Raw genomic sequence first — 144,179 nt, forward strand, 5'->3', positions numbered from 1 at the left:
TACGAAAATCTTTACTCTAGAACATATAGCCACTTGAAAAATTCTGTGGCAGGAATAATTGAGAAAATGGATTTAGTGAATTTATGATACAGTGAACTCTCATTAAATAATAATATGGTTTTGGCTTAACTCAGAAAATTATGCTGAAATGAAATTTTGTTATTTTGATGAACTCTTAAGTAAAATTTCAGGAATATTACTGAACCCCCAGTTCAGTGGAAAGGAAATGAATATTGTGAGGTAGACTGAAGAACTTCACTTTCACTCAGGGGTGTAACTGCAAAAGCCAAATGACTAGGTAGAATATTGCTTATATTGGAGTCCAAGAGATTTTGCAGCCTTAGAAAACACAGGATGCATCAATCATAATGTTACTGTAATGGAATAAATTACTTTGTTTTATATTTTTCCATGAGGCCAACAAGTTATTTTTCATATTTTAAAAGACTATATGTTTGCTTGACTCTATTTTTACAAATTTAAGGATTTACATTTAGGTCTTGGGATAGCATACTATTTGCTTGTAGGAGATAATTGTGTCATTCTAAAAGAAATGGTATTTAACATCCCCAAAATGCAAAATAAAAGAATCTAAAATGTCAGTAGAATGTCATAGTAATTGGGCAATTGCATCCTTTAAGCATCTATATTATGTTCCTGAGAGGCTAATTGCTTTTCCTCTTAGAATGAATGGATGTAGTAATTACAAATTTGAAGATTTTGGCATTTGTATTTATTTTGTGTACATACAATATATGGTTAATATATATCAATTCTAGTTAGGGCAGAAGAGGTATAAGGAAAGAGAGGTGGTAGGGGATTAGTAAGGTAGGTGGAATGTGATAGACATCATTATCAAAAGTACATGTATAAAGACACAAATTGGTGTCAACATACTTTATATGCAACCACAGATATGAAAAATTGTGCTGTATATGTGTAATAAGAATTGTAATGCATTCTGCTGTCATGTATTTTTTAAATCAATAAAAATAAATAAATAAAATTACAACTCAAAAATAATATATATGTATGTGTATAACATATGTACATAAATATTTGTATATGCCTGCCTTTGCATATATACATATGCATGTGTATACATATTTGCTTCTATGTATATACATTAATGATTACATGGAAATGTTAAAATAATTTTTGAAGGAAAGTAAAAATATTAGTTTTGGGGCTTATTTTTGATTGCCTTAGGGTCAGACCATCTCCAGTAAAAGATTGTCAGAATATTTTGAATGAGAAGGCCCCCATTGTATCTTATTAGGAAATAATGTTGGCAAATTTGTGTAACTCATTTGTTTATACAGCTAAGTAACTATTTTACCCATTAATTATTTTATTTTGTTTTTTTCTGAATATATTTATAGCTGACTAGAAAATATGAAACAGATTCTAATAAAAATTTTAGTTCTTCCCTATATTTCTAACAGCCTCTACATAGAGGTTTTGACATTTGCTCAGTATTTAGAATGTCATAAAATGACTTCTTAAGTTTCCTCTAGCAAGTGCACAACAGATAATTACACTTTGATGGCAGCATTTGACCTCCAGATATGCCCCAATGCACGTCTTAGCCTTTTCAACAAACCGTTTTTTTTTAACATTGTAATAAACAAGCATTTGCTCCACTTAATTTTTCCCTTGAATTTTCCTTGTCTGATATTAATATTGTCAATATAATTCTTTTGCCTTTATTGTGTATACTTTTGCCTGTCCCCTTTAAAGAATTATTTTCAAATTTTCTGTGTCACCATAAGTTTATGTCTATTGTAAACATATTGATTACTAAAATCTAAAGATCTTTATCTTTTGTGATGAGAGTTATAAAATCATCAATAGTTATTGTGAGTTTAATGTTCTTGTTCTGGTCACTATGGTCATTTTTCTGTTATATATGTATAGACTTATGCATGTGCTTTTCCATTTCTTTATCTTAATATAGCTTATTGTAAATGCTGAGATTAATTAACGTGCTCATTTATTTCTAAAAAAGTAAATGAATTAACTCACCTTGTTATCTCTTCTGGGAAGCTACTGCAAGAGGACATCACAGACTGGATTGCTATGGATATTTAAGGATGCATAAACAGTTTGCTGAAAGATACACAGAGTATCCTTTATTGGACATGATGTTATCAAAGTATTTCACAAGTTGGAATACTTTCAGACTTTACTAGTTGAGAATTCCTAATGTAAAAATATGAAGTCTAAAATGATCTAAATCCCTTTTAGATTTTAGAATTTTTCATTAAAAACACTCATCCTATATAACATAGCACTCATTTTTAATTTTACAAATGCATATTTCTTTGTGTCTTAAGTCTGGAAAACAGCTGGTTCTCTAGTATAAGTAAGTTTATATCAAGACCATATAGACAAAAAATGAAGCATACATAGATGTCTTTGGTTACCCTTCCTAAAATTGTGCATATCTGGCATAGTCTGGTAATATATGATTTACTAGACTTTTGGGGATCAGGCCTGATGGTCACAGAGGTGGCATCCTCTATATTTGAAGTTATATTATGAGTAATATGTTTATTATATATAAATATGGGATATAGTATATATACTATATATATATACACATAGGTACTATATCCCATATTGATAAGATACTTGCAATTCAGACCAGTCTTTGCCATCAAAAGTATTGGAACAAATCTAGGTTTTGGGATCCAAGAAAGAAAATGTGCAGGAGTAGTTTGTATGAAACAAATATTGAAACATAAGTTAAAAGATAGGGAATATCACTTAAATGGATATGTAAATTAAATGAGATAATTTAGAATATATTTTCAAATGCATAACGACTGCATACTATTAAAAAACAACAACACTGTGGATCATTTTATAGATAGAGAAGTTGTAGACTGATGTAGGATGCATATTTTTCCCTAATTCATTTGATTATATTTTTAATTTTAGAATACCATATGATATTGTATTCATCTATTTGGCTGTATCTTGGCCACTCAATTTTTACTTTTGTATTCAGTGTCTGTACATCTCATTGTCTAGTCATCTTTTTCTTTTTTCTACCTATCATTACTTAACACTTACTAATCTTTCACATTAGTGCAGTAATTTTTAAATAAGCTCTTCCTATAAGAAGCCTATCTTTGAAATCATGATGATTCTAGAGATGAGCTTGTCAGATAGGCACAGAAAGATGCTCAACAAGAAGTATTTACTGGCTTATGTGACCCATAGCATAAAGATCAACTTATGAAAGTATAATGAGGAAAAATGAATATGGAAGAAAATGAGCTGATAATTGACATAAAGTTTGATCATTTTTAAAGCATATTTCATATTATGTTAATTTAAGGAAGTCAGCTATTAAAGCAATCCAATTCTATGTTGCAAATCTCATATTCACTTTTTATTATTTCTAAAATTTTAATTCCAAAATATGCCAAAATTAAAATGTTGTTATATTTGTATATTTTTGTCTTTGTCGTTTACTGGTCTCTAAAATATTATGTGCAGGTTTTGTATTTTTCTCTTGATAATTGCTTTGCATAAATTACATGATTTTCAGTGTCTTTACCTAATAAAGGCAATGAGCAAAAGTAAAATGCAAATGACAGGAGCTGATGCAGCAGAATCATCCAAATGCCTGATTCCCTTGATTTAAACTGCTGCTGCCATAGAAGCAACTATTTGTATTCTGACAGATGGTTCCAGAACCCATTGTCTCTTTCAGTCTTTCTGGAATTCTTTGTTTTTTACCCCCCCCCCTTTTCTTCTCATTCCCTCATTTATGATAAAAATCATCATGCTTGTAAGTGCTAATTCTTTTTGAGCATTATCTTAACATCAAGTTATCATCTTATCACAGTTGGAAGTTATATAATTCTCCCCAAAAAGAATAATAAAAAATATCCAAAAACTTATATCAAAAAACTTATATTTAGGAGCTCTATATATTTTACCCAATTTAACTCACTTATTTAAACTTTAGTGCAGTATTCCTATTCCCTTTGAAGATGTTAAACATCTTTTTTGTTTCATTTAGCAGAATGGTGATCAAGTATTTTGTATTTATTTATATTTATATAATCTACATATTCAAAATTTTATTTTACCCAAGTGTATATTTGCATACATTTCAACAGGATTAAATTTATTTGTGCATTATTTGTCTATTGATGTTAAATAGAATAACACAAATTTGGTAAAAATGCATATTTATTATTTGGATGCTTTAAAGGTGAGACATTTAAAATGGGTCTTAGTGGGGTAAATTTGAGGTGTTGACAGGATTGTGTTCCTTTTGAATCACTAAAAGATAAGTCTGCAATGGCCAGTAGACTCACATATTGTGTCACTTTGCAACTTACTCTTCTGTGACTCTCTTCCATATTACTAAATCAGATAATCACCCCTCAGATAATCGCCACATCATCTCTACCTCAAAATATAAAAATATGCTTAAGAACAACTTTAATTCTATTTCAAACAATATGTCTGCTTGCGTTATCACATAACTATTTACAGGTTCTGCAGATTAGAAGGATCTTTGATGGGTATTTATTCTGCTTATGACTATGAATAAGAAAAAAAACTTATTCGTATAAACATGTATACATTCACATGTACATACACATATATATGTACATACTGTGAAAACATACAAATATATGTTTAGATATATGTATAAACAGTTTTCACAAATAAATATCAGCAATTTCTACTCCATCTTTAGTTCATGAGAATTTGTTTTGTGTCCTCATCAATACTATGTATTGTTTTTGTTGTTGTCGTAATTTCTTACTGGAAATTTAAATCAGGGACACACAGAGACTAGGTCACACATAGTTGCTTAGGGCCTTGCTAAGTTTCTGAGGCTGATTTTAAACTCAAAATTATCTTGCCTTAGCCTCCCAATCCAATGGATTAGAGGTGTGTGCCATGGCACCTTCTTCTATTTTATTTTTATATTGAAATATATATTACTTCTAAAAGTAATTTATACTTGATATTAAGAAAGCATAGAATACCATTTTCCCCCACAAATACCACTTTGTGGGGTTTTTTTGTTTTTGTTTTTGCTTTTGTTTTGTTTTTGGAAAAGCTATAATTTTTCTATTTCCACACAGTAGTGCCAGATATATACTTTATTGTTGTCTAAATGGAAAGTTGTTTATTATTATTATTATTAGTATTATTATTAAGCTATGTCTTAGTTGCAAAAATTTATTTGTTCATATTATTATAAGGTATATACTCTTTTCTATAACTTCATAACATACAACAATGTGTATGAAAATGACCTGTCGGAAGTTGGGAGGAGATGGGAGGTTTCATGGGGTTAGAAATGATGGTGGAATATGATGGACATTATTATCCAAAGTACCTGTATAAAGAAGTGAACTGATGTGAATATAGTTTTTATAAAACCAGAGAGATGAAAAATTATGCTCTATATGTGCAATAAGAATTGTAATGCATTCTGCTGTCATATATAATTTAAAAATAATTAAAAATTAAATACTACTCCTTTTAAAAACTGAAAAAAAAGGTTTGTTGGTCAGTGATAAACTTTATAAAGTATAAAATGTATCCTGAACATTTGGTAATAAAAAAACCTAGATGTAGGTATTTATACTGTTTTCAGCAAAATTAAAAAAAAATCACTGTAGAGTTCATTTCTTGCAATGTATAATTATATGAAATGCATTTTTTACATATACATATATATTACCATTATATATAATTAATAAATGATTACTATATCTCACATCAACCACATTTGTTTCAAACTAATTTGTCTTTTGAAAGCAGCAATATATGACACTCTGGATATATACACTTTGTGTGTCTTCAAATTTGTCACTTTTATATATTATGTTCTTTTTTTACTCTCCTTTTTATATAATTTCTTTTCCAAATTATTGAGATTAATGAATTTTAGACACTTCAGTTTAACAGTGCATTCTGTAGATTTTATTTTAACCTCAGCTTTAAATACTTCCCACTTTTTATAGGCTTATTGTTATGTAAATGACTTCTAAAAACCTGCATATATTACACCCTAAACTGACTTTACTCTGGACTATTGATATCTGAGTGGAGGGGATCTTAAAATGATCCATGGACAAGGCAGAACAGGGATGGGTCAGGATGTGAGATTGGTGGATGCTGAGTATGTAGTAGTGAGTATTCATGAAAAAGTAATGGTGGAATAGATAGGGGTAGGAAAAAACGTGCTGTGAAGGAAAGAGGGAAAGCATGACCAGCTCAAGAGTTCAGATTTAAAAAGTCTAATGGTTCTTGGCATTTCCTGAGAAACCTCGGCCAGGAGAGATGACATCCACTGGAGACCCTCACAAGTCTCTCCCTGACTCTGCTGTCCCTTTTTCTGAATCCTGGTGGTTTTTTAATAATGTGCACAGGTGGAAAGAACTCTAAATTTCTCAGTGGGTGAGTACAGTGGTCCCTGGGTGCCATGGGTAGGGACTGCTAAGGAAGCCTGTGACCAGGACTCAGAGATCCTCAAAGCTGCCAAGCACCTTCTCCCACTCACTGTTTCCAATGTCCCCTGACACTTAAGAACTGCTTGGGATTAAGTGCTGTGCATGAAGCCCAAGGAAATAAGGAGGCACACAGCTCAGGATGGACTGTGGGTCTCAGATGGCATGGGCCACAGTCCAAGACCATGGCCACACTCTCCCAGGACCCATTTACCAGTAGGAAAAGGACTTAGTAACCAGCACCAAGATGCCTCTGGCCTCCTGCTGCAGGCCACTCAGCCTGAAGCCTCTCATAGATCCATGGCACTCTCGTCCTACTGGATGGCAGGCATGCTTTCTGCTCTCATTTTCTATGTGAGGATGCTGCTGAGGTGTCACTGGACAGGCTCTTGTGGTGGTTGGGGTAGAGGGAGGGGAGGGGAGGGAAAGTGAGGGGGGATAGGAAGGGTATAGGAAGGGTAGCAGAATACAACAGACATTTGTTTGGCAGTATGTATAAACGTGACTGTATAATCAAGGTGATTCTGCAATCTGTACATGGGGGAATAATGAGAATTCATACCTTATTTAAAACAAATGTATGATGTATGATGTGTCAAGATCAATGTAATGTTTTGAGCAACCAATAAATTTCTAAAAAAAATTAAAAAAAAAAAAAAAAGTCTAATGGTGGATCAATGGTAGCATGAGGGTAAGGGGTAGTTTCTTTGGGGGGAGAAATAAGGTAGGGGAGAAAGAAGAAGGTAACTCTGGCACAGTTCCCAAGAGAAAGAGTAAGGTGAATGGGTTATGTGTTTTTTTCTTCCCACCTTGGTGTGGAATTGATAATTCACAGAGTATTTTTCACTAGGTAGTATAAAAGCATTTCCAAGTAGTTTTACAAATTTGTGTGGTCACAATCAACATTTGACAGTTCTAGTCACAAAATCTTTGTACCCTTTCATCTGTTTTTTTTTTTAATTTTTTATTTGTTCCATTTTTTATTCACTTTTGCTTTACTGTTATTGTGGTGTGTGTGTGTGTGTGTATTATATATACTGAATGTTAACTTCTATAACATTAGTTTATGTGTTTAATCTTGGTTTATAAAGATTTGATAAAAACACATCATTTCAAACAGCTCAAGAATCTGTCATCTGGGCTTAACTCAATCCTGCAAAAAGTGGACATCCTTGTCAACAAAAAGCTATATAGAAATGCATGTTTAATATCATACATATCTCAAAATAGGACTTTTGTTTTCCATTTATATGTTCAAGAGCAGGAGAGTAACTGTCCAAAGCATAAGTTAATAAACCTAGATAAGTTTTCCATACACTTGTCCACTACTGCTTTTAAATTGTTTACATCCTTGACATTGACAGTGTCACTAATAGTGATGCTGTTTAATTTCTCTGTTGTTTTATGCTCTCTCTTTCTTTATCTCTCTCTGATTTGTATTTATTCATTGATTGAATTTTTGGTATCACACATCATCAAACCCAGTAATGATTTGCTACTGAGCCACATCTCAAGCCCTTTATGAATAATTTTATTTAGAGCTAGGGTTGGATGAATTTCTTAGGACCTCACTAAGTTGCTAAGCATGGCTTTCAACTTGTGATCCTCCTGCCTCTGACTCTCAAGCCACTGGGATTACAGGCATACTGCACTGCACCCAAGATTTTAAAACTATTTATTTATTTATTTATTTATGTGGTGCTAAGCATACAACCTAGTGCCTCACATGTGCTAGGCAGGTCATCTATGACTGAGCCACAAACCCAGCCCTGCAGCCAGCATTTTATGTTGTCTTTAAAGTAATCAGACACAAGTGTAGAAATTGAAATTGCATTTTTATCACTGTTTTTTATTAAAGTTATGTATGACTAACTAAAATATTTTTTAAAGTCAATTTAATGAATGATTACTCTTTTCCTTCCTGGGGATTATTTATTATTATTATTATTATTATTATTATTATTATTATTATTATTATGTGTGTGTGTAGGGCTTGGTGAAGTGTCTTATTCTTTGCTTAAAGAGCGTGGGTGTAACCTGTTATAGCATAGATCTATGCTAAATGTGTTGAAAATTATGATTCTAAACATTCCATTCAATTTGCATATTTCCAAGCATGTAGGAGGCAGTGAAAGGACAATAGCCATGACCAAAGAATCACTTCCAGTGAAAGTATAGCACCAGTGTCCAACCTGGAATGTAATCTAGAAGCTTCAGTGGTGAGGTTGAGTCAAATTACCAGGGTAGGTTTTGAGACTCTCTAAAGCACCATGTATGAGCAGGTAAATGAGAATTAATTTTCTGGAGGCATTAAGATTTGTCTTTAATAGTAGTGCATAATTAGTAAAATCGGTAGGTGATTGCAATGTCCTATTTTTCCCAAATATACAGACTGGAATATTTAAATTTATTGATCTAAATTACAAAAATGCATTTCAGGGAGGTGATATCAGACAAATTTCCAGAGTATAATCTTGGGAATGTGGGCAAAAGTATGTGCCCATAAATATACATTTATATAGAAAAAAAGATAAATTTGAATTGCAGAAGTGTGAGGATAAATTCAGTATGCCACATGCATTGTAGATGAAAGGCTGTGATAATATTTAGAAGATAAAAAAGTAGAAATTGGGGTGATTCAGCACTCTGCAGTTGTATAAAATATTAACAAATTTTAGTAAAAAAAAAACAGCTAAATCCCTCTGTATGTGCCTCAGTCCTGTGTTCTTTATCTGAATTTGATTCTCTCAGATGAACCTACATCCTTGGTTTATGAATATTTGATAATTATGTGCATTTGGTGCTCTCTAATTTTTTTTCAGGATTCTATCTGTTATATCCTTTAATATAGTGTCCCCAAGTCACTTTTGTGGCTGTTTTACTGTCTGTTCTGTTCTGCAAAGACTGACCTCACTTCTTCTGTGCAATGATTTTTATCAATATTTCAAATAATGTTTGGAAAAACAAGCTTATTGTAGGGTCCTTAATATCCTTTTATATTGGTCCTAGATCCTGTTGCTTTTGAGGACAGCTCATCAGCTTTTATATGAGAGGGACTTCTCTGTCATTTTTGCTTTGATGGCTCCATCAACACAGAATAGAAACATTTGTGGCCACATGCTAAGGAATATCAGAAGCCATCATATTTGAGAAAATATCAAGAATTATTCTTTCTTAGAGCCTTTAAATGTAGCATGATCCATCCATCACTTGTATATGAGTCCATACACAGTAACTGACACTGAAAATCTTGTACTTAAGTTTATGCATAATTGTAATTGTATAATTTCTAATTATTTTATTCCAACAAGTAGAGAAGTAGAAACTTATATTTCATTGCAACTTAAATTTTATACAATTTATCAATGTAAAGCAAGTTGTTTTGGATAAAATTCCCATCATGATTTTGTGGTCAGTATTAAATGATAGTTACTAAAGCATTGAACGAAGCTACTGAAAGTCACGATTCACTGACATTTTGAGTGTCAGCAACAACTTGATCAGGCTGATTTTAAATTCTGATTATATATAAGTGAATTGTGATTCTTCTATTAATACCAGAGCCTCTGTGATGTGAACTATGTGCTGTTCTTTTAGGAATTATTCCCTTCATGCTGCATACTGAGATGCTCTCTTTGCTGAGAGTTAATTCTGATAAGTTCTGCTGTAAAAAGCTATTTTTTATGAATTGAATGGGGATACATTTTTATTATTGGGAACTAAGAACAGTAATTTGTATGAAAATAGCTTTTCTACTGAGACAATTTTTCTGACAACTCTTTTTTTAAATTTTTGAGATTGGCTGATATCACAAACCAGTGGTTTGTGATCTAGGGGAAATTTGCATATGATCAGCAAGTTTTACTCCCAGAGCTTACTGTTTTAGATTTTTTTCACCTTTTGTTGGCTTCTTTTTCTGTCATCTGTGGCATTGAGTGGATGTGACTCGGTCAAGATTAGGGTAACATTTTCTACTTTTCTAGCTTGTAGATATGTGTGTCTTCTAAGGTTACCATCAAAATCTTTGAACTTTGGACTTTATCAAGAAAAGGGTGATTAAATTTTCTTGGGTCTTTTGCAGTCTTAATTCTGTTTTTTTCTCTTCATACCTACCATGTGGTAAAATTGTATTTTATGAGGATATTTTCAAGGTAATCATAAATACAAATATGAGGAATTTGTTAAAATATAGGAAAAAGAGTGAGAGCCAAAAAAGTGATTGGGACTTTTATTTATTTATTTATTTGTTTATTTATGGTGCAAGGGCCTGGTCCATGCTAGGCACACACTGTACCACTGAGCGGCACATCCAGCTTCTGGTTGGAGACTACATTATATGTTTTTAATGCTCAATTAAATCATTGGAGGGTGACTCTTTTATTACTTATGTAAGAGTTGATCATCTGTGATGTGGTTCTTAAAAATTAGTTGGATGAATGCTTTAGATTTGAAAACAAAAATTGTGACTGAAAACTTGAGTGTGATGGCTTATATTGGTATAAATTTTGTTACTAGCTGGAATGCTTGACATTCTGTCCTATCTATTCACGGTGTCTCCAGTCATGGACAGAAGCCTATGTGGACAGGTTTGTGCTGTCAGGCTGGCATCTTCCCAGATTGTGTTATGATGTTTGGCATGATCATCAGGGGAGAATCCCAAATCCATGAGTGATTTTCTGCATAAAAGTAGTGCTGGTATATACAAGACTAAATTGAATTTTCCTCTGAGCTTTCTAGATGCTTGAGAAGCAGGACCTCAAATTCAGAATGCTATACTCTTTTTTTAAAAATTTTTTCCCCTGAGGTCTTAGAATGTGTTCCTATATTTTCATATCTTTGTCCACATTCAAAATGCCAACTTTATTTCTCAAAAACATAATGATTTATTTCTCATACTTCAAATACACACAATATTTTGTAACTTTGTTTCTCCAGCACAAGATGGCACTGTTTATGACTTTTTTTTCTTGTTTGGAACATTTTATATGAGAAAAAAATGAGAAAAATCATTGACTCTTTGTAACAGTGCTTGTTCTTGTTCTCTCTTTGTTTTCCACAGACATATAAAAATTTGTTTCTTTTTCCTTGACTATTGACAATACGGTTACAAAGAAAATGGGCATGTAGTAGTTTTTTGACACTGATTCTTATTCCTTAAATTTATAAACGGAATTAATTTTGCTGTATTATATGTTCATTCTTTTTTAAATTGTTCTTTCTTTGTACTATTTTTAAAAATTACTTTACTAAACATACATTTTCACCAACAGTGTAAACACATTTTTTTTCCATATCTATAGATTCTTGACTCTTTGTAATCTTTCAGATTATTGACTAAACTATTCTGAAAGCTCTGCTCATTAAACAAGAGTCCACATTTTGACTTGTGCACTAAATCCCTGATAGAAAAATTGGAGAGTTCAGTTACTCAAGTAGCCACAGAGAGTGTGCTCTAATTATTTTCTGGGAATTATCAGACATGTGCTTTTTAATCCCTTTTTTGAACTACTGCTCATGAGTGTAGCAGCCCATGGAGACATTTGCACACAAAAGGAAAACCACTGAATTGTGATCCTGAGGACATTTGCAAATGCTTAATAAACTTTATTCCCAGAGCTTGAGGGTTTAGAACATTTTCTGTTTTTTGTTTTGTTTTGTTTTTGGTATTGGGTATTGAACTCAAGGGCACATGGCTACTGAACCATATATCCAGCAAAAGTTTGTATTTTTTTAGTTGTAGTTGGACACAGTACCTTTATTTTATGTATTTATTTTTATGTGGTGCTGAGGATCTAACAAAGTGCCTGAGATGTGCTAAGTGAGCACTCTACAGCTGAGATACTGCCCCATCCCCTAATTTTGTATATTATTTATAGACAGAATGTCAGTGAATTGCTCAGCACCTCACTTTTACTGAGGATATCTTTTAACTCATGATCCTCCTTTCTGAGCCTCAGATTTACTGGGATTACAGGCGTGTGCAACTACACTTGGCTTAGAAGAATTTTGAACTTGGGTTCCTCCTCTTAAGCCTTCTTTCTTTATATTTCTAAATATTTTGCTATATGTGAGTCAATTATTTTCTTCCACTGAATGAAACATGTTTGCGATGAGACACATAGTAGAGAAAAATTTTTGTTCCAGGGAAAATTGGCAGTTGTGTAATTTTTATGAGGGAGGCTAGAGATTGAACCTCACTGTGCTAAACACCAATAAAGGGTATAATTTGTCCTATATATTTTAATCATTTGTAACTCTGATGCAGGCTATGGAGTACCTCAACTGTCACCAACATTAGTTAGAAGAATACCCTAGCAAATCTTTTTAGGCATATTTTATGCCAGCTGAGCTTTAGCTTATCTCTCCCTATCTGAGGGGTTGAAGCCATGGATGAACTTGCTTGAACATAAACAACCATCACTTTTTTGTGTGTACTTGTTACTTATGAATGTGTAGATTTTTCTTCAGCACAGACTAAGATATAATCTATATAAATATTTTTAGAGTTAGGATGATATATATATTTCAATCTTCCTTTTCTCAGGAAGACACTGGTGATTGGGTATTTTTTCCCAATTATGTGGCACATTGCCTAAGGCTGGAATAAGACCCAAGTCTACCCTAGGGTTTCTTAATCATCTTTTGGCAGGCATTTTCCCAGTTCTGAGTATTATACATATCTCTCAACTCATTATTTTTTACTTTTTCTAAGAAAAATATATCAATATATTCAATACATTGGAGGGATAGTCAAGAGCCTCCTATTTTCCTATATTCCTAATATCACCCTCAGGTAAGATATGCCTTTTATTGTTGTGCTGAGATTTGACCCAGTGCCTTGCAGATTTTATAAACACATTATGCAAGTGAACTGTGCCTCCAAGTCAATTTTCCTTTAGATTTGGCTCTATCATCCATTCACAAGAAATGTTGTTTGTGATGTGCTTATTTATGTAGGCCTTTCAATTGCTATGAAAATGCATAAAATTTTTACATGAATATTAATGCACCTATACATGTACTTTGAGTTATAATTTCTTGGTTTTTATTATTGCAAAATAATTTTATTTTTTAATTCAAATTTTTAGAGGCTAATTTCAAATATATACATGTAACATTTCAGATAAATTTTAGAATTTTTGCTCTGGCCCCTCTTCAGTTATAACTAAAATATGCTGGTATTTTGAAAAAAAATAGATATCATGGGAATTTTACAGATTGGTAATAATCAGTTTTATTGTATACATATGATGTGCATAATTGAGTCTTTTATGTTCTTTTGTATATTTTTATTTTCTCAAATTCTAAATATTTATTTTAAAAATATAGATGCATGTAAAATATCACATGTAAATGATTTCTACTAAAACTCTGGTGTTTCAGAATATTTTTCCAAATAGATACAGTGTGATGAAAATGGGTTTAGGAAATAATTTTCTCCAGTCTTTACTACTTATGTCTTTCCCAATATACTTTGTTTTATATCCATGCTCTAGGTTTTATCTGTTTGTACAAAAGCTGCCATATCCTCACATGTTACCATGGTACACATGTGTGATGATTTTATAAGCATATGGTTTTGCTGGGGAATGAGTATTTTTTTTTTTTGGTATACAAAATTTAACTCAGGGACACTGAACCACTGAGCAACATTCTCCGTCCTATTTTGTATTTTATTTAGAGACAAGGTCTCAGGAGTTGCTTAGTATTTGACTAAATTGTTTAGGCTGGCTTTGAATTCCTGATCCCCCTGTCTCAGCCTCCAGAGCTGTTGGGATTACAGTCATATGTCACTAAGTTCTGCATGATCATGTTTTTTAATAGCTATTTTATTCAAAGAAATAACAATTTTAACTCCATCTTCAGTTCATAAGAATTTATTTGCTCTATATGTTTCCTAGATACTATTTAATTTTGTCTCACAGGTGCGATTTTATTTTTCCATTTCTCTAATTTCTAACACTATTGAGCTATTTTATAATTAGTGTGCACTTATGTTTCATTTATGAAGTGACTTTTTAAGTACTTTTTTCTCTTTTTGTTTGTTTGTCTTTTGTGTTGATGTTGTTATTGTTTTGGTATTTGGTACTGGAGATGAAACCAGAGGCACTTAACCATCACTGAGATATATATATATATATATATATATATATATATATATATATATATATATATATATATATATAGACAGGGTCTCAGTAACTTGCTTAGGGCCTTGCTAAATTATTTTGGCTTCCTTTGAATTTGTGATTCTACTTTCTCAGCTTCTTGAGTATTGAAAGTATAGGCATATGCTGCCACCCCTGACTCTTGACTTCTCTTTTTTGGAGTCTCTTTTTTTTTTAATTTCATTTTTCATTTACTTCTGTGACATCAGGTTATGTACTCTGGGATGCTTCCAACTGTGCAACATCCTCTGGTCTGTTTACTTTTTAAATTTTGAGACAATGACTCACAAAGCTGCTTATGGCCTGGAAAAGTTGCTAAGATTGGGTTTAAAACTGAGAGCCTCTTGCTTCAGCAAACTTCTTTATTATTATTATTATTATTATTATTTGGTGCTGGGGATTGAATCCAAGGCTTAGTGCATTTGCGGCAAGCACTCTACCAAATAAACAATATCCCAGCTTATATATATATATATATTTAAAGGCATATATATATATGCCTTTAAATATATGTATGTATATATACATTTATTATATGCATCATATATATATAAATATCTATATAATTATATAGATATGTATAACTAAGAATATATATATTTATATATAAACATATATATGTATGTATATACAGATATTTGTGCATATATGCCATGACTTACCTTGATCTTGCAATTCTGCTTTTTCATTCTAAGTAGCGCATATCAGGAAAATTTATAATGACATATTTGTCACAAAAATACAGTATTGTCCCAATAGATTTTGTGGAAAATATATCAATTTTTGTAATAAATTTCTTTTTTAAAAAAGAGAGAGAGAGAGAGAGGAGAGAGAGAGAGAGAGAATTTTAATATTTATTTTTTATTTTTTGGCAGACAGAACATCTTTGTTTTGTATGTGGTGCTGAGGATCAAACCCAGGCCGCACGCATGCCAGGCAAGTGCACTACCACTTGAGCCACATCCCCAGCCCTTGTAATATATTTCAATGCAGTTTTTATATTTCATTGTCCAAATGGCTGTGTGTTTTTTTAAGTATTCTCTCTTTATTTCCAAAGGAAAATTTTTTTATCTCATTAGAGGTCTATACAGATTGCTATAATGTTAAATCTTATAGTTATATATGGCATAATATTTTATATCGGTACTAGAATTCATTGCACTGATGGTTACAATATAATCTAGGTATGTAGGGGTTTATGCCATCAAGTAATGTGTCAATAACCTGTATCTTTTGCTAAATAAAAGAATATACTTATGATGCATTTTTTAGAATGTATCCCCATCATTAATTTAGCCATCATTATATATAACCATACATGTTGAATCACAAAATATAAATAGTATGCAATGTTTACTTGTAAAATTTACCAGAACTCTTTCAATTTATTTATTGTCTATATGAAATACCTGTCATTCCTGATACTTTCAATGGTATGTTCATTGTTATTATTTGAAATGTTGCTCATTTTCTGTGTATTTTTTCTCTACTTGCCTTTTTATAAACATTTCCTTTATCAAAATATTGAGACAGATATTTAGTGAATGAATTCTGTTTTCTTTTAAATTTATTATTTATATGTGTGATTTATTTTTAACCTCAACCTAGACACATTACACATTTTTCAGTGTTATTGATATGATTACCAAACATATTTAAGGTTTATGTATTATCTTTTGACATTTGAACACATCCATAACACCAGCTCAATAATCAACATAATTAATATAACCAACATCCCAATGTATGTTCTGGTATTTTTCTAAATCTTTTCTGCTCTTCCCCACTTACCTTTTATTTAATGAATTCAATATTATTAACCAACTCAAATAATGAACCAGCATAAAAACTATAATGAATTATTAAAAGGTAAAATACAATGGAACTAATATTTATATCAATAAATAGAACATTAATTATGCTACAGATAATACCTACAGGTACTCTTGCTTTCACTATACCATCGGGTCTCACTAAGGCAACACATTAGTTTTGTACAACTAGTTCTTTTAAAGAACTATTATTTTTGAAAATGAAACAAAAAACAAACAAAAAATAATAATTGTGACCATATATTTATTGAATTATACAAAAAAGGTAGCTCATTGTGTAGAAAACCAAACCTGATAATCATACTTGATGCTTTGTTACTACAGAAAATCTAAGGGTGATACAGAAACCAGAATAAAGAGGGGTTGGGGCATTAATAGTGATTTTATGAGAGGTTACCAGAGAATACAATTTGGTGGGATGGGTTGAAGAAAAACAAGAATGGGTAAGCATTACTAAAGACAAGCTCGGGGAGATCAGAGGGAATAGGTCAGGAAGTGGAGCAAGGAGCAACAGCAGATATAAGTTGGATGAGCAGTGGCTGGAGGAAAAAAAATTTAAAAAACTTGAGAGGAAAAAAATTGTGGAATTTCTTGTAGAGCTGTAAGAGCAGGGAGCCAGGTATGTGGCACACTTGTTTGATTGGACCATTAACTCCTGGTTTTTGGAATTTCTAAATATGAGCCCACTGGAATAAGCATTATGCTTTCACAATATTTTCTTTTTTTTCAACTGAGAGCAACCTATTTATCCCTGCATCTTATACATCTTAAGTAGTTTCTTGTTTCTTCTCAGATCAATTCTCCTTCTTCAGTACTATTTTTTCTTCTGCTCTTTTTAGTTTGCCTATTCTTCCACCTTCTTCTTCTCTGATCCTTGACTCCCAATTATGCTAGTGTTATTTGCTTTTCTTGATATCTGTTGGGATATTATCATGTTCCATAAACATTTTTGACAACAAGTCAAAAAATTCTAGAAGTCACCAGGAGCTAGAATGAATTTTTTCCTAGAACCTCTAGAGAGAGTGTGGCTTTGCTAACCCTTTGAAATTAATCTTGTGTTATAATAATAAAAATATAACATTTTTATTCCTGTCCAAGTAAAAAATATTGTATCTTCCTTGTGTCTTTTGCTATCTTTGTTTTATTCTTTCTTCAAATGAGAAATACCATAGTTTGCAAACTGGACACTTTCAAGGTCATCCAAAATGAAATGTTCAAAAGTTGGAAAAATGAGAAGAAATGTATAAATTAATAGAGCTTATATTTTGGGCTTGTGATCAGTATGAATATGGTGGTGACTTTTTCTTGAATTTTTAATAAGATGAGTTTTCATATGTGTAGATAAAAATAATTGAGAGCCAAGACTTAACTTGACTGTGTTAACATAGGACTGTTTTCCATCTTCAACTTGTCTGAGAGTTGTCACCAGGGATATTAATGGCTTTCTGCACTTTTTACTGTATAGTGTTCAGTGGCATTAAAACCATCCATGCATTCCCTTTCATGTAACTTTTAATAAGCTGAGAGCAAAATATCAAGTTAAAAAAATGAATTGAGTGCTTCATGCATGCCTAATTCTATTCAGTTTACTTGAAATCAGCATGTTTTAAATTCTGGTTTCCTGTTTGTATTGAATGCATTTTGTTGATGAGCTATAAAGTATTACAAACAACCTGCAAACTAATTCATGATTCAAATGAACATTTTGTGAGTAAGACCAATTAGGCTGTGTTAATCTGAGCTATTCTGAATTCACCAGGATTTTTTCAAGCACATGCTCTCTTATTTGACTTTGTTACCCTGTGCCTTGAAGAGAAATAGCTGTCCTCTGTGATCTTTTCACTCTCATTTATATAGCTTCTTCTCCTTCATAAGCCTAATATGAACTTCTCCTTCTTGAGATGGTGAGGTTTAAAAAGATAATAACAGGAAGAATTCAAGACACTTAAGTCTAGGCACCATACCAGTAAACTTCCATATTGTCTGTCTTCTACTGGCTCTAATGTAATAACCAATTTTATTTACATCTTGACAAACAGATTCTGCCTGTTGAAAAAGACAGCTATAAAAATATTATCAAGGGCCTGGATGCAGGAAAGGATATGAAACTGGAGATGTTTTTGCATTTCATACCTTTTTATTTTCCTTTTCTTTTAGAACACAATTGTATTCCTATTCTAAGTTAATAAAATTGTACAATACCACAGGTACTAAGAGGCTCGTAAGGTTTTGAACTCAGAATCACAATTGCCTGCCTCATTAACTCAAAGATTTTTCTAGGCCAAAGTAACTATGCAACTTTTCTAAGGCTGTTGATTTAGTTCAATTGGTAGAGTGCTTGCCTTGAATTCACAAGACCCTGGGTTCAATCTCTAACACCACACAACACACACACACACACACACACACACACACACACACACTGCAACTTTTTTAGGAATTCAGGAACTTCTCTGCTAGAGAAGCAAAAATTTTTTTAGCTTCATATCCCTTACTACATTTTTAGTATTCAAACATTTTCAAGAGAACACTCAAATATTTCATTCTTTTTGTTTTGTTTTCTTTTGTTTTATTTTCTAAATGGGGAATAATTTGGGTAAACAGATTTGGGCTATGTTTTGAAAATGAAAGTCAAATTATCCATTTTTATTTCTCATCATGAGATAATAGTAAAAATGTGAATAACACACACTATGTCTGCAACTGAGTTCATTCTTTTTCTTTATTCCTTCTAGTTTACTTATGAGTTTTAACATAGATAAACCTAGACATTGTTCTAATGAAAGAATTTCTTGATATGAAAGCAAGAGAACAAGACAGGTCTACTGAGAAAACATATTTTTTTTCACCAACAGTTTGACTAAACACTTGAGGATACAAGAAAATCATTCTTTTATTTTTTTAACATGGACAAATTTGTTTTTTATAAACCCCCGCATGAAAGGCTGAAGTGGACAAATCAACACAGCATACATGGAAACCACAAAGAGCTAATGCATTTTCAATTGTGAAACAATGGTTCTTAGTTCTGGCTAAGAACACTTTAAGTGTACTGTCACTTAAAGTGCTCTTCAATTTTCAAAAACCAAATTGCATTAAAACAATGGAATCCATATCCTTGGATATGAACTCAGTCATCAGTGTTTTTGAAAAATTTGAAAGGAATTATTATTTGTAGCAAAACTAAAAGCTAGTGCTTTAAATTAACATATTTTGTTGAATGAGTTGCAAAGACACATAAGATATATGCTCATGACTTTGGCCTTTCAGACTCACCCAATTTGTCAGTCAGGTTTTTCTAACTATGAAAAATACCTGTGATAATCACATTAAAGAGAAACCTTTATTTTGAGTAAAAGTTTTGGAGATTCTTCTTGATAAATGATAAGTGTATTTGGTATTACAGCTTTATGTTTGAGGTGAGTGAGTACATTATGGCAGGAGCACATGGAAACAGAAAACTAAAAAAAAATACCTTTCAAGTACATACTCTACAATGAACTAAATGATTCCCACTGTGCTTTACCTTGTAAAGCTTCCACTAAATACAACACCCTGGGGACCAAGCCTTTAGTACATGAAATATTATAGGGCAGTTAATTCAAACTAGAGCCCCTGCATTGTATTATTGATATCCTTTTCAGACGTTGATCTTTGATAGTCACTTTTGTCCACTCAATACAGTTAAAAATTATTTAGAATACACAAGATACAGGACACAGTTCTAAGTGCCTTGTTCATGAACCATATCAATTTAAAAAAATTTAATTGGAAAATATTATTACAGAAAATGTGTTAAGTAATTTGTTGTGGTTCATGCCAGTATTTCTTGCAATGAAGGAATCTTATAAAGCTGGATTGCAGGTACAATGACAGGATTGGCAACATAGTAAGGTGCCATATCAAAATTTTATATATATATAAAGCTCAATGGTAAAGTGATATTTAATTCCATCCCCTGTACTCAGAAGAAAAATAAATGAATAAAATATTATATTTTCCAAATTGTTGCTGAATACAACTTCACTACAAAATAAATAAGTAAATACACACATACACACACACACACACACACACATACATATGACTTCACGTGTTAGAACATGGAGAACTTCAAGTGTTAGAACATGGAGAAATGCCCGAGAATAATAAAATATAAAAATCTAAAGTGAATCAATTTGAAATTTGAATAAAATAAAAAATAGTTGTTAGTATTCTGTGCTAGTATTCTGAGATACTGAATAATTTCACAGACATAACTTTAAAAAATTTCCATTGAAGTATTATGCACGTAAACAAACACACAAAAATGTATGTGAAGATTCAGATATTTTACAAAAGTAAACACATTTTGAATCAGGCTTGCTCAAGACAGACTAAATCATTTTCTTCATCTATGATCCTAAAGAGCAAAGAGGTTCTTAATAACTAGATGAAAATGTTTTATTACATAAATGTAAAATGCATATAAATAAAGTGAATATTATATCTGTTACCCAGAATTAATACCTGCTTATTACATGCCATTTTAAGTTTTTCTATGCTTGTACTTATTTCCTAAAATAGACCAGCCCCCCCTCCTTATATTTTTTTGTTGTGAAGTCATATGTACTGGTCTTGAATCCATAGATATTAATTATACAGTTTTGAAAAATAGAATGATAAATCTTTCACTGTTTTTAAGCAGAAAATATTTACATCATTCCAAAAAAAATATTTTCTTATTCATGCAACTTTGTGTTCCCAGAAGGATGTTACTATAGTGGATATTTAACCATAATTTTATTTTGCCTGACTTCATGCAATATAATTTAAATACAACTTCTGAACTGTACAGTACCTGTGAGAGTCAACAAGCATGTGTGCTTAAGTAATGTCTTCATTTGTATTGATGACTGCTCTTGTGTTTTATATGTGCACTATATTTTTTTTATTTCAACATTCAAGAAAATCTGAGTTATTTCTTATTTTCGACCATTAGGAGTAGTGGGTTCATCAATATTTTTAAACAAATAATTATTTGTATTTCAATGACACTGCATTTTATTTTTACTGGTTACTATGAGGATTACAATTTCTATATTATCATTTCAATTAAAATCAGTATTATATGATATTACTAAATACAAAATAAAAATCTTATTATAGACTGTATCCTTTTCTTGTATCCTTTGTGCAACTACTGTTTTTCTACCTATTATACATCCCAAAATATACTGTATAATTTTTGTACAAAATAATCATAGATTGTTATAAAACAAAGATCAAAAGTATTATTCGTAAGATTGCTAATATCTGCCAGCCATGGTGGTACACACCTATAATTCCAGTGACTTTTGAGGATTAAGCAGGATGATCCCAAGGACAAATACTTCCTCTATTACTTAGCAATGCTCTAAGCTACTCAGTAAAACACTTTCTAATAGAAATATTAAAAGGGTGGAGGAACTCAGGATGTGGCTCAGTGTTTAAGTGTACCTAGGTTTAATCAATAGTACAAAAAAAGATTTCTAATATATTATAAAATTAGCAGTGTGGTAAAACTTTGACAATGATATAACACATACAGAATTCAATAGATAATAGTAGCAAATTATGTAATCTTATCAGTGACATATTTGCTACAATATTAGTGGATATGAAGATTTTTGTTAAATTTTCTTTCCTATGTACCACATAGTCCTAAGTATAAATTTTCAATGTCATTATTTATAGCCTGAAATACCATTTAAACAACAGGATATATTATACTTTATACTGATTGTTTTATGTTTTACAGGTTATTTTTCTCTCAGTTTTTTTTAAGTCACAAAAGTAAATTCAAGAATGGTTTCAAAGTCACTAAACACTACACAATAAGGACCACAGAGATAATTTAATACCCCTGGTCACAACTCTAAGACACATTAAATATGAAAAACAGTTTTATGTGGACATACTAAACATAAGTCTTGACTCTCAAATTTTTATCTACACAATGAGAACTCACTTCAGATAACAGTCAGAAATTCACCACATTATATACATTAATCAGAAGGCCAATTGCAAATGCTTTGTTGGCCTTTCCATTTCATAAAATTTTTCCTATATTTACACACTTCTTTTTTGTGACCTTGAAAATATATACCTTTTAAGCTCTGTTTTTTCTCATTTGGGAAAAGAAAAATATTAATAAAGCAAGAGACACAAGGAAGAAACTGCATGTACCTTACTTTCACCATATTAAAAACATTATTGGGAATCTCACAAACATACAACTCAGAAACAACAACAACAAAAAAGACTACAAAACAGACACAAATACATACATCAGCACAAGAAGTAAATGAAACAGGAATGAGCAAATTCCCTGTTCTCAATTAAATAGAAGACAGAAACAATAAAGAAATCCTCCAATCTTTGAAAATAAAAACACATTTGATGAGGAAATTTGGCAGAATTATCTCTATTTTTTTTATTGATTGTTCAAAACATTACAGAGCTCATGATATATCATCTTTCATACATTTGCCTCAATTGGGTTATGAACTCCCATTTATACCCCAAATACAAATTGCAGAATCACATCGGTTACACACTCACATTTTTACATAATGGCATGTTAATGACTGTTGTATTCTGCTACCATTACTATCCCCTACTATCCCCCCTCCCCTCCCCTCTTTTTAGGAAGAATAAAATTACAAACATGTTAATTGTTTGTAATTGTCAAATCCTTTTATTTTTTGCCATGTAAACTTTTAGAGACTTGTGGAAAATTGGTTTGGTACTATCTACGTAGGCATACCTTAATTTGTCATCAGTTCTACTCTTTGACACCAAAATATTCTTAATGTTCCAACAGGTGGCTGCCACTTCTGCTTTCACCACCAAAAGAGACTGAATCTGCTATTACCTTCCACTGTCTAGTCCCTCTAAGTTAGGGCCCTGGTAACCAAGTTTCCCATGAAACTATGCCCAGTAGCACAAAAATGTCAGAGAAAAGCATAGGGAATGTGGAATGTGGCATAGGTGAGAATCAAGTATCTAAAAGAGAAGACAATGGAAGTAAAGGTAAACTTGACAAAGAAGAAGAAAAAATTGGTGAAGGAACCAGAAAATGGATCTCAGGAGAAAGAAAAAAATGGCTAAGGGTGTATTAGATAAGAAAAAGGCTGATCACAAGTGGGAGAAGAGAGAATCTATTGTAGCAGTATAATATGTATGCCAGTGGCCTCATATATGGAAATTCCTAAAAGCCAAAACTTAATGGTGTAATGGTGAAATCAAACAAGTATGCCACACACCTGGCTTCTTGATCTTAGAGTTCTACTGGAGATGTGACACTTTTTTCTCTCAAGACTTGTAATTTCTTCTTCTTCAGGCACTGCTCATCCAACTTCAATCTGCTTTTGCTCCACTTCTGTATCTGTGCCATTTGATATTCCTCAGGTTGTCTCTGGTAACTCATACCCAATCTCTTTTTTTTCTTCAACCAATCCAACCAATACTTATACTCTGATAAATTTTTATAATTGAATTCTTAATGTCCCAACCCCTCTATATTCTGACTCCTTGATAACTCTCCAATTTGCTCCACCAACAAAGAATCAAGCATGATTGGCATAAGGTTTGGTTTCCTACACAATTAGCTACATAATCTACACTTTTAAAATAATTAAATGAGTAGATGTTCCCAATTCTGTGTTTTGTTTTCTTTTAAAAAATAATAATATTTTTAAGCAATTAGTTGGAAGAAAAAGTGGAAGATACCACTAGGGTGACTGGAGGGTATAGTGAAAGCAAAAAGACATGAAGCTGTTCTATGTACCATCATTAATATTCTATTTCTGAATATAAATAGTAGTTACATAGTTTATTCTCTTTGTAATAATTCACTGATCTGTATAGTTTTGATGCTGTTCAATTATTTGCATTGTTACATAATATCAACTTAATTTCATGAAAGGTGGTGGGGAAGAACTTAAGGGAGAGACTAAAATGGTACTAGAAAATACTTTGGGGTAATGGATTAATTAATTGATTATTGAGCTGTTCTTATGGATATGTGTGTGTGTATATATATATATATATAGAGAGAGAGAGAGTTTATATATAAAAGTATACAGCTTAAATATTTATTGTAATTAGAGCAAAGGATATAGCTCAGTTGGTAGAGTACTTTCCTCACAAGCAAGTCCCTGGGTTCAATCACCAGCACCATAAAATATATATATATATAGATAGATATAGATATAGATATAGATATAGATATAGATATAGATATAGATAGATAGTAACTATATCAATAAACCTGAAAAATTTGTTTAAGTTGAGGTTAAAAAAAAGAATTCACACTATTAAGAGTTAAATTCAAAATAAAACTAAGAATTTGTTAGCTACTTATCAGTATCAGTATTTTGGGAAAGGTAATTTTTATAGGAAGAGGCTCAAGAAAAATACTGACAAAGGAGTAATACTTAAACATATTAACAGTGAACATAGCAGAGAAAGTATCAATAATACCAAATGTTGCAATGAGAACACAAAATTAAAAGGGCTATGGTAAATTTTACATGTAAAAATTTTATATTATTTATATATTATATAATTTAACATGTATGGTATGTATAATGATGCTTCATTTAATGATGTGGATACATTCTGGAAAATGCACCATAAGATGATTCTGTTATTTTGTTAATATGATGGGTACTAACACAGTCCTAGATGGTATAGAGCATTACATACCTACATTATAATTTAGCCATTATACTGTACATGAAGTCCATCATTAATGAAAACAATATGATTTATAATGTTAAATCTATAGAGCCACATATGACTCTAGGATTTAACATTATAACAATCACTGTAGACCTTATAATGAGACAAATAATTAGCCCTGTGGAATTAAAGACAGAAAACTTAAAAAGGCTCTCACCACTTATACAATGATGAAAGACAGATACTTTACTGCCATAAAGGAGAAGAAATGATATCCTTTTCAAAGAAAGCTGCTAAAACAATGGAATATCTGCATAACAAAAAAGTCATTGTATTATTTCCTGGTAAGACATAATAAATCATTCATTGGTAAAATAATACTTTTAATATAAAAGAAAAATATAAGATATGCAAAAACTTTTACAAGAAAGGGATTTATACAATTTATATAGTGGTGGGTGACTGTAATACCAGCTACTTGGTAAGAAAAGTAAGAAGAATTGCAAGATAAACTTCATCTTCAGGGCTGGGGCTGTAACTCAGTTGGTAGAGCACTTGTCTAGCATGTGTAAGGCACTGGGTTTGATCCTCAGCACCACATAAAAATAAATAAATAAAATAAAGTTATTGTGTCTTTCTACAACTAAAAATATTTTTTAAATGCTTAAGCATTATAGAGAGATTCTTAAAATAAACTTTAGAAAGGACGCAATTGTACCTGAGTAGTATGGCAAACCTTTCTTTAATCATCCAAAATAAAATAATAATAATCATAATAATAACAATAATAAATACATGAATATGGTTGTTTGTTTTCAAGTTATATAATGTTTCCATAACAAAACAGGGAAATATTAAAATGTAATTTATAGTTATGATACCATTAAACGGTACCAACTGAAGTAACAAATTTGGAAAAACTAATTGCCTCACATATGACAAAATGTATGCCTCACATGTGAAAAATAGAAAAGGAAGCTAGGGCAAGAGAATCCCAAGTTTAAAGGTAGCCTTAGCAATTCATTCAGGCCATAAGCAAATTAGAGACATTGCCTTAAAATTTAAAAATAAATAAAATAAAAAGAGGAGGGGATGTTACACAGTAGTTACGCATTCCTGATTTTAAAACTGGATAACAAAAAAGTAAATAATAATTTAAAGAATGTCAAAAACTGAGACACCAAGGAAGAGAACATAAAAGCTATATATACATAGTAGAATATTCCTATAATATTAGCAGCTTGGGATACTCAGGAAGAAGAATTGTGAGTTCAAATACAGTCTCAGAAATTTAGTGAGGACCTAAGCAATTAAGTGAGATTGTGAGTAAAATGAAAATATTTAAAGAGATCTAGGATATTTTTCAGTGGTTAAGTGCCTCAGGATTCAATTCCCAGAACCAAAAAAGAAAAGAAACATATTTCAATATACATCTTTCAAAAGGAAACATAAGTGTTAAATAATCATAAGATATCTCAATAGCATTAGAAATTAGGAAATAACAAATAAAATAATAACTGTGAGACAAAATTAAATAGTATCAGTAAACACATGAAACAAATTTTCATTAACTAAAGAGGAAGTAAAAATTGTTATTTTTTCAAAGAACCTGGCTATTGAAAATACATGTTTATTCCCCAACAGAAGCATATGCTTATAAAAATTACTGCACATCTGAACCATGATAACATATAAAGATATGACAGTATTGGTCCAAACAGATAAAACCCAAAACATGAAGAAAAGGCAATGTACATTGAGAAAGATATAAGAATAAAGTGAGGAAAATGATTTCCAGAACCCATTTTATCATAATATATCCAGTTTGACAAATATGTAAATCATCAAATAGTTTTATGTAGATGTAACATATATGTAATATTTTGCTTGCATACATATTTAAAAATATGTAGAGTTTGAGAAAATAAATATATACATATAAAAGACTTGATTATACTCACTATTGTGTACATGATAAAACTCATCATTACCAAGATGTAAAATTCCCCCTAAATCTCAAACATCACCTCATTAAAATGTTAACATATTTTACTTTTATGGAAGAAGTGACCAGAGCAAAATTCTAAAATTTATCTGGAATGTTAAATGTTATACATAAAATTAGCACTCAAATTCTGAATTAAATGGAATTTGCAGGGAAATGGATGGCACTAGAGCAGATTATGCTAAGTGAAGCTAGCCAATCCCTAAAAAACAAATGCCAAATGTCTTCTTTGATATAATGAGAGCAACCAAGAACAGAGCAGGGAGGAAGAGCAGGAGGAAAAGATTAACATTAAGCAGAGTCATGAAGTGGGAGGGAAAGGGAGAGAAAAGGGAAATTGCTTGGAAATGAAAGGAGACCCTCATTGTTATGCAAAATTACATATAAGAGTTTGTGAGGGGAATGGGAAAAAAATAAGAAGAGAAATGAATTACAGTAGATGGGGTAGAGAGAGAAGATGGGAGGGGAGGGGAGGGGGGATAGTAGAGGATAGGAAAGGTAGCAGAATACAACAGTTACTATTATGGTATTATGTAAAAATGTGGATGTGTAACCGATGTGATTCTGAAATCTTTGTAATGTTTTGAATAAAAAAAAATAAAAAAAAGAACTTATTTTTCAATAATAAAAACCAAAGAATCATAATACAAAACAATATCCATAAATGAATGTATATGTCTGTAAAACTCAATGTTTATTTAATAAAAATTGAAAGGCCAACATAAATCTAAACACCTTAAGAAACTCACCACATGTGAAAGGATGACATGGCCAAACCTAAAGGAAAATCAACTACAGGGCAGAATTTACTGGTATAGTTTTTGTATACAATATGCAAGGCACTGGGTTCAAATTGCAGCCCAATAATAAAAGGCATATTTTAAGTGAGGGCAATCTTGGGAATATAAAAGAATAGGAGCTACTGACTCTCTTGCCATCCATGGATACATTGAATGCAAATATTGTTTCAAGTTCCTCTTAGGCAAAGTAAAAAAATGAGTTGAAAGATTTATATAAATTGAATAGCTGGGAAAGTACCTGCCACTTGATGATTTTAAAAAGCTAGGGTAAACTTGGGCCTCAGTTCAGCCTTAGGCATTGTACTATGTAATTGGAACAGAATTACCAACAGCCAGTATCACCCTGAAAAGAGAAAGATTGCGACCATATATATAACACAATACCTCTAAATAGTTTTTGTGCTTACAGCTTAATTTTGCTTGTGCTGAAGAAGGATCTTGACATTAATAAGTGCTAAGAACCCAGAAAAAGTGATAGTTATCTATGTCCATGCAAGGGCATCCATGTGCTTAAACCCTGAGATCAGGAGAGAGAAGTTAATCACAAAAGATTTGGTTTATGCATTTGTGTGTGTTCAACACACAAAGAACTCCAATCTCCAGCTTGCCTTTCTAAAAATTCTATGACTGCCAATTTTTCCCAGGAGAAAAACGTTTTCTTCACTGACCATCTAATCTTTTAACATGTTCCACTCAATGGACAAAAAACTATTTTCCTCATATATAACCAAACACTCTGAAAAAAAAAGTATAAGGCTTAGGCAGGGGGACCACAAATAGAAAGACATTTCAAGCCCTCAAAGTTCTGGGAGTAAAGCTTACTGATCATATGCAAATATCTACTAGATCAAAACCCGAGGTCTTCTATTGGTTTGTAAGCATGTCTATGGTCTGCTAAAATCCCAACCAGTAGTTCAGAGAAGAGGTTAGAAAGCACAGATATCTGTTAATTCCCAGAAAAGATTTTCTACACACTCTCTCTGTGGCCACTTGACAGATTGGACTCTACAATCTTCAAACATGAATTTTATGCACTAGCCAAACAGTGGACACTTGTATACTAAACACCACTATTAGAGTAGCTTTTGCCACCAGGCATGGTTGCACATGCCTGTAATCCAAACAGTTTGGGAAGTTGAGGCAGGAGGACCCGCAATTCAAAGCCAGCCTCAAGAAAAGTGAGGCACTAAGCAACTCAGTGAGACCCTGTCTCTAAATAAAATACAAATTAGGGCTGGGAATGTGGCTCAGTGGTTTAGTGCATCTGAGTTCAATCCCCAGTGCCTACACTAAAAAGGAGAACAGTTTTGTCAATAATTTAATAATAAAAATGAGTCAAGAAATTATGGATATAGAAAAAAAGAAATCCTTGTACACTGTTGGTAAAAATGTAAATTTAGAAAACTCATTTGGGAAAATCATGTAGACTCCTTGAACTATTTAAAACAGAGCTAACACATAACATGATTACATTAATTCTGGGTAGAATTTCAAGAAGTTAGAATGAGGAAGTCAAATAAATGACTGCATGTCCATTATCACATAGCAGTATTTTCAATAGTCAAAGAAAAAAAAAATGATAGACTTAAGTGAAGGGTGTTCCAAGAGATTTCTTTCAGCTCCAGGGCATCCAATTACTCACCAGATAATCTTCACACCATATTTCACACTGCTCGCTTTTGTCAGAAGAGGACACAGAGACACAAATGGGCTATACACTCCAAAATTATGTGGACATGATAGCTATGGATACATCAGAAACCCCTGACCAAGGAGAAAGTATGAGAGTTACATGAGTGACAAGAGGACATATCATCTTGTAAAGTCCACAAGAGGGAATCCCGACTCAAAGACAATCAAGTAAGTATCTGTTTCTATAAAAGACAAAGAGAGGAAAAGAATAAGCATTTCATTACAAAGTGTCAGTGACACTTTTTTTTCTGTCATATTAAACACAAACTGGAGGATAAAAATTCCATAACACTGCCACCTAGTGCTTGGGTTGTGGCTCAGAACACTCACCTAGCATGTGTGAGGAACTGGGTTTGATCCTCAGCACAACATAAAAAATGAAATAAAAATATTGTGTCCACTTATATCTAAAAAGTATTAAAAAACAACAATTTCAACTAGTTGTTACCTGAATGTAGGACTATGTTTTCCAGACATTTTATATTCTCCCAAGTTGCCATATGCACTATAGATATTTTAAAGTACTGATTTTAGAGGCTGGTTTGTAGCTCAGAGGAAGAAAACTTGCCTAGCATGTGCAGGGCCTAGTACTGCAGAACAAAAACCAAAAATATTTATTTTCTGCCAATTATTGATGCATTATTTAACTACACTACTGTGCTAGATATTACTCTGAAGTAAAAATAAACCATAGACTCACTGAGTCACTCAAGGCTAAAACCAGTTTTGAATTTCTTAATAAACAACAAATAAACCAATTTCAACTTTTTTTCTCCTTTCTCATATATTGTGAATTTCTTTATTATATCAAAACCACCAATTAATTAAATCATGGGGTTATAAAACAAATACCTAATATGAAAAGAAAAACTTCAGCTTAAAAAAAATTATAATTGTATATGGACAGAACGCCTTTGTTTGCTTATTTTTATGTGTTGCTAAGGATCAAACCGAGTGCCTTTCAGGTTAGATAACTACTCTGCCACTGAGCTATAGCCCCAGCCCCAAATTTCAGCTTTTTAACTCAAATTTTAATATTCCAATCAGTTGAAGATTTGTGGGATTTTTTTCCTTAACAAAGTCTAAAGTTTTAAAAATATTATCATTAGTTAGATTAGCCTTTTTTACAAGTCTTTGGGAAGGTTTAATTTAACACAATTGTGATGTTTTGGATATCTGATGAAACAGTATAGACTCTCACCCAAAATGTGGTTTGCATATTGAGACTGATGATGCCACACATTCCCATTCAAATAGGATATGAAAAGATTTTCTACTCACATAACAAGATTTTATGGGGAGGGGAGGGCAGGCCTCCATATTGATCTGAAATTGGCCTAAGAAAAGAGACTGCTCATGGGTTTTTAAGGTGGTTAGGAGTGAAGGTGGGGTGAGAGTTCTTGTACACTTGTTACTGACACCAAAGGAGAGAGCCCCTAGATTTTCTTATCAGTTTGACCAGATGTGGGAAAGAAGGGGAATCAGAAGAAGTAAGGTTTAAAAATGTGACAGCAGTTACACATCAAATATGGTTTTATACTCTTTATTACTTGACATTACAACCAATTTAAAAAGCACAAAATACAAGATACTGTACAATATTTACATAATTTCAGAAAATTTTAAACATCTTGATTTAAGTTATATATAATTAATTGAAAACACAAAATATAAGTATGAAATTGTTTTCTGTTGAAGACAGGGAATAAAGTTTTATATGTTCTTCAAAAAAGGTTTAAACAAAAAGCAGGAACACCATTGATAACAACAACTCAATTTTCAGAAAATAGTCTTTCTCATATAATTTTCTTCCATTAAAGATAGAAAACATAACTGATAAAATTAGAAATTTACTATTTGTTGTATTTAAGAGAAAACAACAGAGATTTAATTCACTGTCAATAATAAATCCTCTCAAATGATTATTAGATTATTCAAATTCTGGAATACTGATGCATAAGTGAAACCCAGTAATTGTAAAAAAAAAAATGTTTAGTTGCTATAGTATACCCGAGCACTAATTTTAAACAGTTGCCACTAAAAAGTCTTCTGATGACCTCAGGAATTCTTCTTCTTATGAAAACAACTAAAATACCATTAACAATGAAATTTGGACTCCAGGAATAAACAGATTTATATTTATAATAAAAAGTAATGGAAGAAGTATCAAATTTTACAGATTAACAAAAGTTCTGCCTGGGTATGCCTTGCAAAATCAAAACCAAAATAAATGACTAGCTAATGTTATAAATAAAAAATATTAAATATTTAAATTAATATAATCAAATAATTTCACTATGGTAAACCATTTCATCTCATCACCAAAAAAGGAGTATCTTCAGTTTTTGGTAGTAATGTAAATTTATGCCCTAGATGATTATAAAATATTAAAATCATTCAAAAATTAATAACTAGTTCAAAAAAAGTAAATTGTGCCGTATTTTGTGAAGAAGATGAAAAACCTTTTAATGAAGAAGAAGGTATTGTTTGATCCTGTTCAAAAGAAAAGGGAAAACTAAAATCATCTTTTCCAGTACCAAATGTATGAGCTGAAGTGTCTTATGAAAAAGAAAATGTAAAGGTGTCTTCTCCTTCTGGTTTCCCAAATAAATTTCCTGAGGAAGACAAATATTACAAGATCATGCTATCCATGTTATATAGAATGCATATAACCTAGAGGATTACAATATAATGTATACAATAAATACAGTACCACTGAATTATTTACCTGTTTAACAGATATTTAAATGTATTCTTCTCACATGGGAGGCATTATTTTTGACACTATGGAAGGATAAACAGACTCAAACATAAACCCAACTTGTAAGTAATATGAACTCAAGTAAATAAAGAACTACTATATGTGGTAGAAGGTGTAGTAAAACACTTCAAATGAAGAGACTAGCACAGAGGCCCAGAAATAGGCATAGGAATTATTAGAGTAACAGAAATCAGCTCAACTTGGCAAGATATTGAGAAATAATAATGATATATTAAGCAGGAATTAATGAAGATGAGCTTGGAAAGACAGTTGAATGTCTCACTAGAGAATCAGGACTTTATTTAGTAGACAACAGGAAAACATTAAGCATTATCAAATATAATATGATATTAAATAAATTGTTTTATAAGGATTCTTCAGGAGAGATGTGTAGAAAGGCTGGAACAGAAGTGTCTAGAAGTGGAGAAAACCAAAAGGAAAAAACTCTATTGTCCAGCAAAGAGATGGTGAAAATTGACCTTACCTATACCATCATAACAATGGAAATGGAGAGAAAAAATGTTAGATCTGAGAGACATTGCATAAGTCAAACTTATCCAACCATTATTTATTGACCGACTACAATATACACTCATAGCATTGTTCAAAAATCAACTTTATGTATAGAATTATTTGGTGTTTGACTCTCTGAATTTCCACTAAAGAAAAATACTGTTTTCATCATTATATTATTTAAAACTATAAATATTAAATTTGTCAACATCTTAAATTTAAAATCAATTATTATTAACTCTACAATAAATGAAAGATTTACCTAAAACAAGTCTTCTAAGGCACCTAATATTTTTTCCATAGAGAACTGATCAACTAGTACATTAAGCAAAAGAAATTACTTTGTAACACTTTGAAGTTTTCTTATATTTTTTAATATCTCAGTTATTTTACTCTAAATAAGCCAACTAGCAATTAAAATGGCTGACTGACTGGATGGACTGATTACCAGACAGTTGTGTTTTGTTTCTCTCCCTTTCTCATTCTACTGTCTTCAGCACATACCCATAAATCTTAAAAAGAAAATTTAGACATAGATCCAGAAAAAACTAAAATGTTGAATCACTTTTTGCATAAATAAATTTGATTTTATTTTTTAATTTCAGAAGATTATATGTGGGCTTCATAAAACTATGTTCACTGTAAATAAATATAGATTGCTATGCAAGGCAGGATTCTAGGTGCTGTGAGGAATTCAGAAGTGAATATAACAGGTCTTTGCCCTTAAAGAAACAAAAATCCAGAGAGTATCTCTCTCTTTCTCTCTCTCTCTCTCTCTCTCTCTCTCTCTCTCTATATATATATATATATATATATATATATATATATATATATATACACACACACACATACAAATAATAAATGATAGGAGGTAGAATATTTAAAAGTATAAAAAAGGGGTTGGGGATATAGCTAAGTTGGTAGAGTGCTTGCCTCACATGCACAGGCCTTGGATTCAATCCCCAGCACTACAAAAAAGAAGAAGAAGAAGAAGAAGAAGAAGAAGAAGAAGAAGAAGAAGAAGAAGAAGAAGAAGAAATAATATTCACAAAAGTGAAAAAGAGGTCTTTCTGGAATGCAAGGTTGAGGGGAAAATAAAGTTTTTTTGGAAGAGAACTTGAAAGATGGTTAGGGATGGAAGTTGGAGATTACAAGAAGAAAAAAAGCAGATAAGAAAATATAGCTTATCTGACACTATGTTCTTCAGTCTAGCCAAAGCATGAGTAATTCTTACAAGGGAAAGGGCTTGAAAGGTATGTTGGAGCTAGGTTAGAAAAGTAGGAAAATAATTTGAGTTGATGGAGAGCCACCAAAGGCATCTGATTAGTGCAATTACAAAATCAACATTAGGCATGAGGAAGATCATTTAAACTGTGATTTATGGGTAAGCTAAGAAGATGAAAAGACCAATTAAGATATGACTGCAGTAGCACTGTGAAGAGTTATTAGAGTTTGAAATATAACAGTTTTGATTAATATAGAAAAAGGAAATAAGTACTTCAGAGGAATAACTGATAAAACTTGATTAGCTGAATTTAGTCACAGTCACAAGGAGAAGTTAAAATTATTACTGAATTTTGGCCACCACAATAATGGAGATAACATTAGGGACATTAAAAGAACAAATTTGATTTCAGATATGGTGAGTTTTTAATGTTAAAAGATATCTTAGATATAAAAAGATTTTCATTACAACTTAATTCTTACAGTTATTGTTGTCAAGATCTTGGCATCATCCTTGTTTCCTTCTCATCCTTAAAGGTGATAGACAAATTCTTCCAGATCTATCTTCAGAAAAATTGACAACCAAAATGCCATTCCTTCTTACCAATTCTACTATCATTATCTTAGCCATCACCAATTCTTACTTGTATTATTTTAATAGCTTCCTAATCTGTTTTCACTCATTTCCATTATTTGTTCCCCATATAGCAGACAGTAATCTTTTAAAAGCCGGTTAGATAATTTCAGTCCTTTGCTCAAAACCCTCCAATGGTTTCCCATCTTACTTTCCAAAGATCTGAACAGTCTATAGGTCCCATGATTTGCTTCCTCTCCAACCTCTCTGATTTAATCTTCCTACATAATTGCTCCTTCCTTATTCCATTCCAGTTATACCAATTTACCTGCTGTTCATTGAACATACTGAGTATGTGCCTATCTCAACTTTTCATCCTTCACTTTGAAAAGCTTTTCCCAGTAGCTTGTACTGCACCTCCTTCATGTCTTTCCTCAAATGTCACCTCTTAATGATTGCCTTCTCTGACTCTCTCGTAACACAGCAACTGCCTTCTCAATCCAAGTTCTTCTTATTCGCCTTATTCTGCTTTACCTTTATTTATATTATTAATTACAACCAGTAAGTACAGAGTTAACCTCAAGCCTAGACTGATTCAGACCCACTTGGAAGAATGATCTTGGAGTCTGATTTCTCACAGCACTGTCTCCTTAGAAAATACAGAATTAAGGTAGATACGGAATGCTGAGTCTACAGCATTACTTGTCTACAGTTCTGTGTGAAACTACACCTGAATTATAAGAGTTGTATAGGTCTTGGGCCTCATGACTAGATTTCTTTAAGAGCCTGCTGAAAACTGAGGCTGCAGCTTTTGTGTGTCAAGGCAACCTACATGCAATATAACTTATCCACAGATGCCTGAAATCTTTCACATGGATGAGGTGGCAGAAGTAAGATTATTACTTGGGTATCTGATGAGCCTCTCAATGAGACAAAAGATATTGTACCTATGTTATTTCTTATTCCTCCTCTTATTAAGCCATTCACATTTCAATAAATTCTTACAGTATTGTCAAACCTTGGCATCATCCTTGTTAGCTATAGAATAAATTAAATACTGAATTAAAAATCACAACATATGATCAGTTGCCATTCAAACCCATAAAAATTGTTGTTTAATGTACCACTTGATATATTCTATATTGACTTGTCTTATCTTCAGTCTCTCCCACTCTAGTGGGACAGAAACCCTATGAGAATTTTGCATGTTTGTCCACTGTTCTATCATCAAAACCAAAGTAGTAATTGATAAAACAATATAATATATACACACACTTATTTATATTTTGAACAGATAAAAGAATAAAAGAAAGAAAATGCAATAAAAAGTAAGCACAGAGAGATAGGAAGAAATGCAAAGAGTCCAGAAAGAAGATGTGAACAGTCAACTATATCATGCTGCAAAGGGACTGAATATGATAAACAATGCCAAATATTCATAATGTTTGAAAATTGAGAAGTTATTAGTAATCTTGGAGAAAGCAAGTGTTGTCAATGCAGTGAAAAAAATCAAGCTAAATTGCTAAAAATAAAAGCAGTGAATAGTACAGAAGTCAAGAGTAATTTTTTAAAGAATTAACTGAATGCCTAGAAAAATCTATTAGAAACAAACTAAAATACCAAGGGGGAAAGTTAGCATGTTTTTGTAAGTAGTAAATCACTTACCAATTCCTTGTTGTGATGAGGGAGGATTTAGATTTACTTCAGAATAATGTTCATTAAGCTGGAAAATAATTTCCATAAAATATTACTTGTCAAACCAGTAGAAAAACATACACAGCATTTGTATTTGAATCCAAAGCCTGGTACTTCTAATATGCAGCATTAGAGTAAGCATATAGCAATATTCTATACAGCACATTAGTGTACTTTTAAAAAAAAAAAAAAGTTGTATTTTTAGGCTGGGGATGTAGCTCAGTGGTACAGTGCTTGCCTAGAATATGTTAGGCCCTGGGTTCAATCTCCAAAACTGAAGAGAGGTGGGGGGAGTGTTCTGTCTTCAAAAGCTGTCATTTACTTATTAAAATAAGGCCTACTAATTTTACTATACTAATAGATAAAGAATTAATAGCCAATATGCATTGCACTAAGGATAATTCCTGCTTCAGGATCTTACTATAACATTACATTCTAATAAAACTTGCTTGATTCTGAAGGCCTTTAACAAATCAGGGTCTCAGTACTGCTTTTCTGACTATAAAAGTAAAAGGATGCTGACAGCTTCATGTCCATTCAGATCAAATTTTGCTGCCAAAAAAAAGTCTATTTTCTCAGTAAGATGGGCTTTTAAAAATGTTTTCATGATGGTTTAGTTTTTTGTCCTTTTTTTATCTTAATATTACCATATGACCATGTTGCTATTCTTCTGAAACCTCTTTGTGGCAGTATAATATTCCTCCATATAGACATACTGTACTATTCAATTATTCATTTATTTTGAACATTTAGGTTGTTTTGATTTTTCTAATTATAAACACCACACTTAAAACATTTAAGCACAGAATCATATTTCTTTAACAATTAATGAGAAAAACTTTTTTACCATAAATTATGTAATTTAATTTTCTTTTTCAGAGGACTACTCACCAAATGGATTTTGCCCATTTCTATACTGAGGTAGTAATTTAAGTTCTTTTTTAAATTTTTTAAAATTCTTTTAATATTATTTATTTATTTATTTTTAATTTTTTTTTAGGTGTCATTGGACACAATGCCTTTATTTTATTTACTTGTTTTTATGTGGTATTGAGATCGAACCCAGGGCCTCACATTTGCTAGGCGAGCGCTCTACCTCAGAGCTACAACTCCAGCCCAGTAATTTAAGTCTTAATATAATAAAGATGTTAATTATTTTTATACTGTTATCATATTGCCTGTCCAATTTTTTAACTTGGAAGTCTGAATGAAATTAACTTAATTGCTTTTTCTTTTGGTTCTTTTTCCACTGCTTTTATGCTTTGGGCATCCATCCTTCTGAGGTCTAGTAAATGTTAACTTATATTTCCTCTGAAGTATATTATGGTTAATATTTTTTCATTTATTTTAATTCATCTGTAAATTTACTGGTATACAGTGTAAGTTGAGTGTCTAATTTATCCCTGTGTGGTCTCACCTTTATCATATTCTAAATTCTTTTGTATCAAGACTATTTAACCCATACCAAATATCATTCTTTCAATCTTTATATCACACCATTTTGATTAGTCTAAGTTTATATGGGGATGTTTTAATGTGTAAAAAGTGAAGTTCCCTTCACCCATCTATTTCATAATATATAGGATTTGTAATGATATTCTCTCATGTTTAATAACTATCTTTCCTTCTCTGTCAATCTAGATGGGAATGTATCAATTCTGTCAATTATTTTAAAGTACAATCTTTGGTTTTGTTTATTCTTATTTATTTATTTGTTCTATTTCAGTTATGTCGTCTTTTTTATTTCTTCATTCTACTTTGGATTTGCTTTATTGCTCTTTTTCTAGTTTCTCAATATAGGTCATTAATTTTAAATCTTTCCTCTTTTCTATTAAAGTAATTATTTAAGTTATTAACTAACTAAATTATTTAAAGTTATAGTTTTGCTCTGGCTTTGGCAGCATCCCACAATTTTTGATAAACTGAATTTTCATGATAATTCAGCTCAAAATGTTTTCTGACTTCTCTTATGATTCATGACCTACATATTTAGGATTTTTCTAGATATCTTATTGTTACTGAGTTCTAATTTAACACACTCTAATTCCAATGCTTTTAAATTCTTTTACTCTTATTATAGCCCATAATATAGTTGATCTTGGTGAATGTACTATTAGCACTTGAAAAGAACATGTATGAGGCAGTTGTGGGATACAGTGTTTAAAAATGGTGTAGGGGATTGATGCTGTATTCAGATATTACAGAAGATCTGATTGTGTTGTGTGATTCTAACAATTGCTGATAAAAGGGTATTAAAAACCTCCAACTATGCTTGAGTATTTGACAACTTTGATTTTATGTATACTGGAGCTGTTATTAGGCACAGTTACACATTTGTGATTGTTGTATCTTCTTTATAAAGTGGACGTTTTACCATTCTGAAACATTTCTATCTTCAGTAATACTCTGAATCTCAAGACTACCAAAAATGGTATCAATATATCCATCAAGACCTTTTTTTTTTAGGGAGGGGAGTACCACGGATTGAACTCAAGGGCATTTGACCACTGAGCCACATTCCCAACCCTTTTTTATATTTTATTTAGAGACAGTGTCTCACTTAGTTGCTTAGCACTTCACTGTTGCTAAGGCTGGCTTTGAACTTGAGATTCTCCTGCCTCAGCCTCCCAAGCCAGTAGGATTTACATGTGTGTGCCACTGCATCTGGCAGCCCTTTTTATTTTTTATTTTTAAAACAGAATCTCACTTAATTCCCAAGTCTGGCCTTGAACTTTCTATTTTCTTGCCTCAGCCTCCCAAATAGCTGTGATTACAGGAGTGCACCACCACATTCAATTTATTTTTTATGCATTTTTATAGTCTATCTTTTAATGGAGTATTTAACCCATTCATATTTAAAAAATCATTTTAAAGTTCATGATTAAGACTAACATATTGCTATTTATGTTTTTTCCCTTGTTTTTTGTCACTCCATGCCTTCTTTTTTGCCTTCTTTTGGATGAAACTTTTTCTTAGAGTTCTATTTTAATCTATCACCAATCTTATTTTTGAAAATGTTCTTGCTTATTCTTGAATACATTTCTCCCAGGACACACAGTAATTATTTGGTCAATCTCCTTCCCCAGCTCTACCACCACAAAAACAAAACATAACAAAAACTAAAGACATCTTGCCAGCACTTTAATTAGATCCATAATGGATTACGTTTATAAATTATTTTGAGAGGGAAATTATCTTTAAAATATTTTCTTTCTAAACAAGTACATCATGTAATATATTCAATAATTTTCAGTAGTTTTCTGTTTTCAAAATGTACATGTCCCCTGATGAGGTTATTTATGTACACTTATTTTAACATTCATAGTATTACTGTAAATGAGAATTTAGTAACTCTAATCTATTTTTCTAATGTACTTTTTTAGGGATTACTAATTTTTTGTTGTTGTTTATTGGGGTGCTGGGGATTGAACCCATGACCTTGTACATGTGAGGCAACACTCTACCAACTGAGCTATATCCTCAGCCCCACTAGTTTTTGAAATAAGTATTTAAGTAAAATTGACACCAAAGTTAAAAGAAACAAAATATGAAATGTATACTACTATATCATCAACAAACTTATAATTTCAACAGCTTAATATAGTGCAAGGAACACAGTAATAAAAATTCTAATAAATATAAAAATGGCTAAATATGACTAATTTAAATAAGTAATAATACTTATATTACATTGATACTTATATGGTATTATTAAGTGATTGAAACTTTTCTAAATGTTTTATGTGCATAAACTCACCTAAATATTTACAAACCTTATGGTAATAATTATTTTCATTTTACAGATAAGGAAACTGACAGTTACCCAAAATCTTACATATAGTATACACTCAAGTAATCAGGCTTCAGAGTCTAGTTTTAACCACAAATTTATATTGTCTCTGCTTTTCAAATAAAGCATGTCTTAATTTGGGGGCTTAATTACTAAATACAGAAATAAGCATTTCCACTGAACAGTAGCAATGTTGATGCAGGAAATTCCTTAGGTCTTTTAAAATGAACCAATGATAATGTTGCCATGTACACACACATAGTTGAAAAGACAAAACATGAAGCCATTGTAAGTTCACTGATAATATGTAAAGTTTGTTTTCAGAATATGTAGTTTGGGGGCTGGGGATGTGGTTCAAGCGGTAGCACGCTCGCCTGGCATGCGTGCGGCCCGGGTTCGATCCTCAGCACCACATACAAACAAAGATGTTGTGCCTGCCGAAAAACTAAGAAATAAATATTAAAAAATTTATTCTCTCTCTCTCTCTCTCTCTCTCTCTCTCTCTCTCTCTCAAAAAAAAAAGAATATGTAGTTTGTTTAGTAGGCACGTTAATTAAAAAGACAAATTCATTGCAAATTGCCCTTAACTGAAATTTAAATCATCCCTATCTTGAAATTTAAATAAATAAATACAGTGAATATGGGGCATGCTATACTACAGCTACCCAGAATTTTTTTAAAAATTGCCTTTACTGGCACTCTGTCCCAGGATAGTTTGGTACTAAGGAAATAAAATTACCCCTAAGTTTCAGTGCACAATTTTTAGAAATCAACTTTAGTTTCTCATTTTACCTGATCTGATGAAATTTCTGAATCAAATACAGAAGAATCAAATAAATTCAATCTAGGTGATCTAGAAGTATAACTTGTAAGAAATGAAAATCCAGAGGATTCTTTTTGTGTTTGACCTTCAGGAACTGCATTTCTGTTACAAAGAGATTTTTAAAAATTATCAAAATGTTAAAAATCTATAACTAAACACTGAAGATTGACCACAAGCAATGTCATGGGGGTAAAAATTAGCATAGAAGGGAAGGTAGGAAGTAGTTATTGAAGCAACCTATAAAGAAAAGATGGTTTGCGAGGAGACTACTATAGAAAATCAACTTTGGGATAATTTTTATGAATATATACTCAATATACTGTCAGGCACTCTTCTAGGTACTTCCATAAGCATAACTTATTCCTCATAATAACTCTATAATACAGATATTATTTCAGTCACTTTAATTTTACAGTAAAATATTTTTAAGCGTAGAAAGTATAAATGATTTGCTCAAAAAAATACAGTAAGTTCTAGAGTTGAGAATTGAATTCAGCACTTCAGATTCAAAGTCCAAGCGCTTAACCCCAACATGGTCTTCAAGATCTTGAAAGTCAGTAACAAGCTGTGTCTATTTTGTTTATATATATATTTAGTTTTTGATAGACCTTTACTTTATTTATTTATCTGTGGTGCTGTGAATCGAACCCAGTGCCTCACACATATCAGGCAAGGGCATTACTGCTAAGCCCCAGCCCCAGCCCCAACAAGCTGTGTCTGGATTAGAAGCCAGCCATTACTAAGTGTCTATCAGGGAGTTAAACAGTAAAATGATCCGGAAAAAATAGACAATACAATGTGTAACACATTGGTTAGGAGAATGGATTCTAAAACCAGAACTGCCTGGGTTTAAAATCTCAACTCTAACAATGATTATTTGTATTACCTATAATTATGTTTCCTCATTTATAAAATAATGATAATAATGTATCTAAAATGTATAAGATTGTTGTGAACATCAAATGATCAATATTAAATGGTCTAAAGTGCTTATAACAGTGGCTCACAGATAGTGCTACATAAGTGTTTTTAAAATATAATAGGGGCCAGGGGGATAGCTCAACAGAAGATTAAGTACTTAGTATTCACAAGGCCTTGGAGACAATTCCAAATACCAAAATAGGAAAAAAGTGTGTGTGTGTGTGTGTGTGTGTGTGTGTGTATGAAGTGTAACAATACTTCCATAAACTATCTCTATGACCATGAATGAGTCATTTAACTTTACAGATCATAATTTTCTCATCCATGGAGAGAAATTTTAGCATATAATCTGATATTCCTTAATAATTCTCAGATTTGAAGTTGAATTTCACTTTAAACATGCTGTGCTTGAGTCAATAGCATAGTATTCTTATATAAAACTTATTTTAACAATTTAAAATACAGAAGTAGGATATAGGTGAGATATCCCTGATAAAGTGAAATCTATCTGACATATTTTGGAAAAACCTCAGGGATCAGTATTAAGGAAGAGACTGAACTAAAGACAACATTTAAAGGTAGCACTATTTTCTTGAATGCAAACCATATATCTATAGTTTTCAAAGATAAATATTCATGTTAGAGATATTTATGCCTAACGAGCTTACTAAGCAGAATGGCAATTCTTGCTTCAGACACTATAACATGTGGGAAAATGACTGCTGGAATATTATTCAATGATAAGCCCACAATCTTCCAAATATGGCAGTAGCTCTTTAACATTTTAAATTTCTCTACAAAATTTAACCCTTTGGAAAATTTTAAATGTATATAGTATTGCCCTGGGTAAGTACTCAGGATCTACATCATCTTCAGCGAAACGCTGCAGGAAAAATAGAGAGGAAGACCTGTGAAACAAGAACAGCAGAATTTTAATAATTCAAACAGGATGATAGGTACTTGGAAGTTCATTATGCTAGTCTCTACTTTGCATGTCTGAAATACTCTACACTAAAAAAATTTAAAGTTACAGGTATAAGTCATTTTACTATTCCTATCAACTTTATCTGACTTAATGCATAATTTACTTATAATTATCAAATAAAGTCCTACATTTCAAATGAGGGAGCTTTAGGAAACTGTATTTTCTCCAAAGATTCATGTGTCTTCATAGCTTCAGGAGTTTTTAAAAATATAGGAATTTCAGGAGTTGGTGGAAAATTCTCAGGCCTTTCTTCTACTTCATCACTATTATATTCTATTGACTTTCCAAAATGTTCTGCATGTATAGGCTGCAAATTCAAAGTAACAGAAAACTAAAAATGAATGTTGTTGCAGTAATAGAATGACATATATAAAAATGCACAAGACAGAAAATACCATACTAATCTGTAGTCATTTCACAGATAAGTAAAATAAGAATAACTGGAAAAGTGATATTAAAATACACATTCAAACAATAATTATTTTAATGATCATTTTTTTTCTTTTCTTTCCAGCTCCATCTTCCTCATTCCTACTTGAGAAAAGTATAACAACCAGAAAATACTGAACTTGATAAAGAATAATGTTTAGGACTGTAGTATAGATGAAGAACTGTATATACTAACTCCTTGAAAGGAAAGAGTAATTTGGGTCTGACAAAAAAATTTATATGTACTTATTATTTGTATTTCCTTACAGAATAATACTACTATATTGTTTCTCTTATTTAAACCCTTAGTATCTAGGGTAAAGTTTAAAATATATTGTCTACATCTATCATAATTAAAGCTTCCCACTATTCAAAAATAATTTCAAGACATTTTTATGACAATTACTGGTCTTGGACTGCCACAACAAATCATTTTATCTTACCAAATTGCAATCTCAATATATATCAGCACTTAGTTTTTTAAAATTTTAATTTATCAGCCCTTATTAATGAAAATTTTTGCATATTTATGTGTAAACTTTTTGTGGCTTTTGGTTTTCGTCTTGTTCTGTTTTATTTTCTTAGTGGTGCTGGGAATGGAACCCAGTGTTTTAAGCATACTAAGCAAGCACTCTACAACTGAGCTATACCCCCAGTCCTTTTGGCTTTTTTTTTGTTTTAATTAGTTATAAATGACAGGAGAATGCATTTATGCACTTTGATATATCATATATAGATGGGACATAATTTCTCATTTTTCTGAGTGTATATGTTGTAGAATCATATTGGTCATGCAGATATATATATATATATATATATATATATATATTTCATTCTACTATGTTTCCTATTCCCACATCCCCTCCCCTCTCCTCCCTTTTCTTCCCTAAGGTAACGCTATTCTTCTCTCGTGTTTTTGGCCTTGCTTTTGAATCTGAAAAATAGAATCTGTTACTTCCTAGAAACCTGATTAGCAACTAATAAAATCTCACATAAACAATCTTTATTTCACTAAATCCAAAATTAAAATGGACACAAAATTTTAAAATTAGAATGGTCAAATCAAACATTTGACTTACTTGTGAAGTGCATTTTGATTCTCTTAATTGTCTTACTGTCCCTTTTTCTCCACACTCAGCATCTGTTACATGAAAACAAACTGTTTTTCTTTTTGCAATTTTATTATAAAATAAAACACATTAGTTTAACCATATGAAATTGCCAATATTTAACTCTGTTAGTCTACCAAAATGGCAATTTCATGTTTCAATCCAATATATATATATATTCAATCCAATATATAAGAGAATAAAATATAAACAGTTTAACAAACAAAATTATAAAGAGAACACTCATGTAACCACATCAAGTAAAGAAATAAAACATCACAAGCACTCCAAAAGGTCCTATATTCTCCATGTCTTTCTCTTAGAGGTAATCCCTATCCAGACTTTTGTGATAATTTTTTCCTAATTTGTTATATATGATTTTATCATCTCAATAACATATTTTCCTTATTTAAAATGTTATATCATGAAATTAAATATGTCCTATCTCTTGCTTTTGTTTACTTTTTTTTTTTTGAGTAACATAAGCTTGTGAGATTCATCCATTCTGTAGTACATGACATAGTTTTCTTACTGATATAAAGTATTCCATTGCACAAACAGGACATTATGTATCTATACATTCTACTGCAAATGGGTATCTAGGATGTTTCCACATTAAAACTATTACAAATAATAACATTCTTTACTGATACAATTGTATGTATATACTTGTATTTCTTTAAGTATATGCCTAGAGGTGGAATTATGAGGAATAGAGTATGTGCATTTCTCAAGACCAGATGCCAACCTTTTCTAATGTAGTTGTACTAATTTCCACTGTGACAACTAGCCACCTTGGAAATCATTCAATCTCATCAGACAAATTAGCTCTAATTTATTAAAGACAATTCCTACCAATAGTTTGAAAGTTCCTATTGTCCTGTATTCTCATCAAAACATAATATTGTGAGACATTTTGAATCTTGCTATTTCGGTAAACATGTAACGATAACTCAATGTGGGTTTCGTTTTTTTTTTTCAGTTCCATGATTTGCTGAGTATCTTTTAATGTTTATCTGCCACAAACGTTTCTTTCTCTTTTTAAAATACTTAGTCATATTTTGCATATATTTCTAATTGGGTTGTCTTTTTCTTCTTTTGTAAAAGTTCTGTATATACTTTCAAATTACTCTTTTTAGAGCTTTCTGTATTGCAAATATATCTTCTGGCTTGATGATGCACTTGATACTCTTTTAGGGTATCTTTTGATAAACAAAAATCTTAATTTTAATGTGGCCAAATTCATCAATTTTTCTTTTATGACTGGGCTTTTTAATTCCTGTTTAAGAGATCTTTCTCTATATTGAAGTCATGACAATATTATTCTATCTGATCTTCTGAAAGCTTTCTTGTTTTTGTCTTCTGAATTTAAATAAAAATTACTATTTTCATTACATATTAATTTCTTCAAATTTTGGGTCTAAAGATTATTGAAATAAATATTTTTATTTCAAGATAATTATATGACTTCTTGTGTATGAACAACAGGTAGAGTTATGCCAGCTATATGCAGTTCCCTGCATTGTTTGATTAATTATTTGTTCTTGTTTAACACTGTTGGTTTGGTATATAGAGAGAATTATAAATAGCTAGAACAGATCACCTGTACAGGTAAGATAAGTTTTTATCTTAGAAGAAAGCAAGGAGACTATTCATTTGTGTACAATAAACATATTGTGTTGGATCTCCTAGTAAGAGTAAGAGAAAAAGACTCTAAGTATATAATCGTTCTAAAATGCATACATTAACAGAATTTTCCTGGGATCAGAAAAAGCCATCTTTAAAACTTCAAAATAAAAGTCAATAATCCAAGAAGAAGAGAAAAAGACTTCCACATGGCATAATAAATTAAATAATTATTGTGAATTACTAGATTACCAAAATACATATGCATGTATGCACTTAATATACAATATATACTCACGTTTATATTTATATATTCATGTATACATGTATATACATAACTATACAAACATGCATATTGAAATGTATATGGAGAGAAAGAAAAATAAATTATATTTTCAAAGATATGAAGTTTCAATAGCTAGTTCATTTGAGAATAATAAATTCATCATATATACTGTGATCTTTCTGTGACTTTATTCAAAGAAAATTGTCCAAGATAATAATATATCAATGCAAAAATATAATAACATTATTTATAATAGTAAAAAACAGGAAATCAAAAAGAATTCAATGTGAAAGAATGGCTAAATAATGGCATATCCACACAATGGGACATTATACAGTCATTACTAATAAAAACTAATTAATGATATGTAGAAATAACCTCAATAATTTATTATGAAGGGGAAAAGGATGCAAAATTATATACATAGTATAATTAAAATTTGGAGGGTAAAAGAACAAAACAAACATACACATAGAAAAAAAGACTAAAAGAATATACACTGGTATGTATCATGTCCATTATTTCTGGGTGGTAGTATTTTTTATATTGTTTTGTATTTCAAAATTTCTTCAATAAAATACATTTACTTAATATTTAGAGGGAATATGTTTTAAAACCAGGTATGCATGATCAATTATACAGAGATGTAAACAATCCAAATAATTCTAGTATAAAAAACTGATGTAATTTATTACCCTTATTTATTATGAAAAATATGAATAGCAAATACCTGTTTGTCTTTTTTCAAACCACTGATTGTTGTTTGATCGTTTCTGAGGAGTTAACAATCTAAAATGCAAGGCATATAATTTTTATATTATTTTGAATTGATATTCACAAATTGCAGAAATTAAAGTTTTTTTATTGGGGGCAGGTAGGGGTGGGGATTGAAACAGGGACCTAGTAGCATGCCATGTAAGTCCTCTACCACTGAACTACATTCTCACCTCTTAAGAATTTTCTTATTTTAAAAAATTACCTGAACTGCATAAAATTTTGTGAACATTTAATAGCAGTAACATGTGAACATTTTGAATTGTTATTCACACCAGAATCATTAAATACCTGAAAGAAAAAAAGAAAGCATTGAATTGACTACATACGATGTGGGGAGAAAGGTACACTCATACATTGCTGGTGGGACTACAAATTGGTACAGCCAATAAGGAAAGCAGTATAAAGATTCCTTTTAAATCTGGGAATGGAACCACCATTTGACCCAGCTATCCCTCTCCTCAGTCTATACCTAAAGGACTTAAAAACAGTATACTACAGGGACACAGCCACATCAATGTTTATAGCAGCACAATTCACAATACCTAAACTTTGGAACCAACCTAGATGCCCCTTCAGTGGATGAATAGATTAAAAAAATGTGGCATATATACACAATAGAATTTTACTCATCAATAAAAGAGAATAAAATCATGGCATTTGTAGGTAAATGGATGGCATTGGAGAAGATAATGCTAAGTGAAGTTAGCCAATCCCTAAAAACCAAATGCTGAATATTTTCTCTGATATAAGGAGGCTGACTCATAGTGGGGTAGGGATGGGGAGCATGGGAGGGTTGGATGAATTCTAGATAGGGAAGAAGGGTGGGAAGGAAAAGGAGAGGCTTGGGATTAGCAAGGACCATGGAATGTGATGGATATCATTATCTGAAGTACATTTATGAAGACTCGAATTGGGTATCAACATACTTTATATACAAACAAAGATATGAAAAATTGTGGTATATTGTGGGAGACCAACCTTACATGTGACTGAGTAACAGTCCCTGACTGGATTCTGAGGTGCTCAGTCACAGAAATGTGGCAGAGCTTTCCCCACCCTTCTTGGGTTCGAGGGACAGTGTCTTGTGCATGGATGTGTCTTGCTACAGCCCCAAGGGTGAAGCTATGCTCACCTGCTCCTTTGTAATATAACCCCTTGCCCTGTTTAGAATAGAATCTTCCATGGAAGTGCCTTGTGTGTCCCCTTCTCTTACTTTGTCCTTGGGTGTGGCCTGCCCAGGTGTCAGTCAACCTGCTGACAGTGGACATCAGATAGACTCAGCCCCCTAAAACCTGACCCCTTGCCTCATTTGAATAGCTTCTCCTCAATAAAAGGGGTCAGCGTGTGCTCTCGCTCTCTCTCTTCCTGCGGACTATTAAGGTCAGAGGAGCCTTCACAGCAACCCCAAAGAAAAAGGTATTTGTGTCTCTTGTGTGGTTATTTTGCACAGCCTAGTCAGCCCAGTTTAACTGGAATAAACCCTGAGCCTTTTAGTCGAGAGAACAGAAACCTGGCAGTATATATGTGTAATAAGAATTGCAATGCAAAAAAAAAAAAAAAAGTACATGTAAAACGGCATGAATTGAACATACTCTATATACAAAGATATGAAAAAAACTGTACTCTATATGTGTAATAAGAATTGTAATGCATTCCGCTGTTGTGTATTTAAAAAAATAAAATCAACAAAACTAAAAAAAAAAACAAAACAAACAATAAACATTTGCTAAAGCTATACAAGGTTCTCTCATTTCATTGGCATTTCAACCTTATCATCATCATTAGCAATATAATGCTTATATACATTAATTGAAACTATTACATATAAGACATACAAATACTGGAAAACAAATTCAAAACCCTCAATGAATTTGATGTTTATAATAAATATAATAACTATTTTTATAACAGTTAAGGTAAATATTTTTAAAATTTATTCCCTTCATATTATAATTAATTAAGAAAATCTTGCCATTTCTCAATTGATGATCTGCTCTGTGTCCCTCTATCCTCTAAAATCTTTGAAACAGAATACAGAAAAGTAAAACAACAAATTAAAAGATTGAAGCCTGAACTTTCTTTTTTATTTACATATGAAAGAGCTAATACTTCATTTTTAACTTTAAATAAAATTTGTTTTATATTAACATGTAAGCCACTGCTTTATTATGTTCGTTTACAGCCTTTAATTTTTCCTAAAAATATCTGGCTTAAATGGTAAGTTTATTTCATTGTTTTTGTTATGATAGATGTTCTGTCAATTTTTGCTTTGCATAATTTGGTGCAACATGGTTTTTATGATTTTTCAATGAACTGTTCTCTTTAAAAAATAAGAATATATATATATATATATATATATATATATATATATATATATCCTTGCTAATGCTTTTGTTATTTCTATATATTGTTATATTTGCTTTTTTGTTTGTATTCACCTGATACATACTTTCCATTTTTTATTTTTAGCCTTTATTTGTAAAATTATTTCAGCTATTCTGTTTTAATAGTATGTAACTGTATTTTTAAAATATATCCCATACAAGTACCTCTGTCTTCTAATAGTGGTTTAACCCAGTCAGATTTTTATGATTGTTTATCTGTTCAGAACTTTTTCCAGCATCTTGTTTGTTTTCTATCTAAATGCTAACTGTTGTTTCCACTCTGTTAACCTAATTTTTATCTTTTTTCTTCTACTTTTAAAAAATTTACACCTTCCATTTCTCTTCTGATAATTTTCTTAAATATTTGACATACAGACATAAATTTACATTTTTCCAGAATGTATACTTAATCAGCATTTATATTCTCTCCCTACATCTACTACCCCTCCACCACCAAAAAATTAAAAACTTCGGTAAACATTTGTTTTCCTCATTTATCTACCTTCATCCCATATTAAAATCATCTGTAATTTTAGATTCCTATAATACATATTTAGACTTAGTTTCATTTTAGTGTCTGTATTAATTACAAATCAGTGAAAGGACAAATATTTTTTTTCATTGAGGAATTCCCTCTGGACTGTTTTCAAGGGAAAATAAAGATATGCAATATCAGCAGTCAGTTACTTGATTGGTGTAGTCCTTATTTTTCACAGGCATCAAGAACCACCCAGGACACAAGCCAGTTTCTCTTACCCATGCTCCACGACTCACTGCTTCCACCTGGAGTCAGTCATCCCATTACTGAGGCTGACCAAAGGCAAAGTAGAGAAACAAAGATGAACATGAGTTAAGTTACTTAACTCCCTCTGAAGGAGCCCAACAAATTATCCCATTGATTGTCCCTGGATCTCTATTTTGTTAACAGAATTATCCTATGCATGTCCCAGGTTATAATTCCTTTCTTCAATCCAATCAGTTTTATTTCTTCTTCCAGAGATTTTTCAAGTTTTTGGTTTAATAGATAAAGGGCTTGGTATTTTAAAATATTTTTTTCCATTATTTTGAAGGCAATGGAGCATATTATAGTCTATATTCAGAATGTCATATTCAAATTTTAATTTTTTTAGATCCCAAAGGTTATGCTAATGGCTGATTTAATATATTTATAACACACACCTGTACACACACATCTCTGTCTCAAGTGTAGCACATTACTCTCATTTAACAAAAGCAAGTATTTAATCTATATTATTTAAAAAGAAATACCTACGTGTGGGTCTTTTTCCTTTTGTCTGAAGTCAATATTGGCAAGATTTCACTGCTGCACAGAACTTTCTTCTTTTTTATCTAGATTAATAAGTAATACTACTTAAAAATCAATTCTGAAGATAGAATCAAACATCTGACTTTTTTCTCATACTGAGGATTAAATCCAGGGCCTTATGCACACTAAGTTTGCACTCTACTACTTAGCTACAACCCTGGCCCTCATCTCCACCATTTAATCTAACCTTATCATTTAGACAATCAAGTCTATATGAATATTAAATTTAAATTTAAATACACAATTTTTAAACATCACATCTCTTAATTTATCACTCTATATTCACTATGATAGCAATTAAATATGAAATGATAAAATGACCAACTGACAAAACTCTATCTTTAGAATCCATAACCAAAAAAGACAAAGTAATAATAGTAATGATGGAGGGGAGACTGATAATATAGTTAAACTAGTTAATCTATGGATCCTTGAATGAAATCTAATTCAAATGTCTCAATGACCAAGTCTCAAACACTATTAACACAAGTATGCTACCCATAGAAATCATACATATGACAATATAATTCCTCAAATAAAAATATATAATTATTTATATTCCTCTGACAGCAGAGCAACCCAACCAAAACACATTTTATGTAAAAAGTTTTCTTCTCAGAGGGAAAAAAATATGTAGAGAAGACATTTTTTGTTTGCTCTCCGACTCAAAGCAGTACTTTCCTGAGTCTGTAAGTCTCCAGTATTGTTTGTTCTTGCTCACATCAAATGATAACTAAAATTTATTTTTATTTCTCCTTCTGTGGGTTTACCCAAACAAATAAAGTTATTAAATAATAAACAATTCTGTACCTGTAACTCTTGGTTCTGAAGAATGCATCTTTTTTGGTCTTACTAATTTATGAGGGTCATAAGGAAGAAATAATTGAGTGCTTTGAGGGATTTTATTCAATACAAGCATATGCTCATCTTTTTCAAAAACTCTAAAGAGAAGAATAGATTACATTAAATGAGCTAAGTAAAAATTAACATATTCTGAAGATAGAAGGGATATTTAGATTCTATGTAGTTAAAATCCTCCACTTTGCAAATAATGAAACTAAGTTCCAGAGATTTTTTTTAAAGAGAGAGAGAGAGAGAGGATTTTTTTTAATATTTATTTTTTAGTTTTTCGGTGGACACAACATCTTCTGTTTGCATGTGGTACTGAGGATAGAACCCGGGCCGCACACATGCTAGGCAAGTGCGCTACTGCTTGAGCCACATCCCCAGCCGCAGTTCCAGAGATTTTTAACAGATTTTTGTACAATAGTATTAAATTACTTGGTAATAGTGTCAGAGCTAAAACACCTTTCCTGATTAAGTCCAGTAGTCTTCTCAGTATGTCACAATTTTATTTTTAAGACATAATCATTCTTTTTGTTTTGGTACTAGGAATTGAACCAAGGGACACTTAGCAACTGAGCCATATCCCCAGGCTTTTTTATATTTTGAGACAGAGTCTCATTAAGTTGCTTAGGGCCTTAAGTTGCTGAGGCTTCAAACTTGCAAGCCTTCTGCCTCAGCCTCTCAAGTCACTGGGATTACAGACATGTATCAATACATCCGGCAAACATAGTCATTTTTAACGACTTTTCAAACATATCAAAAACATCTTAAACCAAAAGTCTAATCATAAAAGTAACATTTTAGATTTCAGAGTACTTTAAACTTTAAAAAGACTGATTTGGAAACAAATCAACTACCATGAATACAGAAATCATTAAAACAATAATACAACATAAGTGGGTATTTTAAGTTTTTTACTGAAAGATAATTTCATTGACTTCTTCCTAAATCAATGAAGTAGAATAAATGCTATCAAAATACACTGATTCTACCTTATCAATTTAGGACACATGATAAGTTCCCCAGTACCGAACTTTACATATACCATAGTTTTTCCTATACATACATAGACAAATTTAACACCTTTTCCATCTTAACTAAGCAAGCACTTATTACACATTGTAGCTTTTTTTTCTCCTGTGGTGGATTTAACACAGGAGTACTTAATCACTGAGCTACATCTCCAGTCCTTTATATTTATTTTTTAAATTTTGAGACAAGTTATATCTAACCTGCTTAGGGCCTAAGTTGCTGAGGCTGGTCTCCAACTTGCAATCCTCCTGTCTTAGTCTCCCAAGGCATGCACCCCCACACTCAGCTGTGGCTTAACTTTTGCAGTGTGAGGTATGATAGCAAAACTAGCATAAATTTATTTTTTCTTCTTCACAATTTCATGGACAGATAAATCTAATCACAGATCTTGACATCCTAAGCATATAACTGTTTTTCCCACTTATCTTAAGAACTTTCACCTTTTCACTTAAATAAAGCATTTACAGCTTCTATTCAACATATCCAAATTGCCAGCATCACTAATCTTTCACTTTGGGGTCATTTTTAAGTAAAATAAGGGTTACTTGAACACCAGCGCCATGATAATATAACATTCGATGGGATAATTGAAATGGCCACTAAGTAACTAACAGGCAGGTAGTGTATACAGTTTAGACATACTGAACAAAGTGATGATTCACATCCCAGGTAGGATAGAGTACAATGACATGAAATTTCATTAGACTATTCAGAACAGCATGCAATTTAATTGTTTATTTCCAGAATTTTCTATCTAATATTTCTGGATCATGGTTGACTACAGGTAATTGAAATCATGGAAAGCAAAACCATGGTTAAGGGGGTGCTACTGTATACACTGAGTAAAAAATGACTAAATATCTATATAAGTTCCTCTCAATATACAGAATTTTATGTTAAAACATTGTTGGCAAAGCAAAATTCTGTATGTTTGCCTATTTTTTAAAATCAATTTCATCATAAAACTAAATACATACTGCCATAGATACGATATGTGGGAGTGCAACATGTTGAGGAGGAGGTCAAGCAAATAATAGATCCAAGGAAGTGGGTTCAGGGAAATAAACTCGAGAAGAGTGTGTTGAAAAATTAACACAAAGGCAATGAAGACTGAGGAATGGAAATTTAGAATGAAAAAAGGGCACAGGCAAAAAGAAAAAAAATAGAAAGTAGATCAGAAACAGCAAGAGTAACACATCTATTTTTCTTTAAGAGAAAAATTAATGACTTTTTCTTCATGCTTCCATCACGAAGGTCTATTTTATCAAAAAAACAGGACAAAAAAACAAGGAAACATATGACGTCATTGATTAAGTCACAATTATAGGCTCCTCTACACTCTCCATGATAAAGAAAGAACTAAACAAGTTGGTGACAAGATGATAAAAAGGTACATTGTGCATCAGATGTGCTGTTGCTACCCTCTCTCTCTCTACAATTATAATATCCTCAGCCTCACTAAAGCATACTAAATAATAATAGTTCAAATCATTTAAATTAATATTTAAAAAATATTTTATTTTTTAGTTATAGTTGGATACAATAGGTTTTTTAAATTTATTTATTTTTTATGTGGTGCTGAGGATCGAACCCAGGGCCCCACACGTGCTAGGCAAGCGCTCCACCACTGAGCCACAACCCAACCCCTTAAATTAATATTTTTCATAAGAAATTAATAGAAGATAGCCTGCATGACAAAGGTGTAGAAAACATACATTGGAGAAAAGATAGCCTCTTCAACACATGATGCTGGGAAAACTGGAAATCATATGCAGCAAAATGAAATTAAATTCCTCTCTCTCATCATGTACAAAACTCAACTCAAAATGGATCAAGGACCTAGGAATTAGACCAGAGACCTGTGCCTAATAGAAAGAAAAGTAGGCCCAAATCTTCATCATGTCAGATTAGGTCCTGACTTCCTTGATCAGACTCCTAAAGCACAAGAAATAAAATCAAGAATCAATAAATGGAATGGATTCAAACTAAAAGCTTCTTCTCATCAAAGGAAAAGATAAATAACATGAAGACAGAGCCTACAGAGTGGGAAAACATCTTTACTAGACACACATCAGATAGAGCACTAACTTCCAGGATATATAAAGAACTCAAAAACCTTAACACCAAAACAAAAACAAAACAAAACAAAAAACCACAAATAACCTAATCAACAAATGGTCTATGAAACTGAATAGACACTTCTCAGAAGAAGATATACAATCCATCAACAAATAAACAAAAAAAAAATTCAACATCTCTAGTAATTAGAGAAATGCAAATCAAAACTACTCTAAGATTTCATCTCACTCTAGTCTGAATGGCAATTATCAAGTATACAAGCAACAAAAAATGCTGGCGAGGATTTGGGGAAAAGGTACACTGCAAATTGGTGCAATCACTCTGGAAAGCCGTATGGAGATTCCTCAGAGAACTACGAATGGAAACACCATTTGGCCCAGCTATCCCACTTCTCTGTCTATACCCAAAGGACTTAAGATCAGCATACTATAGTGACACAGCCACATCAATTTTTATAGCAGCTCAATTCACAATAGCAAAACTGTCTGATCTGGATGCCTTTCTATAGATGAACAGATAAAGAAACTGTGGTATATATACACAACGGAATATTACTCAGTATTAAAAGAGAATAAAATTCTGGTATTTGCAGGTAAATGGATGGAGTTGGACAATATCATGCTAAGCAAAGTAAGCCAATCCCCCAAAACTAAAGGCTGAATGTTCTCTCTGATAAGTGGATGCTGATCCATAATGAGGGGAGGGGGCATGGAAAGAATGAAGGGACTTTGGATTGGGCAAAGGGGAGGGAGGGAAGGAGAACAGAAATGGGGGTAGAAAAGATGGTGGAATGAGGACATTATTACCTTAGGTATATATATGACTGCACAAATGGGTGACTCTACATCATGTACAACCACAGAAATGAAAAGTTGTGCTCCATTTGTGTACAATGAAACGAAATGCATTCTGCTGTCATGTATAACTAATCAGAACAAAAAAAAAGAGGATAGAATACAGAATCAAACTTTTAGATGCAGAATCTCTGGTCACATAAAATTGGATTTTAAAATTTATCTATACCTTTCTTTCAATTCCTTTCTCTTTTCTGTACTTTTTTCTTTTCTTCAAGAGTTTCTGAAAGATTCTTGGTTTCATTAAGTCTTGCAATCAGCTAAAAAGAAAAATGGGAAAGGAAAATGAAATAATTACCTGCAAAGAAGAATATTTTATCTTAATTAATGAATATGATTTTTTTTCTGTAGAATCACAAGATTTGTATTTTTGGCAGAATTTACTATCTTCTATTGAAAGTCATTAAGAGTTACATCAATATTAAATCATACCCCTTTAACTTTTCCTTACTACTAAATTTTCAATCATAAATATCAATAATTTCCATTTTTTAAAAGAATAATCATAAGCAAAATAGACATTGAATATTTACATAGGGACATAGTTATCACATATTTTAAAGGAAATAACATCCATTTTTCTCTCATTATTAAAATTATATTGCTGGGGGCGCTGGGGTTGTGGCTCAGTGGTAGAGTGCTCGCATAGCATGCATGAGGCACTGGGTTCGATCCTCAGGACCACATAAAAAAATAAAATAAAGATATGTGTCCACCTAAAACTAACAAATAAATATTTAGAAAAAAATAAAATGATATTGTTATTATTTTGTACCTTGTAACTATGAATGATCACTATAAAATCTAATTTTTAAAAAATTTAGAAAATTTAATTTTCAATTTTTTCTCAAAATTTATAAAATGATTTTGATGAGTTCTTGTATGTATGTGAATCAAAGCCACAATTCAATGGATGATACTAAAAATATTCAATAAAACCTTAAAAGCTTAACTGTTTCTAGACTGGTTTCCTAAAAATTATAAACTATAGTTGTAAATTTTGCAAGATTAAATTATTTAAACTATTTACTGTTCACCTTTTTGAAAACACTGTTACTTTTTCAATGCTTTTAAATTCCTGTTACAGGGCCAGAGGTATTAGGTACCAGTGGATCAAACCCAGAGCCTAGTGTGCATGAGGCCTTGGGTTTAACTTACTGCACCACAAGTCAATAAGTAAATTCCTCTTAACCTACATCTTGATCCTTCTTCAGGCCCTCCCAAAAGCCAACCTATTCCCCCAAATTCAGAGTTAAATAAATTCCACACCTGAAAAACATTTTGGCTTCAAAGTGATCTAAAGCTTATCAATTGGCCTTTGTCTACATTGAGGCTATCTTAACAGCTCTCCTAAGGTGTCAACTAACACACTATTATACATTAATACATATTTTAGAAACAATAACAAAATATATACCTTGTTTAATGAATTAATTTCCATTTCTGCTTCATCTGCTTTTTCTTCAATTCAGATGAACTTTTGGTAAAACTGTTGGCATGTTTGAGGATATCTTGTGTTTTACATCTCAGATTAACTCTTTTTATGTTAAGGAACTATGCTGTGCAAGTAAACCTTACATTTAAAATAAATGTACTATGTCAGAAATAGTTAATATTATATAATGTCATTTATACGTGTGGTATATATAAGCAATAAGCACTGTTTCTGAAACAGGTAAGATTAATATAAATATTTGCAGACTAATGAAGATAAGTTAGTATTGATCTCTATTAACTTAAAAGTAACATCCATCAAAAATATTTGTTAGAATGTTTTTATTCAGTTAAATATTTTCACAAGGTGTTATTTGTTTTTTTTAAACTAAGTTCACTGTGTCATTGGGATGACTAATAAAATATAATAAATTCAGGTCCCAATTTAACTTTTTATGCTTCCATCATGTATTATTCCAAAATCAACATTAAAAATCCACCCAATTTCCCTTTTCTTGCCTTATAAGGTTCATCAATGCACCCTGTAAAACTGAGAACTTTCATCTGGACATTCTGTTTAGGGAGGATTTAGACTCAATTTCAAGTAGAAAATTTATCTGCTATTAATAGACATCCTACATGGTTATTAATTAACACAATTACCTAAGTTCCTCCATTATCTATCTAGAATTTAGAAATGAATAGAAGAGTAACAGTGAACAAGAACTCTAGAGAAATTTTATCAGAACTTCCTATCCTGCCTTAAAAATATGTGACTTATATGCTAGAACAAACATTTCAGGTGAATATTATTTATAAAGCTAAGTTATTACCAAAAGTATCAGTTTAAATTTTTAGAAATAGATATTTAAATCCTAATCTTTAATTCTTCCTACCTCCATCTACCTCTTCTTGTTTAACATGCAATTTTACATCTCATCCCAACTCATATCCCACTCCCTTATACTTTCTGTACTTCATCTACCAACTAACCTCTGCCCTTTCCCACTAAGAAGTTAATGCATACCCACTTGAATCAAAGTGTGAAATATGATATATCAAGAACTATGTAATGTTTTGAACAACCTACAATAAAAATTAATTTAAAAAAAAGAAGTTAATGCATAGATAAACAACAAATGTTCATAAAAATATAATAGGCTCAAACCAAAACATGAAGGATAAAAAGCAGCAGAAGAGATAAAAGAATGGTTTAGGATGAAACAGAAAAGAAGCAAGGTAGAATATAGGGATAAAGAAGACTTAGTACAAACATAGGAGTTATAATCTGATGGAAAATCATATAAAGGATTGTGGAGGTTGAAAGAGGATTGAAGTTTCAAGTTCAGCATCAGGAAAGATCTCTCTGACAAACAGGTGAGACTTAGACCAATTAAGAATTACTTAAGCATCTATCACAGTGATACTGTATTAGAATTCTTTATTTGTCTTTCTCCTCTATTAAACTCTGAGCTCCTTGCAAGAGAGCTTTGTAATTTCTTCAGTACTGCCTGACACAAGGTAAGTACCCACTGAATTTTTAAATATTAGTGAATAATTGTTGACTCACTTCCTTACCACCATCTATCATAACAATAATTAATCAATTTAATCAGAACTTCTTTGAAAAGACAAAGCAAGATGACATTTTCATTAGTTTGATTGTTGATATGCCACTTTAAAGCCAAATACATATACAATTTTATTCCCCTTAAAATTACTTGCTTTTGATCACATGTACATGAGAACTAATCCCAAAAGACCTTAAAGTGACCTTTAAAACCTGAATTAAACACAAAAACAAATCTATGAAGCTCTCACCAGGAAAACAAAATAATAATTAAAATACAGAAACAATACTTATCTAATAAAATTATAAATAGAAATACTATTGTGGATACATGTGTAATGTCCACTCGGTAAGTGATGGAAAGGGTGCAGGCACTGAAAAAAAGTCATAGTTGAGACTGATTTATTGTATTCTTCTCAGTACAAAGATATAATAATTAAAGCATCATATTACAGAAAGGTTAATACCTAGAAATTCCATAAGAATAGTTTCACTCATTTTTAGTTGTTCAGAACATGCCAACACTGTCTTTTGAATTTCTTCATGTTCTCTTTTCTTCTCATAATATTCACGTGAAAAGGGTGTTTCTGAATATTTTAGTTGGTATTGCTTCAAAATTTCTTTATACTGACATACATAATCATGATACATTTTTCTGTTAAAAATAAATGTTGTAGAATAGATCTAAAAACCTAGTAAATATCACTTGTTAAAGTCTCCTAAATTAAGTATAAAAAGCAATTCAAACATCTATTTGTCTGTATTACTCTCATTATTGTCTGTCCTTCAACTTTCTTTAACCCCAAGACACTTCTCAGCTAAACTTTTTTTATTCCTCACCTGGTTAATCTTCTTCAATTTAACTTCCACTCCCACCAGTATAATGACATTATTCTTTCCATGGTCATTAATGATCTAAATTGTCCAATCAAATGATCTATTTTTTATGTTCATCCTAACTGACATTGAAGAACTGGGTTCTTTTAGTCACACCTTTTTTTCCCCACATTTTTTATTGGTGCATTACAGTTGTACATAATGATGGGATTTGTTGTTACATATTCATTCATGCACAGGATACAATATAATTTGGCCAATATCAGTTATACCTTCTTAAATATCTATGCTCCCTGGGTTCTGACCTCTGTAACTATGCCTTTTAAATCTCCTTTAATTTTCTTTAGCTGAAACTATTACATGAAGTCACGTTCTATGTGTTAAAACTCTGGGTTCATAATCATTCATGTATACCCCACAAGTATTCTTATAAAAAAAAAAATTTGAGCCGTTTGGAGGAACTCTTCTATATCAATTCAACTAATAATGGGTGACCATCTATTTAGGCACAAGTTGTAAGTGAGGCATTATTCTTACAAAAGAATATTAAGACTTCTTTTTTATTTGACCCATAAGCCAAAGGAGTTGATTACTACTGCCTATGTGCCAAAACTTTGTGATGGGGTAGGGGAGAATATACTGAGGATTGAATCTAGAGCCTTGCATGTTAAGCAAGTGCTCTACCACTGAGCTACATCCCCAGGCTGCCTATGTGCCAAATCTAATCCATCCTCTGTTGTCTGTGAACTAAGAATGGTTTTTAAATTATTGAAAAAAACTCGAAATATACTCCATGACATAATAAAATTATATGAAGTTCAAATTTCGCTGTCCAATAAGGTTTTATTGGATCATATCTCATTTATTTATGTATGGCCTAAAGCCATCTTGTACCACACAGTAGAGTTGAGTTACAATACTTACTATCTGGTATTTTACAAAAAAATGTTTGCCAATCCTGATCTATAACACTGAAAGTACTCAATACAGTTCTTCACTGAAAATATACCCTCAGCCTCAGTGTTAGGGACTGCACCGAGAGCCTCACTCATTGAGCTATACATCCCCAGTCCTACAGAAAATATATTCCTGAATTCTCTTTTTACCAAATTCTGGTTTCAAAAATAATATTCATAGTAAACTTTTTGAAAATATATAGTCCTTATATTCCTCAAGATTTTATTTCTTGGATCAAGAAATTTCTTAAAAGATGCTATAATGATTGTTCTCCTTAGCAGAGAATAGGAGCAAGTATTCTTAAAACTTCTGGTTTAATAAGTAATGATTGATAAGTACTGGGTCAGCAAGTCTGAATTTTAAGAATGATCTAATTTTTTAATATTTCTTAACTCTGTCCCCTTTAGCAAGATAAAGCAGTTGAGCCCCAAATAAGTTCCTGTTCTTCTAAATGTATGTTTATTAATGAAGACCCCACTTATATAATAACTTAGGAAAATGGTCCAGGGAGAAGAGAAATACCATTGAAAAATTAGGCCTGGGTCACCTGTTTCATATGAGATTAGCATACCATATTCTATCTTGTTCATACTATATAGTCATATCCACTTCTAACATCTTCCATATAGAAACTTTGGCAGAACACAGCATAGCTAAGTCATGATTCAGAAATTCATTATTATCTAATTTATTCTAGCAGTACTAGTCTTCATGAATGCTCAGAACAAGAATGGGAGATCAGAAATAAGTAGCTAGTGCCCCTACTTCCTCAGTACTGATTGTTGAAATGAAGGAAATTATATGCATTTATGAATATGTCAAAATGAATACCACTATTATGTATAACTTAATGCATTAATAAAAACATTAAAAACGGGGACTTTTTTGAAAGAACTTACTGAAAATATTACCACACTCCCCAATTTCCCCTTTTTGAAGACCCAGGAGAGAAATTTCTCTCAAGCCTCGGGAAAAACTTCATAACTTATCTTAAGCAAGTAAACTGCTAAGGATTAAAACCAGGGCCTTGAGCATCCTAGGAAAATGTTCAACCATTGAGTCACACCCTCAGCCTCTAATTAAATTTTTTTAAATGAACACTCTGATCATATTTCTTGATCAATGCCTTGACTACTAAGAATTTCAAAGCCTAATTTCTGTACTTTTAACAAACAATATGCAGGACCACATGTAGCCTTGATTTTTTTTAAACACTGTGGTATTTTTATACAAATATCTCAAATTCTTTTGGGATTGAAGCAGGATCTATAAATGACAACCTAATAGTCTCCTTCATCTTTTCCACCTTCTGTCTACTCTTTGGATGATAGCATACTTTTGCCTTTCTCCACTTTGCTCCATATATTTTCCTGAGAAACCTCATCTACATACAAGATTTCTAATGCCATTAAGTCCCAATTTTAAACTTTAGTTCTAACCTAAGACTCATTTTTGAAAATAATGGATTATAGATTTTACATGGGTAGTTATTTTAGGAGGTTTTTTTGTTTGATATTGGGGACTGAAATCAAGGGTGCTTTACCACTGAGCTTTATCCCCGGCATTATTTATTTATTTATTTATTTATTTATTTTATTTATTTATTATTTCTTATTTTTGAGACAGTATCTTGCTAAGTTGCTTAGGGTCTCACTAAGTTGCTACAGCTGCCCTTGAACTTGAGATCCTCCTATCTCAACCTTCAACTTGTTAGGATTATAGGTATGCACCACAAGGCCTTCAACATATGTGTTTCTTAAATAAAATGTAAAAACTGATAAGTGTTCTCAAATCACTTCAGTTTTTAAAATTAGGTAAAATTTTAATGCCATATATATCATGTTCAAAGTCTCTAACATTGTTTTATTATATTCATTAATTACATTTAATCCCTAAGATGATGTGATTTTACATGAAGTAAAATAAATTCAGATAACTACTGGTATTTCTCCATTAGAATATAACCACTTTACTAAATTAGCAATCTGAAAAACTGAAATTTGACACAAAATGCCTTTAAAAAACCAATACCTCAAATTTTTCAAAATGTTTATTCTACAAATAATTATCCTCCTAAATGTTTGCTTACACTGTTCAGTCAAAAATACCATTAATTGAAGAACTTTGCTATAAATGCTGCTGATAGATAAATGGTTTATATCTAAGGCAATATCTCAACATATTCAAGCTTTTACAACAAATATGGAGACCTTCAAACATTCAGTCCAAGATATCACATTTACTTAAAAATAATTCCCTCACAATACACACTTTCTAAATTCTTACAAAGCATGTTCCAGTAATACTAATTTATAAAACTGATACACTTAAGTTAATATATATACTGTACTTGTCTTTTTCAATGGTTTCTTGATAAATAGTAAATTGGTCCTACATATAATCTTCATGTTTATGAAAAACATCACATGTTGGCTTCCAGCTATAGAAAAAAGTTATAGTTGTAATTAGCACTTCAGAACGATAAACAAATAAAAAAATTGGCAGAGATAATAAAAAATGAACAAAATCATTTAAAGAGAAATAAATGTGTCTTCCTAGAGAAAACAAGTTTACATCAAGAAAACATTCCCTATGCCACAATGAAATCTACTACTCTGTATAATTAATATAAACCAATTTTTAAAATAATAAATACAACAGTATAAAAAAGAAAAAAAGTTGCATATCCTATCCCCATCACTCTCAATATCCACACACTCATATGCTCAAATATTAATATTCATTAATTTTTACATAAAATTTGTTTTTGAGATATGATAGGGAAAGAAGCAAATATAGCATGGCTGAAACTAGGCCAAAATAGATTATCAAATCAGATAGAATAAAATGAATATTCACCTCATATATTTTGTTTTATTATATAACTTGAAAACTATTACCAATGCAAAAAATCTAAAATTACTATATATACCATGGCAGCTTCCATTCTAAGTATTGTTTGAATATTTCCTCTATTTTCATTTTTTTTTCCAAATTCAAAAAGTACATGTGCAAAATGAAAAAGAAAAAAAAAAGTCCATATGCCCATTTGGAAGCACAGAAGAGTATACATAAGAAACTATCTTACATATTCTCAATATTAAATAACTACTATGATTTTAAAATTGTTTCAAGATTTTGCTACAATTATATATTTTAACATTATTGAGATCATATTCACATAAAATTTATCCTCCTTTATCACTTACTGAAATTATACTTAAATATTTGTCTTAATTTCTTTTCTTTCTTTCTTTCTTTCTTTTTTGTAGTGCTGGGGATTAAACCCAGGGCCTTGTGCATTCCAGGTGAGCATTCTACCAACTGAGATATATCCCCAACCCCTTAATTTCTGATACTTAAAATATATTCCCCAAAAGGAAATTTGAAGGTCTAAGATTATACATGCATATATTCTGAGTATTTAAAATTCCATAAGAAACATAAGCTCAATGAGAAGATATTTACTATAAGCTTTTCAATATGCATCCTTTGAGGTTTTTCTTAGATATAGATATATTATCATGCATTGGGTTCTTATTATGAATAATGATGCATAAACTGCTTTGTTCAATTTGCAATATACTAGTATTTTCCCATGTCAAACATACACCTATGTCATGATTTTATTGGCTGCCTAGTGTTCAGTCATCTGCATATACCAAAATTCATTTAACTAGTCCCTTAATGTTGAACATTTAGAGTTACTTCCAATATTTTCCTATCATAAAAATGGTTGAAGTAGAAGTCACACAATTCAATGGCAAGAAAAGAAATAGCTTGATTAGAAATTGGACAAAAGACCTAGAGAGATATTTCTCAAAAGAAGTGTTTTATCTTGAAAAGTTTTAGGTTGGATTCCCTTATACAAACTAAGATCTTAAGCCAGAGTGTAGTTCAGTGGTTCTTGTCTATCATGTATCAAGGTAGCACTTGCTTATCATGCATAAGGCCCTGGATTTGATTCCCAGCACCACATAAACAAAAACACTAAGATCTTGAAAAGTCAAAAAATGGAAATTATTTCAGACTAATAAGACTTACATAGACTACACTAAAATTCTTTATTCATACTAACTATATCTAAGTTAGTGAAATCTCATAATTCAGCACTTAGGGCAATGGTAGAGAACATGCTTATTAGCATGTACAAGGAAGACCCTGAGTTCAACCCCCAATACCAAAAAAACAAAACAAAACAAAACAAGCAATGGTGTCTTCAACTACAAACCTAGAAATCTTGAATAAAAAAATCAAATGGCAATTACTGAAGGTTCATTTCTTTCAAATATTCACTTACTACAGTTGTCTTTGATTTCATTACTATGTTTACAGTAATGAGCAATTTCCTCATCTGTTGTATTTATAGTTTCATGTATCTTACAAATAGTTGATTTGTTTTCTTTTATGTCTTCAAAGCATTCTAAAAGAGGAAATGTTTATTTTCTTAAAGTAGAAATTATAAATTCAAAATAAACAAATACAGTAAGAAAAACAGTTTATGTCAACTTACCTAAAAGGAGGACAGCCAGAAAGGAGAGGAAGTGAGGCTTGAGAAGGGAAGCCTCCTGTACTAAAAACTAGAAGACCACAGCCCCCCAGAAACTAAGGAGGATTTGTATTTGCAATTGAAGAATGTACACTGGGCTAGATTAGGTAACACTTAAGGTCAATTCATCTTATGATGCTATAAATTCATGCAAATGTTTACTCATTAATTGTATTAACATAAGGATTTTGTTATTGACAAATACATAATTTCTATCAATTAATTATTAAATACACCATCAACTAACTTATTTACCAATGATGTAAGATAAACTTAGTTCTTGAAAATATTAAATAATTTCATAATATTTTATTTTTTGATTGTAGAAAAAAATAACCAAATTCAATCTTTCTGTGACAATTAAGAAGTTAATAGTTATATTTTTAGAACTAAAATATTTAAAGCATTATATTTATTTAATTTGCACAGCCACTTCACTTATATTTACTAGCCAATTCACTTATTTTCAGAATTATTATTCCTGAAAATGTGGCATCAATTCTGGTTCCTAATTTTTGATGATTTCTTTAAAGAGAAACATTTCACTCAAATATTTGAAGTAACCTTGTTATTTGAGAAATATAACATTTTTTAACTGCACCTTAGGGGTCATTGCTGCTTAAAGCAAAATTCTTCACAAAATAATTAAATGCAGAATACACAAAATTACTGAAAAACAGTAGGTGAATCACAAGTATTTTGCCTAGGCTAAAAAGCTCATTATTAGTGGAGAGAATTAGTAGAGAATTTCCAGAACTAGTAGAGAATTTATACTAATAAATTAGTAGATAATTTCCAGAAGAGTTACAATGCCAACTACAAGTAGACCTAAACAGGGCAATTATATATTATGCTATATGTCATAAAATTAAGACAAAAACATCTTTAACATGCAAAACTACTTACTATTAATTCTTTGAATCATTTCTTCTTTAGTACTTGTATCTTTCTCATACTGGAAAACTAAAACAATTCTATTGTGACTTTACTTCATTGTTAAAATGTCGAATAATAGTACAGTTACCTATTTATTTTCATTTTATACCTACCAAATTCTAACAAAAGTCTGTCCAGACTGACAAAGAGGCTGTCATTCATCTTGGATACTATGTAAAGAAAATAAAAAATAAGTGAATATACACATGAATATAAAATGAAAATACACATGTATATTCAGTAACAACTTTTTAAATATAACATTCTCACAAAAAATGTGGATGGAGCAAGACAGAGGGTAAGAGACGTTTTCAGTCCACAGCCACCTTCCTGGTAGAGCGCTAAGTGACTTAGGCAGCTGCTGAACGTCGTTGCATGACTGAGACTAGGGGCAAGGGTGGGCGCCTTCGTGATTGTTTATTCCTGGTACTGCAGTAAGTCTTTGAATCTCTGGGGATCCAGACACCTAGACTTCTCAAAAGGGCGTGCCCTGTAAAATAAATATCTGAATATGTCTCTGCTTGGCGTGTGTACTGCCCCGCGCAGTGAAAGTCCTTCACCAACAGCAAGGTGAAACCTAGAAAAGTGGTGCAGGTTTACATTTACCAATTTGCCTCCCAATATTTAAAAAAAAAAAAAAAAATTCACACGAGAGCCAACTCGCTGTACAGAACACGCCAGAGGTGGGGTTCGCAGCTCTGGCTCCCCGTAGACCCGAGGGGCGGCTCGCGGCTATCAGTCGAGACTTGCGGCGGGAATTTGCTGGCCCGCCCTCCCCTCAGGCAGCGCTGGTGGTCTCTGCCCACCACAAGCCAACCACCACGCAGCGCGCGTCAAGCGCCCGCCACAGGATGAGGCTCGGTGTGGCGGGTAGTTCTCTGGAGTAGGGCCAGGCTAGCCACTCAGCCCGCCTTCCTCAGAAACCACCACACACGGTTCCTTTTCCCACCCACCTAAACAGCCCCTCGAAACCCCGACGTCCAAACCCTCTTTCCTTAGGGTCCCAAACTCCACTTAGGGCCCAAGTCGTCAGGAACGTGACCCCAAACCTAACTCGAAGGTCTGGAGCCCCGTCCTGCCCTCGCCCCCTGGCGTCAGCGTGGGTAGACCCCGAGGAGCACGAAGCATGAAGCAGATGGCGTGGAAGAGCGAGATCCCGCTCCCTGCGAGAACAGGGTGGCGATCGCGCGGTCTGGGGAGTTAGAACCACAGGAGTGAGTGCAGGGTGAGGTAGCACTCAGAAAAACACAGGGGGTCTGTCGTGAACTCTCCCGATGCCTTGCAACCTAGTGTTAACTTCAAAGACTATCCAGCCCTCTTCTAACATAATAGATTTAGACAAAAATTGCAGAATAGCAATAAAATTAACTTTAACATGACAATAAGAAACTCATCAATCAGAATTCAGTTTTGAATTCAGCATTTTGCTTCTTTGAAAAGCATAATTCAAACACGTTTTAGTAAACATTTTATGACTACCTCATTTATTGTTGCAAATAAAGCATATTTTCTGCCTAAAACCGTCACCACTAGGTAATTTATGTTTTAGATTTTTCATGTCGAAGTGAAGAGTGAAGAAACAATAATGTAAACAATTTGCCTCAATTCGTTGTTGTTTTTCTCAGGACTGAACCCACGGCCTCAAGTATGCTAAGCACGCTCTCTACCACTGCGCTAGATCCCTCTTGAATCTTTTATTCCTGGTGAACATGTGAAATAATATCAATAATTGCCTTAAGCCGACAATACTAAATCATTTCATAGATTAAAATGGAAAACAAGCTTTTCTTAAGTACATACCATATGTATATTTTATTATAATGTGTTGTAATGTTGATCACTAGTATTAATGATAGTGAACCATCAAAGCTAAGTTAGTTTTCTGATGATTTAAGAATTTACCATATTTATTTGTGTGTGAGAAAGAAAACCTTTATTTTTCCAGCATTATTTAGGTATAATTAATCACTTTCCAAAGGCCCCACCTATGGACTCTGTACTTGAACTGTTCCACCCTGTTAGTATCTCACAATGGGGAGTAAATTTCAACCCATGAAGCCTTGGGGAACACCCTCAAACCATATCCAAGCCATAGCAATTATGAAATAATTATCACAATCAAATTAATTTGTATAACATATTCACAACTTCATATAGTTATCATTTGTGTGTGGCATGAACATTTAAGATCTACTCTCTTAGCAAATATCAAGTATGCAATTCAGTGTAATTAACTATAGTCAGCATGCTACACCATAACTTTTCATCTGCCTAACTCAAACTTCATACACTTTGACTAAAATCTCCCCATTCCCACTTTCTACTTCCCCTCCCACTGGCAACCATCATTCCACTCTACTTTTATGAATTCAGATTGAACTTGACCCAAATCCAAAATTATATCTTCCTGTCTAATATTTCCTGTCTTTCTGACACTTCCTAAGAATCAACACATGAAAATTTTTATCTCATGTGATTATCCTCATCTCTTATAAATAATTATTCACAAGACATTAATGTTTTTTTCCTTTGGTATATTCTTTGTATGCATCCAATCCACTCTATACATAGTCTTTGTAGTCAAGCAGATATGATTGTAACTATTGGTTCTATCATTTGTTAGGTCAAAACTGTGAGCAAGTTTCTAACCTAAGCTTCAGTTTTTTCAAAAGCAAAATGAGAATTGTTATGATAGGATAGTTTGAAAATTAAATTATTTCTATAAAGCCCCTAATGTAATGCCCAACTATAATGACCAACACATGGTATATAGAAAATTAAAAAGCCATTCAGAACAAAATTCTTCAAGTTCCATGTGGTCATATTTCATATGATCCCACTTACATTTTTATTGTAGAGGAGGAACAGTTTATTTGGGGGCTCACAGTGTCAGAGGTCTCAATCCACTGACTGCAAGCTCCATTCCTCAAAATTCAATGTGAGGCTGAACATCATGGTGGAACAATGTGGGGGAGGGAGGCAGCTCATAGGATGATCAGAAAGCAGATACAGATTCCACTTGCCAGATATCAGATATATACCCCAAAGGCAGCCCCCAATGACCCACCTCCCCCAGCCACAGTTAATTCTATCAGGGGATACATTCATTGATTGAGTTAAGGCTGTCATAACCCAATCATTTCTCTTCTAAATCTTCTTGCTTTGTCACACATGAGCTTTTGGGTGACACTTCACATTCAAAGCATAACAGAAGCTATCTCGTCTCTTCCATAAAGCCATTTCCTCTGCGTCTTGAGTATCATCTCCTTTCACCTCCTCAGGAATGTTAAGATATCAAGTATTCCTTTCCTCTTAGGTGTATTCATCTTTTTCCATTTAGGTGGCTCTTGACCATAAGTTTTTAACTTGGTGAAATCTCTACCAGTAGAAAGAAAAGAGGGCAGGAAGAGAGAGAAAGAAACGAAGGGAGGAAAAGAGGGAAGAGAGAGGGAGGGAGGGAGGGAAGGAGGGAGGGAGGAAGGAATCAATCTTTCCTTGACACTAAAAATCTCTATTCGTCAACATATTTCTCTCATTCCTCTGATCTGGTAATGCTAACCAGCATACAAGTTAGTTCCACTGGAGCCATGGGTATCCACCTGGTACTGGAACAAGTCCAGAGGCTCTAAATAGGGGCAATTCCCTGGAAACAGGGGACACTGGAATCTACCAGATGTAGGATTGTACTGACTTGATGCTTAATTCCAAGGCAAAATCCTGTACTTACCTCTCCTCTTTCCCAGCAGATGGAGTCTTTCTCTACTCTGTGCTGTTCAAGGTTGTGGCAAGAAAAGGTGGAGGCAGACCCATGGTGGTCAGTCTAGAGTGGGTTCAGAGGGTCCATTCATAGGCACTGGCCTGGGTGTAAGAGTATTGACCTCTGGTTGGTACTGGGTTTCACTGTGGTAAGCCAGGATTACAATTGTTAGGCTGGATTGTTCCGCCCCAAGAAGAACGCATCTTTCTCTATGCTGTCCTGCTTGGAGTTGGGGGAAAGGTAACAGGAACAACTCTGCTTCTGTCCTTCTTTGATAATTCTTTTATTATTTTGCTACCATCTGGACTGATTTCCTTAGCTCTTGTGAAGGTTATTTCTGAGCATAAGTTGGTGTTCAATTTAATATTTCTGTGGGAAAAGGATTGCTGGAAGGTCTCATTCCATCACCGTCTTACTCTGCTTCTAGCCAACCTGATTTCTAAACAGGTGCCCAAACTCCTACCACATTTCTCAATTTACTTCAATCTGCCTTCCAACCTCATTACACAATAAAATTTGCTCTTGTTAGGGATGACAATTATCTCATGTTATTAAACCCAATGAACATGTTTTAGTCCTTATCTGACCTTACCTCTCCACAGCATTCGACAGTATCACTCCTTAAAACACAAGTTTACCTGATTTTTCTCCTATCTACAGAAATTTCTCTATCACTTCCTTCAGGTTCAGGTTCATCTCCTCCTACTCAGCCATTAAATGCTATAAATTTCTCAGGTTCAATCCTAGGTCTCTTCTCATTTTGTATTTCATGTACAAGTTTCCGATACAACCATTACATAGATGACTCACAAATGTGTATCTATAGCTCAGGCCTCTAGTACCAATCCAAGTTGGTTATTGCAAACAACTTTTTTTCTTTTCTTTCTTTCTTTTTCTTTTTTCTTTTTTTTTTCTGGTACTGGGAATTAAACTCAGGGCCACTTAACCACGGAGCCACATCCCCAGCCCTTTGTCGTATTTTATTTAGAAACAGGGTCTCACTGAGTTGCTTAGTGCCTCACCATGGCTGAGGCTGGCATTGAATTCACAATCCTCCTGCCTCAGCCTCCTGAGCTGCTGGGATTACTAGCATGCACCACCATGCCCAGCTGCAAACAACTTTCACTTCAAAGTTAGTTTATTCTGGCCAACTTAAGCAAAGGTAGAATTTGTTAAAAGATATGGTGTGTTGCAAAACTGCCTAAAATGGCTACAGAGCCAAACTCAGAGGCTATACAAGAAGGAGTACTACCTAAAGTTGCATCACAGATTTGGTGGTCAAGATACCTTCATCACAACCAGCCCCTAAAGTCTGTAGCTCACAACACTGCCATGAACACTAACTACCACAATTACCCTACAAACTATCTTTCTTCAGCTGTTACCAGTGGCAAAGAGGATACTTCCTAAGGCACACTTCTTTGTGTTATGCATTTCCAATTCAAAACCTTGAGTGGGTACACTTGTTTAAAAAACAAGCACTTACCTGGCATGTGTGAGGCACTGGGTTCAATGCTCAGCACCACATATAAGTAAATAAATTAAATAAAAGTTCATCAACAACTAAATATATTTTTTATTTATATATAACAGTGGAATACATTACAATTATTATTACATATATAGAGCACAATTTTTCATATCTCTTGTTGTTTACATAGTATATTCACACCAATTTGTGTCTTCATACATGTACTTTGTTTTTGTTTGTTTTTTTAATTTTTTTTTTTTTTTTTTAGTTTTAGGTGAACACAATATTTTACATCTATGTGGTGCTGAGGATCGAACCCAGTACCTTATGCATGGTAGATGAGTGCTCTATACTGAGCCATAACCCCAGCCCCATACTTGTACTTTGAATAATAATGATCATCACATTCAACCATCATTAATTACCACATGCCCCCTCCCTTCCCCTCCAACCCCTCTGCCCTACTAGAGTTCTTCGCCTATTCCTCCCATGCTCCCTCTCCCTATCCCACTCTGAATCAGCCTCCTTATATCAAAGAAAACATTCAGCATTTGGGTTTTTGGGATTGGCTAACTTCACTTAGCATTATCTCCTCTAACTCCATCCATTTACTTGCAAATGCCATGGTTTTATTCTCTTTTATATGCCACATTTTAATCCATTTATCTATTGAAGGGCATCTAGGTTGGTTCCACAACTTAGCTATTGTGAATTGTGCTGCTATAAATATTGATGTCTGTGTCCCTGAAGTATGCTGTTTTTAAGTCCTTTGGGTATAGACCAGGAGAAGGATAGCTGAATCAAATGGTGGTTCCATTCCCAATTTTCCAAGAAATCTCCATACTGCTTTCCATATTGGCTGCACCAATTTGCAGTCAATCCCACCAGCAGTGTATGAATGTACCTTTTTCCCCACATCCTCACCAGCACTTATTTTTGTTTGTATGTATAATAGCTGCCATTCTGACTGTAGTGAGATGAAATCTTAGAGTGGTTTTGATTTGCATTTCTCTAATTGCTAGTGATGATGAACATTTTTTCATGTGTTTGTTGATTGATTGTTCATCATCTTCTGAGAAGTGTCTCTTCATGCCCTTGGCCCATTTATTGATTGGGTTATTTGGTTTTTGGGTATCTAGCTTTCTGCATTCTTTATATACTCTTGTGATTAGTGCTCTATTTGATGTGTGAGGGGTAAAGATTTGCGCCTAAGGTGTAGGCTCTCTATTCAGTTCACAGATTGTTTCTTTTTTTTAAGAGAGAGAGAGAGAGAGAGAGAGAGAGAGAGAGAATATTTTAATATTTATTTATTTATTTTAGTTTTTGGCGGACACAATATCTTTGTTTGTATGTGGTGCTGAGGATCAAACCCGGGCTGCACGCATGCCAGGCAAGCTCGCTACTGCTTGAGCCACATCCCCAGCCCAACAGATTGTTTCTTTTGCTGAGAAGAAACTTTTTAGATTGAGTCCATCCCATTTATTGATTCTTAATTTTAATTCTTATTAAGGAAGTCAGGGCCTAATCCCAATGATAGAGATTAGAGTCTACTTTTTCTTCTATTAGACACTGGGTCTCTGGTTGTATTCCTAAGTTCTTGATCCATTTTGAGTTGAGTTTTGTTCATGGTGAGAGATAGGGGTTTAATTTCATTTTGTTGCATATGGATTTCCAGTTTTCCCAGCACCATTTGTTGAAGAGGCTATCTTTTCTCCAATGCTTTTTTTGGGGGGCGCCTTTGTCTAAATAAGATAATTGTAGGGGCTGCAGATGGGCTCAAGAGGTAGTGCGCTCTCCTGGCATGCGCGCGGCCTGGATTCAATCCTAAGCACTACATACAAACAAAGATGTTTTGTCCACCGAAAACTAAAAAATAAATATTAAAAAATAATTCTCTCTCTCTCTCTCTCTCTCTCTCTCTCTCTTTAAAAAAAAAGCTAATTGTAATTTTGTGGGTTAGTCTCTGTGTTCTCTATTCTGTACCATTGATCTACCAGTCTGTTTCGGTGCCAATACCATGACGTTTTTCTTACTATTGCTCTGTAGTATAGATTAAGTTCTGGTATAGTGATGCCACCTGCTTCACTCTTCCTGCTAAGGATTGCTTTAGCTATTCTGGGTCTCTTATTTTTCCAGATAAATTTCATGATTGCTTTTTGTTGAGAGCCAGTCTGGCTGGGCACAATTCAGGAGCCACTTGTCAAAAGAAAGAAACTTCATTTTTAAAACCACACATGCCAAACAAAACAGCTCCTCCGGAAAAAACCCTCAGAGCCCAACTGCCACCACTGGCTTCGCACAAGCCACACTCCCCAACCACCAGCCACCACACCTCCCACAATCCTCTTGCTCTTGAGGCTGATTGGCTGGGTCGCACGGGCGGAGTCAAAAAGTCCCCCAATGAGCAGCTCCGTGGCCTGAAAGGGCGGGGAAACAGCCCAATGATCTTCACTGCAGAGGAGCCAATCAGCTAGATGTTGCTGGGGCCGCTGTGAGCCAATCATCAGCTGGCAGTCTGAAAGTTTGCTGGGGCCCCTTCAGCTGTGGCTCTCAACATCTCCCCCTCTCTGTTTAAAAACAAGCATGTGGCTTAGGGACCGTGCCTGCCTTAGGTTGTCCAATAGTACATATGGTCCTTACCCATTATTGGATGAGGTGACCTCAAGGCGTCAGCCTCCTGTCTTAGGTTGGTACCATTGTAATTGGATCTTACCCGTCACTGACTACCAGTCCAGCATACAGCCACACCTGTGTAGAGGTCTTCTTACCAGCGGGGGGGTGAGGTTCTTTGCCTCACCTCTGTTGGCCCCCAAATTTTAGCTGGACGATCATGACAAGCAGAAGGGAGGAAGATACACCAAGCCAATTGATGGCTCCTTTTGGAAAAATTGTACTACCAATGACACCATCAGCATAAATACCCCAAAACTACCAGAAGTCGCTGCACCAACAGATAGTTCACAATGCATACAAGTGAGTTCACAAGGCAAGTTCTGCAAGCAGTTCAGTGATGGCTATTGCAGAAGCTGTAGATTGGTTTTATCTTTGTCTTCATGCACTGAGATGAAGATAGGAATTCTGGCAATAATGGCTAAAGAAAAAATTATGTAACATTCCAGAAGGCATTAAAAGAAAACAATTTTCTTAATAATTTACATTGTCTTCACTAAAGATAGGAATTCTGCCAATAATGGCTAAAGAAAAAATTATGTAACATTCCAGAAGGCACTAAAAGAAAACAATTTTCTTAACAATTTACATTGTCTTCACTGAAGATAGGAATTCTGGCAATAATGGCTAAAGAAAAAATTATGTAACATTCCAGAAGGCACTAAAAGAAAACAATTTTCTTAATAACTTACATTATCTTTAAGAGAATTATTAAATATAATGAAAAGGAAAGGTGAAAGTAAACAAACAGATCTGTTAACCTCCTTTTTTATTCACATATTAAAACAATCCTTAACAGTTGTTTACCTAATTTAAATTAAACCATTTAAATCACGTGAATAAAAAAAAAAAATATTTGGATCCATTTTTTCATTAGCGCTCATCATATATGACATATGGACATACGTACATTCAAACACAAAACACAAGTGTGCACACATAATACATACGACACATAACATAATAGTAAAGGCCTTATAACTTTTTACAGGTGAAATCTCCATTGCAATGTTTAAAAACTCTATAGTCAAAAAATAGAACTGATCAGCAAAACATTAACCTAGGTCTGTATGAGCTCAAAAAAACAAAATATGGGAAAGGGCAATAATAAAATAGATATTGAAAAAAGCATTCTGGTTCTGTCACAGATGTAAGAATAACCAAACTGGAGTTCTGGATATCACATCTTCTTTTTGGTCTGTAGAAATTGCTTTAGTTAATCTGTCTGGAATCCAAATCAGCTGCTGTTCTCCCTGTGGAAACACATAAACAGATCCCCGACTCCAGACAATTACTGGGTCAGGACCTTTCCATTGTCCTGTTAGAATATCCTTCCAAAGTACCTTGGGCTTTTGTACATTTTTTTTGGATACATATGCCTTTCCGCAGCACTAAGCCCTGATGAATCCAAATTTAAAAAGTTTAGAGTAAAAAGGGTTATTTTAAGTTTATCTTTGGGGAATATATACCCCTTCCCAGCTCTTTCTATTTCTATGAGGAATGTCATTGGGATTTTGATCAGAATTGCATTAAATCCGTATAGTGCTTTTGGAAGTATGGTCACTTTGATAATATTAATTCTGTCTATTCAACAGCAAGGTAGATCTTTCCATTTTCTAAGGTCTTCTTTGATTTCTTTCTTTAGGGTTCTGTAATTTTCATTATATAGGTCTTTCTCCTCTTTCATGAAGTTGATTCCCAAGTATTTTTTTTTGAGGCAGTTTTCCTCATTACCCTTTCTGAGGATTTATCACTGATATACAGAAATGCCTTGATTAATCGGTGTTGATTTTGTATCCTGCTACTTTGCTGAATTTATTTACTAGTTCTAGAAGTTTTCTGGTGGAACTTTTAGGGTCTTCCAGGTATAGAATTATATCATCAGCAAATATTGCCAATTTGAGTTCTTCTTTTCCTGTGTATCCCTTTGCTTTCTTTCGTCTAATTGCTCTGGCCAGTGTTTCAAGAACTATGTTATATAGAAGTGGTGAAACAGGGCATCGCTGTCTTGTTGCAGTTTTTAGAGGGAATGCCTTTATTTTTTCTCCATTTAGAATGATGCTATTCAGTGCTCAGTGCCGCATATAAATAAATAAATTAAATACAGTTTCATGGACAACTATGTATATATATATATAATGTTTATCTATTTAGCATGTGTTTATTTTTCCTTATGTACTCAAGGTGATTTATTTGTTCAGCTCAGTAATATTACAGCTAAAAAACATTCATTAGCAAAAGGAGAAGCAGTCTGTGCCTAACAGAGGAATCAAAAATGTTTCTTATTTTTGTTGAGTTGAATGTTTGACTCTAACACTTTTCCACATACTATTCATAAGTTCCTTAAATATATATATTTTTAAAAACGTCTAGAATATATGCTCAGTCTCTCCTTCCTTCCATACTACTCAAATAGGTATTCTCCAAATAAAAGAGTTACATATAGACAAATAGTCAAAAAGAACAGCAACTTTTTATGTTATCTACCCTCTGAGTTCCAGACCCATGTATCTAATCACCAACATTAGAAGCTGTCTTAGTTCATTGCTGCTGTTATAACAAAATGCCATAGACTAGGCAATTTTTAAATATTAAAAGATTTTTTTTTTCATATATCTAGAAGCCATGAAGACCAAGATCAAGATATTAGCACATTTGGTGTCTTGTAAGGGTTTGGTCTCTTCTTCCAAGTCAGCACTTTGTTGCTGTGTTTTCCAGAGGAGATGAATGTTGTGTCCTCACATGGTAAAAGGGACAGAAGGGATGGAAGGGATAAACTTGTTCCCTAGGCACTAATCCCATCTATAAGGGCAATGCCACCTATAAGGCCTTTAGGAGGTGATTAGGCCACCTCCTAAAGGCCTTACCTCTTGATACTATTGCACTGGGGATTAAATTTCAACATAAATGTTGGAGGGACACACACACACAAATTCAACTTGATTCCCCCCCCCACTAATGCTAGGCTTCTTTCAATGTTCATTCTTTTTTCATGTGCGAGATCAGTATCCATTTATACATACCAGAAATAATCTTCCTCTCCTATCATCCCCCATACCTAATCAAACATAAATCTTACCAATTTCACCTCTTAAACATAATTCAAATCCATCCATTGCTCTCATTTTCAACTGCTAGCATCTTAGTTTCTAAGTTATCATCATTCATTCTTGTATCTGGATTTTTGTAATAGCTTTCAAAGTAGTTTTGCTGCATATCTACTTTGATGCTCTTGTCCTTTCTCTGCCCATCCTGATCATCCTGATAGAGCAATTCTTTTTTTTTGGGGGGGGCGAGGGAGGGATTGAACTCAGGAATACTCATCCACTGAGCCACATTCCCAGCACTATTTTGTATTTTATTTAGAGACAGGGTCTCACTAAATTATTTAGCACCTCACTAAATTGCTGAGGCTTCTGCCTCCGGAGCCACTGGGATTACAGGCATGTGCCACTACAATTGGCCTAATAGAGCAATCCTTAAATAAAAATTTAATACTCTATCTCCCCCCATACATACACACACACCTTAAAATACATCAGTGATTTCTACTGCTCTAGGGATAAGAACAAAATTGTTATCATGACCTATAGGGTCCTTTATAGTCCTGTTCCTACCTATCTCTGTATCTTCATATTATACTAACTCCATCTTCCTCTCTGAAACCCAGCCTTATTAAAATCCTTTCAGTTCTCAACATAATCCTTTCCATCACAGGGACATATTATTTGCCAGTTCCTCAGCCTAGACTGCTCTATCTTTCTTTGTTTAATAACCTCCTACTTATTTTTCAACTCTCAACTCAAGTATCACAGCCTCTGTAATGTTTAAGCACTTATCCTTCATAGCCATTAAGGCAGTTGTAATTCTCCACTATTTGTATAATTATTGTATGAATATCTACATCATCCACTTATTGTAGGTGCCATGAGAAAAGACTCAACACCGTCTTGCCTCCCCTACCCCTTGGTAGCCACAACAAATAGCTTACAGCAGTAGTTTTTTAATAGCTACAATCCCAATTCAACTCATGAGCACTTCCAAGAGAATGGATGCCACTTCACTTTACAAATAGTCTTCATAGGAAAAAGAGTTACAGAAGAGGAAGTGAAAATGTGAATTTGCTAAGACCAATTTATTTACAGACATGGCAGTCAAACAATAGAGAAAACAGGTTTAAAATGTGCGATGATTTTCAAATAGCACAATTGGATTTATTCCCAAAGCTTTTTCTTTGACCCCTCATTGGATCTTCTAAGTCTGGGTCAGTGCAGCTGATTTTCTAGGCTAAATCAGGCTTATATCTTCATCACTGCCTTAAATTATCATGTTGATAAAATATGGGTAATTGTTTGATAATTCTGCCTTCCCGACAATAATCTTAATGCTAGAGGATATGCAAACTTTTTGAAACAAATGCGAAAAGCAGACTTTTTTATTACAATATATCTTGTAGACACCACCAAATGTTAATCTAACCCATCCACTATTTTACTGTTTATGCACCTTGATTTTGTTCTTGGTATTTTTGAGGATATTTCTCCTCAAATATGTTTTCTTACTTCTAAAATCCATTTCAACTTATCCCCTCTTATCCTATCCTTTATCTTACACAATTCTTTAACTTTACTCCTGTTTTTTACTCCATTGTATCTTCAGCACCTAACACAGGGCCTAACTCATAGTAGAAACTCAACATAAATTAATTTATGAATAAATGAATGAATGAGAAGTGGGTGCCCCAAAATGGATACACTGTTTCCATATGGATTACTGTAACAGACTGGGGATACATTCTATTTGATCTACTCTGTAGTTTTCTATTCCATGCAATAATAATACTGATTTTTCTTATATCTATTCTATCATATTACTTACCTGATTAAAAAAATTAAAACATTTTCCTCTGCTTCAAATTGGAATGCCTCTTCAGTATTTTAAGACTATATTATGACCCCAACTTTATTTCTCAACAAAATCTTTCTACTTTAATCAAGACAGATTCCTCAATGATCAATGAAGATATTGTGCTTATTGAAGCCTCTGTGGCTTTGTGTTCAGGTTGTTCCACTTGACTGAAAAGTTTCTTCTTCTTGACCCAATTAAGATCTACTTATTCTTCATGGTGAAGTCCCAACCTACCCAGAAATCCTATACTAATATCTTGATTCTTACTTTTCTCTCCTGCGTCTCACATGGGATATGAAATGTGGGTTTCTCTTGCGTGAAATGTACTGGCTGAGAAATATGGCGAAAAATCACACAACACAGAAATAATTTTGAAAAACGAGGGTGGGATGGCTCCATGACCTTAAGGGTCCTGCTTCTACACTGGAAGGAGAGAGAGAGAGGAGCCTGCGTTTTCTTTATTTATACAAGGGGGGGCTTCATAGGATTTCAATGGAATGTTCTTTTGCCAAGTTAGGTGTGTGTGGGGGGGTGCTGTCCAAGGCCAATGGGTAACACCCAAATCTGGAGCTACAGAGCAGCCTCTCTAAACCCATTGAAGACTGAGGTCACCATGTGCTTTGCATAATAAGCCACAAAATGACTTGCAATGTCAGACCAAAATCTCCTTGGCTCCAAGGCTGAGTAGAGGCCATTCAGATAGCTCAGGATTGCCCCCCCCCCCAAAACTAATACACATATCCCTTTCACTGAAGTCTATGGCACTTTATAGAAAACTGCATGTAATTATGTAGTATACTAAACACTGGGATTACAAAGAAGAACAAAGTCCTCACTCTCAAAAACATCACCATTTAACAGCAAAGACAGATGATAATGGTGATGAAAACCATATGAAATATATACATGTAATTGGGATGATATTGAGAAAAAAAATCAATGATCTCAATGACCTTTAGTTCAAAGTCATCCAGTAGCTCAGGACAGAAAATAAAATTAAAACCAAAAAATTAAAATGATAAGACATTAGCAAAGAGACTACTTATAGAGATATGGGCAAAGAGAATTAAATAGTGTTTCCCTCCTAAAGGTAAATGTCTGGAAGTCCAGATGCTAGCACTGAACACCTGCATAACACTCCAACATAACACACACAATAAAGTCATTTGTTCTACAGCAGAGACCAGAAAGGAGCAAAAAACATCAAATATACCCAAGGCACCATCTACTGAATCATGAAGTCACATTTGCCCCATATCCCGCATAAAAAAAGATGCCATTTTAGAGAGGCAGAGGAAATTGTAAAGATTTAGTATTTAACTAAAAAATAATAAATTACCTAAAAGAAACTTACATGCTGGCAGTAACTAAGATATCTCTGATTGAGAAATTTAAAGTTTTACCCCATCTACCCCTATGTTCCTGAAATGTAGAAGGGTGGAAGATTTAAAAGATTAAATCAGTTATAGAGAAATAAAGACTCATGACATTCAAAATTCATCCTCAGACAACAAAACTACTTTTTCCCCTACAGGAACCAAACCATATCTTGCTCCCACAGGGGTATGCCCTTTTGGAAAGACATGTAAATTGGTGTGGTCCATTAGAGCACTCCATTCCCAGAGTCATTTTTTTCTTAAATGATATAGAAGAAAGATGTCTCTCAACTAGTAAACTCCAAAACCTTGTAAGCCTGTGGCTGCTAATAATTATGTATCACATTAAATGGAAAAAGCCTGTTCTACAATGAAGGCAACACAGATGAAAGCAAATGTAAGGTACAGAAGAATCAGCTACTTCCAGTTCTATAACACAGTAGATTCCCTTTTTGTTCAAGGTAGTCTAACTTGGATTTCTACTACCTGCACCTACAGGGTCCTGTGGAATGCAAAAAACATACAGGTAGTGAAATTCTGTATCACTGCACATGCCACTTGAAAATGTACTTGCATCAGATTTCCAAGCATCAAAATCAATTAAATTTTCTTTGTTTAGTCTCCACCAATTATTTATAATACTGCCATATTTTAGGGTTTTTTTCATACTAATCCACGGCTTCTTATGTAAATTTTGTTTTCCCTAGAGTTTCTAATAGCATTTCTTTTTTTTTTCTATGTACAGAATCCCACATACTCATTGTAGCATCAAAACCTTTGGCTTCTTATTAGTTATTGAATGAGTTGGCATACAATTCATTGTCAAATGAGCTAACATTATTTCTAGGCCCAGAATAAATATGAACACTCCATTTAGAGAGACCTATACCTTCCCAGATTAATCACTCAATTCCATTAGTTACAATTTCTCAGGTATATCTTGGATGCATTCACAGATTAAGAAGGGATAGGAAAGGCCAGTTATCAAAGTCCTTGTTCCAAACAGCTCTTTAAGCTCTAACCTCATTTTCTGCTCATCCTTCCCTCCAATTATCTGTATCTATCCACTGAAGGGAACTCTAGGGGAAAACCTTCTCATTCATTTAAAACAATACTAAGTGTTAGTTATTGTACTATGCTGTAATATAATGATGGCATTAAACTCTGCAGTTTAATAGGATTTAAGGTCTTTACACTAATAACCTCAAATTGAGAAACTTTTTCAATTCTTATGTCTGTTTTTCCTACATGAGAAAACTATATAATTTAACTGAAGAGCATAAAAGAATATTTGAGTAAATGAAAAACATTCCATGTACATGAATCAGAACATTCAACATGGTGAAGATTTATCCCAAATCAATCTATTTATGTGTTAGAGTCTGTAAACAAGTCAGAATGGCGGTGGTTTGTGAGGTGGCACCAGCGAGCCATTAAGTGTGGAGATTCCTTATTGGTTGACTGCTGTATCTAGTTTATGTTCATTAAGTTAAGCTGTGTGGAATGTATAAATACCTCTGTTGTCCTACAATAAATGGCTCCTACTCCTGCTGTATCAATCTACACAAGTTCCTCATCACCCCCCGTTTTTTTTGCTGCAGCCGGACGACGGCATTTATGTAATGTAATTCCATGAAAATTCTCACTAGACTCATCGGGGTAGTAAAAAAGAAATTTGACAAACTGTTATGGTTTATATATGCGGTATTCCTCAAAAGCTCATGTGTGAGACAATGCAAAAAGTTTAGGGATGAAACAATTAGGTTATGAGAGTTTTAACTTAATCAGCGAATCAATCCCCTGATAGGGATGAGCTATGTGGTAAGTACAGGCAGGTAGGGTGTGGCTAGAGAAGGTGGTCATTGGGATGTGTCTTTGAGGTATATACTTTGTTCCTGGTAAGGGAGAACTCTCTCTGCTTCCAGATCCTCACATCCTCCACTGGCTGCCTCTGTCTTGCTCTTCTGCCTTGATGTTCTGCTTTTCCCTCAGGCATAGAGCGATGGAGTTGGCCACTTCTGGCCTGAGACCTGTAAAACCATGAGCACCAAATAAACTTCCTCTTCTAAGATTGTTTTTGTCAGGTCTCTGGTCACAGTAGCAAAAAGTTCACCCTAAATGCAAACAGATTTTGAAGTTCATGTGGAAGAAAATATTCACAAAACAGTCAAAGAATTTTCTTTAGAAAAAATTATAGAAATTTTGATCTACCTGATATTAAAATGTAGCTCAACTAGCATACTAAAACCACAAGAATAAGTAGACATAATGATGAAAGACAATAGGAGGTTCTGAAGAATTTCTATGTGTACATAGAAATTTATCATGTGATAAAGGTACGATTTTCCTGGGGAAAGAACAGATCAATCAATAAATAATAGCAGTAACATTAGAAAATGATATTAGGAGGGGAAATAAAACTCTGTTTGATTCCAAATTTATATCAGATATCAAAATAAATCCAGATGAAATAAAGTCTAAATTTTTTTTAATCTAAGAAGAATAGGGTAAGAATATATAGATTGTTTCTATAGTTGACTAGAGGGCCTATGCTTAAATATGATACCCAAGGCAGAACCAGACTTGGTTATGTAAAAACTATAAACCTATAGGGCAAACAACACCATGAAGTTAAAAGGCAAATGAAAAACTTGAAAGAAATATTTGCAATATAGGACAGGAAGAAAATGTATCTGTTGTGGTATGAATGTGGAATGTTCCCCAACAGCTCATATGTTGAATGCTTGATCCCCATAGTAAGTATTCACAGGTAAGACTTTTGGGGAGTGATTGTATCATGAGAGCTCTAACCTCATCAGGGAATTAATCCATTGATGGACCATAATTGTTTAGACTACTGGGAGGTGGTAGAAACTGTCAGAGGTGAGGCCTAGTTTTAGAGAATGGGTCCATGAGGGAGTGCCCTTATGGTCTATAACTTATACTTGGCCTTTGGCTGCCATGAGGTGAGCAGTTTTTCTCTACCATACCCTTCTGCCATGATGTTCCATCTGACCACAGGCCCACAAACAATGGAGATAGCTGACCATGGACTGAAACCTCTGAAACTATGAGCCAAAATAAATTTTTCTTCTTTTAATTTTGTCTTTCTCAGGAATTTATCATAGCAATGGAAAGATGGGAACAGTATCTTTAATATCAGAAGAGATCTTACAAATAATTTTAAAAGAACAAAAATTCCAATCAAGGAATGTAAGTGGAAAATTCTGAAAAGAAAGAAAATATATGGCCAGTACTTAGATGAAAATGAATAACCTAATTAATAATAAGAGAAATACCTATTTTAAAAAATGAAAGAAAACATTTTTCACCTATCAAGTTGGCAAATATTTCTGAGAAGAATAATGGTCAGGATATGGGGAAAATAAATTCATATGCAGTATGGTAGACATAAAAACTGATAAAAATATTTTTGAATGGTAATTTGGAAATATGTACCAATTTTTAAAAATATGTATACCCTTTGGCCCATCCATTTCACTTCCAAGAATTTGAAGGAAAAGCCTGAATGATACATAAAGATGTTCATTGCTTTATTGTTTATAATGTGAAAATCTGGAAACAATTTAAACATCAGTAGAAACTAGTTAACTACATTACAGCATTTATGATGGAATATAACCATTTAAAGTGGTAACATGTATTTATTATCAGAAAACAATGTTTGAGAAATTTTATGATGAAAAAGGATTCTAAAACAGTTCAAACAATATGCTGTTTCTGTCAAAGGGGGAAAAAAAGTGTGTCTATCTAATCCCAGTGTGGTGACCCATACCGGTAACCCCAGCGACTAGGGAGGTTGAGGCAGGAGGATTGAGAGTTCAAGGTCAGCCACAGCAATTTAGTGAGGCCCTAAGCAAGTTAGTAAAACCATGTCTCAAATTTAAAAATTAAAAGGACTGGGGATGTGACTTAGTGGTAAAACACCACTGGGTTAAATTTCTAGTACTTCCCCCAAAAAGTACAGATCTCTATACAAAGAGAAATATATCTGTAAAGATATGCACCTCATACTGATAAGTTCTGGTTATCTCTGGAATAACAGTACTACAAGAAACTTTCACTTTTGACTCCATATAATCTTAGTGTTTGGATTTTTATTTCAATGAGCATTAGAGATTTTATAAGAAGAAAAACAAAGAAGATATTTCCAATAAAGGGAAAAAATGAATATTCTAGATGAATAAAATGTATAAAAACCTAAATTTTAACAAATAAAGCAAAGCAAAGTGAAGAATGAAGAGAGGAACATGTGTATGTGTATACTAGACAGTCTATTCTTGTCTAGTATGGTGTGTAGCTCAGTGGTGAGAGTACTTGCTTAACATGTGCAAACCCCTGGGTTCATTTCCCACCACCAAATCCAAAACAAAATGAAGTGTGGACTGTCTAGATATGTGTGACATGATTATTAAAAAGTATTCTTGGGAGCCAGGTGTGGTGGTGCAGGCCTGTAATCCCAGCGACCTGGGAAGCTGAGGCAGGAGGATTGTGAGTTCAAAGCCGGCCTCAGCAAAAAGTGAGGAGCTAAGCAACTTAGTGAAACTCTGTCTCTAAATAAAATACAAAATAGGGCTGGGGATGTGGCTCAGTGATCCAGTACCAGTGAGTTCAATCCCTAGTACCCACCACCAAAATAAATAAATAAAAATCTCAGTCAATATGATATCACCTTAAAAAAAGTATTCTTGGAACAGAAGGGACACATTAGAAGGAAAACCCCAGTTAATACACTATTTTAGAAAAAAATGTTAGAATTGGAATAAAGAGGAGGAAAGTGAGTAACTAAAAAGTCTAGATTATATTTGGGTGACAAGAATGGGCAAGGCAGGAGTGTCATGGAAGGAAAAACAGCACATTTCGAGGTGGGAAATATTAAGTATTTGAGTTATAAATCATATAAATAATAATCTTGTCATATGGAATAATTAAGAGAGCCGGTAAAAATAAGAAAACGAAAAAAAAAACATTATATGTATAATGTTTTAAAAAGAGTGAACTGTCTGAATTATGCCTGGAAGGAACTATTTTGAGTCAAGCAAATTGTTTTAAAAGCATGCATTTTTGACAAATAGTTGTTTTCCATGTGCCAAAATCTAAATAGAAGAATTGTTGCTATAATAATAACTACTTCCCAACTGCTAAGAATGGAAAAGGAAGATTAGATAAAATAAAATGGAATATTATTTGATATGGATTTTTACTAAATCCGAATAAAAAGTTCACTGACATATGTTAAATTCAGTAAATAATAGTGAAGAATTAAATCACTTGTGTAAAGTGACTTACACTTAGTGATTTATTGCCACAAGACTCGTTTAACTCTTGTTTTACAAGATAATATCTATAAGAGAGCAGTGCTTAAAAGAGGAAAGGGTTCTATTTCAACTCCCTGAAATAAGAAAAATGAAAATAAGCTGCAAATTTCTTCATATATCTGTGAACTGTACTTCAACATAATACCATAACAATTCTTCACTGTATACTAGAATTAAATATGCAGAAAGGAATGAAATCTTTCACTTAACTTATTCTGTGACATAAATATACTTCTTTAGTTTTCATTTCTATTTTTATCCCAAGGGAAGCTTTAAAAGCTCTAAAAACACAATATTTTACATAAAATGAAGAAATTATTGAAAATTCTTCTTTGATTAGACTTTTACTAATCTTAACATTGAGTAGTATTGAGGTGAAAAGTCTATAATTTATTTTTAAAAATTCAAAAGGATTTATTTTCCAAGTTCTAGATCATCCACTTACAATGTTCTATTACTTCAATTCCCTTCCAAGAAACATTTGAGACTACTATATTTGTCATACAACTGGGTATGGTATGCAGGAGGAAGGAAGGTCTCCAAAGGTGTATTCACTTTTGATTCCCAGGATCTGTGACTTTAACTTTATGTAGCAAATTATGTGATTAAGTAAGGGATCTTGAGAAAAGAAGCATATCCTAGATAACCCAGGTGGTTCCTCATGCATTCACCTGGATCCTTATAAAACACAAAGATTTCACATACACACAAAGAAGTGATGTGAGGAGGGAGGAAGAGACTGGAGAGAGGCAGTCACAAACCAAGAAGTGCTGGCAAGGTTCAGAAGCTGATAGAGAGAAGACAAACTGCTCCCTAGAGCCTCTGGAAAAAGCATGACCCTGCCAACAATTTGATCCAGATTTGTGGCCTCTAGAACTAGGCAAAAATAAATTTCTGTTGCTTTACACCATGCAGTTTGTGGTAATTTGTTACAACAGCCACAGGAAACAAATACAGTGAGCATTTGAGGAATTTCACATAAGCTATCGATGACTTTTTAAGATTAACTTATTGCAACAGTGCTCCGTGGAATAGGAAGGCCTATTTCAAAAGAACCTATTGCTTGCAAAGTTTTAAGAGACCCAAGCAGAACACCAAAGGATGATGATCCCAAGGACAAGATAAAAAGTGAGATATCACTAGGACAATATAGGAGGCTTAACTGTTAGATTAAGTGGAAGATGGCTCACAAGAGGGGAACTAATAATCAAGAATTACTCTATATTAGGTCCCATGTAAAGGAATAGCTGTTCATAATCTCATTTAATCTCCACACCTACCTTATAGCGTAAGTATAACACTGTATATCAGATAAGGAAATGCGACCCAAAATCATTATTTAAACTTTAAAATATCTAAAGTCCTCGCTGTTTCTACTAGTTTATCTATCTACTTCCATAAAGTTTAGTTTGAGAATCATTAGTGCCCAAAATATCATTATAGTGACTATACCCCTCTTTCTCTGAGAACTGCACTCCTTCCCCTTCATATTCTTTCAGTAATAAGCTTTTAGTCTTTGTATACCTCACAATTTTAAGAGAAGTCTTAAGTCCCAGATCATAAAATCCAGGGTGAAAGATTTCTCTAATATGTGGAAACTAGAGTAAAATAAGGGGGTGGGGGGGTCAGCTATCAAAAAGATATAAGAAAGATCAGTGAAGTGGAAAAAGGCTGGGAAGAAGAAAGGAAGGATGGAAAAGAGAAAAAAATACGGAGTGAATTTGATAAAATCATACCATGAGCATGTATAAATATACCACAGCAAATCCCACCTTATGTATCTATAAAAAACCAATCATAAATAAATAAATAAACAAATAAAAAAGCATGAGAAAAACCAGTAGAGGAAGAAGACTAGGGGAAGGGAGAAGTGAAGAGAGATTAAGGGACCAAGGACTGAAATGGAGAAATCAAATCCCATGCATATATGATTTTGTCAAAATGAACCGAACTACTTGTATAACTATAATGTACTAATAAAAGAAATTTTTAAAAACTTAAGTCTATTGAGGAGGTACTGGGCAATGGAGACTAGAAAGCAGAAGGAAGGAGTTGTGGAATCAGAACAAACAGAAAGAACATAAATATAAATTATTATGATATTGAAATATAATCATTAGGAAATAAGATAACCATCAGAAACTTCCAAAAGTACAAATAAGGATGAAAAGATGAAAAAGCAAAAAGGAGATGCGTGGAACAGAAGAAAATTTATCTAAAGGAAGGGTAAAAAATAAATATAAAATTCCAAAAAATCAGTTCAGCCCCAAATTTTAATATCTGAAATGATGAATTTTCTTATATTAATTACTCCAAAACCTAGCACAACAGAGAAGGTAATAACAACAACAACAACAACAAATTCCAGAAAAGAAAAAAATTGGAAGGTTTAAATTTTTATAATTTGAAAGAACCTCAAGGAAAAAACAAATATGTTGTTAAAGGAAACATGCACACATTTCTCTGTCCCTTAATGTTTTTCTAAATCTATTCCCACTGTCTGCCCATACAATTCCCTGCAGAGTGTTGCAGCTGGTCCCCACTGGGGCTTAAGCAGCCTCCTCTCTGTGTTACCATTTAAAAATCTTTATTTCAATAGGTGGGCCTAGAGCATCTGCACTTCCAAAATTACCACACAACTGATCCAAAATGGTTGAAACAAAATTGGTTTCAAAAATTGCCCCTAGGCTGAAAAGAAGATGAAGGCTAACATTTCAGACCTAAAGAAACATTTATCACAATTCTGAGGTCTGTAATAGACTTCTGTAGTCATAATAGAAATGTTGACAGCTTGTTAATTATAGAAATGCTTGTAAGCATCACTGTTATTCTTTTGAAAGACCTGACAAAAGAGTTCAGAGTTTTTCCACTTAAACCCAGCTTTACAACAAACACCTCAAGTCCAATATCTTCTCCCCCACAGGCTGCATTCAGTTTCATTTTTTCTGTTAGTGGACAGTGTGCTGACTCAGGGAACACTCTTCATCAGCCTCAGACTCCCCAGAGAAAACAAAGAATGTCCCTGAGTCACATTTTGAAAGGAGGATCACACCACCTGACAAGACTGAGGATAGTTTAAATATCTCTGAAATTCCTGCTGCAAATTATGAAGGTCACAGCAGCAAGAAATAGTGCAGAGTCTCACATATGGCAGGCATCAATAATTATTTGTGTAATTCATATCTTCTGCCCTCAACTCAACTGAAATTAAACCACCTTTCCTGACTGAGGGAAACAAGGTATCTAACAGAAGTTTGAATGTATTTTACACCTACCTCTGTCATTAGCTGTGTAATATAGGTAATCATTTAAACTCTTTGATCTTCATATTTTATTCATTTGTAAAACAGAGAGAGACTGATAACCCATTTTTGCCTGTTTCACCAATTACGAAAAAAAACATATAGATTCCATCATGATAGAAATAAAATCCCCACTTTGGCCACAGATATTTATGGGTTACTAATACCACTTATGGTAAATTTTAAGAAGAAAAATTAATAGTATATTCTTAGGAATAGATTTTATTAGTATGGCCTACATCCAAGGTGAAATTAAAAATGCACTGATTCCTTTGAAAACACTTTGACTCCAGAATAAACAGAATTTTAACAGGTTTTGTATATGCCTTAATTATTTTGAGATCCTGTGAGGCAAAGTTCCTTAACAGCAATGTTATTGATATTTGTCATCGGGAGCTGTTCTGTTTGATTGCAACATGTTTAACAACATGCCCACACCCACTAGATGCCAGTTGCTACAAACAAAAATGTCTTCAGATATTGCCCAATATCTGAGAAGTGGAAAGGGGAGCAAAATTGCCCTCAGCTGAGAATTGCTGCTTTAAAGGGTAAGGATATGTATTTTTTATAATGCAATATTTTAAAAGTATTTTCTGCTAACCAGCTAGGTCAATTCAGAGAATTTAAGGTATTTATTAAAAGTTACTGTCTCTATTTGACATTACAGTATGTGGAAAGGATTCATGACTTATCAAAATAATATAAATAAACATGTGTGTATGTGTATACATTCATATACACACATATATAATACATATAACTAATATGTACATGATGTCTAACATGTATATGATGCATACAATTTAATGTGAATAATGTTTGGCTAATCCCAGAATATATTAAACAAACTGACACCCTTTTATATCATTGAATTTTAAGGTTTCTATGTGTATTTTAGAAAGATACTTTGACCTTGGATTTGAAAATGGTAAAAAATAACCTGCTTGTAGAAAGAATAATGTTCCAGTAGAGAACTATGAATTAATCATTTTTTCAGTCATTCAATTAATGGTTCATTACTGAAATAACATGTTCAGAAGTGATAGACTGGTTACATTTCTAAGCATTACTCCCTCAGACAAGAACCCATTTGATTCATAGCTCTAAGCAAGCAATGCTGTAGTATGATTAGCCCTGTGTATATTTAGTCTTATTTTAGAGAAGCAGGGAAGAAAATAGTGAATTCAAAAGCACAGCTTATATTTTAGAAGTTATAACTTAATCTCAAAGACTAGGAGGCTGAGTCAGGAGGATTATAAATTTGAGACCAGCCTCAGCAATTTAGTGAGTCCTTGTCTCAAAAAACTAAAAAGAGCTGGAAGTGTGGTAAGGTGGAGAGAGGGCTAGAGTTCAATCCTCAGTACCAAAAGAAAAATAAGAATAAGAATTATACCTTGTATATATTCTTGTCTTAAAAGGAAATTCTCATTCAAATGTCTTGGATTTGCCATAAGCTAGAGATCAAAACAGGGTTGTAGAGGAAGCCTAACTTTTTAAAATTACTACTAATTAATCACTACTTTTAAATAGTACATTTCCACATTTAAAGTTATAAAAATGTCCTCCACTTAGCAACATAAACAAATTTGCATCATTTTAAAATGTCATTTAAAAACTGCTGGTGAATAATAAAAAAATCTTAATTTCTTAAAAATAGATGAATATTTTCATTGTAATGTGTTTTTTGTTGGTTAATTTTACTGTGACAGGAAATCTACAAAATATTTTTTAAATGGTCTTTGTTCTCAGGAGAATGCAATGGAAAGTTATCTTTATTCTTTGTTACAAGGTGGCATGGGAGAAGTTCATGAAATACAGCAATCTACCTTGGGAATTTATTAAAATAGTTAATACTTTAAAAATAGGATACTGAATTTATTCCATATTCTTTAAATGTGGACTACCAAATATATAAATGTTTTGAACATATATCTAGGTGCAGATCATATCATTTGAAAATAAGAATAGTACATTAATGAATAAATGAGAGTGTGAAATCTTAATATAGTCCTTTTAAAGGCTATAAATACCTTTCATATTTTTCTACATTATCTTGCTATAAAATATTTTAAATAATAATTTTTAAATTAGAGTTCTAAATAAAAAAATAAGTTCTCACCATCAACATCGGGATTTTAGGCACAGGAAAGGGAAAACAAGACATTTTCCAAAAGTTCGAACAGACATTCAAAAGACTGGAACCTTATTGTCTTCCAGTCTGTGACTTTCAGATACAGTAAAATGTTTTCATCAAGAAATTCAGATGGATTCAATTACTACATTATTAAACTCCCTGACTATTCAAACAAAACAAAACAAAACAAAAAAACCTCATTATTTTGAAGGTACTTAACTTAGGAAATTAAGACAAAATTGGAACCCAGAGGTAAGAATGTATTGACTTCTAAAAGGCACTGCTGTCCTCTGACAAATACGAGCTACATAGTTCAGAAAGGTATGAACAGGGTGCCTCTACAGAGGAAGATCAGTAGCTGCAGAAATAGAGTGAGATCCCAGTATGCATAGATATGACTCAGTAAACTCCAAAGATTTCTGGAATGAGCCTCACAGATTCCAGGGGTCACTCTGCTTAAGTCCAAGTACCCACTGAACAGTTAAACACAGAATGTAACTATAGGCACTCTCTTTTACTTGCTTCTATGTCCACATTTTCTTTTTTTTTTTTTTGGTATTATTTATTTATTTATTTATTTATTTTTTATTTATTGGTTGTTCAAAACATTATAAAGCTCTTGACATATCATATTTCAAACATTAGACTCAAGATGGTTATGAACTCCCAATTTTACCCCAAATACAGATTGCAGAATCACATAGCACATTTTCCCCCTATAAAATAAAACCCTGACTTTGGAGAGTAGAAAATATATCCGGTGAAAATTGAGAATTTGCCCAAATCTTCACATTATCTCATAGCTGCAAACAATCTGTAGAAAGTTGCAAAGCTACCCAGACAGGCCTGAGGCCAAGGGCTGTTGTCCTCCTTTCTGGATTTCCTGTTCAAGTGTGGGGGGGGGGGGGCGAGGGCGGTGGGGGAGGAGTGAAGAAACGTGGGGTGAGGAGTGGAGGGTTGCCTGAGGGTTGGCACAGAGCCCAACAATTTCTTCTTCTTCTCCTTTTTTTTTTTTTTAAACTCTATCTTTCCATAAAATTAAACGGGGCGGTGGGGTGTAATGGGGAGGACCTGAAGGTGCACTATTCTCCTGGCAAGTCCTGAAGAAGTGAGCTTTAAGGATGGGTTGAAGATCATTGTCTTTTTCACAGCAGGGTTATTTCTAAGGAACCCAGGAAAGCTGCTCTTTCTTCCAGGGATGAGGGATCCCCCGCTATTTCTTCCTGTTTGTCGCTGCATGAAGCCAGAGGGAAAAAAAAAAAAAAAGTAATTTTTAGGTGTCCCGGGAAAGTTAATTTCCTTAGAGGTAATAAAATTAAATGAAATCCCTTACAATGGTGAAGATAGGATCCGGTGATAGTAGACTTCAGGCACTTCTATGTCGCATGCAGCAAACCCCTTCTGGTGGCTCTGGCTTTGGCCAATCTAGACCCTGGGTCCCAGAGCCTTGAACACGCAGAAGTCAAAGTGCTCCTCTTTTCTAATATTTACAGAACTATTGATTCAAGAAGTGGGCTGTAGGATAAATACTCCCATTTCTCAGATGGGGTGCCTAGGCTAGGAAAATTTAAATGACTTGCTCACAAAGGCTAAGGCTAAAAAGTCAATTATCCCCTACTCTGCCACATTCAAACTGCTCATGTGCAGCAAAGGGACTAGCGGAGAAAATGGTCGCCTGCGACGAGGAGGCCAAGCTCTTTCATCTCCAGCAGCTAGGCACTGGGATTGGAGTTCGCTCTGGGTTTGTGAGCTAAGATCACGGTGTGATTGTGGCCTCTTCAAAGGAAGGGCAAGCGTGATGCTATTCTGCCACCGTGCGAGAGCCGGCAAGGGAGCCATCCCCAGAGAGAATAAAGAAACCTCTGCAAAATGGAACAAGGGGATGCTTCTCTTCACCCCCACGGCCCAGAAAGGCCCGCCAGGCTTTTAGAGCTGCGAATTCTCCTCCGGCTACGTGTTCTGGGCCCGCTGTTTGCTACGACTGTCCCCTAAAAGTTGTCCTTCCATCTGATTCGGAAGTCGCTCCAAGCTAGAGGAGGTTTATGCTTTGTCATTATCCTCATCGCCCTCTTTATTTTGCCCCTGCCCTGGCGCATTTCAAGAAAATGAGCTCTTAGAAAAGAAAGCCTCTCCGTTGAGGCGGCTGGCAATCTCACAGAAATGATGTTAATGGTTGCAGGGCTTCTTCCTTCCCTTCTGCTATTTTTTTCAAGTGAACTGTGAAGATCTGTGAAAATAATATCAGGCTTTTCCGTCAGAACGAGCTTTGCCCTGCACTCAGGCGTAGCATGATCTGACCTGACACCTCCAACCATCTGTGCTATCTATCTGCCTTCTGATTTACCAGATCTGTACAAGCCACATACAAATTGTACTTGATACTGAAGAAAAGACAGCCAGGGCCAGTCCAGTTCGATGGTGAACTTTCCATTTGATCCCTTTCTAAAGACCGGCCTCCCAAAGACTTTCCTGGTGTTTTCCTTGGACACACTCTCTACCGAGTATTTTCATCAAACTAAACAAACCCCCATCAAAGGCCCAGATGAAATGTGGTTTCTTTGACCCAGGCCTCGGAAAACGGTATGATGTAGATGTCAATTGGGAATCAATAAAAGTTGCCAATTCAATCTAGTGGCCAGAAGGCAAAGCCGCCAAGAAAGCCCTTCCTCTCTGCAGGAGGGGTCAGGGCCCAGCGGTTTAGGAAGTGCTTTCTAGCCCCACGTAAGCACGCGCGGCGCGCGCACACACACACACACACACACACACACACACACACAATTGAGGATCCCCCCTGCTCTATTTTTACTGAATTGCTTTTGGGCTATAAAGTCAAGATTTCTGTCTCCAGTTCCAATTATATGTTAAAGCACAGAAATTAACCTTCAGGGAGAGGTGCAAATCAATATTTTTAAAAAACGTGTTTCAAACAAGCCTTTAAGTTGCTGTTCTGACCTACCAATGACTTCTCACTCTAAATGTGGCTACGCTGCACATTTGTTCAAGTTCGTTAAACTGGAGAGGGGGATTCTAAAGAGCATAATCTTTATTTGGGTGAGAGTTCTCTAAGACTTGAAATGTTTTTACTTCATGGCCAGCAACTGTTATCAAGTGTGAGCGTGTCTTTGCTCACGTTTAAAATTATTTCAGGAGACTTTTGAAGGGAGTGGGGATAGAATCCAAACTGACCTCTTCTATAGATCCCTGGTCCTGTTTCCTCTGCTGCAGATTTGCTTCCCACCCAGCTGCTTTGACAGCTGGAAAAGAAGTGGCAGGCATGTAGGGATGGGTACTTGAAAGAAATGAGAAGATCCGCTTTGCCTCCTTCTCCCCATTGTGTGTGCTCACCCCGTAGGGTTTACTGTTCCGTTATTACAACTAAACTTGAGAATTCTTGGAGGATTTTGATTTTGCCCAGTCCTCTTTGTCCTCTGGAGACCTTTTGACGAGGCATCGCATAAGCCCAAAATGAATTCCTGTAGCATCCCTGCCTCTTTGATGGGGAAAAAAGAGGGAGGGCCCAGGCAGGAGGAGAGGGGGAGAGCGAAACGCTGTCGCTCTTACTTGTTTTCTTTCCAGCCACTCATTACGTCTTTTCATCCTCTGGGTTCAGTGGAATACTGAGGAAAAGTCCATCGGCGAACAGCGGGCGCTGTCCAGTGCTGGGAGGTGCTGAAATGGCCAGGGCGCACTGGTCGCAGCCTTGATTGGCAGAGCCGACCAGTGACTGACAGGGGGTCTCCATGGCGCCCGCGCCGCCAATCCGCCCACCCCAGTAGTAGCGCCAGGTAGCCTGCCTGCGTGCCTGAGCCAAGCCGAGCTGAACCTCCTCCAGTCGGGGACATTAGCTCCTAGCCGTTGTGCCCCCACTGCAGCCCCGGCGGTGTAACCCCAAGGCGCCCCAAGGAGAAGAGCCTGGCGCACCCGCCCTGGCCCTCGGGCATCTGCTGTGTGTCCCGCCCCGGGCTCAGTGTCCCTACAGCTGCCGGCGCTGCCTCAATGTTTCATCTACCCATCTTGAATTTCAGCCCCCAGCAAGTGGCCGGGGTATGTGAGACGTTGGAGGAGAGCAGCGATGTAGAGCGCTTGGGTCTCTTCCTGTGGTCGCTGCCCGTGGCCCCTGCGGCCTGTGAAGCCCTCAACAAGAACGAGTTGGTGCTGCACGCGAGAGACATCGTGGCCTTTCACGGTGGCAACTACCTCGAGCTTTACCATATCCTGGAAAACCACAAGTTCACCAAGGAGTCACACGCTAAGCTGCAGGCACTATGGCTTGAAGCGCACTACCAGGAGGCGGAGAAGCTGCGTGGAAGGCCGCTGGGGCCAGTGGACAAGTATCCCGTAAGGAAGAAGTTCCCGCTGCCGCGTACCATTTGGGATGGCGAACAGAAGACACATTGCTTCAAGGAGCGCACGCGACACTTGCTCCGAGAGTGGTATCTGCAGGACCCATATCCCAACCCCAGCAAAAAGCGGGAGATCACCCAGGCAACCGGACTGACGCCCACGCAGGTGGGCAACTGGTTCAAAAACCGCTGACAAAGGGACCGGGCGGCTGCAGCCAAGAACAGGTCAGTAACTAGCGGCCTTCGCGCTTAGTGAGCAAGGGAAGGGGGCGGGTGGAGACATTCTTGGCTCGGTACCTGGTGCTTGGAGAATCCGATTCAAATCTCAGGAGTTGGGAGCACATTCTATCCTCGGTTTACGAGCCCACTGAGCTTTGGGCTGTCGTGCGCGTGTTCCCTATGGTCACCTAGTTTCTTAACTTCTCTATCGTTCACCGCGTATCTGGGTCACTATAGCAGCTAGCCTTGGTCGCCAAACTAAGGCTTCATGAAGAGGGAGGAGAGAGAAATAAAGATTAAAGGAGAGAAATAAAGATTAAAATCCTAGAAAAGATCGGGAGACTCCAAGGTCTAATTCTTGTCAGCCGGGGCCCAGACTCCTACTATTAAGGAAAGCCTGGCTTAATACGTTTCGGCTTCAGGTTACCATTTTAAAAGCCCCGGTGCCTTCTTCTCTAATGGTTTGAAAATGGTTTTTGAGAAGACTCCTATTCCTAAGTGCAAAGTCGAGTTTTCTTCTTCCCATGCGCCACTAGTCTCAAGAACAAACTAGTTGGCCCAGGCTTCTCGTTACTGAACGTGTGGATCTCCATTAGTCAAAACATTTTGGCCAAGGGCTCTGCCTGGTTCCCCAGGCCCAAACTCTCCGTGCGACCCTCAGGTAGCAATGTTTGCCTTTAGCTGGAGCCGACCGAGCCTCACGGGTACTGAGTCAGAGGTTAGCCCCAGACAGATGCACTACTGGGAAGGGAGTCCCAAGTCCGAAGCCTTCTGTCCTATTCATCCACACCTCGGCTATTTCCTTAGAGTCCTGTAAGTCTCCCAAAGGTAGGGAACAACTAGGAAAGACCAAAGACAGGGGAAGTGGAGCAGAGAAAGGGAGCGAAGGGGGCGGAGGCAATTGCAGGACTCTGCCAAGAAGGGGCCGAGGACTCCCGCTTGACCTCTGTCGGTTCTCCTTCCACACCTTAATTGCCCGGGTCTGAGGAAGATCATCTGGTCACGGGGCTGAAGGAATGCGGGCCGGGGGAGGGGGGTGGAAAAAGGAGACGATGGGCGGCGGCAACTTTCCGCAGTGTGACCCGTGTCCCCTTCCTTCCCCGTAGACTACAGGAGCAGGTTCTGTCGCAAGGTTCCGGGCGGGCTCTATGGGCCGAGGGGGAGGGCACCCCGGAGGTGTTGGGTGTCTCCACCAGTCCGGCCGCTAGTCTATTCAGCAAGGCGGCCACTTCGGCCATCTCCATCACATCCAGCGACAGTGAATGCGACATCTAAGCTGCCCAACCAGCACGCTCAGAACCAGAATCCCGTGTAAAACCGAGATAAACAATGAAGCGGAAAAGAGGATGAAAGACCGACAAATACACCACCGACGGAAGCCAGGTGGCCAGGGACCCGCGGGCTTGGGTTTCAGTGTCGGCTCCAAGGTCCGCCCAACTCCAGTGGCGCCCTTCCGCCGCTATCACAGGCGCCCGCGGTGAGGCCTGAAGGCAGCGCCCCGTTGTCCTCGCTTTGCTTTTTCCCAAGGATTTTACTGCGAAGAAGTCTTCGGAACCCGAACTACACGCTCAGCGCCTGCCCTGAGTCTCTTGTGGGTATTTCACATCAAAAGGACGCTGTTATATATGTATAACTTTTTCTTTAAAGTTTTTTTTTTAACAAAATATATATATGCTGTTTACTTATTTAAGAGACTGCTATGGTAGGTTTCTCTGTAGCTTGGGGAACTTGCTGTTTCTAAACGCAAGCTGGTGCATTCTGTGTGGAGAAGCCAAACAATAAAACAACTTGGTGGACAACCTTTCTTAATTAAGGGAGCTACTCAGATTTTTTTTTTTTTAAAGATCATTCTTATTTCCTTTACCAGGCATGCAGGGATGGACTCTCCTGCAAATAGTCTTATCAGGATTTTCTCTGTATCTTAGGCCATCTCTGGGGTCTCCCAGTGTATTTCTAAAACAACTAATGGTAAGTCCATAACCATTTGCCAAGCCAAGTTGTAATATGTATGTATGTATGTATGTATGTATGTAAGTATGTGTGTACATACATATAAACACACTATGATATATTTAAACCTAGACACTGGCAACATGAGTATGCCCTATAAGGCAACCCCCCACATCCCCAGGTCAGGTAATTAGTGTTTGTCCACCAACATTAATTTTTATGAAGCAGGAACAGTTTGGGAAACCAGACTGGGCTCTGCTAATAGATTCAATTTTATAAAAAAGCAAAACCATCCTGCCACATATTCGGTAACAAAAAGGCTTTCCATCTCCTTTGAGGCTCCTCTCAAGTAGTGAGCACTCATGATCATGCTAAGTGAGCATATACTCCATTTAGAATTGAGCTTTTATTAAAATAAGACCAAAAAATAAAGAAGATTGGAGAGGTCATAGGTAACTAACTAGCTTTTTTTTTTTTTTTTTTTTTTTTTGCTGCAGAACTTAGTTTTAATCTAACGAATTATTTTCAACTAGACAGATACCAAGATGGAGGGTAGTATAGAATTGTGTCACAAATTGACGGTAAGACAAGGCTGCAGAAAAATGATAAACCTTTTAAAAGTTTGATTCCACATTTTAGAATCAGTCATCAAGAGCCTCACTCTCCTAGTAATAGCCTCAATTAAAAATATAAAATATTCCTAGCATTAATTTTTTCTTCTGCATACACACACACACACACACACACACACACACGTACTACTATTCTGACACTAATAAAGGAAATGCTATCCAAAGAGTCTCCTAAGCTTTTTACCTAATGAAACAGATTGCATATTATAAAATTTGACACTGATCTTTAAATCACTTGAGCTGGACTTCTCTCCCTACCCCCTTAGAGTCCTTTCAATTTACCTCTCTGTCCTTAGATGTTCTTTGGGTCAGAAGCCTGCTAACTAGTGGATGATTTAGGCAGATATGTTGAACTGCAAACCAACCAAAATAACTGAAGTAATGGAAAACAAAAAGCAGTCAAATGGCGAGATATACTTTGAAAGCCCAGGAAGGATTGATTTTTGATTTCTAAATTACTTAAACAGATTTGGCTCATTTGAACTTTATAAATGACTGTCATTGCACACAGTGACCCTTTTTGGAGAATTTTTTAAAATCAAAACTCTTTCTTGCACAAGAGCCCTAGACTGAAGCATTGAGAAACACTTTGTGATCAAATTGGTGTTCTTTCATAAAGCAAGCAAATGCCTTCCTGTAGGTCCTGAATGGCTAAGATGATAGAGCTCTTTCCAGACTGAAGTTTGTTTCCTAGAGCACATAGTAGTTCCACTAGTTCCTCAAATGCCCAGGAGCAGGACAGGGCTACAGTGAGGCCAGGGAGGCACCTAGAATGCAAATTTTAAGGAGCCACTCATTTTCAAGGTCATGTAAGTGTGAGGAATCTGAAGGTCTCTGTAAATTTTGCACTCTAAATGCCTGTATTGCTTCACCATAGTCCTGAATCTACCAAGTAGTATTGCACTTCTATGAAAAATCCAGTGATTTCCTGTCTTGTGCCCCTGCTCTATCCCATCCTAGCTATGCAGTTGCCCAGAACCAGCATTTGGAGGACTTTGTTTGGCAAACTTTCTCTCTTAACTTGATGATTCCAGGTCCAAAAGGAAAAGAAAATAATTAATGAGTGGAATAATGTTAAAAAATGATATTCTAAAGATTCCAACCCACTTATCAGTTCAAATGATGTCTAGAAGCAGAAAAGAAATGTCCATTCTGCATTTTAAAGGAAACAGGTAACACTTCTAGGAACTAAGCTTTCTCTTGAAAAGAATTTTTAAATGACACTTACTTGTTTGGAGAAAGCAAGAAGGCCAAACAGTGGTGGAAGTTGGGTTTTTGTTTGTTTGTTGTTGTTGTTTTCAACATTCTGCTTTAGTGACAACCTTTAAACTACATCTATCATTTACTTAAATTAACATGCTCCCTAAGGATTACATTATAAAGTGGCTATAATGTTTCAATAATCTGGAGATTTGTTCCTCTAATTTCACTTTAGAATCTTAAGTAGTTAATGCATTTTTAAAAATTCTTTTAAAAAGTATTTATCTGGGGCTGGGGATATAGCTCAGTTGGTAGAGTACTCACCTCACATGCACAAGGCCCTAGGTTCAATCCCCAGCACGCACGCACACGCGCGTGCGCACACACACACACACACACACACACACAAGTTTATGTGAAATCTGGTGACACCTAACTGCCTTTGTGAATAATCAATTATTTGGCGACCACATACTGGAAATTAGTCCAGATCTTCACAGATATTTCTTTTATTTGAGATTTCTTTTATTTAAAGGTCCAAAATTTCCCATGAACAGGGAAGCAGGTACCTCTTAAAGCCTTGGGAAGACAAAGGGCTGTTAGCAAAGCTGCCTGCTCTAACACCCTTCATAGGCCTCCGTGTCCTTCAGTTCTCCCCTGTGCCAAGAGGAGCGTTGGTTAGGCTGCCTGTCCCCAGAGTTTCAGGTGGGACCAATGGGACCCAGGGCCTCTGGCTCTTGGAGGAACCTGTGGTATGAGCAGTGTGTCCCTGGAGGGACACAGCTTTCCTGCACTCCAGCATGTCCGGCTTCCATTGTGCCTTCCCACCCTGCCTATTCTCCCAGACTCACACTCAGTGAAAACATGGACCTGATGCTAGGAATAGCATTTCCTCTAAACATCTCTATTCTCTTTCCTGCTGAAAGTTTTGTTCATTTGATTGGTTGGTTTGGTTTTGGTTTTTTGTTTTATGTCTTTGGATGGGGTGTGAAATGGCTTCAGCCTTATTGTATTTAATATCAACCTTTTCTGTCTTGTATCTGTTTTGAACTTTCTGAACTTGAAACTAAGCATTTGTATCTCTGATCCAGCAGTATGCAGGAGCCAGCTCAGGTTAGCTCCTAAGAGCCAATCATCAGCATCTTTTCTTAAATGCACATTCAGTGTTATCTCATTGATAGAAATCAACCATCAGGGGAGTATTCACCCTATGGAAACAAATAAACACCACAAATCAGGGCTCTTTTTTCTGGGAAGATGTTTGTTGCTTATTTACAATACACCACTGCTTTGATTCCAGGCTTTGAACTGATAAATTTCTGCAGGGGTTCCTGGCAGACTCATATCTCATGGTCCTAAAGAATGTAATAATGGGAGCAGAAAGGAAAAAGAAAAAGAACATAGAGCCAGTTAAAGCCTCAAGTTATTATTATTCAAAGGGCACTCCACACAGGCAATCATCTGGTGTTCCCAAAATTTGCTCCACTCCAGTCCCCCACCTTCCTCTAACTGCATGCAACCTGAGGCATGATTTCCTTTTTAAGAGAGAAATTAATACTAAAAGAAAATAAGCATTAAAGAGTCTAGCACCTGAGATTTCTTGTGTAAGGCAATGTGAATTTTCCCCTTTTTTAAAAATCAGGAATACTGATGAGTTTCCTTACTGGGGTATCACAAGGGATTCTGTTCGTGTTAGAATCTTGGCCAAGAGCTGTATGTGCAGGGGGTGGTTAATTGATGGATCAGACACTGCAGGAAAGTTAAACAGATGAGTTCCAGGACTATCCAGTGCAATTAGGATGTAAATCATTTAGTAATGTACAAATTAAACAAATAATGTACACAATTTTTTAAAAGTAGATCTTGATTATCTCCTATGACAACAAATAGCATAAGATTAATTCTTGTCCCTAAAGAAGTGTTGAGCCCCAGATAATACTTATTTATTTAAATAGAATTTAATGTAAAAAAATTCCAGCCAAGCAGAACACTTTGATAGTCCTTTTATCACCATATCAGCTTTATTCTGAAATTTTCAGTTGTTCATTTGATAAACATTTATTGATCCCTTCTTGGTACCAGGCATGGCTTTCCACAATGGGGCTACAAAGTCACATAACACAAAGAAGATTTCCACTATCATGGGGCTTATATTTTAATTAGAAGGAGATGACACATGTGCCTAAAAATGTGGAATGCAGAGAATTCAAATAGATGTAGAGCATGACAGGGATCCAAATTAGAAGGTGTAATTGGAAAGGCTTCTCTGAAAAGGTGACATTTAGGTTGAGATCTGAAGGACAAAAAATAGACAACCATTTTAAGGTTCGGAGAACTTTCTGGCCAGGGCAGAAAGTTCAACAGCCAATGCAGAGATCCCAAAACAATAATTACTTTGTCATTTTCAAGGACCAGAAACTTAACTGGCCTGACCAGAACATTGTGGGCAGAGAGGAGGTTGTTTGAAATGAGGTCAAAGAAATCACCAGGAGACAGACCACAGAACACAGTCACTCCAACAGTGATTGGAAGTCATTGGTTGGCTTCAATTAAGGAAATGATGAACTCTTATTTGCATGTTTACAAGATTTCTCTGGCTGCCCTTCTGAGAGTGGAGTCTGGTGGAATTTATGGTATGCATGCACACACACACACACACACACACACACACCTGTTAGGAGGCTAGTTCGGATATTCAAAAAAAAAAAAAGATACAAGTGATAACCAGAAGAGCTGGCATAGACCCCATGCCAAATCATCTTCCTCCTCCTCCTCCTCCTCTTCCTCCTCATCCTCCTTCTTTTTTAATTAAATAAGATGGTTTGAACTAAGGCAGTGACAGTGAAGGAGATGGCTTTAGGATATGAATTAAAGGTCTAATAAAAAGTTTAGCTATGATAATGAATTGACTGTAGAAGGTGAAAATCAAGACTAACACCTAGATTTTTGGGTTAAGTACATGCCATAGATGGCAATATCAATGGCATACTTTAAGAAGATAGGAAATTCCCATGAGAAAACATCTTCAAGACAAAAATAAGAGTTCTGTTTCAACCAGGCTAAGCAAGAAATGTCTATTTGGCATTGTTGCAATGTCTGTAACCTGTTTTTAAATGCTTTAGCATCAAGAGTTGTTACAATGGTATGAATGTATTGAAAGTACACTCTAGAAACAATTAGTTGTCCTAATTCTCAATTTGGTTTTCATGGGTGATTGGATAATATTTTATCAGAAAATCTACACTCCACATGTCATTACTACAGCTGTTTCAGTTACTGTTATTTCTAACCAATCCCAAATCTTTGGCTAATGAGCATAATGAATGTTATGAAATAAAAAGCATCCAGATTGAAAACCAAATTTTAAACTATATTGTCATGATCTTATGTATAGAAAGTCTTATTCAATAAAATACAATTAAATACAATTAAATACAATTAGAACCAATAAGTGAATTTAGTAAGATTGCAGAATAAAAGAGCAACACACAAAAATCAATCCTGTTTTTATTTATTCTGAATGTAAAATCAAAAATAAAATGAAGGTAATAATTTATGATAACATCGAAATAAATTGAATACTTAGGAATAAATTTAATGGAATAAGCATAAAGCTGACACTAAATACTCCAAAACATCACTGAAAAAAAACTCACAAAAATAAATGAAAAGACATCCCATGTTCATGAATCTGAAGACTTAATATTATTAATATGGTAATACTCCCCTAACTGATGCATAAATTTAATGTAAGCCTTACCAAAAATCTCAACTGAAGTCTGATACTAAAATTAATATTTAAATGCAAGGTCCCAGAATAGCCAAAGCAATCTTGAAAATGAAAAACAAAATCAGGGGACCCACATTTCATGATTCCTAGAAAAGGGAAAAGTCTTGACAGGAAGGATAGAATGGCTCTTCTATACTCATGGTACTGGATTTTAACTGAGCTGAGTCAATGTGGCTGTGTGTTTTCCAAACACATCTAGACAAGAAATGTGATGGAGTAAAGTGTATTTGTAAGGGACTTAAAAACTTACACTGGGGGTTGTGGCACATATCTGTAATACTAGCTGCCCTGGAGGGTAAGACTACAGGATTACATGCTCCTGGCCAGCCCGAGCAACCTAGTGAGACCCTGTCTCAAATTAAAAAAAAAAAGTTAATATGACTGACTGAAAGGCCACAGGCAAATATTTGACTTTATCTTGTCTACTGAATCTTGTGCCTACACTTTTTTCCTTATGTTATAAAATGTCATCTATGTCACTACTAATCCAAGATAGATGAATTGAACAACAACTCCCTTCTCTCTCTTGTCTTTCACTTTTTACCTGGTTAAACTCACAGGAAGTATTTCAATAGCTGTAATGATTTCCAATCACTCAGAATATCTCATCTAGTGCTGCCATCAGATCTGAATTTTTTTTCTTTTTTAATACTAGGGATTGAATCTAGAAGCCCTTAACTACTTTATCATATCTCCAGCTACCCCCTCCTTTTTATTTTTTATAAGACTTTTTTTTTAGTTGTAGATGGGCAAGATATCTACATTTTATTTATGTGGTGCTGAGTATCAAACGCAGTGCCTTACACATCCAGACAAGTGCTTAACCACTGAGCCACAACCCCAACCCCTTTGCTTTTGAGACAAGTTCTTGAAAAGTTGCTTGGGGCCTCACTGAGTTTCTGAGGCTGACTATGAACTTGCAATCCTCCTGCCTCAGTTTCCAGAGAAGCTGGGATTATAGTCATGTGCCACCACACCAGGCTTAAATCTTATTTTTGCTGTTGTTTGTCATATTTATGGGATTCTTTTCAACAGAGTATGCACTTTTTCTGCCATATGTCAGATACAAGTCCTGTCCAAGCCTTAGTGAGACCCCTCCAAGAAGCTACCTTGTCTAGGTGTTTAAATGTTAACATCACACAGTTCAGAAACCCCCAGTCTGTGGACGACTGGTAAACAGGTGAATACTTGACTCTCTCACTTCCTGATTTTTCTCCACATTAAGTTCATTACAGGACCCTCATTCTTCACTGTTCCAGACAAAACTTGAGGTTTCCACAGTATGATTTTATCTTGTTTCTTTTTTTTGCATTGTTTCCAAATTCCCTGTTCCATTTTCATAAGCTTTACCTTTCCATATCTTTTAAATTATAGCATTATAGTGACATATAGTACTTGGGTTTATTTTGACAAAATCATACATGCATGGAATTGATTTGAATACCTCTTTCCCACACTTTCCCTACCTTTTCTACTCCTCTCTCTCCCTATTCTCTTTCCTCTACTTATTTTCCTTTTACATGTTTTTTAAATTTATTTTTATTAGTACTTTCTACATATACCTAAAGGTAAATTTTTCTGTGGTACATTTATAAATGCATATAACATGATTTTGTTAAGTTCATTACATATTTTCTCCCCTTTTCTGTCCTTCTTCTCTCCTTCTTGATCTCTTTCTACTTCACTACCTTACCTACATATGGATTCGTCTGACTGCATGCAAGGCTATCCAAAAAACCCAGGGTGATTGCCCCATCTCAATATCTTAAATCAATTATATCTTCAAAATCCTTTTTTTTGCCATATTATGTGACATTCATAGGTTTCAGAGATGAGAACGTGAATGTCTTCTGTAAGGATGCTATCTGTGTCCTTCAACATTCATATCAACATAGCATGTCTGAGTCCCTGGGTTCTATCTCCAGTGCCACAAAAATAAATAAGTAAATACATTTCATATTGAGAGATGAATGTATAATAAAAACGTAATATGCATTTTCAAGGGAATATTATTCAGCCTTAAAAAGAAAATTCTTACACACACATGCTACAAACATGGTTGAACCTTCAAGATTTCTCTTATACTAAGAGAAGTAAATCAGCAACATAAAGGACAAATGATGTATGGTTCCACTTATATGAGGTGCCTAGTGTAGTCCCACACATACAGATGGACATAAAATGGAATTTGCCAAGGTTTGGGGGATGGGAAGGACTGGGGAGTTAGGGTCCAATAGGTTCAGATTTTCTATTTGGGAAGGAGAAAATTTCAAGAAATGGTTGGTGGTGATGGTTGTAGAACAATGTGAATGTAATTAATACTACAGAACTGTACACTTAAAATATCTTAAATAGTAAACCATTAATCATGTATTTTTTATCATAATAAAAGACTGTACCTAGTTTCCCTATACCCTTTAACTAGCTACCCCCAACATTAGAATTCTACATAACCATGGTTCCATTATCAAACTGAAGAAAGGAACATTGGCACAAAACTAATAACCAACTATAGATTTTATTCAGTTCCTAACAGTTTCACTAATATTCTTTTTTTTCTGTTCCAAGATTTGACATATAAAACATTCTCATAACAAAAGAAGGTAAATCCTCTATAGAACAATTTTTGGTTTAGCTTCTTTAAAGTACAACCACTAAAATTATATTTTAAAGACCTTCAAACTTACTGAAAAGGGGTTCAGGAATTTATGGGATGCATAAAGCAAGTACATCTTGTTTTATACAATATATTCATGGTTGATAACTGAAGCAGACTGCTGGTTCAGAGGACAGAATTGGTTAAAATAGATTCTGACCAGATTAAAGCCCCAAACAAAACTGGATTAACAAAATAGTTAGATCCCTATAATGAAGAAGTCTGTAGGCAGGGAGACCAGGAAACCAGAGATAATATGGAAACTCCATGGTGTCAGGATGTTCAACTTCTTCTACCTTGTTCTGCAGGCATGGTTTCCAAAAAAGAATGGTCCATGACAGCTATTGGAGCTCCAGCCATTACATTCACATTCCAGGCAATAAAATGAAAAAAAAAGAAGAGAAGAAAGACTTTTCCCCTCCCATTCAGAACACTATCCAAAAGTTACCCTTCCACTTACATGAACTGAATCATGTGGCCACATCTAACCATAAGGGAAGCTAGGGATTGTAATGTGTATTCTGGTATGGCATGAGTCCTGCAAACAAACACAAAAAAGTTGGAATTTAATTACTAAAGAATATAAATTTGGAGAATGGATATCGGAGGGCAAGTCTCTGCACTATGACCATCTGGACTAGCAGAGTCTAGAGAAAACAAAGAACAAACAAATTGTTCTCTGCTTTGATTATAAATAAATCTGTGTTTTCATCCTAGAGATGTTAAGCCAAACATGGTGGTGGGCAGGGTTTTTCCTGGAGCTTGTATGAACTGCAAAATTGGAATCAGTGTACCTCTATCTACAAGAAGTGGATCAGTTAATTTATAAAGTATTTATTAAGCACCTACAGTGTAACTAGGCACATATCCAGTGCTCTGGGTAATTAAAAAAATAATCTTTTTTAGAAAATAAAATAGAACAGTCCTTACATTTGGAGATGTATAGTTCTCATAAAGAAGTTCAGATTTCCAGATGAGGAATGATAAATATGATGATGGTAAACTGAGAATTTGCCCTAGTCCCTTTCAAAGGATGTGAATTTGTGACGTTTTAATAGTAAGATTCCCATACAATAGATCAGATACTTCACCTGATCAGTCTTTGATAACTCTGGTTCCTCTCTCAGGCCCCCCGCAGAGAAAAAGTCCAGTTTGCATCCCACCTGAGACCTTTACTTCAGAAGCCTTTCCTCCAACAACCTGCTTCCTATCTGCCCTCACCATCTCATCCCTTTGCACCACTCAGTTCTGGGAGGAAAGAAAAAATAATCTCTCTTCTCCCAAAATGGGGACTGGTCTGATTTGAAAAAATCAGATTTCCAGTTGGGTGTGGTGGCACATACCTATAATCCCAGTGACCTGGAAAGCTGAGTCAGGAGGATCCCAAGTTCTAAGCCAGTCTCAGTAACTTAGGCCCTTAACTACTTAGCAAGACCCTGTCTCAAAAAAGTAGAAAAAGGGCTGGGGATGTGGTTCAGTGGTTAAGCACCCCTGGGTTCAATCCCAGGTACCAAAAAAGAAAGAAAGAAAGAAAAGAGATTTCCTAAAACAATTTGAACTCCTCAAGAAAATAAAAACACAAAAGGACCATTAAATGTGTTTTAACTATTAAAAGAGGGAGGAGGATGTTCATTCTCTTTATCTGTATGAAGAATTTCCCTTCCTGACATGGAGTCATGTTCCCTTTTCTGAAGAGGGAATAAAATGTTCTCTGTAAAATCACAACCTTTTCTTTCCCGGTGCTCTGGACTCTTGCCAGCATAACAGAAACAGCCAAATAAAGGGCTGTGATAAGTTCCACAGGTGCCAGGGGAATGCTATCAGAGGAAATCATCTTTCTCCCTGTGACAAGATGTGGATCCTCAGCATACGCACACAAAAATTGGTGCCCCAAGGAGTAGAAATTCATCAAATACTCAGTGGGGAACTGTGTACAAAACAGCAATGGAAACCAGTGGGAACACAGTTTTATTAACTCCAAAAAGTTGTACCAATTCTTAGGAATAGTACCCAGATTGATATGCCTGGAGACAAAGAACCTATAGTGACAAATAGGATAAAATGTGTAATAAAAACTGCCTCTTCACTAAGACTCAAAAATTGAATTTAGGGACTGTTTCAGTCTATAAAATACAGTCTCTATATTACCTACAACAGAATATCATTTTATAACAAGAACACAAATTTTATACACACTACAATTTGAATGTATAAAACACTTAGAAATGGAAACCCTTGATTTTGACTATCACTTAATATGTCTTTATTGCCTGCTGGGTGGCAGGAAAGAAACATAAATGTCCAATCTGGTTGAGTTGGTACTTAGTTTTCCCAAGAAAGAAAGTTCAGTCTCGGTTTTCTCAGGTTTTTAGCCCTTTGCTGTCATTCAAGATGCACCCAATGATTAGACAAAGGGCATGCCTGGATTTACCAGGCAGCACTGTGCCCAGGTGCCCAGGGCTGCTGTACTGCAGCACATCTGAGCTCTGGAGCAACACCTTTCATGCTGCAGCTGGTGAATGTGGCTACATTTGTGGTAACTAGGACTCAAGGTCTGTTTTGTTTTGTTTTGTTTTTCAACTTAAGAACTGCTCAGTTTCCAAAGGAAATTTTCATATTATGACCTAGAAATTCGTAGATAGACACTCTGGCTTTGGTTTGCTAAGTCATTTTCCAATCAAACAAAAATTTCAAACTGGGAACTCTCCCATCTAAAGTGAACATATATATTTTGATAATAGTTCATCCATTTCTCAGCTCCCATAAATATCTGCTGCCTAGAATTTATTCAAGGAACAAAGCAATGTTTATTGAACTTTTCTATTCCAATTGATGAGTAATTCATTCATTGGAGAATCAAGCAATGATCATAGAAAGAAATACAGAATATCAGATTTGGAAGGAATTAATCTCTATTTTAAAGGAGTTAAGAAACTAAGACTGGGTTAAATTGAGAGACACATTCAAGGCCACTAGTTAGTTATTGGCAAAGTTGGAATTAAAATCTGAAACTCTGGCCTCTTAATTACTCCATGAAAGTTGAAAAGGTTCTTTTTTAATGTATCTGAATTGTTATTCATTTGTCACAAACTATATTAGAGTCTTTTTACTTAGAAATAATGGAGTGTTAGTGGAGTATTTTTACTTAGAAATAATCAAAATGTTGATGTTCATATCATTATCCCCCTTCTTAAATAGCCAAATTGGGATATATATTGCCTTCCTTAGTACGAATTGATTGAAATCTTAACTTTCACTCAAATACCTATTTTAAAACCTGAACAATTCTGAGTCGGTGTGAGACTATCTGGGATTTTCTCCTGGGTCCAAGTCTTATGTCTTTGGAATGCTTTATTTTAAACAAGAGTCTGTTGGGGTTTATTGCTTATTTGTGGTACTGGGGATGGAACCCAGGCAAGTACTCTACCTCTGAGCTGCATCTCCAGCCCTTTTTAAATTTTATTTTAAGACAGGGTCAAGTTAAGTTGCCCAGGTTGGCCTTGAACTTGTAATCCTCTAGCCTCAGCTTCCTAAATAGCTGAGATTACTTGTGTGCACCAACACACCCACCCTTCAAGCAAGGGTTCTCAATGACACCAAATTAACTAATTTTGAGAGTTCTCTTACTAGAAGAAGAAGAAGAAGAAGAAGAAGAAGAAGAAGAAGAAGAAGAAGAAGAAGAAGAAGAAGAAGAAGAAGAAGAAGAAGAGGAGGAGGAGGAGGAGGAGGAGGAGGGGAGGAAGAGGAGGGGAGGAGGAGGAGGAGGAGGAGGAGGAGGAGGAGGAGGGAGGAAGAGAAGAAGAAGAAAATGCCAAAATAAAGTATTCAGATCAACTGGTAATGGACTACTTCCAAGTCACAGTTACACTTTATTGTATATCTTCATATACGTCCAAGCACAGGACTACCTGACTCTAACATAAAAATTCTTTGAGAAACTTTCCCGCAGAACTTGTCTCCCAGCCATGTCTGTACTTTTGCCTCTGTGGAGAGACTTTTTACCACTCACAATAGAAGGTATTGTTCTTTATAGCTAGTCAAATTAATTATTTGAGCACCCCAGGATGTACAACATGAAAGAACAGCTTTATAGATAATCAGGGCACTATATAATATGCCATGGTGAATTATGGACTCTAATGAGAACATCTTTAAAAGACTGAATTCTCAAGGGTGCTGGCTGAAGGATTGGGAGGAGGGGTTCATACATTAAATCAATCATTAGGAAGACAGAAGGAAGAGAGAGAGATTGGGCAAGAGATTTCTGAAAATTGAAGACTTGTCATGTGTCTATCTCCCTTGCTGATGATTCATTAAATGAAGATTAACTTCAGTAACTTATTGACCAACATGCCAATAAATTCTGAGCTATATCACTTGCAATGCATAAAATAGACCAACCTGGATATACTGCCAGGGTTCTTGACTACAAATATGATATGATGTAGAGAAATTTGTGAGCATATTTAAGTATTACGCTAGTTTGGGGTGTCTCACATTTATATTTACCAGGTTGGTGACAGAATGTGAACACTTACAAGGTTGAATATGGTGTTAGGTTGACAAGGAATTTTTTTAAAAAAGCAAATGATATCCTTAAAGGAGTTCACAGTTTATCTATAGACACCAAATATGCGTATATGTTAAATCAAAAGAATTTGCCTGTGTTTCCAAAAAGACCAACACCCTTTTTTATAACACAGAATTGTGTCTTTTACCTCACCTCTGTTCCATGCTCACATCTCACCAAAGTAAAATGCATAGATAGATAGATAGATAGATAGATAGATAGATAGATAGATAATTGCTCTACTTAGAAAATTCCAAAGGTAAGCTAGCTTTTTGAGGTCTTAGGTAAATAAGGTGAATCTCCCATTCTTCAATTTTTCTGGCAGCGCCATGAGGGTTGGAAATGGGTCTCTGGATGTTCAGAATTTGTTGGGTTCCCACCCAAAGCATTTGTCCTTCCATTTACCTTATGAGGAGACTTAGTTCAACTCTCCTCAGAATACCCACGGCTCTCACCAAGGAAAGAACCATTTAAAAATCCATTCACACCAACATATTTTCAGATATGGTTGGCATAGCATCAAGATCTATCTTACTACTAGGCCTTCTATCTAGTGCCATGTCTATCTAGTGCCATGAGTCTCGAACCTGAGTTTTGCTCCATTTTATCCACTTTCATGACTATGTCCTATAGCCCTGGCCTGGATCTTTGTTGCCCAAACTCTTAGTCTGAGGGTACTAATGCCCATTAGGCCATCCCATCCACCTCTTTTGCTCACACACACACACACACACACACACACACGGACAGTTTCCTCATTCTGAGATTTTTATGAGAGAACAATGCTAACTGTGGCAAACCTTGCTATTTCCCTGAGGAGTCTTTTGAGAGACTAATGTTTTCTATTGTTTTTTCATCCCAGGAAACATTGGCCTCAAAAGGCAAAAAGTCACTGGCAAAAGAAATATTCCTAGAAGGCCCTGAAAACACAAAACAATCTCCTTTTATGACAGTTAGCAAAATATCTTCTGTCACTTCTGGGCCTCTCATTCCCCCTCTGTGCAGCATGCATAGCATTCAAGTATATTAAGCATCGTTTACATGTGGCCCAGCCTCTATTCTAATCCTATGTATTAGTACCGCTAACTGCAGCTCACTCGGCACTGCTGTTTACACAGCTGGACGTGTTGGATAGAATGAGTTCATCCCTTCAAAGATGAGCTTAAAGCCACCATCTAGTAGTGTCCTTCTTTTTACACCTATGACCATTCCTCATTGTACTTACAAGCACAGTGAGTTTTAATGAAGTCATGTCTTTTAGTGTTAATGCTGCAGGTGCACAAATGCTGATAAACCTGCTTAACTCACTGTCAGATCAGCATGTTTATCTGCAAGCTGAAGAATGTATTTAATTATAAGATATAAAAAGGTCCTTCAGATTTATTCTCTGGGCCCAGAAGCTAATGACTCATACATATAGTGTTGTATCTCCCCAAAGGTTATAATGACTAGTTGTGCATCATCCGAAGAACTCATTCATGGTAGCATCTGGACTGCAAGGTATAAAAATTTCTCTTAAAAATTTTTTTAAATAGGTTCTAAATGCTTGAAAAAAGTTTTACCAAATACAGAGTCAACAAAATTAAATGTGTGTTGTTGGGGGCAACATGGTAAGATGTACCAGTGTCCAGAACTGTGCTATAAGCAATTCACTCTTAAAATAAAAATACCCCTAGGGCATTATTAACATCTGTGCAAATTAAATTTAATCATATTGTTTTCTTCTTAAGAATAAATTTCTGAGTGGATGAGAGGTTGACTTGGGAATTGGTAGGAAGATTTATGAGGAAGGAATTAAGGTTCAGAAGAGGTGAGGAAGGAATTTTTCAAGTATAGGATTCTCCCAGGAAGACAGGAGTGGGAACGTCCCTTCAGAAGGAGAACACAACACATTCAGCACACCATGGGCTGCTAACAGAAGGGAAGGAGACAAACTAACTATGGAAGAGAAAAGACTCAGACAGGGAGTGTAGACAATGGGGCAAGGATGGGGAGAGCAGACAGTCACAAAGACAAATAGGTTTGATGAAAAGTACCTTTAATTGAGAACTGACAGATGAGTTAACCTCTAAGCTTATTTTCTTCTGATACTGTGTGCCCACCTGCCTATCTTATCTCATAGCTATTAGTGTAATGTAAGATCATTACATAATGAACAACTTACTAGGAAGTGTTTTAAAATACATAACAACAGTGGATAACTGCGCCAAATGGTGGTTAAAAAAATACAAAACAACATGTGTTTATCCCAAACATAATAAAATTACTATAGTTATTATTTCCTTAATCAGTCAATTCCATGTTATTGAACACTGACCACTTACTATGTGCTATACACAAAACTTCTCTTAGGTTTCCCAGAATTGAGTGGCAAAGATTGGTGCATAAATAACCACAACACAGAAGGCAAAAATACTTAGCATCAAAAACTATTGGGTAAGAAACAAGAGGGACCTCTTCTGCCTGGGGAAATTAAGAAAGGCTTTTCAGAGAAGGCTGAGGTTGAGCTGGAACTTGCTGGATGAGGAATTGGCCAGAGAAACAATGAAAACCTGGAGGGAATAACAAGGGCCCAGGCAGCCAGCCCCAGGTGGCAAGTCTATGCTGCTCAGTGATGCTCCAGCTAAAGAATAAAAAGCACAGGAATGCCAAATCTCCCGACTAACTTCCCTGGCCTGATTCCATGCTCACCAAGCTGCCCTCTGATGATAATGTGGCTTCCTGCTTAGATTTGCCTGCAGGGAAAACACATGCTGGTCAAGGACCTAGAATATCCATTCCACTCGATGATTATATTTCTCATTATACACTAATAAATCAGCATTCTGGCTGATGCATTTTTTTTCAAAGCTAGGAATGGAACTATCCCTTATAAGGCTGATGCAAAGGAGGGTGAAAATTCACCAGGAAATCAGCCTTCAGGCTGCCATGAGGACAATGACAGAACAGCTGTGCAAACACCACAGGTAACCTCTGGAAATGGGCTCCTGACAAAGCCATATTACACAGCATGTTTTAACCCCTCGTGAAGTGCTCCCTCTCATGTTTTTCTCCTGGTTATAATCCCCTCAAATAGCCCAGCCAAAAGTCTGCCTCAAATGTCAGTCATCCCAGGCTCCTGGAAACCCAAGTCTGGAGGGAAAGATGCTCCCTTTTTTATTAAATAGTTTACCTTTCCTGTTTTAGGATGAATACTGTTTCCCCCCACCCCAAATTTTCATATTGAATCCCTAGCTCCCAGTATCTCAGAATGTAACTGCATTTGGAGATGGGGCCTTTAAAGTGGTAATTAAGGTTGGTGAAGTCTTAGGGCAGGCTCTAATCCAATATGGCTGGTGTCCTTATAAGAAGAAGTGATTAGGACACAGGAAGACACAGAGGGAAGAGTAAGTGAGGACACAGTAAAAGGTGGCACCTACATGCCAAAGAGAAGCCTCGGAAGAATCTGGCCCTGCCAATTCATTGATATGAGAGTTCTAACCTCCAGGTCTATGAGGATAAATTTCTGTTGTTGAAGCCCCCATTCTGTGGCACTTGGTTATACCAAACTAATACACTTCCTTTCAGGTTTGTCCTCCAACTGATTCAAACAGAAGATGCCTGAGATTTTTGACAACCCAGAAGGTTGTCCACTGCCATTGTCAGGAATGCATATCACCCCTTCATGATTATCTTCACTCCAGCGACTCAGCTGGGTGACTTTGGAACCTCAGTGTGATAACCATTGTCAAGTCCTGCTAAAGTTAACATGATTTCTGAGCAACTGGGGCTTTGAGCAGCTGCAAACTGCTCACAAAGTTCTAGACATTGATGAGGTGTCACAGTATAACAAACAATGCAACACGTATGATCATCCTGGTCTTGTACTGATGTTCTTAAAAATGTCTATAAAAATTAATATCTTGCTGGAGAGGTGAGCCACAGAAAGCCGGACCACTCACTGTCCAGCTAGTCCTGAAGATCTATGCCCCAGGACAATCACAACTCATTTGAAAAGCTCCTAAAGCTCTCTTACTTAGCAATTTATTTCAGAGTCCATGCAGTCTCAGTTCCAGAATTTCAGTTTCAAGATTTTCTTGCACACAAAGCCCAGTTCGGTTTGCCAACTGTCATCCTGAAAACCAGTTATAAAACCAGAACTCTTCCAATTTGCAACTGGAACTGGGGTCAAATGTATTTCATTCCCCACCCCGATTCACTTTCCTTTACTTGTTTTTTGTTTTTGGTTTTGTTTCTGTTTCTGTTTTGTTTTTAAACATTTCTTTAGCGAGAAGCAAAACCAAGAGTTTTTCCTTGTTAAAATCACCACCCAATCTATGTTGAGGTAGTTTATTAATAATGGCGGTCTGTTAATGTGTCTCTTTGGCTTGATACCAAACTATCCCACCCTAGGGATCTTCTTAATTCTCAACACTCAATATCTCTGTTTCAACCCAATTAAAATCTCCCATTTAAAATGCTCCTGTTCCACCAACAGTTAAACATCATGAGATGGAAATGGCACTTTACCCAGACGGCCTTCCTTCCTCTCAAAAACTCATCACCCCAATTTAACCAAGTGAAAAGCATAAGACAAATCCTGCATCTCCAGCTGAGGGACATCTAACTAAATACCTTACCAGCACTACACAAAGTTGTCAAGGTCATCAAAAACAAAGAAGGTCTGGCAAACTGTCATAACTCAGAGAAGCCTAAAGAGAAAAGACATCTAAATGTAATATAGATGGAAATCTGAAACCGAAAAAGAACATTAGGTGAAAACTAAGAAGATGTGAATAAACCATGGGCTTTGGGTTTATAATAAATTGCCACTATCTGTTTATTAGTTGGAACAAATGTACCACAGTCATGTAAGTTGTTACTGATAGGAAAAACAGGGTACAGAGTGTATGAGAATGCTCTGTACTTATCTTCACAATTTTTCTGTAAATCTAAACCTGTTCTAAAATAAAGGTTTATTTTTAAAACACACTCCCATTTAACTCTCCCCAAAGGCCATATTTGTCTCTAATCAGGCCCTTCTAATACATAGCCAGACTTCTCCAAAATTCTAGTTTGAGGCTCCCTCTTCTTCTGATTCCCTCTCCCAGTGCAACTTCTGAACCTATTTCATCTAAGCACTTTTTCTTTCAGTAATAAGAGTTTCTGTTAACTCTTGTCATTAGAAGGTTGCTCCCTCTTCTCTTCAAAACAAATGCTTTGGTGGAGGCTTCATATCCTCATCCCGTCCCCTGGACAGATCCTGCAAATGACTCTTGTCTTGATGTTTTCTCCATTGGGATGTCTACAACTTCAATTCCTGGGGCAGATTTTTCACAGTATAAACCCCAAGTTTTCATTAAATAAAGCCCTTTTGGGCCAAAGCTCAGCTGCTAGCAGTAGTAGAGAAATGCCAAGAGGCCCACACTAAATCAGTGTGAGGGAAATCGATACCAAGGAGAGCTGAAGTGTGTGTGTGTTTTCAGTCCTTAGCATTAAAGTTCTGCAATACTAAAAGCATCCAGATGCCTACCACCTGGGACCCAAAGTCCCAAAAGAGAGTATTTTTTGTGAAATAATTTGAGGGTTTGTGTTATTTTTATTGTTGCTGCTGCTTTTTTTAGTTGGTTTTTAACTAACCACAAAGCAGTACATGTTTGCAGAAAAAAGCCTGTTGGCCTTGATATTTAACTCACACTCAGGTTGGCTTGTTCTTAGAGCCAAACAGAACTTGATCTTCATTTATTATTCAATAAGAAGAATACAAGTAGCCCGGAGTTGGTTTTTCACCCAAACACAAAGAAAGGCCCATGTGTCTAAGCAGGGAGAATCCCATTGTTCCTATAACTGATGTGATGATGGAGCATGCAGCAGCAGCAAATCAATACCCCACCATCCTCCTCCACAACAGGCTTCAAGGGAGTCTTTGCCCCTGCTCAGAAAGAAGGGCAAGATGGATCTGCCTAGCAAACATTTACCGAAGGGAATCCTTTCTACTTTGCAAATCATTGATTTAGAAAGTATATGGGTGCTAGGAGGAAAAAAAAGCCTATGAAATTCCAATAGTGTATGCTCAGCACAAAAGCAAAGCTGATACTGGGGATGAACTAAGCTTTGAGTCCTTCAGGAAAAAAGAAAACTTAATCCTCCAGGAGACCGGTGGGATCCCTGAAAATACTCTAAGAAGGTCCCATAACAGAATTGCTATAAGTCATACCTATTCCACTGACTTTGATGGACACAGAATATTTCATTTTGTATCAAATAGTCATCAGACCAATCAAATTCACAGATAACTGCATTATATAATTGTATTCATATGCAGTAATTTTAATCCCTAAATAATACATAGTGAATATTAAATGCAACTATGAGCCAGACACTAGGATAAGGACTTCTGCTCATTAGCTCAGCTACAACTCACAAGAACCCAGTGAAGTAGATGTCACTGTTATTACTATTTCCATTTTACGGCCAAAGTCACTGTTCCCAATGGGATCAGAGACAGTAAATAATTCCCCGAGATCTCACAGGAGAGCTGGGATTTGAACTGATGGGACCCAATTCCAGGTTAAGGTTTCTGTCTCTTTTACCCAGACCCTCATTTACTTCAATCCATGAGCCCTCCCAGCATCTCCAAACAGTTATTAGGTGCGCTGCGACTCAAGCTTCCCATCAGAGCTGCCGCATCAGATTTTCCAGTGGAAAAAAACATGCAAACATAGAGAATAACCATGTGGTCCATTAACTCAATGCCGTGTTACCTCCAAATAATCACTAGGAATTCTGAAACAATTTGTGATTTGTAAGATTTTTTTAAGAACCTCTCCCTCTCCCCCTGCTGGCTGAAAATGTCCAAGCTATTAGATCAGTGGTTCTCAAACTTTGGGATACGCAGATCATCAGAAGTTATTCTGCTGGGCCCCACTCCCTGAGACTTTGGTCCCATACTTTGAGGTACGGTGCAAGAATATGGGTTTCTAACAATTTCTCTGGTGATGCTGAGGCTCCTGGTCCAGGCCCAGACTTGGAGAACCACTGCCTTAAACTACCTGATTAGCATAAAAACATCATTTTGTTTTGCAGATACAGCCAGCACAAGCAAGTCTGAGTAAATGCCCAAAACACAAAGATTCCAGTTCTCAGAGTCAAGCCTGGCTTCCCAGGCATGTGGCCAGTGTAGTTATCCACAGCCTCATGCTCAAAGTGTCCTGCACTTGAGGTTTAATGCTGTGCGGTCACTGTCTTGAAATCCTTATAATGGTTTGATGTTTAAATTTGTGTTTTGTAAGTAAAACTCAATGAGACAATGATGCATTTGGGGGCAACTTGAAGTCTCAGTCCTGCCACCTTATTCCTCCCTGGGATGAGTTCTCAGTCCCCACTGCTTCCTGCCTCCCAGGACTTCAGCTCAGCCTGGACTTAGGCTCCCAATGTCTTCCTCATGACTGCCACCAGCTGGCCTATAGCCCACAGCTGGAGGGAGAAGGTCAGACTCATATTTCTTTGTCCTCTAAAAGAGCCTTGCACTGATGCAGGAAGGGGCAGAGCTGGGGGCAAGCCCCATGGACAGAGAAAGGTGGTGGTCATCTCCAATCTAGGCTAACACCACAGTGCATTCTACAGGAGACTCTGAATTTAGAACTCTCCCATACGGAGATAGAGATGATAATGGGAAAGACTCCTGTCATTCTTCCAAATACTAAATGTTCAAGTGTTTGGGTTATAGACAGATCCTAAAGGAGAAACAATCTAAGTCGAATAGTTCCCCTAGAATACAAACATTCTATAAGCTTTTGCAAATGAGCTTTGAATGGGGTATCCCAAGGAATTTTTCAGTTATTGAAGGGGTCACAAGGAAAATAGATACTTGAAAGACTTGAATGGAACTTCTACTGAGAATTTTTCATTATGTCTGTCTTTGGCCACACCATAGTTGATTCATTTGCAGATGCATTTAACAATTTAGGTGCATCTCTGTGAGTTGAGAAATACTCTAGAATAGTGTTTCTAAAACAATTCAAGTGCCTGAAAAATTACCTGGACATTTCATTTTAATGTAATTAAAATTTAGATTCTGATTCAGTAGGCTTGGAGTGGGACCCCAAAATCTGCATTTCTAACTAGCTTTCAGGTGATGGAGATGTTGCCAGTCAAGTCTAAATTCTTGCCCTAAACGTATGGTGTATAAGCCAGCAGCATCAACAATTACTAGGAGTTTGTTAGAAATGCTAGAATTTTCAGGCATACCCCACACCCACACACACACAAAAAACTGGACTTTAACAAGAACTCTGGGAGACTCATAGGCACATTCAAATATGGGAAAAATTATCCTGGGACTTCTGAATTGTATCTTCCTCTTTTCATTGCCTCTGCTTTATAAAGTCACAAGATGGAGATCTTCATTGGAACTACTGATGACTCCTAAGTTTATAAGCTGGCAGAGTTTTGGAAGACACATTCAAGGTTATTATGTGTTTATTCTGACTCTCCCACCCATATCCCAGGGTAGCAGAACTTCTGGCTATACGCTTAAGAATTATCTATAGCTTCTATTTTCATAAAATGTTGGAAGAACTAACATTCTTATTATATACAGACTGCTAAGTCCGGGGAGAGAGACATAGAATGCACTCAAGAGGGGCCTAAAATTCTGCTAACCCATTGTTCTTTTTCTTTGAGCAGCTGAAAATTCTTTATAGGTTTAAATAATAAGAAAATGCCACAAAAGAACTCAAAACTTCTGCAATTCAGTATTAAGTAGGGGCACATTAATGTTACTTGCTGTGGGAAGTGTATCAGAGTGGTTAGGAGTACGAAAATGCTCCAAGGAGAAACTTTCTGGATTTTAAGTTGTATTGATGCCTCCTATAAGCTGTGAGACCTTGGACAAATTGCTTGACCTACCTGTGCCTCCATCTCCTCATTTAAAACAGGTGTGATAACAGAACCTACTTTAGAATGATTTATGAGTATCAAAGCTAAAAAGCCCTTGGAATCATACCTTGCATATAGTAAGCTTTGCAAAGATACCCAAATGCAAATTTGAAAATATGGTTACAATTTTAAATTTCCTTTACTGAGCCTCAGCATTCCTATAACTTAGTTTAATTGAGTTTGTGGCACTATGACTAGGGACACATTTTGCATTTCATGAGGGAAAAAAGATCCTATCTCAAATGCAAGGAACATCCCCATAGTTACCACTGCAATTAACACATCTGCAAGAAGCTTGGAAGTGGGGCTGGAAGCCTTGGCCACCAAGGCCCTGAGGGTGAGGCCTTGAGTCTATCTCTATACTTCATTGTCACTCACTGGCCAGCTGAGGAAAAATTCAAAATTCACCTCAACATTTCCACACATGCAGAAAGTCTCACCAGTTTAAAAGCCAATTTGTTTTGCTTTAATATTCAGAGGCTCTAATTTTGAATGGTTAAGCATCTATCCAAAACTGCCAAGGTACTATGCAAAATGAAGTTAAAAATTGGGGGTTCAGCAATTAAATCTCAGTAAATTGTCAAGGATCGATGCAATACAGCAAAATATACATATACTGCCTTTCCACTTCAGTGAAAACCTAGGGGGAAAACCCATGTAACAGAGACCCTCAGATTTCAACACCCACTTCTTTACCCCAGATATTGAAGATAGGATCAAATACTACTGCAAGATGTCTGCTGCACTTATGGGCTTTTCAGATGCTGGCCCGACAGAGCCACCAGTTTCGCTCCCGCTCCATCAATTATTTCTTTGTTTTGCCTGAATGGTGCTTGTAAACTCCTCAAGGTGTGCTCCTGGGCAGTTATGCACATTTGAGATTTTTTCCTTCTGATCCCACACTCAGCTGTCTCTGGACCAAAACTGATTTGCAGGCAAGGGAAAACCGCTGAAATTTTCATGACATTTAGATTTTTTTTAAAGCACGTGGTAGTGGCTCAATAGGCTTGCTTACCTTGGATTAAAACCTATTAACGTTCCAGCACTTTCCTCTCGGTGAGATTCAGTTCTGACTTGCATGCAGTGACTTGCAGAGCGCTTCATTACAGCCCAGGGGCACAACTGATGCCACACAAGCCATTAAAAATGAGTTTGCAAGAGTACAAAAAAGAAAGCTTTGTAGACGAGGGCCAATTTGTTTCGAAGGCGATGCACTGAAAGAGCGTTCACAAAGCAGCAAGCATTATCTCAGATTCAAGCTCTGCTGCTCCCTCTCCTATTTTTAAATACCAAATAGAGAACTGGGAGAGTCCTTTCTTTGTGGCAGCAGCTTTGGTTCCTGCCCTTATTTTCTGCCATTATAGCTCCAGTTAAGCTGTGTGAATAGCCCTGTGGTATTTTTTTTTAATTTTAATTTTTTTAGGGGGGGTAGGTTTTGGTTTTGGTTTTGCTTTGGATAAAAAAAAAATCCTTAAATCTCTGTTTGGATGGGATCCTTAGAAGAGTTCTGTTATTCTCTGTGCCTCAGTTTCTTTATATTCAAAATATCTCCACTACCAAACTCACAGTTGTAGGGAGAAATGGGGAGACCTAATGAATATAATCCTTATCAGTGAAAATGAGTACTCAATACGATATAAATTATTTTTGTCATTATTAAAGCAGGAACATTTTCTATTTGCCATCTCAAGACTTCCCCAATGTTTTCCCTAATTGATTGCAATTTAATTTAGTTTTAATTAATCCTTTTATTATTTATATGTTCACTCTAGCTACATGCTCCAAGACAAATACCTTTAGATAAGGGTTTCTTTTTAAATTTTTATTTATATATGACAGCAGAATGCATTATAATTCTTATTACACATATAGAGCACAATTTTTCATATCTCTGATGTATACAAAGTATATTCACAACAATTCATGTCTTCATACATGTACTTTGGATAATAATGATCATCACATTCCACCATCATTTATAACCCCATACTCCCTCCCTTCCCCTCCAATCCCTCTTCCCTATCTAGAGTTCCTCTATTTCTCCCATGCTCCTCTCCCTATCCCACTGTGAGTCAGCCTCCTTATATCAAAGAAAACATTCGGCATTTGGTTTTTTGGGATTGGCTTAATCTCAGTAATATTGACAGTGGGGAGTGGCGACTATGCTATATCTTGTAAGACTTTTCATGGAATCCATGACCGCTACCTGTTACATCCAGGCATTTCTTCTTCTCAACCCAATTTGCAATAATAAAACCTTGCCAAAATCACTCAGTGGACAGCCATTGCTTTGGAGCCTATCAGGCTGGTGTTGCCTTCAGTTTCACTTTCTTTAAGCAGAGAATGGCAAGAGTCAACCAGTAAAAGCTGCAGAAGCCAGTAAGCATAGTCTGAGAACATACAACAGGCAATAACCAGGTCTGAAAGTCAATAATGGCTTCTGAGGTCAAGAATGAGGTTGGGTCCAACAACAGAAATTTTAGAGTGGGATCTGGGAAGAGAAGAAAGTAGCTTCAGAAGGGGCCCCCAGAACAGCATATGCACATCCCCATATTAGCAAAGAATGCTTCTCCACTCCAGGGTCCAGAGGAGAAGAAAGAGAAAGGCACCCTGGACAGAGATGGTCCTACAACAGGCAGAACAAAGGTCTTTCATGTTGGGCAGAGGTCAGCTCAAAGAGGCAAGAGCACATGGCAAAAAAATAGAAGGAACATACCAGGCGATATGTCTGGTTTGGGGACTAATCTGGACCAAGCAGCAACCCACCTGACACCCTGCTCTGGCCTCCCACCCTGTGACTGTCTTCTTTCTACCACTGGTATGTTCTTGATGAACTCTCTGCCTTGTCATAGGCTGCTCAGCCCAGTAGGTCACACGGTCCGCGGACTGGTTGGAAGAGGCAGCACCTACCGCCTGGGCCACTCCTCAGTCCAGATTCTATCCTTTGCCCACTCAGATCTAATTAACCCATGCTTCCCAGCTCTGACTGTGCTCCCAGACAGTGTCAGGCTCATCAGAAGCCCAGCACGGAGGTGCTGACAGTGTTCAGTCCTTGATCTGCCCTTGAGGGCCCTCCAGTTTCTGTCTCCACCCTGCCTCTCTCATCTTGTCCTTTCTCGTTCCAATGTCTCCCACCTGGTTTTTAAACAATTGCTCCATAGGATATTAGTCATGGTCATGATCACTCAACCAGGAACCACTTCTACTTAATTAAGGGCTACCACATTGTATAGCATTTAGACACTTCTGTGTTTCATGATGGAATCTCTGTACCTCTTGTCCTTCCCACTAGAATGTAAGTTCCTGCAGGGAGCACCTAGCAGTAGTACGCGCTCACTACACACCAGGTGAGGGACAGGAGGGAAGGAGGTAGATGAGTCTAATGAGCCTAAGTGCTAATAAAGAGAAAATAAAAATAGAAAGATTAAGCAAAAAAAAAGGAAAATAAGAGGGAATTGAAACACCATATTTTACTAAGATAAATATAATTAATCTACACACCCTGATGAGCTATGTTTTAGAGCATTTGAAATGACTGTATCAGTGTTACCAACCACCGTTTCTTAAAACTCCCAAGGAAGTGGAGAAAAATGAAGTTTTCAAAAGTGTTAAATAATATTTAATATTTAATTTTAAAAAACCAAAGAAAAATGAAAGCATAAAATCTTGGTGCATATTCCTAGAAAAATACTGGCAAGAATCACATTAGCAGTACTTTCAGAGATGGTAATAATTCATTCGACTGTAAGTCATTTATTTGGTAACCTTAGCTATTTCCACCAAATAGACAAAGACAAACCAAGCAACTGAGAAAAGTCATCAGAAGAGGGACTATAGCCAGGCGCTGTGGTGCATGCCTGTAATACCAGTAGCTCAGTAGGTTCGAGGCAGGAGGATCAAGAGTTCAAACCCAGCCTCAGCAAAAGTGAGGCTCTAAGAAACTCAGTGAAACCCTGTCTCTACAAAATAGGGCTGGGAATGTGGCTCAGTGGTTGAGTGCCCCTGAATTCAATCTCTGATACCCCACCTCCCCCCAAAAGAGAGAGACTAGAAAGTCAATAGACTAAATCTCATGTAGTTTACAAATAGACCCAAGGTTTGAACCTATTTCCCTCTCTTTGTATATATTTTTCAAAAATAGATAGAAAATATTCTCTAATCTAGAGATAATTAAAGCAGCACTAGAAGGTGGAAAGAGAAACTTCTGGAAGAATGCTTGGAGCATCAGTAAATAGAGGCCAACACAGGAAATCCACAATCATAGCCTCAGCACAACCCAGAAAAGCTGTTTCCTGCAAAAGACCACGAAAATTAAGGTCCCTTAAATGAAGAGGTGCTAGCCATTGGAACTAGAAGCTACCTGGCTAGAATTCGGATCAGCTGAGTTCACCAACTTAGCAAGCGACATATCTTGCTGTTGGTCTCCAAGTGTCCTCATGCTCTTCTGAGCCTGCTGTGTGTAGTCCTCAGCCTCAGTTTTCCCTGCTGTTCAGTGGTCTTCCTGAGACCCTGAGAGAAAAGTCTGTGCCTCCACTGCCATGTTCATTGGCCTGGATTGACGTGACTGCATATCCCAGGACCTGAATGGTGCTCGGCTGGCACAACTCAGTGGTTGACCCAGCATGACAGAGGAGGAAAAGCTGGGAAAAACAAAAACAGAAGTACAGCTGAAAACCTAAAAGGAGAAAGCAGATAAGAGACATTTAGTGCACAGATAAATAATCCTCCATTACTCAACATCCCCCAAGGCCATCCCTGCATAATAATAGCACTGCATAATAATTAGGATGCACACCATTAGGCTTGGGTCTCCCACACCTAGCATGTGGTACAGTGATTAATAAGGGTTTATTAAAAAGAGGTTGTGAACTAATAAATTATCAGTGAAAACTGATCTTATGTCTAAGATAACTAAGTTTAAGAAAGCCAAAAAGGGAACCATTATTTTAGAGAATTTCTAATAAATATAATTTAACTAAAAATACCTTGGGCACCTGAAGGCAAAGCTTCAGTTACCTGGAAAGCTCACTTGCATAAAAGGCTCGACATGACTAAACCAAGATGACAACATGTTTTTTTTTTTTTTTGCTATTGACTAGCCTAACTACAAACAAGACTTTGACTCAGATACACTTACCATTAAATTGGTAAAACAGGCCTAGAATTATTAGACCATACTATTATCACATGGGTGGACAATTGGATAGTAAGTTTATTTCTTGGCTTAGTACCAGGGAATAGACAGAAAAACTAATGAATTATGAGATGCAGGACAATGTATATTAATGTTCTTTGGAAAAGTGCAAATAGTCTTCAATTTTCACCATTCCTGGAAACCAAGTCATAGGAGGATTATATTTCCCACCATAAAAATAAAATACTTGGCTGTTGCAGTCCCAGCCAAACACTCAGCATTATATTTATGTCACCATAAATATGTATGGCAACATGTCTTACAATAAACTACAAACACTGATATTATTTAAAATACTAGAATGATGCTTCAAGCCTGAGGGGAAAAATAGTTTGAAATGTATTACTTGCTCTAAACAAAAAGTTTCTATGATCAAAATCAACAGTACAGAATAGATCAAAAGATCAATAAAGATTTGTTGTGTAAGGCATTATACTGCACACTTAAAAAAAATCCTACCCTCAAGGAGCTGCAAGTAAGGTCAGGGAGAAAGATATTTACATTAAGTAGCACACAGCACATGGTAAGAAGGAGGATAATAACAGTCAGTGTTTCTTGAGCACGTACTATGTGTCTGGTACTGCTCCAATTGCTTTGCTTGAATGAACTCATTTAATACTCAGATAAGCTTGCCACATAGGTACTATATTGGAAATTAGGTTCAGAGTTAAACCTACAGTTGGGCTCCAGAATCTATATTCTGAAAACTATCCTACACTGCTTCTCAAAAGACAAGAGTTACATGAGTGAGCACTAAACACATTATTATTGACTGAGAATGTAAGGAGGTTTACTGTAGCTCTCAAATTTGCAGAAGCATGGTGGAGAGGGCATTCCCAGTGGAAGATACAGCACAAACTCTGGGAGATGGGAAATTGTGACTCATGTGACAGTATATTTCCCAAATCTTTTCATTGATCTTTATTTCAAAGAAAGCCCCTCACCCCTACCTGTCTGTAACTTTTAATTGGTGATTTGCATCCTCATCTACTCAATCAGAACATGATTCCACCACTCCCTTTTTTATCCTCATCATGAGCCCACATAACCCAAGGCCTCTCCCTCTCCCTCCTCCACATTTCCACTACCACCACCTCAGTTTAAGTCCCAGTACTCCCCACAGGGCTATAGCTCCTAACTTGAGTCTCCATCTTAGGTCTCTAGACTCCAATCTAGTCTCCATATCAATGCTATAGCACCATTCTAGAATGCCATCTGGCCAAAGTTCTCTCCAGCTATAAAATAAACCCAAATTTGTCACTGATACATGAAAATCCACTTGTGATCTAGCCCCTGCCCACCTTAACCATCACATCCTCTAACACTTCCCCTTATGTACTCTATATTCAAGCCACAGTGAACTACTTGTTCTTTGAAGATAACAGGCACTCTACAGATAGATTTCTACCCTAAAAATCCATCCCCTTTCACACACCAAACCCTTGTGCCTAATTTTACTCTGAAAATTCCAGTTCAGGTGATTCAGCCTGCCTTCTTCCTCTGGACATTTCCAATGACTACCCAAGGCAGGTTGGGCATTTTTTCTGGGTTCTCATAGCATGTTATTTAAGCCTATATCTTACCATGTCTCACAATGTATACTAATTATTTCCACATATCTCATTTATTCGCCAGACTGTAAACTCTTTACAGGCAGGGGCCATGAGAGTCATACCTACCTGCATTCCCCTGTACTTACTGCATATTTGATTTTCCTAAAATTAGCTTTTAGCACAACTTAAATGGGAAAAATTGAAGCATAATTGTAGAAATATGAGACAATTGCAAAAAGGAATACTGTATTCAAGTTTTTAAAAAAGATTAGCTGAAAATAGAAAGAAACCAAAGCAAATTCATTAGCAGTCAGCTCTCCCAGCTTACGTGCCTATACATGCTAACATTTTAGGTATGCAAAGGAAGAAGAAAATGGGAAACAACCTTTTCTTTATCTCAGTTTTCAGTTGACTGAAAGATTTTGCTTTTTGATTGCTATTTGAGTCTGTTTTTGTTGTGGAAGAAAGAAAGAGTTTCGTGAACAACTACTTTGACTATTCACAGGGACTCAATGTATTCAATCTAGAGATTGAATGAATGATGCACTGGACATCTGATTGATTCCAAGCCATGGTGCTACACAGCCCCCAAGAATTTCTTGTAAGAATTTGATTAAATAATCTCCATCTCCTCTGGTGTCAGAAGGCAGACTTCTTTTGCAGAGAGTGGGAGTTTGTTAATTTTTGAATCAGTCAATCTTTCTCTCTCTCTCTTCTATCTCTTTATAAAATGACTGAACAATGAGTGCGTTTGATATTTGCAATAATATCCCTTTGGCTAATGATGCATTTGTATGACTGTGGCAGCCCCTTCTCATTAAACAGTCTACTTAAAAGGATGAGAAGAAACATTAAAAATGATAAATGAGGCCTCCTAGAAACCCATTATTAAGTAATATGACAAATAATGGTGCTGCTGAGATGACTTTGCAGGGAATGAAACCAAAGAGCTGGTGACAACATGACCCTGCAGCTACAGGCTAATGACTCGGGAAGAGTAAGTTTTATTAAATCACTGAATTTGGCATTTCCAATTGGTTAAATCTTCATCTCTTTATTCTTTTGGTTTAGAGACCATCTAGATAAAAAAAAAACAGTTTTAAAAAATGTTAAATATAAATAAAAATAGAATATTGGAAGAGTGGCATACTGGAAGTACATGTAAATAGTGGAACGCATCTATCCACTTAGACAGCTGTCCACTCACAGTTAGTCTTATTTGCCTGTACTCTTATTCAATTCCCGCCCCCCTGCCCCCGACTATTTTGAAGCAAACTCTACACATCATATTGATCGATTCAGAAACATTTTTACATTGTCTCTGGAAGATTCCTTTCAGATTTTCCTAAAAAAGGATTACCTTTTCTGTTATCCCATCTGTAAGTAAGGGATTAAGGGTGCAGGTGATTAATATTCAGCCATACAGTACCTGACCTCATTGATGGAAAACCTGAAAGCAGAGAAGTGAAGTGACTCAACCCACGTCCCCAAACCAGTTAGTAACTAAGCCAGTGCTGGAACTTATCTCCCGTCTCAGTGTTACGGGGATGCTCTTTCCACTGTATAAGGAAAAGTTTGCTTTTATTTATTTTATTGTTTTGCTACCAGGGATTGAACCAGGGACACTTAACCACTGAGCCACAACCCCAGCCCTTTTTTATATTTTATTTTGAGACAGGGTCTTGTTAAGTTCCTAGGGCCTCACTAAGTTGCTGAGGCTGGCTTTTAATTTGTGATCCTCCTGTCTCAGCCTCCCAAGCCACTGGGATTACAGGTATGCTGGCTAATTTTTGAGACAGAATATCACTACATTGTTGAGATTGGACCTGGACTTAGGATCCTCCTGACTCAGCCTCCTGAGTAGCTGAAACTATAGGCGTGGGTACCAGATAGGCTCTTCTTTTTTGGCAACACTGTGGGACATCAATCCTTGCTTCTAGTTGTTAAACTGATGGAAGTTGAATTTTATTAAGTGTATTTTCATCTATTGATCAAAAGTTCTCCACTTTCAATTTGTTAATGTCATCATTTAAACTGATAGATGTAAAAATCATTGTTACTCTTTTTTAAAAAATTATTTTTTTTTAGTTTTAGGTGGACAAAATATCTCTATTTTATTTTTATGTGGCGCTGAGGATCAAACCCAGTGTCTCATGCATGATAGGTGAGAACTCTACCACTGAGCTACAACACCCAGCCCATTGTTATTCTTTTAATAAATTCAGTTTTTAATCTGTAATGTATTTTTTTTGTTTTTTATTATGATCTTCTCACATTTTGTGATCTTTCCTGTAGTAATTTTGTTAATCTGCGTTTTTCTAGAAAATGTTCATGTCTTTTGGACTCTTTAATTGACCAGTCTAAAACAACATATAATATTCTTATATAATTTCTTTAATTTTCTTATAAACTTATTATAATGAAATTTTCATTTTCTATACTATAGATGTTCATTATGAAATTTTCATTCCCTATACTATAGATGTTCATTTTCTCTCTTAGGCTTGCAAAAATTACTGTTTTTAAATTAATTATTACTTTAAGAAATATCTGATTTATTAATTTCTTTTTTATTAATTCTATCCTCTGGTTTATGTGATGCTAGTTCTAGACTCATAAACTGAATATTTGACTTATTTTTACAGTCTTGTAATTGTAATTTAGAAACATTTAAGGATCTCCATGTTTTCCTGAGTATAATTCTAATTGCTTTCCACAAACTTAAATATAAGATTCTTATTTTCTAGGTAATTCATCATTTCAGTTTTGATTCAGGAATTTTTTACAAGAGTCCCCCCCCCCCAAATTCAAAGGTTTGGGGAGTAATTCCTTGTACTTCTTTTTGGAATATATTTTTTCAGTGACCAAATACATGTTTGATTTTTTCTAAACTTCTTTTTTATATGAGTGTATGGCAATTTTGTATTCGATTAAGCTTAGCATTGAGTTTTGTTGTACCCAGATCCTTTACTTTATTAGTTCTTAGAGGCTATGGTTTCATAGAAAGCAAATAACAGTGGGAATTAAAAGACCTAAATTCTAGGTTTAGCTTTGTTACTAGTGAACTGTAATTTTATGCAAGCTATTTTCTCTCCTTTGGTATAATATAGAACTGTCCAAAAAATTTTGTTGTGATAGTGAAAATACTCCAGAGGTGCTTTGTAAGATATGGTAGCCACTAGCCATTGAGCCCTAAAAATATGGCTAGTGTGAGTGAAGAACTGAGTTTTTATTTTTCTTAATTCAGATGTATAGCCACATATGACTAGACTACCTGATCGGATAGTTCAGATTTAATCTGTGAAATTAAAGTTGGGCACCAAAAATCCTAAGGGAACCCAATTCTAAAATCTTAACTTTCAAGCTGTGGTTTTATACCTTCATAAAATACTGTGACAAAATGGAAAATATGAATAGTTGGTAAAAGTCCAAAATTTTTCCACCTCTTTCAAGCTTGTACCATTTTTGAGACCTAGAAATCATCTATATTTCAGAATTGAGGCTATGATAATCTAAAAGCTTTGAAATGTGGAATTATTTAGTGAGGGTTAGCTCCTAAAAGTCAACCCTAAGGTAAAAATCACATTATGCTTATGAGTATGCTTTACTTCTTCATCAAATGTTCGTAAACCCATGAAATCTATCACATATTCTTTCCTCAGGGGGCTGTAGAACAAAAAAAAATCAAATCTGAAATTACAAATTACAAATTACTTAGAAATTAATGAAAATGAGAAATTTATATCAAAACTTGTGAATTATAACTAAAATTATTCTCTAAAAATGGAGAGTCTTAAATGATTTAATTATTTGCAGAAATAGTGCATTGTTGATTTCCTGCTTGCTTGCATACCTTACCAGTGTGATGCCCATGGTCGACTGTAGGACGTCCAGTGCGGGGTCATGTTAGCACTCGATGTGTATCAGTAAGACCCTCAGGAACAATGCCAGATCAGATTGTGGTTATTGTTGTTAACGGTCAAGTAGAGCAGTTGGCTTCCAATTCAGAACCATATGAAATGATGATGAATATTTTTAAACCCTAGAGTTTTTCTAATGAGTTCTCTTTTAATCAGCTTTTTCATTGCTCTGACCAAAAGACCTGACAAGAACAATTTTGAGGAGGAAAGATTTATTTGGGGGCTCACAGTTTCAGAGGTATCAGTTCATAGATAGCCGACTCCATTCTTCAGGGCCTGGGATGAGGCAGAACATCATGGAAGTGTATGGCAGAGGAAAGAAGCTGGGAACATGGTACTAGGAAGCAGAGAGACAGAGAGACTCCACTCACCAGATACAAAATATATACCCTAAAGGCACAGCCCATATCCTACATACCTTCAGTTACCACTCAGTTAATCCCTGTCCCAATTAATTCAATGACTGTGTTAAGACTGCCACAACCCAATCATTTCACCTCTAACCCTTCTTTCATTGTCTCACACATGAACATTTTTCGGACATTTCACGTCCAACCCATAACAAGTTCACATTACATATGAGAGGATATGAGGTCAGGATTGAGTGAACATGGGTTTTCCACCTCCCATTTAGACCTTTAGCATCCAAATAAAATGCCAGGCAAAATCATTACCATTTTACATTTATCTTTCTCTCACCCGTCTTCTCCCTCGAATTTCCCTAAGTAAAATGCAGATAGTTTAACTTGGTTGTATCCAGTCAACTCAGTGTTGTATTAAAGTAATAACTTCAGTAGGTCTTTGAAGTATTTGTAGTAATAACTATATTTAAAGAGAATTAGTAAAGAATAAGATCATTCGTATGTTTTTGGATTATCCAAATTTTCCCATGTAAGTACTAATTTCTAAATATAACTTTGGATGTAGTATCAGATTCCCAGTTTTGTTACAGTTGTGCATAGAAAGAGCAATTTTTTTCCATAAAGCCTGACACAAACTCCTTATGTTTTAGCTACTAGTCTGTTTTGCCTATTCTGAATTGTAGTTATAGCCTAAACATATCTAAGTAATCAGACCTGAAAACTTAATTCATAAGTAAAATAGAAGTAGCTTCTTTAATGAAGGCAATATTTTTCTTTCTTTCTTTTTCTCTTCTTTCCTTTTTTTTTTTTCAAATTGCTAGAACATTATGAGAAATAGACATATTCTTCTGGCACTTAGGAGCTTTACCAGTTAACATATTTCCATCCAGGATGTAACTTTTGCTCATAACTATGCATATTTTAGGAAATTTAATTTTCTTAAATCAGAGCTTTCACGTTTGTGTAAGATGCATGGTTTGTTTATACGTACATTGGGTAGTTTTGTAATTTTAATCCAGGAGAATCTAACTGTATTTTTAGAAATTGTATAAACTGAAGCTACACAGGACATCTCTAGATTCTTTGTCTGCCTTTCAAGTAAATTAATTAACACCATCCAAGAGGTTAAGAACAATGAGAAAGAAAGATAGTGCCATCAGTCCAACATAATCAGTATTTTAAAAATAGGAAGCATCTTTTATGGGTATTCAATTATTTCTTTCCTGTAGCTGGAGAAGAAACTTCATTTTCTTTTTTTCCTGACTTGTTCTGTAACTTCAGGTTAATTCAGTTAACTTTTCTATTTTCTTTTTTGTTTATGGAAGTGTATTATACTTATTCTTTGTAATACTGTTTAACTAATAAGTATGGATAAAGTCAATCTTAACAGGAAAAATGAAATAAGAATAGTAAGAGAGAAATAACATTTTATTTGTCCGGTTTGTATTCTTAGTTTTTGAAGCCAGTAATGATGTGGTTTATGTTAAAAGGTCCTTATTACCATATTTTTTTTGTTTTTTAAATCTTTATGAAGCCATCTAAGATGTCTATCATCAGGATGGTCTAATCCAATCAATATTGATTTGTATGATAAAGTTTATTCATTGGGAAAAATAAAACAGAACCCAAAAAGTTCACACATGAAGTTTTCAGAGTTGTCGTTCTGCTTCTTTATTAAGCAACTACTTCATGCCTTTCTGTTATACACTCAATATTGCTAAATGTTGGATTCTGCAACATAAAGTTTAGTTACTACCAGAAAATGGATCATGGTTCAATAGAGAGAACAAATATATCTAACTGTCATAAATTGACTTATTTTTCGAGTCAGATTTGCAAAGCTGAAAGAGTCACTACAGGGAGAGACCCCTGCAGAGGGAAATCTCAGCACTCTTCTCTGTGTTTTTCATTCTGATGGAAAAACAAAAACCAGAGAAACAGGCCACATACCAAGTAGTTGTTGTTTTATTAAAATTTTTATTTTAGATTAATTCTAGATTTACAGAAAAGTTTCAGAAATAATACAGAGAGTTTTCTATGCCCCGTGACCAATTTCTCCCATTATTACCATCTTACATTACATGGTATGTTTGTTAAAACCAAGAAGGATACATTGGTACATTACTATCAATCAAACCCCTGACTCTATTAGGATTTCATCAGTCTTTCCATAAGTATCCTCCTCTGTCCAATATCCAACTCAGGGTACCATGTTGCATTTTTTTCTTTATCCATTTTTTAAGTATTTTTTTTTCTTTGTCGATGGACCTTTATTTTATCTATTTATATGTGGTGCTGAGAATTGAACCCAGTGCCTCACACATGCTTTGGCAAGCACTTTTCCACTGAGCTACAATCCCAGCCCTTCATTATCTATTTTTAAAAATTTACTCTTTTTAGTTATGAACAATACCAGGATACACCCTGACATAAAATCATAGCAGATTGTTTCCTTGTATAACTTTAATAGAATAATTAGAAGAAAGAAATGACATAAATATTCATTATGTATTCCCTAGTTTTCTTTGGTTTGTACTAGTTTCTGAGTCTTTTCTTGTTTTTTTTATGACTTTCTCTTGAGAATTATTGGCCAGGGATCCTGAAGAATGGCCCTCAATCTGGGTTTGTCTGATGTTGTTTTAGGATGAGACTTGGATTATCAGTAGAATCATGGTTACCAGAGCAGATGGGAAGGAGGATGGGGGAAAGGTTGATCAATGGGTACAGAGTTATAGTTACATAGGAGCAAGAAGTTCTGGTGTGCTCTTGTCCAATCAAGTGACTGTAGATAATGGTAGTATGTTATATTTTTCAGAAAGCTAGAAGAAAGGATTTTTAAAATTTTCATTATAAAGAAATGATGAAAGTTTGAGGAGATAGATATGTTTAATGTGATTTAAATGTTACATAATATATACATGTATTGAAATATCATGTTACCCCTGTAGTTTATACAATTTTTGTTTTTGTATACCAGTTTAAAAAAATATAAAAGAATACTACAAAAGTTAAGTACCCTTTTTACCATACCAGAGAGCATAGGATATCCATATGACATAGCTTAATCTTTATCACTTGATTATGATAGTGTTTACCAAGTGTGTTCATTATTAATTTATTGTTTTTCCTTTTTCCTACTTTATTCTCTGGAAGCAATTCAATACATTTAGCTAACTCTCAAAGATCAGGAGGAAGATTAGGTTCTACCTCTTGGAGAGGAGATGTGATAAGAAATATGTATTTTGTTTTTGTTTTTGGTTCTAGATACTGAGCTTCCAAATTTTTTGAATTTTCTGATGGGTTGATAAGCCATCATTTGGTCCCTTTCCACAGGCCCTGAACTTATGCTAATTTTAGTTGACTGGGCATGCCACTAGATAGCTTCAGGACTGGGTTGGTTTTCAAAGACTAAGGTATTATTAGAAGGTTGGTAAGTCGTACCCATAACCTCTAGGAGAGAGGGGTTGGAGATTGAACTCAATCAATAGTGGTCATTGATTTAATCAATCTTGCCCATGTCATGAAACATCAGGAAAACACCTAGCTGATGGTGTTCAAGAACTTGAGGGTGAAGAGAGCACAGAAACTCTGCACCCCTTCTCCCATACCTATTTACTTCTTCTATTTGGCTGCTCTTCAGTTTTATCCTTCATAATAAGCCAATAACAGTAAGTCAGACATCTTCCTGAATTCAGGGAGCTGTTCAGCAAATTGTCAAACCTGAGAGAAGATCATGGAAACCTGCTGGCTTCCTACTTGGTTGGTCAGAAGTATGTGTTTTCCAGATTTGCGGCTGGCTTCTGAAGAGGAGCAGGCTTATGGGACTGAATCCTTAGTCTTTAGGTGCTGCAGTTACACCAGGCAGTTAGGGTCAGAAGTTAATTGAATTGATTGACACCCAGCTTGTGTCAGGTGATTTGAAGAATTCATTGGAATGAAAAAAAACCCCATACATTTGCTATCAGAAGTATTAGGAGTATACAGTTGAGGAGGTAGTATGTATTTTTTTGCATTTCCTCTAAAGAGATTTATTCTCTCATTTATTTATTGACTTAGTCGTTTATTTGCATCAATATATACTCATGTGTATTTGGTACTTTTAGTTGTAATGAAACACCATGTTATTTATTTTCATGCTCAGATGTTCTAGTGATGGTCCTTGGGAGCTCCTTCAGTTTGGCTCTTATACCTCTTTGGCATGCTTCCATTCTTTTTATTTATATATTTTCTTAAGCACTACAAGATACTCATCATTCACATATCTATATATATACCTATATTTATATTTCTATATATTCACATATCTATATATCTATATCTATCTATATTTCACCCCCTACAATCATACAATCAGCTATTTTTTCAAAGATATGTCTTTTCTTTTACTGGAGAATGGTATTTAGATACTAAGACCTTGATGCTAGGTGTGCTTATTACTGTGGGGTACCATTGCTTCTAAGTATTCTCAGTGAACAGATCTGTAATGGATGTCTCCATACTAATAGTTTTGAATAACAACAATAAAAAACTTTCCACCTTTAGACCTGCTCACTGAAGGTAGAGGGGGAAAAAAGACTTCTTCCTGATTAACTATATTTCAAGATGGTATTAATGGATTTTGTCTTCAATTTCTTAGTAGTAGGGCTAGCAAATGGCACTTTGGAATGAAAATATTGATTTTTTAAAGTTAAATATGCCCAACCTTTAAATATTTGTTATGCTTAAGCGCTATAAGATCATATCAGCCATGCTGAGGCATTAAAGTAGTAAAATCTTGTTTGCTAAAACCCTGCTTCTCATCTAAGAGTGTCCTGAATTCAAAATGTTCTTCTTTGGACCATAAAATGAAATTGAAGTATCAGGTTTTCACTTACACAGTACTTGGCTTTTATTACTGTTTAGTCACGTGTTTTACATCCATTTCTGGTACTATAAACAGTGAAGAGAGAAAATTAATGAAACCATCAAGATTAAAACTTAAAAGTTTATCTGTGAAGTTCAGGGAGTTGAAACACTGACATATCAAAAACTGAGTTGAGGTTTATGTCTTGAAATATTCTTGTGTCTTCTGACCATCTTTGTATTTCATTTTGGAAAAAAATATTTCTATATTTTTATTCTTGTCTCGGTGTTCTTTTACTGATGAAACTTCATAATTTACTTGGCTTTTATTAGTTTTTCCTTAAATCCTTTTGAAAATTTTAAAGTAATGTTGGTATACAAAAAGGGGTTCATACTTGATGTGTATGTTTTGATCAGTGTGTCTATAAGTATATACCTGCCAATCCATCATGATAAACAATACTACAAACTTAGCCATCACCTTCTTCCAGTTCTCTTTTTTTTTTCCCCTCTACCCTGCATATGGTAAGAATATTTAACTTAAAAGGACTACCTTCTTACTTTTTAAGTATATAGTGCATTATTGTGAACTCTATACCTAGTGCTTGCTTTCTGTTCTAGGATCTCATCCTGAATGCCACATTACATTTAGTTGTTAAATCTCCTCTTTTGTATCTTTCCTGGTTTTTGGTGACCTTGACAGTTTTGAGGAGTCCTAGTCAGACATTTGGTAAAGTGTCCCGCATTTGGGTTCCCTGATATTTTTCTCATGGTTCAATTCTGCTTTCAGTATTTCTATTTCTACATCACTGAGATATTCACCAAAAAGTTTATGTGTTTTACTGTTACTGTCTCTGAAAATAATTCACATTTTCCTCCTACCTCTGACACATTTGGCTTGAAAAGATAAGAAGGTAGAAACTAATATTATATTTACATTGTTCTACATCTTTCGGAAATATTAACTTTTTGGCAAATAGCTCAAAGTAATTCTATTAACCTGTCTTCTACTGTTTGAAAAAGTTGTTTCTTTTCACCTTATCCTCCCCAGCTTGAGAGGAAGCCATTTTTATCTTCTAGGAGCACTAATTTAAATTTCTAACAATGGGCACTGCCTGTGGTCTTGGGTCCCTCCCCCAGGGTTCAGGCTCTTTAGCCTCCTCTGTGCTTCCTTCTTCTGATGATCGCTTCCCTTTGGGCACTTAGGCTTCCATTGTCCTGGGTGGAAAGATGTTTTCTAGGTTCCCCTAGTCCTGAAAGTGGGGCTTTATCAGCAACCAGAGATTAGACCTAACTTCCAGAGGACTCTTGAACAATGACCAAAAAGGTGTAAAATTGCCAGGAATGTTTATAGCTGTTGACCTCCAGTAGGTTCTTAGTGGCCATTAAACTGGACCATCAACTGAATCCAGAGGACGCCTGAGTAGGTATTATTAATTTCATGTAAAATCAAAATGGTGGTGTGTTCTTCCACTCAAACCTTTAATACTTGCTTATTAGGGCACCAAGATTTAGTATATATAGCATGCTGTTTCACAATTGCCCTTAGTGTTTTTTTTTTAACTTTTAAATTATCTTCTATATTATTTTTTGATCCTTTCTACAGTGCCTAGAAACACTGGTAATGATTTTGATGTATTTCTTAATGTTCTTTCAGTCACTGTGTCTCTCTCTGTAAAAGTTCCATCCAGCTGTCAGAGATGGCAGTGTAATTACAGTAATTCCATAATTGTGCTCTTTAGAGCTTTGCAGACAGTGGGAGGAGGTGATGGAGCAAATGTGCTTCTGCCCATGGTACTAGTTCTCACACCCTCTTTGAGGAATCAAAAACCCACGCCTTCTTTGAGAAATCAGAAAATAAAATTTCTGAGAATGGCTATTTTCTGATTGCAAAAGACATAGTAATAATTTTACATTCCATGTGAATGAGTTGGGATTGATGTATTTAAGTACCTGCAGGATCATAAAAATGATTGTTAGCTTTCCATCAGTATTTTAGCTGTCATTTTGTAATGATTATACAGGGATCTCCTAAAAATAACAATTTCAAACAATTCTGTGTTAGTAAATGGGGTCTATTATTACCCCCACCATTCCCCACCCTCTGCTTTTATGAGATTAGGTAGAACCAAGTATGTGGAATTCCTGTGTTTGTACATCATGCGTGGTCATATGTGGGCAATTTCTTATGATTTTATTACATTTCTCTCTCTGATCCAATGGAAGGGAAAAATAATCTTTGGGTTTTTAAATACAGTAATTATTCTTTTTCTGTAACATACAAGGCCAGAAGCTGCAGTGCTAAGCCATATTTAATAAATTCAATCAAATAACTTGCTTATTACAGTGTAATAATCATTTTAAATGAAAACAAATCCCCTTATGTCTATCCTGATATACTTGCTTCAGTACTTTACTTAGAAGCATTTTTGTAGGAGGCCTAAGAAAACAAGGTGATTCAGCCGTTTGCTTGATGTTTGTTTTCATCTCTGCAGCATTACGAATAGACTTTGTGAAAACTGAAACCACAACTTCAAAACAGAGCTAGAAATAACACAGTTTTCTCTTCTGTTCACTTTATTAATCCAGCAAATAGATCAGGAAGCTCATCCGTCTGACCTTGTAACAAAGACGTTAGCCTATGCAACATTCCCCATTTATAACAATAAAACTGTCACACATTGTACCTTAGGAAAAGATATAAACTTCATAATTCTAACTACTCACTTAATGAATGCTTATTAATTTCAGGTAAAAAGGTGACTTAAAGGCCTTTGTGTAATTAATGGCAATCAGTTTTATATATATTGGTATTTTTTCTTTGTTTGGAGTGTTAAGGTTTCAAAAGAGAACTATGAATAGCTTCATGAATGGTCTTTACACTTTTATGAAATGAGAAACTCAGTGTGGTTAATAGCTAAGAACAGAACTTGTTTTTCTTATTTGAAGTTAACTGATTTCTTCTGGAAATGGAAAGTAGACCGGGGAGAGGAAAGGGTCCACCCAGTGCTCACAGCCAGGGTCAGCGGTGGGTATCCTGACCTTGGGCCCCTCTTCCGCCTAGCTTAGTTTCTGTCTCTTCCTTATTTCCTCCCGTCATAGCTTAAACTCTATAACTTTTTCTTTTTGTAGGTAAAGCCCCAAGGTTTTTTTTTAACATTTTTTGTTGTAGTTGCACACAACACCTTTATTTTATTTGTTTATTTTTATGTGGTTCTGAGGATTGAACCCAGCACCTTGCATGTGCTCGGTGAACACTCTATTGCTGAGCCCAGCTCCAGCTCATAAAGCCCCAAGTTTTCATCAGCCTCATTTGTCCACCTTAGTTCTTCATTTCTCCTCTTATATTTTTACAAATAAAGCTTTGATTGAAGCTGAAAATTAGTTTACCTAAGCATACAGTAAAAAGACCTGTCATGTGTCAGTCACTGCATGGTGGGGCTAGAGTTGAACAGCAGGATGGGAGACTTACATTCTAATGATAAGGCAATGCCTTACACTGTGACAGGTGAACTCAGTCAGGGATGTTGAGACACAAAGGCTGAAGAATAAGAACAGATGTACTGGTAGCTGGATGTGGTCTCCAAGGCCCCCTATTGTGATTTAAATTGCTGGATAATGTGGGGATGGCTAGAGAGGGGAAAAGGTCCCTGTCATAAGAAATCATTTAAATGGTAAATACCTGTAAGGCTGTGCCACTACCTGCCAGTGGGCCAAAAGCCCTTATTTTAATGAAGGTAATGTGATAAAAAAGAGGGATTTGTGAGCATGCCATGAGAACACCCAAGAGAGTTCCCTAATCCCATTTTGCTGATGAGGTGGGACAGAGGTCTGTGGACACTTCTTGGAAGAGTAATAATTTGATACATAAAGGATAAGGTGGTGTTCACCAGATGGGAAGAGAGTGGGATCTTAAGACATAGTGTGAAGCCATATGCTACGTACAATCCATTCACAGGTCCTGGAATGGAAGTGGGATGTAAGGAAATAGGGATGGGAGCAAGTCATCAGAGGCCTTGTCCGCTAGGCAGAGGTGCTTGGCAGTGACCCTGAAGTGTGTTGAGGAACCACTACAAGACTTAAAGCAGTACATCAACACAACCAGATGCTCCTTGTTGAGAAATCATTTCATTTTCATAGCTGTGGACTGGACAGGTTCAAGAGGAATAAGGGTAAACTTGGGATGACCAGTATGGAGCTTATCACAATCTTTATACTTTGTGTTTTCTTTCACAGTGCTGAGGATCTGTCCCAGGGCCTTGCATTTGTTAAGAAAGTGCTATGCCACTGAGCTACACCCTCAGCTGTATTACAGCTTGTGAGGGAGGAATTGTGAGGACAGGAAAAGGTCAGTTTCAGGAAGTATTGGGAAAACTGGAGTTCTTAGCAATTGAATGCCTGGCTGGTTGTGGATATGGGGGAGAGACAAAAGACAAGGGAGTCCTAATGTGGATCTTGGGGGCAGAGGTTGGCCATTAATTGAACCAGGAAGTTTAGCAGGTGAGCCTTGATAAAGGTCGCTAATTTAGTCTGGATCATACTGAGCAAGGCAGATATTAATTCATTAAATCAATTTTTATTTTTTACTCACCTAGAACTAAAATGAATATCCCATATAGGCAGCAGGCCTCTCCTGTGTGGTAATTTGGGATTGCGCTCCCTCCTTGGAAGCTCCTCCATTTTCAGCTTGTAGTTTAGAAGATGGAAAAATATGGAGGATTGTTCTTGCAAGGTTTTATGGTCCAGCCCAGGAAGTCTCACCCATCACTTTGTTCTGCTTTCCACTGGCCAACATTAAGTCACATGACCAACTCTAACTTTAAGAAGTCTGAAAAGCCTACCTATGGGCTCAGGAATGAGAGGAAATGGCTTTGGCAATCATCCCACAGATGGCCACAGGGTGACTTACGAACACCGAAGTCTGAAACTCAGAGGGAAGACTTGAGCTGGAAATGTGCTTTTAGAAGGTGTGAGAGACAGAGGAAGTCTATCCTGAGGCTAGATGAAGGCCTCTTGGAGAACTAGTAGAGAAAATGGTAGGCCAAGGAGAGAACTCTTAATTTGGCCAACAGACAAATGTGATTTGAAAAAAGGGTACTTAGGAGGAGCCTAAAAGCCTCAAGAGAGGTGGGAGGAACCAGGCAGGATGATGCCTTGGAAGCCTCTCTGTGGACAGGTTCAGGGAGTAGGTGGAATGCAATGTAGTGATCACTTCAGGAATATGATAAACTCTCAAGGTGTCTACTGACTCAGGCAATTCACTATTACAGGGGTAATTTATGGTACTTCTCATTTTGAAGGGAGTCACTGCAGAAACCAGATTTTAGCTCTCTGAAATGAAATGTCAGGTTTATTTCATTCTGCTTTTGTGATGTGTTTTTTTAAAAACTCATAGTATGATGTATAACTGATATTTATTATATGCAATTTTGTTAACTTACCTAGAAATAGAGAACAAACATTTTTCTAGTTCCACATTAGTTGGTTCATGCGATGAATTTATTCACCCAGGGTGTACAGTTAATCTGTGAAGGGAAAATCACTTTTTGTTTGTTTGCTTTGAAAACAAACAAAAAAGGGAATAGTCTGATGTGACTTTGTAACAACTTTGCTAAACTAAGGCAAATCTCGAATCAATTATTTTCTCTAAGGAAGTTATAAACAGTTTTCTGTGTGTTTAAACAAATGTTATTATTATCCTTAGTTTGCCTCACTCCTGTTCTTTAGCTAGGAGCATATTATGAGGGACTTTTCTTTCCTAGAGCATTTTTTTTAACAATGGGGAAGACAGAAATAAAGAGGTTTATATTTGGGTTGAGGTGGGAACTTAATATTCTGGTATTTAATGTTGAGCAACAAGCCCTAGTTTTATTAATAAATCACTCCATGGCTATCTTCGCCTTTTACTTCCAATCGATTCACATTTTCTACTGTGGCACATAACATTAATTTTAAAATGCTTTAAAATTGTTTTTACATATTATAAATTGTTTCTCACTTAAGACCAGAATATTAAGAGGTAACAAATCTGGAAGTGAGCCTTTGCTACTGGTGTCCTAATGAAAAAGGTGGCAGCAAGAGTAATTTTCATTGTGTTTTATATTTTATTTTAAATAACATTGCACAGTTCTTTTCAAATGTCTTCATTTTACCTTTTGGTAAAATCCTTAAAATAAAGGTCATGTTGAAACCTTGAGTTACTATTTCTTTGTGAATCTAATTTAATATTTGTACTTTGATATGTTGAGGTATTTAATATTATTGCCTTCACAGTTTTACTTTCTTTAAAATTCTGGCATTTGCAAATAGGATCAATGTAGGTAAGACATACAGAGAATATGGAGTTTAATTTAGATCTGTTTTCTACAGAAAAGGTAGAAATCATATTCATCTTTGTTTTTCTTTTCGTTCTTGTTGTACTGAAGATTGAACGCAGGAGTGCTCTACTTTTGAGGTACATCCCCATCCCTTTTTGAATTTGAGTCAGGATCACTAAGTTGCTGAGACTGGCCTTGACCTTGCAATTCTTCTGCCTCAACCTCCCATGTAGCTGGCATTATATGTACCATCACCCTGGCTTCAGATTCATCTGTTATTTCTAATTCCTGTTTTGGAATCTGGTCTGTATAGACCTTGACAAATTATTTGTGAATTGAAGATAATATTTGAATCAGTATCTTCTTAAGAAAGTTATGTGATTGAGTCATACCAGAGTGTGCTGCATCTCTGGCTCATTTTATTGCAGTATTTTCTTCATACTTGATATCAGGGTCAATCCTTAACTGAAAAAGATGAGCTGGCTATGGGTTTAGGATCCAGCAATTATCTCCTCATTATGCTAGAGTTGTACCATTGAAGAAATGTATGGTTGCTGATGAGATTTTAAAGAAAGCCACACTTTGTGTCACCCTGGCCCAGTGCTTCAAACATGCTCAGAACTCTTCTTCATTACAGGCCTATTTTTCTCCAAGTATCATTTTTCCTCTTGTGATTTATTTAAGGTATATTTTTAGTTCCAAAATCTCACTGTTTTATCAGCTTCTGGTTGTGTATGTTGAATAGGATGTTGCATTGGGGGGAGGAAGATGAGAAAGGGGGTGGTGTCTGTATCTTTTTCAGGTTTTTTTTTATTTTAACTTCTCAAAATCCCTTCCATTTATTCCTGTACTTGATCATTTGCTGAACAAGTATATTGTGCCACTATAAATGTCAAGTGGTACATTGGACATTTGGATTGCAGTACCTAGGACAATATCTGGTATAGTCATTTACTTTGTGAAGTAGTATACACACCCACTGTTTTAGTCAGCTTTTTTGCTGCTGTGACTAAACGACCTGACAAGAACAATCTTAAGGAGGAAAAGCTTATTTGGGGGGCTCATAGTTTTAAAGGTCTCAATTCATAGAAGACCAGTTTCATTCCTTGGGGCTTGAGGTGAAGCAAAACAATATGGCGGAAGAGGCGGAAGAATGTGGTTGGGGTAAGTGGCTTACATGATGGTCAGAAAGCAGAGAGAAACTCCATTCGCCAAATACAAAATATATATCCCAAAGGCATGTCCCCAACGACCCACCTCTTTTATCTATACCCTGTTTGCCTTCAGTGACCACCCAGTTAATCCCTATCAGGGGATTAATTCACTGATTGAGTTGAGGCTCTGATAACCCAATCACCTGCTTAAGAACCTGGCTCAGGCTCCCTTCTGCCATGCAGCTGTAACAGCTCTAATTCCACACAGAATTCTCCCCTCTTCATTTAACTCATTTGGGCACCACATCATTGTATTAGTTATACTAGCTGCTGTAATAAATAAGGCTTCTAATTTCTGTGGCTTAACACTCTATACATATATTTTTCATTGGTATTGGATAGTGCAGTGTGGTTCTGAATAAATGGTAATTGAAAGACCCAGGATGAGGGAAGCTCAATCATCATCCAGTCACCTTGTATGTCAGTGTCCAAATTACAGAGGTGGTAGAGGAGGAGAAAATGCATATAAGACATTTTATGGGCCGGAGCCTGGAAATCATAACTATTACCTTCTTTTCCTCCATTGTCTATAACTCAGGCACATGGTCAACCCCACCTCTAACTGCAGTAGAGAGCTGGGAAATGCAAGTGGCTGTGTCCCAAAAGAATGTCTGGTAAGCTGAGTTTGAGGGATAATGATGAGTATGCCTTACATAACTGTGTTTTTCTGCCAGTGTAGATAGAATGACTTGTCTTCTTTTAGTAACTGACTGTTTCAGAAATCCTTTGGGAATTGAAATGGAGGCAAATGTTTTCTTTTTTTCTTTATTTCTTTTTCAATGCAATGAACATGTTAAAAGAGTAGGAAAACCAAATATTTGATGGTTTTACTGTTTATTTGCTAGAAATGCATTCTCTTGGGAGATACTGCTCTTCTCCTTTGTAGAATTGCTCTTCTCATGTGGCAAACTAGTTTGGTGAACAAATATCCTTGGTGAAATCCCTGAGCCTCTTCCTTCCATTGCTGCTTCTCAGGGTCCTGCTAGAACTCAGAAGTACCTGTGTATTCATTCATCCATTCATCCATCCAGAGCAATGGAGAGAGAACATTTGAAATCACTGTAATAGGATTAAATACAAGAACATATGGAAAAGGCGCTTAGCTCTTACCTTTATGGTGAGGGAGAAGAAGGCAATGCTGTTTCTAGAGGAAGAAAGTTTGGTCCAGATCTCCTATTACTCAAGGATGTTTTTCTTCCCAGATAATGAGCTTTTCAAAGAAAAGAATGCTCTATTGATGGTCTTTAATACATTGCTGGACTTATGCTAGATGCTCACTAAGTCGAATTTTCCAAATGAGGATGTAAGTGAATACCTTGATAAACTTTACTATGCACTTTTCCCTACATTATTCTATGGAGTGCTCAACCCAGCTGTATGTTATAAAAGATACTCTTCTTTCTGGTTTATAAGCAATGAACTTGGATTCAAGGAGATTTGATGTTTTGTCAGCAGCACATAGTGGGCTAACAGAATAGATCTCAAGGTGTTCTGTACCCAATCTTGTTCATTTTTCACTCTTGGAA

The 144,179-nt window shown here is 35.1% G+C and overlaps 2 pseudogenes; one reads left to right on the forward strand and one right to left on the reverse strand.

Moving 5' to 3' along the window:
* Positions 1-32,094: 32,094 nt before the first annotated feature.
* LOC143386126 (protein SIX6OS1-like) lies at positions 32,095-66,177 on the reverse strand (annotated as a pseudogene).
* Positions 66,178-94,968: 28,791 nt separating this feature from the next.
* LOC143386144 (homeobox protein SIX6-like) lies at positions 94,969-96,809 on the forward strand (annotated as a pseudogene).
* Positions 96,810-144,179: the final 47,370 nt, after the last annotated feature.

Source organism: Callospermophilus lateralis, unplaced genomic scaffold (genome assembly GCF_048772815.1).
Source record: "Callospermophilus lateralis isolate mCalLat2 unplaced genomic scaffold, mCalLat2.hap1 Scaffold_113, whole genome shotgun sequence".
NCBI classification, from domain to species: Eukaryota; Metazoa; Chordata; class Mammalia; order Rodentia; family Sciuridae; genus Callospermophilus; species Callospermophilus lateralis.